Genomic DNA, 144179 nt, shown 5'->3' on the forward strand with positions numbered 1-144179 from the left:
GGTGGCATGCCCGAGTGCTGGGACAGCACGGCCCGACCCCCGCCTCGGACGTGTCCACCTCCACTATGAACGCTAAAGAGGGGTCCGGATGCGCCAACATGTGCGCATTGGTGAACAGCTCCTTCAGACGACTGAAAGCTCTGCCCGCCTCTGCTGACCAACGCAAGCGCACCGGTCCTCCCTTCAGCAGTGAGGTAATGGGAGCAGCCACCTGAACAAAACCCCGGTAGTAATTGGCAAACCCTAAATACCGCTGCACCTCTTTCACCGTGGTCGGAGTCGGCCAATTACGCACGGCTGTAACGCGGTCACACTCCATCACCACCCCGGAGGTGGAAATACAATAGCCCAGGAAGGAAACGGCCTGTTTGAAGAACACACATTTCTCCGCCTTGCAATATAGGTCATGCTCCAGCAGTCGCCCAAGTACCTTACGCACCAGAGTCACGTGCGCCGCAAATAGATCAAGATGTCATCGATGTACACCACTACTCCCTGCCCGAGCAGGTCTTGGAGAATCTCATCTACAAAGGATTGGAAGACGGCTGGAGCATTTTTCAACCCACATGGCATGACGTGGTACTCATAATGGCCAGATGTAGTACTAAATGCGGTTTTCCACTCATCTCCTCCCCGGATACGCACCAGATTATACACACTCCTCAGGTCCAGTTTTGTGAAGAAGCGCGCCCGTTAAATGATTCCACCTCCGTAGCGATGAGAGGTAGTGGGTAACTAAACCCCACGGTGATGGAATTTAGACCTCGATAATCAATGCACGGACGCAGACCTCCCTCCTTAATTTTCACAAAAAAGAAGCTCGAAGAGACGGGTGATGCGGAGGGCCGAATGTACCCCTGTCCCAGCGATTCAGCAACATATGTCTCCATAGCTACTGTCTCCTCCTGGAACAAGGGGTACATGTGACTCCTAGGAAGTGCAGCGTTCTCCAGGTCTATCGCGCAGTCCCCTCGACGATGGGGTGGTAATTGGGTCGCCTTCCTTTTACTGAAGGTGATAGCCAAATCGGCATATTCAGAAGGAATGCACACTGTGGAAACCTGGTCTGGACTCTCCACCGTAGTCGCACCAACGGCAACTCCTATACACCTGCCTGAACACTCCTCTGACCACCCCTTAAGAGCCCCCTGTCGCCAGGAAATCACCGGGTTGTGCTGAGCTAGCCAGGGAATTCCCAACACCACTGGAAACACAGGTGAATCGATAAGGAACAGACAAATCTGCTCCTTATGACTCCCCTGCGTTACCATGTCCAGCGGCATCGTGGCCTCCCTGACCACTCCTGACCCTAATGGTCGGCTATCTAAGGAGTGCACGGGGAAAGGTAGGTCTAACGACACAAGGGGAATCCCTAGCCTTAACGCGAGTCTCCGATCCATGAAATTCCCAGCTGCGCCTGAATCGACTAGCGCCTTATGCTGTAGAGAGGGAGAAAACCCAGGGAAAGAGGTTAAAACGTACACATGACCGACAGGAAGCTCTGGGTGAGTCGGGTGCTGACTCACCTGGGGTGATCGAGTAGTGCTCCGCCTGCCCTCCCGACTCCCAGACGAGTTCCTCCAGCACCGGTCGGCCGTGTGTCAACTGGTGCAGGAGGAAACTCCTCCTCCGGTCCCCCTCGAAGCCGCCCCCCCTAACTCCATAGGGATAGGAGCAGGAGGGCCGGGAGGTGGAAACGACAGGACCTGTTCCGAACGCCCGTGGGCTGCCAGCAGGTTGTCAAGACGGATGGACATGTCGATGAGCTCATCCAGCATGAGGGTGATGTCCCGACACGCTATCTCCCTGCGGACATCCTCCCTGAGGCTACATCGGAAATGGTCTATCAAGGCCCTCTCATTCCACCCTGCTCCTGCGGCCAAGGTCCTGAACTCCAGGGCAAAGTCCTGCTCGCTCCTCGTCTCCTGACGCAGGTGGAACAGCCGTTCACCTGCCGCACGACCCTCTGGTGGGTGATCAAATACAGCTCGGAATCGGTTGGTGAACTCGGGGGAGTGATCCATCGCAGAGTCTGGGCTATTCCACACTGCGTTTTCCCACTCTAGGGCTCGTCCAGTCAGACAGGAGACGAGGGCGCTCACGTTCTCCTCTCCGGAGGGAGTAGGATGACTGGTCGCCAGGTAAAGTTCAAAGTGTAGGAGGAACCCCTGACACCCAGCCACCGTTCCATCATACTCCTGTGTGAGCGCCAGCTGAAGAGCCCCTGAGCCGGATGCGGTAGCAGGGGAAGGAAGTGCTGGAGGGGGGGGGGGGGGGGGGGGGGGGGGGGGGTGGAGATGAGGTGGGAAGGCCACTCCTCTCCCATCGATCCATCCTCTCCATCATTAGATCCATCGCTGAACCAATCCTGTGGAGAATACTGGTATGATGGAGGACCCTTTCCTCCATCGATGGGAGAGGAGGTGTGGCTGCTCCTGCTGATTCTATGTTGTTAGGTGCGGAATTAATTTGTGTCTACACCAGACAGGACTGTTTCGTTTCGTTCATTCTCCTTTGTTAATTTGTTTAGTGTTCTCGTGATAATACATTTTCAATATGGACTCTTACCACGCTGCGCATTGGTCCTCACCTTCTTCCACCAACAACGGCCATTACAATAGCAAGACAATAAACTTTTTGTCATGAATACAAAGTGTTATGTAAGGGGAAAATCCAATCCAATACATTACTGATTACCAGTATTCATTTTTTCAAGCATGGTGTTATGGGTTATGGGTAAGCTTGCAATCGTTAAGGACGGGGGAGTTTTTCGGGATAAAAAAAGAAACTGAATGGAGCTACAGTAAGCACAGGCAAAATCCTAGAGGGAACCTGGTTAAGTCTGCTTTCCATCAGACAATGGGAGATGAATACAACTTTAAACTTAACAATAAACTTAAACACAATGCCAATCTACACTGGAGTTGCTTACCAAAAAAACAGTGAATGTTCCTGAGTGGCTGAGTTAGAGTATGATTTAAATCTACTTGAGAATATATGACAACACCTGAAAATGGTTGTCTAGCAAAGATCAACAAACGATTTGACAGAGCTTGAATAATTTTGACAAGAATAATGAGCAAATGTTGCACTATCCAGGTGTGGAAAGATCTTAGAGACTTACCCAGAAAGACTCATAGCTGTCATCGCTGCAAAAGGTGCTTATGCAAAGAATTGACTCAAGACAATACTTATGTAAATATCATATTTCATTTTCAATACATTTGCTAAAAAAATAAACCTATGTTTTCACTTTGTCATTTAGGGCTATGGTGTGTAGATGGGTGAGAGAGAAAAAATGATTTCATCCATGTTGAATTCAGGCTGTAACACAACAAAATGTGGAATAAGTCAAGGGATATGAATACTTTCTGAACGCACTGTATACATTAATATTTTATTTTGCTACAGCAAATATTGTGTCTTATAAGCACATGTGGGCTGGGCATCCTGACGATGACACTTTAATAATACAATAAAATGAATCAAAATCTTGATTTTCATATAAAAATGAGAATATCAAAATGACTTTGTGTGGGATGTGCATGCATTTTCTTTGCTGAACTGTCAATCTGTATCAACTGTAAACATATTGCCCTGGTCTAGAAGACATCACTCTTTGAGATCAGATGTTTTATTTGATGAGATGTTGTTTGATACAAGATTCTGTTTACATTTTCTTGAATAAATGTTTAACTTTGCATCTCCAAAAATGGTAGATGCAGCACATAGACCAATTAAAGTATATTGGTATTGCTATCTGTTGTCCGTACTTCAAAGCTACAGTGTATGCAGTAGTAACAGTCCTTTATTGGAAAAATGTTTACATCTTGTACATGAAGAATTACCAACATACACATACCACAGAGTAAAACTTCAATGGTAACATAGTAATTGCTGATAGTTACATTTTAATTAGCATTATGACCTTACATTAGCATTTCATAAATATATACTCAGCCTCTTACCCCTACAGCAGAGTAGTCAGTGCATCCTGCTGAAAGGCTGGTAATCTACAGCTAGTCTACTGCATGGTGCTGGCACGTCAGATATCACAGGCTTTGTAAGGAAATAAAGAGTGTATGATGTAACCCGTTTGATTAGTATAAAAGCATTACAGTCTAAGCCTTCATACCAAATGCAAACCCTATTCCCTACATAGTGCACTACTTTTAACCAGAGCACTATGGGCTATGGTAAAAAGTAGTGTACTACATAGGGAATAGAGTGCCATTTGGGATGCATATTATTACACTCCAACACAGAGTGGTGGTAGACTGTACACCATCTGTTAATGGAATGATTATTAATTAAATGCTTTAACTCTATTACGACTTCTTTCATGTGTAATGCAGCCTTGATTCCACAATGGAATTTTATCAATTACTTTATAATTCCACATGGAATGTATTTCTATTATGTTCTTATTATCTGTAAGATACCTTTTTTAATTCAGTTGGGTATGTTTGTCAGAGATTACTACAGAAAATACTGGGTAGCTTATACATATACATTCTGAACCATGACAGGCATTAGTCTTAAGCAGCAATCCAGATGGCAAGGCTTTGCAGAGGACAGAGGAATCAGTTTCACACATCAACTGTAAAAACAGAGGGACTAGCGAAAGGAACACCGTGGTAAAATGGTTTTCTGAAATCCCAAAGCATCGTATAATCTTTCTCAAAATAGATACTGCTCTGATAAAACAGTGGGACTGATGGAATTTGATAATATAATGTTGGCTCAGTGGACTGTTTGTCTGTTTCTCATCACCGTCAGGGTCAGGGGTCTGTGTTTTACAGGTCTTATTGTCTGACACGTGTACACTGACTTAGAGTCAGAGTATTAAAGCCAAACTTTCTTTGTCTTCTTCTCTAAAATATATGCAGTGAAGTTAGCTAGATATTTCATCATCTCTCCAGCCTTGAGTTATTGATACACATTAAAAGCTCTGTTTGCATCAATTTGACAAATAACAGTTAGTTCTCATTGTTCAGTTTTGAGAGTAAGTTCATTCTTAACCCTTGTGCAGTCTTAACATTCTGTATACTCCCCTTGTCCTAAAGGTCAAAAATGACCAACCTTCACTCAACTCCTAATATGAAGCAAATTAATTTAATTTTAAACCCCAAATCTATTTTGCATGAAGAAACAACCTGTCATTCATCGCAAACTTTGTGAATATCTGGGTTTTCCCTCTTCACAATGTAGAAAGACTGTATTTAATCAGTGGACACCACTCGTTTTTATTACAAAACACCTGTCATAATTGCTTTCTTTTGCTTTCGTTTATTATTATTGTTATTATTGCTAAAGGTGTAAACATAATTTTTTTAGCAAGAGATGGCACTTGTATAGCCTAAGAAAGTAACAGAAATGTGCAGAAAGTAGTTTTGAATGCATTTTATTGAAGGGAAACAATAAGTCTTGAACTTTTTTGGCAACATAGTGATATATTCGTATATACTGTACAATAGGGAATTCCACTACAAAATACTAGTCTTCTCCCATTTTTTGACCCACTACCCCTCCACAAGGTGTATAAACAACAACAATAAATAAGAATAAAATAAAATAAGATAATAGATACAAAACAAACACGTCAAGAATATAAATCAATCAACTCTAATTAGCACATGTAGGATGGTATGCAAGTGTGTGTGCATGGACTTTGCAGATGTATTTCTCACATGTGCAGCACATAGTATATGTTTTACAGTACTTCTTTGGGGGGAAGAATTGGCATCTCCTCCTATTGCTTGCCCCAGCTGCAGCCTCAGGTGGATCAGGACAAGATTCAGCCCCCTGAACATGCAGCCAAGAGGCCCATGATCACTCTGGATGAACTGCAGAGATCTACAGCTGAGGTGGGAGACTCTGTCCATAGGACAACAATCAGTCGTATATTGCACAAATCTGGCCTTTCTGGAAGAGTGGCAAGAAGAAAGCCATTTCTTAAAGATATCCATAAAAAGTGTCGTTTAAAGTTTGCCACAAGCCACCTGGGAGACACACCAAACATGTGAAAGAAGGTGCTCTGGTCAGATGAAACCAAAATTGAACTTTTTGGCAACAATGCAAAACGTTATGTTTGGCGTAAAAGCAACACAGCTCATCACCCTGAACACACCATCCCCACTGTCAAACATGGTGGTGGCAGCATCATGGTTTGGGCCTGCTTTTCTTCAGCAGGGACAGGGAAGATGGTTAAAATGGATGGGAAGATGGATGGAGCCAAATACAGGACCATTCTGGAAGAAAACCTGATGGAGTCTGCAAAAGACCTGAGACTGGGACGGAGATTTGTCTTCCAACAAGACAATGATCCAAAACATAAAGCAAAATCTACAATGGAATGGTTCAAAAATAAACATATCCAGGTGTTAGAATGGCCAAGTCAAAGTCCAAACCTGAATCCAATCGAGAATCTGTGGAAATAACTGAAAACTGCTGTTCACAAATGCTCTCCATCCAACCTCACTGAGCTCGAGCTGTTTTGCAAGGAGGAATGGGAAAAAAATTCAGTCTCTCGATGTGCAAAATAACTGATAGAAACATACCCCAAGCGACTTACAGCTGTAATCGCAGCAAAAGGTGGCGCTACAAAGTATTAACTTAAGGGGGCTGAATAATTTTGCACGCCCAATTTTTCAGTTTTTGATTTGTTAAAAAAGTTTGAAATATCCAATAAATGTCGTTCCACTTCATGATTGTGTCCCACTTGTTGTTGATTCTTCACAAAAAAATACAGTTTTATATCTTTATGTTTGAAGCCTGAAATGTGGCAAAAGGTCGCAAAATTCAAGGGGGCCGAATACTTTCGCAAGGCACTGTATCAGGAATCCAGGTAGGATTGATCTTGTTCCATATCACAAAGGTATTGTATGAGGAAACATCAATGATGTTATGGAAGATGACCTGAAGCCAGCGGGCAGTCATCCTCCTGCAGCTGTAAGTTCCAATCACCTTGTCCATGTTGTCCATGCCTCCTTTGTTGTGGTTGTAGTCTAGGATGACGGCTGGCTTCCTGTCCTCACTATCACTGATCTCAGACATTTTGTGCAGTGTGCTCAGGAGAGCCATATTCTTGTTCCTCTTTGGGAGGTAAGAAACTAGAGTGGTGGTAGGGGTGAAGGCAAACTTTGATGAGAAGGCCTCTCTCCCCTTTGTTGCGAGAAGTGCAGGGGGGAGCTCAGGCTTGTTCTTTCAACCATGGTGATCTTCCTCTTCAGCAGGTGCTGGCTGAGTTCATAAGAGGTGAAGAAATTGTCACATGTGACATTGTGCCCCCTCAGTCCATCTGTGGCATCAAGCACAACCCGCATCCCCTGGTACTTCTCTGAGCCTCCGTTGGTTGGCTTCCCTGTGTAGACCTGCATCTTCCAAGCGTAAATCAATGATATTACAGCAATACATAATTAACAGTAAAAACCATTTACATTACAGATATGAAAATAAAATTGACCTCTGAACGGAACCAGTTGCTCATCCACTGTTACTTCAGGCCCAGGGTTGTAGAGGTATGGCAGACTCTCCACCCACTTCTCCCAGACCTCTCTTATGGCCGCCAGTTTGTCTCTCACACATCTTGCAGGTCTTGACTCACGGTTATCAAATCGTGAAAGACTTTTAGTGGCATCGTGGCACGGAAGATCTCCCTTCCACTCTCTGCATCCCAGAGACTACATGTAGCCTTGCCTCGGATCATACACGCCCTCCAAGATTAGCAGCCCTATGTAAGCACCCAGGTCAATCACATCATATCCTTTTCCAGTTGTCTCCATATTTATGAAAACCTTCCAAATTTGTCATCTCCAGGATGATTTTTTGCATGGGCAATAGCATGTCTTGTGGACCCTGGGGTCATCCGTATGACATTTTGTGCTGCCCTCCTGCCCTGGTTGTCATATGGTGACAAGGACCATGTTATTTTGCTGTTCTTTGAAAAAAAATCTCTTTTAGCTTGGGGGATTTCTTATTCATCTGAAGATGATGCATCGTGCTCTGGGTTGTGTTCTTCCCCATCTTCCATTTCAGATACCCCCTCCTCTTCTAAATCATTGTTCTCTTGTTCCTCCTGGACATCTGGGAATTAAATAAATAAATAATAATCAGATCTTCGACCTGTTGGGCACTGAAACGTGCACTCATGGCTTCAGCAAAGAGAGAGCTGGGGGGACTGTCATCTGCAGCACCTTTAAAGCCTCTGACTTCATTACCCATTAGTAAACAATGCTTTGAAGAAATGTTTATTTTGTCTGAAATTTGATTAATTTTGTCTGAAATTGTTTTTATTTTGTCTGTGAACTTGAGTCATGTATGGGGGCGTGGAGGGAAGATGCAGCACATGCACAAGAAAGATTTAGTTCTATCAGCAGCACACAATCTCAATTTCTCATTGTGTGTGTGTGTGTGTGTGTGTGTGTGTGTGTGTGTGTGTGTGTGTGTGTGTGTGTGTGTGTGTGTGTGTGTGTGTGTGTGTCTGTGTGTGTGTGAGTGTGTGTTGGGAGTGTGTGTATGTGTGTGTGTGTAAATTATTTTATAACTGCAGGGTAAAAAATTACCCTAGACAATCTTTGTACCCCGGTGGTGTACAGCTTTCATGGAGATATAAACAAAGGCGATGTTTCACTTTTTCTAATGTTGGGGTCACTCTAGGAAAAGTCATCAAATTTCAAGTTCAACAACAATCATTTAGGGGTTTTTCTCTGTTGTTAAACGTAGTGGAGGGTCATTTTCGACCCTTAAGATAACACACATTTTTTCATTTTAGTTCCAAGACGGAGTAGCAGTCAGATGTCTTTGTCCTCGTCTTTGTCAAGTCCCATGTATATATCTTTTATATATGTTTTCTTCGCATAGCTTTTTTATATTTTTTCTAAACCTCAACTTCAAAATACTCTCCTGCAACCCGCCTCACCCAATGTGGTGTGGATCTGCTTTTTTCTAAAGTGTTTTCAAGTAGTCAGCTAACCACTGTTAGTGGTCATCAGCTAGCCGTTAGCTCAGTAAACTCTCGCCAGTTTGCACAACATCATTCAAACCAGAGCATATTGGACCTATTTTATCTCCATATCTCTGGACTCTCATCGCAAGCTCTGAACCTTTTCACCTGGATCATCGCAGCTGGCTAGCTGCAATCCGAGTGTCTACTCCTGGCTAACGTCTCTGTCCTAGCTACTAGCTAGTAGTCAGCTAATCACTGCTAGCGGTTGTCAGATAACCTTTATCTCGGAAAACTCTCGCCAGTTTGCACAACACGATTCTAACCAGAGCATACCGAACCTATTTTACACTCCATATCCCCAGATTCCCACAGCTAGCTCTGAACCTTTTCACCTGGATCATCGCAGCTAGCTATCTGCAAGCCGAGTGTCTCCTCCTGGCTAACGTCTCTGTCCAGAAGCAAGCACCAACTAGCCTGGAGCTAGCCCAAGCTAGGTCCTTCTCCCGGCTAGCTGAAGAGTTCCATCAGCCACTCCTGGGCTACAATACCTATTTTGCCATTTGGCCTGGACCCATTTTACTGCCGGTACAGAGCCCCGCCGGACCTTCACGACTGGACTACCGACGTAATCTGCCCGAGGGGGTTAGGCCACCATTGTCCCTGTTCCCAAGAAAGCTAGGTAACTGAGCTAAAAGACTACCACCCCATCTCATATGATTATGTATATACTGTACTCTATATCATCTACTGCATCTTTATGTAATACATGTATCACTAGCCACTTTAAACTATGCCACTTTGTTTAAATACCCTACATTACTCATCTCATATGTATATACTGTACTCGATACCATCTACTGCATCTTGCCTATGCCGTTCTGTACCATCACTCATTCATATATCTTTATGTACATATTCTTTATCCCTTTACACTTGTGTGTATAAGGTAGTAGTTTTGGAATTGTTAGGTTAGATTACTCGTTGGTTATTACTGCATTATCGGAACTAGAAGCACAAGCATTTCGCTACACTCGCATTAACATCTGCTAACCATGTGTATGTGACAAATACATTTGATTTGATTTATTCAACTGGCTCCTCCGTCGCGACCTCCCCTGAGTGCCCATCTGCTAGCCTGCTAGCCGCGGCCCTCTAGCTGTCTCGAGCATATCTAGGCTATCCTGGGGCGGCAGGGTAGCCTAGTGGTTAGAGCATTGGACTAGTAACCGCAAGGTTGCAAGTTTATATCCCCGAGCTGACAAGGTACAAATCTGTCGTTCTGCCCCTGAACAAGGCAGTTAACCCACTGTTCCTAGGCCATCATAGAAAATAAGAATTTGTTCTTAACTGACTTGCCTAGTTGAATAAATAAATAAAATATTGGCTGTTAGCTGAATAGGTCCATCTGACAATTTCTTGGGCCACTATACCTATTTTGCCAATTGGACTGGTCCCCTTAACCACACGGAACCCTACTAATCCATCACGACTGGTCTACCGACGTAAATGTACGAGGAGGCTCCGCACGAGGAGGCTATAAACAGACTTCCCCCGTCGCAACACCCCTCTGAGGCCCTTCTGCTAGCTTGCTAGCCCTGGCCCGCTAGCTGTCTGAATCGTCATGTCTCCAACCAGCCTCACTACTCACTGGACCCTTATGATCACTAGGCTACGCATACCTCTCCTTAATTAATGACAATATTCCTTGTCCATGGTTGTTTTGGTGATTATTGTCTTATTTCACTCTAGAGCCTCTAGCCCTGCTCAAAATACCTTAGCCAACCCTTTAGTTCCACATCCCACACATGCAATGACATCACCTGGTTCTGGTTCTGGTTTCTAGAGACAATATCTCTCTCATCATCACTCAATGCCTAGGCCTACCTCCACTGTATTCACATCCTACCATACCTTTGTCTGTACATTATGCCTTGAATCTATTATATCGCGCCCAGAAACCTGCTCCTTTTACTCTCTGTTCCGGACGTACTAGACAACCAGTTCTTATAGCCTTTAGCCATACCCTTAAACTAACCTTCAACTGCTCTTAAATGCAAGAAAAACTAACTGCATGACGATCGCTGCCCGCACCCACCCGCCTGTCCAGCATCACTACTCTGGACGGTTCTGACTTAGAAAAGGTGGACAACAGTGCCTCCCGGGTGGCGCAGTGGTTAAGGGCGCTGTACTGGACCTTCACAGCCCCAGCTGTGCCACCAGGGACTCTGGGTTCACGCCCAGGCTCTGTCGTAACCGGCCACGACCGGGAGGTCCGTGGGGCGACAATTGGCATAGCGTCGTCCAGGTTAGGGAGGGTTTGGCCGGTAGGGAAATCCTTGTCTCATCGCACACCAGCGACTCCTGTTGCAGGCCAGGCGCAGTGTGCGCTAACCAAGGTTACCAGGTGCACAGTGTTTCCTCCGACACATTGGTGCGGCTGGCTTCCGGGTTGCATGGTGCTGTGTTAAGAAGCAGTGTGGCTTGTGTTTCAGAGGACGCATGACTTTCAACCTTTGTCTCTCCCGAGCCCGTACGGGAATTGGCCGGTAGTAGCTACTAAACAATGAGACAAGATAGTAGCTACTTGGATACCATGAAATTGGGGAGAAAAAGGGGTAAAATTCAAAAAAAGAAAAGGTGGACAACTACAAACACCTGTTGCAGGCCAGGCGCAGTGTGCGCTAACCAGGTGCATGGTGTTTTCTCCGACACATTGGTGCGGCTGGCTTCCGGGTTGCATGGTGCTGTGTTAAGAAGCAGTGTGGCTTGGATGGGTTGTGTTTCAGAGGACGCATGACTTTCAACCTTTGTCTCTCCCGAGCCCGTACGGGAATTGGCTGGTAGTAGCTACTAAACAATGAGACAAGATAGTAGCTACTAAATTGGATACCATGAAATTGGGGAGAAAAAGGGGTACAATTCAAAAAAAGAAAAGGTGGACAACTACAAACACCTAATTACCATGGCCTATTTATTGCCTTACATCCCTTACCTCATTTGCACAGACTGTATAGGTAAACTCTCCTTCCAGACTCACATTAAGCATCCACAATTAAATCAGCTTCCTATTTTGCAACAAAGAATCCTTCACTCGTGCTACCAAACATACCCTCGTAAAACTGACTATCCCACCGATCCTTGATTTACAAAAAAGCCTCCTCAATCTCCTCAACAAATTGGATGCAGTCTATCAAAGTGCAATCAGTTTTGTCACCAAAGCCACATATACTACCCACCACTGCGACCTGTACGCTCTCGTTGGCTGGCCCTCGCTTCATTCGTCGCCAAACCCAATGGCTCCAGGTCATCTACAAGTCTCTGCTAGGTAAAGCCCAGCCTTATCTCAGCTCACTGGTCACCATAGCAGCATCCACCCGTAGCACAAACTCCAGCAGGTATATCTCACTGGTCACCCCCAAAGCCAATTCCTCCTTTGGTCGCCTTTCCTTCTAGTTGTCTGCTGCAAATGATTGGAACGAACTGCAAAAATCACTGAAGCTGGAGACACATATCTCCCTCACTAGCTTTAAGCACCAGCTGTCAGAGCAGGTCACAGATCACTGCACCTGAACATATAGCCAATTTGTAAATAGCCCATCCAACTACCCCATCCCCATACCGTGTTTATTTATTTATCTTGCTCCTTTGCACCCCAGTATCTCTACTTGCACATTCATCTTCTGCACATCTACCATTCCAGTGTTTAATTGCTGTATTGTAATTACTTCTCCACCATGGCCTATTTATTGCCTTACCTCCCTTATCTTACCTCATTTGCACAGACTGTATATATACTTTTTCTAGTGTATTATTGACTGTATGTGTGTTTATTCCATGTGTAACTCTGTGTTGTTGTATGTGTCGAACCTCTTTGCTTTATCTTGGCTACGTCGCAGTTGTAAATGAGAACTTGTTCTCAACCAACCTACCTGGTTAACCTCTCTGGGATATGTGGGAATTTGCAGAGCGCCAAATTCAAATAAATTACTTTAAAAATCCAACTTTCATTAATAAATCACACATGCAAGATAGCAAATTAAAGCTACACTTGTTGTGAATCCAGCCAACATGTCTGATTTCAAAAAGGCTTTTCGGCTAAAGCAAACGATGCTATTATCTGAGGATAGCACCTCCGTAAACAAAGAGAGAAAAGCATATTTCAACCCTGCAGGCGCGACACAAAACGCAGAAATAATAATATAATTCATGCCTTACCTTTGATGAGCTTCTTTTGTTTGCACTCCAATATGTCCCATAAACATCACAAATGGTCCTTTTGTTCGATTAATTTCCGTCGATATATAGCCAAAATGTCCATTTATTTGGGCGAGTTTGATCCAGAAAAACACTGGTTCCAACTTGCGTGACTACAAAATATCTCAAAAGTTACCTGTAAACTTTGCCAAAAAATGTCAAACTACTTTTGTCATACAACTTTAGGTAATTTTTTAATGTAAATAATCGATAAAATTGAAGACGGGATGATCTGTGTTCAATACAGGAGGAAAACAAACTGTATGACTTTCTGGTCAACAATAAACTTTTGTTATTGACCAAATACTTATTTTCCACCATAATTTGCAAATAAATTCATAAAAAATCCTACAATGTGATTTTCTGGATTTGTTTTCTCATTTTGTCTGTGATAGTTGAAGTGTACCTATGATGAAAATTACAGGCCTCTCTCATCTTTTTAAGTGGGAGAACTTGCACAATTGGTGGCTGACTAAATACTTTTTTGCCCCACTGTATAGGTCCTGGATGGCAGGAAGTTTGGCCTTTTGTGATGTACTGGGCTGTACGCACCACCCTCTGTAGAGCCTTACGGTCGGATTCCAAGCAGTTGCTATTCCAGGCAGTGATGCAACCAGTCAGGAATCTTTCGATGGTTCAGCTGTAGAACTCTTTCAGGATCTTAGGACCCATGCCAAACCTTTTCAGTCTCTTGAGGGGGAGAAGGCATTGTCATGCCCTCTTCATGACTTTCTTGGTGTGTTTGGACCATGATAGTTTGTTTGTGATGAGGACTTGTAACATGAAACTCTCGAACCTCTCCAGTACAGGCCTGTCGATATGAATTTCCTTTGTCTTGCTTACATTGAGGGAGAGGTTTTCGTCATTGAAAATAAGAATTTGTTCTTAACTGACTTGCCTAGTTAAATAAAGTTCAAATAAAATAAAAATAAAAATAAATTGCAGAGGGAGGTGTTTAGTCCCAGGGTCTCTAGTGTAGTGTTGAGATTTGAGGGCACTATGGTGTTGGGTGTCCAACTATGCTGTTGGAGCGGTATGCGAATTGGAATGGGTCTAGGGTGTCCGGGATGATGATGTAAATGTTAGCCATGGTCAACCTTTCAAAGCATTTCATGGCTATCGATGTGAATGCTACAGGTCGGTAATCATTTAGGCAAGTTACCTTCGCTTTCTTGGGCACGGGCCTATGGTGGTCTGCTTGAAACATGTAGGTATTACAGACTCTGTCAGGGAGAGGTTGAAAATGTCAGTTAATACACTTGCTAGTTTGTCAACGCATTCTCTGAGTACACGTCCTGGTAATCTGTCTGATCCCGCAAGCCTTGTGAGTGTTCACCTGTTTAAGGTTCTTGATCACATTGGCTACGGAGAGTGTCCGGAACAGCTGGTGCTCTCATGCATGCTTCAGTGTTAGTTGGTTCGAAGCGAGCATAAAATACATTTAGCCCGTCGGGTAGGCTCGCATCCCTGGGCAGGTCGCAGCTGCATTCCCCTTTGTAGTTCAAAATAGTTTGCAAGCCCTGCCACATCCGACAAGCATCAGAGCCAGTGTAGTAGGATTCAATCTTAGTCCTGTATTGACGCTTTGCCTGTTTGATGGTTTGTCTGAGGGCATAGTGGGATTTCTTATAAGCTTCCGGATTAGTTTCCCACTCTTTGATAGCAGCAGCTCTAGCCTTTAGCTCGGTGCTGATGTTGCCTGTAATCCATGGCTTCTGGTTGGGATATGTACGTATGGTCACTGTGGGGACAATGTCGTCAATGCACTTATTGATGAAGCAGGTGAATGAAGTGATATACTTCTCAATGCCATTTGATGAATCCCTGAACATATTCCAGTCTGTGCTAGGGAAACAGTCCTGTAGCGTAGCATCCGCATCATCTCACCACTTCTGTATTGAGCGAGTCACTGGTACTTCCTACTTTAGTTTTTGCTTGTAAGCAGGAATCAGGACGACAGAATTATGGTTAGATTTTCCAAATGGAGGGTGAGGGAGAGCTTTGTATATGTCTCTGTGTGTGGAGTAAAGGTGGTCTAGAGTTGTTTCCCTCTGGTGCACATATGACATGCTGGTAGAAATGAGGTATAAAGGACTTAATTCTGCCTGCATTAAAGTCCATAGCCCTGCTTCTGGATGAGCATTTTCTTGTTTGCTTATGGCCTTATACAGCTCATTAAGTGTGGTCTTAATGCCAGTGTCGTTTTGTGGTCGTAATTAGATGCCTACGAAAAATATAGATGAAAACTCTGTTGGTAGATAGTGTGGTCTATAGCTTATCTTATTCTACCTCAGGCGAGCAATACCTCGAGACTACCTTAATATTAGACATCACACACCAGCTGTTATTAACAAACAGACACACATCCCCACCCCTCATCTTACCGGATGTAGCTGTTCTGTCCTGCCGATGCACAGAAAATCCAGCCAACTGTGTATTATCCATGTCGTCGTTCAGTCACGACTCGGTGTAACATAAGATATTACAGTTTTCAATGTTCCGTTGGTAGGATAGTCTCGAACGAAGCTCATCCACTTCATTCTCCAGTGATTGCATGTTGGCCAATGGTAGAGCGGGGTTACCCACTCGCTGCCGAATTCTCACAAGGCACCCTGATCTCCGCCCCCTGTATTTCCTTCTTTTCTTCATGCGAATGATTGGGATTTGGACCTCGTCTAACTCATTAAAGAACAAAATCTTCGTCCAGTTAGAGGTGAGTAATCACTGTTCTGATATCCAGAAGCTTTTTTCGGTCATTAGAGACAGTAGCATCAACATAATGTACAAAATGAGTTACAAGCAATGCTAAAAACCATACCAATTAGCACCATTGTTTAGGAGCCCGTAAAACAGTAGCCATCCCCTCCAGCGTCATTCTTTCCAACTAGGATGTGTATATTGCCATCAACAATTAGTGAAAACATGTATTGTTCCTACATTGTTGCAGAAGCATTGTGCAAAAAACAAGTGAACAGTATACTAAACCACCAACATCAAAATATTTTTCAGAGATTCCTCCCAGCTGCTGGTTGTAAAAAGCAAACTGAAGGTTATCTACAGTTGCTTCATCTACTGCAAGTAACTCACTTTGATTGGTCAGACTCTACTAACCCTGAACAGACTTAAATTCCCACTCCGTGATATAAATAAATCAGTGTCATGTTGTTTCTTAGGAAAGGGATTACCACCATTTTTAAGTTGGCTTAGATTTTTGCTTGGATAGAAGTCAACATTCTTTATGTATATATATTGACCATGGAATTATAGTTGTTGTCAGATAATTACGTATACAAATTATTTCATTGACATTTTGCATTTACCTTGTTTACAGTTTTTTTGGATTGCTTACACACTAAAATTAAAAGTAGTACACTATTAGCAAAACCTTACACTCAAGAAGCAAAACATCAGCCCATATTTGCACAACTATAAGCACATTGTCAACCTCACACTTGTTGCAAAACTCTACACACAGTGATTTGCAAAACACTAAACACACTTAACACACTAAACACACTAAACACACATACATTACACACAAAAATCTATCATGAAGTCACGTCCTTGCAATACCAAAGCACTGACTGTCAAATTACCACACCGTCCAACCAATTGGTTCAACACAGTATTCAGGTGTGCAAACACTCATTTGCTTAATTGTAGACACACCAATCAGGTGTATAAGCACTATAAAAAGCAGCAGGTGAGTTCATCGGTCTTCAAACACAATGGAAAGAGTCAGAGAAAGAGTAAGACGAGGAGGAGGAGGAGGACGACGACGACGACGAGGAGGAGAACGAGGAGGAGGAGAACGAGGAGGAGGAGGACGAGGAGGAGAACGAGGAGGAAGAGGAAGAGGAAGACAAGAAGGTGCTCATAGAGGACCGAATCTGACAAATGAGATCCGCGCAACACTGGTTGAGCACGTTTTCAACCACGGCCTGACGCTGAGGGAGCCAAATCTAAGCCGATATACAGTGGCAAGTGTGATGAGAACATTTAGACTGGAAAATAGGTATTGTAAAAATATCATCATATCAAAAACATTTGCACGGTTTCAGTAACTGCTTACAGTACTGTATTCTATGCACTATCAGCACTTCTGTTACCTTTTCCTGTGAAATTACTGTACTATTGTATACTGTTTTTTTCTACATAGGATTGAGGGTCAGGGACGACAAGGGGGAAGGCCTCCTATGTTCACAGAACAGCAAGAGAGGGAGATAGTAAACATGGTTTTGGCCAACAATGCTATAACACTCAAGCAGCTCCAAGCTAACATTGTCAATAACCACACCATTTTCAACGATATCCATCAGGTCTCAACATCAACACTGGCACGCATCCTAACAAAAAACATATTCAAATGAAGCAAATTTATCGAGTGCCTTTCGAGCGCAATTCTGAAAGGGTGAAACGACTGCAGCATGATTATGCAGCGGTATGTATTCACTTTAGCAGTGTGATCTTGCATACTGTCTCACAATCTTTTACTGTACTGTAATATGTATACTAGATCTACACTGAACTACACAATTTTGCCTGACACTGTTTTTCAGAGAGTTTTACGAATGGATGGAGAGGAGATCCAGCATGAGTTCATTTACGTAGATGAGGCTGGGTTCAACCTGACGAGTACACGAATGAGGGGAAGAAACATCATTGGCCACAGGGCTATAGTCAATGTCCCAGGGCAACGTGCAGCCATTACACAGAATGGGCTCCTCCACCGCCATGCCCATATGGCCCCTTACAACACAGCACTCATACTTACATTCTTGGACCAATTGCACAACATAACAGCAGCCAATCAAATCGATCATATGAAATACATTGTTGTCTGGGACAATGTGTCTTTCCACCGCTCTGCTCTGGTTCAGAACTGGTTTCACCAACATTCACATTTCACAGTCCTATATCTTCCACCATACTCTCCATTCCTCAACCCTATAGAAGAGTTTTTTCTCGGCATGGCGGTGGAAGGTATATGACCTCCGTTCCAGGCTGAGGTACCCCTCATCCAAGCCATGGAGGAGGGCTGTGACCAGATGGAGGGAGCAGCAATGCAAGGATGGATTCGTCATTCAAGACGTTTCTTCCCAAGGTGTCTTGCTAATGACAACATTGCCTGCGATGTTGATGAAATTCTCTGGCCAGATCCAGCTAGGCGAAGAGACAATGTCTAGTTATTTTTTATTTTATTTTTTTGAACTTACAATATGTAAAGTGACGTTTGGTTACAGTATTATGAATCTCCATGTCAACATTTTGGGCGTGTTGAGAAATAAATGAGTTTCTTCAGTCTGCAACATTGGTCTTGTGTAGTGTTTGGTGAATTTACATTATATTTGTACTTTGTTGATAGTAGCCTACTCTAATCATGGGGAAGTAGAAGTGCTAAAAGTGTTTTAGGTTTATCACAGCAGAGTGTAACTCGTGTCAACAGAGTATAGTAATGTGAAACGTGTGTGTTTCATATGGTAACAAAGTGTGGTTTTTAAAAAGAAGTGTATAGTTTTTACAAGAGTGTTTAATTTTGCAAAGGATCTGTAGTGTTTTGCTAATTGGGTGTGTGGTTGTGCTAATTGTGTGTAGTGTTTTGAAAACACGGGCCCTGTTTTGAAAATCGTGCTTAAGCAATCAAAAAAAACTGTAATAATCACACTGCATTTTAATTATTGCATGCAATAACACCTTGTTCCTGAATACCGACACCTATTTTCATCCAAGTCAAGCACTGCTTATTCCAGTAATGTATAGCACAATTTTGGACGATTTTTCTAAGTTAGAGGCTTCGATTGAAAATGTGTTATTGAAGTGTTATGGTACTATAATGGCCATACTTTCACCAAGTGCCCATTACCATGGAATTTCTGTTTAATTTCTCAGGAATAAGCGGTCTGCCCTTTATGTTGAAATCAAACTGAACTTCTGGAAATCACTTCTCTAAAATTCATTATAAAAATGTTGCATTTCCTGCAATTTTCTCCTCTTTTTATATGTGTATTGCCGTTAAATCCCACAAGTTTAGGTGGCTAGTGTGTCAGTGTGTAACATATTCCAAGTGACAGCTGCGAATGACACTGGATTTCGAGGTGGAGCCGTCATTATAAATAATCAAAAAATAGCCCAGCACCTGTCACTGCTCTGTGAAAGCACAGGTTCCCCCAGGGGGATAATGAAACCCTTGGTAACTGATAAATGTGCAACGCGTAACAGCCCCGGTTTATTCTTAGAGGCACAAAGAAAATAATAGGGCAATGACAAAGCGCAGGTGAATAAAAAATAAGATTTTGCATAGCTAACCCCCCCCAGCACTTTGGAGAGGTGGAGAGACAGAGGCCAGAGAAGGCAGGCAGGCAAGTAGGTAGGCAGCCAGGCAGGCAGGCAAGTATGCAGGCAGCCAGACAGTCAGCCAGGAAAGGTGGCCTGTGTTTTATTATGTCAACATGGCCTCAGGTTGGATGGTTTGTTGGTGAGCGAGGCTATTGGAGACTTTCTCTAATGTTCCCATCTCTCTCTCTCTCTCTCTCTCTCTCTCTCTCTATTGCATTTCAATTTAATTTAAGGGGCTTTATTGGCATGGAAAACACATGTTTACATTGCAAGTGAAATAGATAATAAACAAAAGTTAAATAAATAATAAAAAATGAACAGTAACAAAAGTTCCAAAAGAATAAAGACATTTCAAATCACATATCATGTATATATACAGTGTTGTAATGATGTGCAAATAGATAAAGTACAAAAGGGAAAATAAATAAACATAAATATGGGTTGTATTTACATTGGTGTTTGTACTTCACTGGTTGCCCTTTTCTCGTGGCAACTCTTTCTCCTATCGCCCCCCCCCCCCTCCCTCTATCCTCCCTTTAACTCCTATCAGTTGAGTGCTAGCCTGGTGTTACAGTAAGGTACAAGATTGATCTCCTGTGGTTCTCTCACAGACCCAATTCCATACCTATCTTGGTCTTGGGTGTGCGTGTGTGTGTGTCTTGGGAGTGTGTGTGTTTGTGAGTGTGTGTGTGTGTGTGTGTGTGTGTGTGTGTGTGTGTGTGTGTGTGTGTGTGTGTGTGTGTGTGTCTTTGGAGTGTGTATGTGTCTTGGGAGTGTGTGTGTGTGTTTGTGAGTGTGTGTGTGTGTGTGTGTGTGTGTGTGTGTGTGTGTGTGTGTGTGTGTGTGTGTGTGTGTGTGTGTGTGTGTGTGTGTGTGTGTGTGTGTGTGTCTGTGTGTGTGTGAGTGTGTGTGTGTGTTGGGAGTGTGTGTATGTGTGTGTGTTTGTGTGAGTGTGCGTGTGTTTTGGGAGTGTGTGTGTGTCTTTGGAGTGTGTGTGTGTGTCTTGGGAGTGTGTGTGTGTCTTGGGAGCGTGTGTGTGCATGCGTGCATGTGCGTGTGTGTGTATGTCAAGATTAATGGGCTCTGAGGCCCTGGCCACCTTCAATCACATACATATTTAATCCTCTACCTTTATCTCCTCCCCAGAACCACAGGTGGAAAACTTTGGCTTTGCCCACATATTCTTGCCCTCTGACATAATAAGTTAAACACTTTCAGAACAGAACTAAATTCACTTTTGTTGTTGTTTTTCATACCTTGTGTTGATCTTGTAAACCAGTGGAAACTAAAGGTTTCTTGGAACTGGGTGTTAGTTTTTTAAGTCATTTGATGAACACTGATAACATATTTATAAACGCTTTAGCATTTCCACTTGGTGATCAATGATGACAGTATACCCTGGCAATCACGTTAGTAATACTGCACTGAGCTCTATGTCTCCATGTTGGTTATTTTCTCTTCTTTTCGCTAATGTTCCACAACATCATTATGTGAGTTGCTCAGCAAACGTCAAACAAGGAGTCAAAGTCATTACCCCCAGACATGTTCATTATGCAGCTCTCGCTGAAACAGATACAGCCATTCTCAGACATCCACTACTGCGCCACATCACACATCTCACCACAAACTGATTCCCTTTTCAATAGTGACTGACAGCTCATACCCCAAGGACAGCGATTAAGTGGAGAGGAATGTAGAGGCCTCTCCATTGTCTCGCTCTCTCCTCTTTCACACGAAGAAGTAATCTCCCCGGAAAATCATTTGAGTCACCCCGTTGACCGGGAAACGACCCGGTGACCATCCGAGATTAAGATCACCTTGAATTATTAATTTGTCTCTTTTCAGGGGCAAGGCGTAGGGTAGAGACAGAGACAGACAGGGGCAAAGCGTAGGGTAGAGACAGAGACAGACAGGGATAGAGGCAGAGTCAGGGGAAGTTGTCTTTTCAGGTGACAGGCATAGAGCAGAGACACAGACAGAGGTAGAGACACATCTCTTCTCTATTCCGGAGCCATAGGGTAAAGGCAGTGACAGTTCTCTTTTCAGAGACAGAGGCAGCTTTTGAATGCCATACAAGTCAGTTGGTCAGTGTATTTAGTCTGTCACAGGGCCACAGGATCACATTTCCCACTCTTACTATTGGCAGGCTGATATCACCTAGCTCAATAATGTTGACTAACAGGATGCATTTAAAAAATATTATAAATTAAGCAATAAAATATATTTAATACCCATGATACAAAATTGCTTACAAAATGTGTTTACCCTTTGCAAAGGTTGAAATTGGGTTAGATAGCTACCAAAATAATGGAAAATGTGGGATTTGTGAAAGTCAAGTACCGGTGTAATATAAGCTCTTCACCCTCTCTTCCCCCTTCATCTCTCGCCTTTATGGTTTGTACTCCATGCATGCTGACGAGATAAGAAAATAAGATTAATATTTCTAGGTTTAGATTTGCATGATTAGAAACATTTGACTTCGTAATCGTGTAAAGACTGCATACTTTATTTGGATAAAACTCCAACTTTAATTTATTCCAATTAGTGCAGTTCCTTTTTCATGAGAACCTGCCCCCGTGTAGAAAGGTTCTAAAACCTGCCTATGCACAGTTCTATCCAGACAAACTTTGCATTGTACTTCATATTATCTCACTCTCCAACCGTTTGTGTTTCACCTCAGCTCTACCCCAGTTTTAACTCAATGACGTGTAGACACTTATAGTAGCTTTGTGCTGTGAGAGAGAGAGAGAGAGAGAGAGAGAGAGAGAGAGAGAGAGAGAGAGAGAGAGAGAGCCTTCGCCCCTGCTCCTCCCCAATCTAGTCCTCCAACCAGGCCTGGACTATGTGCCAAATTGTACCACATTCCCTACATAGTGCACTACTTTTGACTAGGCTCCATAGTAGTGGACTAAAAAGGGAATAGCTTGCCATTTGGGATGCAACCCTTATGTTAGGAGCTGGAACCCATACAGGGCGCAACATCTGCCTCTGATTGCAATCCCCACATTAGCTGGATAGTCTTTCATTTCCTTAATGTGAGCGAGGTCTACACTGCCAACAGCAGCGGTTGTAGTGCCTCTGTCAGCCAGCCATGCAGCCACAATCCCAGCACTGACATGTGCTCTGCTGTCAACTGACCACTGCCCTTCATGTGCCCACACACACACACACACACACACACACACACACACACACACACACACACACACACACACACACACACACACACACACACACACACACACACACACACACACACACAAACACAAACACGCACACACACATGCACCCAAGGGAACATCTGAACCATCATCATATTCTCAGAGGATCACATACTTTCAGCAACTATTTCACACACAAAATCGAACATACAATCGGTACACATATATGCATAAGTGCACATTCTCACACATAAACCACAGCTACATTGACCAAACTGTTCCCTGAAATGAATACCATTGTGTCTACCTGGTTCCATGTATCAAACATGTACAGCGTTGTAGAGGAGGGCACTGAGATGAAAGGAAACCCTGTCACATTCAAACACTACAGACAAGCAATTTATTACTTTTTTTCACGGATCAAAAAAGAGGAATCAAAATCTCATCTTGAACATGGAAAATGGTTGTCAGGGCAACTCAGATTCCTTTTGATATAAAATGAATTACAGTTTTTTTCAATTGCTAACACGCATTGGTCAAAACTGAAGTCTCATTGTCAAAACTCTTGTATGTGGACCAAACTGTGAATCATTTTTCATTGCTTTCACACAAAATGCATTCAATGACCACATTCTCCGAAATCCATGAACTCTTTTCTTATTCATACTCCACCATCTACAAAACTATATATTTGCAGCACATGTTGTCAAATGCTAAGACACTGTTTCCAAAACTGTTAAAAACACATTCAAATCAGAATGAAGGCAAATGTTGTGCATTTTTGCAGTAACCAGATTGAAACATATTGCAAATCACAGCAGAATATTTAATCATTCCAAACACAGCTGATTGCAATTTCAGCTGAAAGCCTACCCAAGTGTCCTGTTTTTAGTCTCTTTACCAAACAAACAAAAGAGGATGGCTTCAGAATGATTTAGTTTGGAAACATGGATCAAGGAAAACAGGTTGGTGGGGAAAGAAGAGTGGCAGGGAGAGGGAGAATATGTTTAGGACAAAGGAGAGGAAGACCAAGAGTGGTGGTCTCTAATGAGATAAGGGCCACAATTATTGACCATGTTGTAAACCATGGTCTCTCTTTGAGAGAGGCCGGTTTAAGGGTGCAACTAAATCTGCAGCATTCAACAGTTGCATTAATAGCACCAATTTTCCGGCAAAACACAGGTGAGATGGGCATCCTTCAATGATAATTGAAATACATATTACAGTACAATACAGTATGTTCACATTTTTACATGTACTGACATTTAGAAATATATTGATTTTTTTGTGTGATTTTCAGTAGGATCCAAAGGTTGCCTCCCACAGGAGGGAGAGGCAGAATATTATCAGATGCGCAGGAAATTGCCATTGTTGACATGGTAATTGGCAACAATGCAATAAAACTGCGTGAAATTCGGGACAGACTGCTGGCAGACAATATCACTTTTGGGAATGTGAATCCGGTCAGCACAACAAGAGTCCTAGAGAAACATCAAATACGGATGAAGCAGTTGTACTCTGTACCCTTTAAGAGAAACGGTGAACGTGTGAAAGAACTCCAGTATCAATATGTCCAGGTAAGATGTCTGTTCAATAACCAAACAGGGTACATATACAGCTATGCATAATGTAAAGTACTGTAAAACAGTGGATTTACTGTATTTTAGAGAGTAATGGAGATGGAAGCCAGGCAAACTGCACATACTGTCACGTTCTGACCTTAGTTCCTTTGTTTTGTCTTTGTTTTTGTATGGTCAGGGCGTGAGTTGGGGTGGGCAGTCTATGTTCTTTTTTCTATAATTTGGGATTTCGGTGTTTGGTGTGGTTCTCAATCAGAGGCAGCCAGCTACAAATCGTTGTCCCTGATTGAGAACCATACTTTTCACCTTTGAGTTGTGGGTGATTATTTTCTGTTATGTGTATGTCACCTTTCAGAACTGTTTAGTTTTCTTTTCTCCTTTGTTATTCTGTTTAGTGTTCTCGGTTTAATAAATATATGATGAACACTTACCACGCTGCGCTTTGGTCCTCCGATCCTTCCTACTACTCCTCCTTTGTGGATGAAGCTGGATCCAACCTGGCAAAAACAAGCCGCAAGGAAATAAATGTGATTGGACAGAGAGCAACTGTGGATGTCCCAGAACAGAGAGGAGCTAACATCACAATGTGTGCAGCACTGTCCTGTGATGGTTTGCTGTTACACAAACCACTCATTGGCCCCTACAATACAGAGAGGCTCATTTATTTTCTGGATGACCTGCATAATCGACTTGTGCCAGCGGAGGAGAGAGGGGCAAGAAACTCCCCTACCTTCATTGTTGTGTGGCATTCCACCACTCTGCTGCAGGCAGAGACTGGTTTGCTGCACATCTGAGGATGTCAGTACTATTCCTGCCTCCATACTCCCCCTTCCTAAACCCCGTAGTTTTTTTTTGAACGTGGGGTGTGGAGACACTTCTCCTGAAGACTGCCAGGGTGTGGAGACACTTCTCCTGAAGACTGCCAAGGTTGGATTAGACATTCCAGAAGATACTTTCCAAGATGCATCGCCAGGGAAGACATAAGATGTAATGTTGATGAGAACTTGTGGCCAAATGCAGGAGAGAGGGAGAACTAGAACCCTCACAGTACTGTACAGTATGAGTGATTATACTATACATGTTGATGAGAACTAGAACCCTCACAGTACTGTACATGAGGAGTGATTATATTATACATGTTGATGAGAACTAGAACCCTCACAGTACTGTACAGGAGGAGTGATTATATTATACATGTTGATGAGAACTAGAACCCTCACACTATTGTACAGGAGGAGTAATTATACTATACATGTTGATGAGAACTAGAATCCTCACAGTACTGTACAGTATGAGTGATTATACAATACATGTTGATGAGAACTAGAACCCTCACAGTACTGTACAGTATGAGTGATTATACTAGACATGATGATGAGAACTAGAACCCTCACAGTATTCTACAGTATGAGTGTTATACATACATCTTGATCAGAACTAGAACCCTCACAGTACTGTACAGTACGAGTGATTATACTATACATGTTGATGAGAACTAGAACCCTCACAGTACTGTACAGTACGAGTGATTATACTATACATGTTGATGAGAACTAGAGCCCTCACAGTACTGTACAGTATAAATTATTATACTATACATGTTGATGAGAACTAGAACCCTCACGGTACTGTACAGTATGAGTGATTATACTATACATGTTAATGAGAACTAGAACCCTCACAATACTGTACATAATGAGTGATTATATTATACATGTTGATGAGAACTAGAACCCTCACACTATTGTACAGGAGGAGTAATTATACTATACATGTTGATGAGAACTAGAATCCTCACAGTACTGTACAGTATGAGTGATTATACAATACATGTTGATGAGAACTAGAACCCTCACAGTACTGTACAGTATGAGTGATTATACTAGACATGATGATGAGAACTAGAACCCTCACAGTATTCTACAGTATGAGTGTTATACATACATCTTGATCAGAACTAGAACCCTCACAGTACTGTACAGTACGAGTGATTATACTATACATGTTGATGAGAACTAGAACCCTCACAGTACTGTACAGTACGAGTGATTATACTATACATGTTGATGAGAACTAGAGCCCTCACAGTACTGTACAGTATAAATTATTATACTATACATGTTGATGAGAACTAGAACCCTCACGGTACTGTACAGTATGAGTGATTATACTATACATGTTAATGAGAACTAGAACCCTCACAATACTGTACATAATGAGTGATTATACTATACATGTTGATGAGAACTAGAACCCTCACAATACTGTACAGTATGAGTGATTATAATATACATGTTGATGAGAACTAGAACCCTCACAGTAATGTACAGTATGAGTGATTATACTATACATGTTGATGAGAACTAGAACCCTCACAGTACTGTACAGTATGAGTGAATTTACTATACATGTTGATGAGAACAAGAACCCTCACAGTACTGTACAGTGTGAGTGATTATACTATACATGTTGATGAGAACAAGAACCCTCACAGTACTGTACAGTGTGAGTGATTATACTATACATGTTGATGAGAACTAGAGCCCTCACAGTACTGTACAGTGTGAGTGATTATACTATACATGTTGATGAGAACTAGAGCCCTCACAGTACTGTACAGTGTGAGTGATTATACTATACATGTTGATGAGAACTAGAGCCCTCACAGTACTGTACAGTGTGAGTGATTATACTAGACATGTTGATGAGAACTAGAACCCTCACAGTACTGTACAGTGTGAGTGATTATACTATACATGTTGATGAGAACTAGAACCCTCACAGTACTGTACAGTGTGAGTGATTATACTATACATGTTGATGAGAACTAGAGCCCTCACAGTACTGTACAGTATGAGTGTTATACTATACATGTTGATGAGAACTAGAACCCTCACAGTACTGTACAGTATGAGTGATTATACTATACATGTTGATGAGAACTAGAGCCCTCACAGTACTGTACAGTATGAGTGATTATACTAGACATGTTGATGAGAACTAGAGCCCTCACAGTACTGTACAGTATGAGTGATTATACTAGACATGTTGATGAGAACTAGAGCCCTCACAGTACTGTACAGTACGAGTGATTATACTAGACATGTTGATGAGAACTAGAGCCCTCACAGTACTGTACAGTATGAGTGATTATACTATACATGTTGATGAGAACTAGAGCCCTCACAGTACTGTACAGTATGAGTGATTATACTAGACATGTTGATGAGAACTAGAGCCCTCACAGTACTGTACAGTATGAGTGATTATACTAGACATGTTGATGAGAACTAGAGCCCTCACAGTACTGTACAGTACGAGTGATTATACTAGACATGTTGATGAGAACTAGAGCCCTCACAGTACTGTACAGTATGAGTGATTATACTAGACATGTTGATGAGAACTAGAGCCCTCACAGTACTGTACAGTATGAGTGTTATACTAGACATGTTGTCAATGTTTTTTTTTGTAATCATTATTGCCACCCTGGAATTTCAGGAATTTGTTTTTTGTTTCAACTTTTTATTTTGCATATGAAAATGAATATATACAAAGATATATAAAAAAAAAATAAAGGCTATTGATGCAAATTGCTGCATTTCTGATTCATTGTTGCTACATATACTTTAGTACAGTCAATAAAGTGAAAGGTGTTATTGCTATTCTATAATAAAAAACTGATTTACGTGAAAAATCATTCAAACTTCAAAGAGAAAAGTTCATAATTTATGTAATGCTCCCTGTTTTAGTGTTTTTTTGGTCAATGTGTTATGAGTGGCAATGTATGCTTTCTGGGTGAGAATTGTTGCCATTGTTATGGTCGAACGAGCTTATTTTGAGATATTTATGAAGTGTTTTGGTGGTTGAGGTGAGATGATCTGTTTGGCCAAGATGCTTGTTGGTAAAGCAGACTGTGTGAAGAGTTCTGAAATATTAACTTCAGTATTGACCGATGTTTGTTAGCAAATGGAAAAAACTGTAATCTGTTAGATTGACGGATGACATCAACTTTTGATTAAGTTTTCAATTAATTTCTGCTAAGAGACACGGATATCAAAATCTGAAAAATTAGAATATATACTAATAAGTAAATTATCAACAGAACTAATCGCTGGAATATTGAAATTAAACTTTGTTGATAACTGACAGAAGATCCCAACAAAACCTCATCTACTGGTCTAACTGAAAATATGATCCTTTGACTCCGCCAGCTCAGTCCTATTCTTTCATGTTATCTGGGTTCAGAATGCGGCTTTATTCGTGTCCCAACGGGGCATAAATAAAAGGAGAAAAGGAGAAGGCCAATAAAAAGGTAGTACATGCACATTGTGAGTGATTTTGTGACACGGAGCACATGTCCCAAATGGCACCCTATTACCTACGTAGTGCACAGCTTTTTTGACCGGAGCCCTATTCACTATCAAGAGAATAGGATGCTATCTGGACTCAACTTGAGTGTGTTTTAAACCCAATGACCGCAGAGGAGAGGAGAGGCTGGGGAGAGATACTTGGATCAAAAATCAAAGCAGGTGTGCGAGGCAGGGGGACCAGAATCCCTGGGAGACTGTGAGCGAGAGAGAGAGAGAGAGAGAGAGAGAGAGAGAGAGAGAGAGTGGGGTGAGAGAAGGGTGTGGGGGGTGAGAAAAGGGTGAGACATTGGCCTGGGAGGCCAGTGAGGGTCACAGGTGGTGTGGAAGAAATCATATCAAATCAAACTTTATTTGTCACATGTGCCAAATACAACAAGTGTAGACCTTACAGTGAAATGCTTACTTACAAGCCCTTAACCAACAGTGCAGTTCAAGAAGAGTTAAGATAATATTTACTAAATAAACTAAAGTACATTTAAAATAAATAATGACAGTAACACAATAACATAACAATAACAAGGCTATATACAGGGGGTACCAGTGCCAAGTCAGTGTGCGGGGGTACAGGTTAGTTGAGGTAATTTGTACATGTAGGTAGGGGTGAAGTGACTATGACTAAATAATAAACAGCGAGTAGCAGCAGTGTACAAAACAAATGGGTATGAGTAATTGTTCAGCAGTCTTATGGCTTGGGGGTAGAAGCTGTTAAATTAAGGAGCCTTTTGGTCCAATCTGGTATCGCTTGCCGTGTGGTAGCATAGAAACAGTCTATGACTTGGGTGACTGGAGTCTCTGACAATTTTATGGGCTTTCCTCTGAAACCGCATATTATATATGTAACGAGTGCACTGAGAGTCGGGAAGCAAGTTCGGGAGTGAGTGTTTTGATAAATAAAATAAACACGAAACACAAACAAAGCACCGACATGAAAACAAAGTCAATAACACCTGAGGAAAGAGCCAAGGGGAGTGACAGATATAGGGAAGATAATCAAGGAGGTGATGAGTCCAGGTGAGTGTCATGAGGCGATGTTGACAGGTGTGCAGGATAATCAGCAGCCTGATGACCTAGAGGCCGGAGAGGGAGTAAACGTGACAATATAGGTCCTGGATGGCAGGAAGCTTGGCCCCAGTGATGTACTGGGCCGTACGCACTACCCTCTGTAGCGCCTTATGGTCAGATGCTGAGCAGTTGTCAACTGGTCAGGATGCTCTCAATGGTGCAGCTGTAGAACTTTTTGAGGATCTGGGGTCCCATTCCAAATCTATTCAGTCTCCTGAGGGGGAGAAGGTTTTGTTGTGCAATCTTCACGTCTGTCTTGGTGTGTTTGGATCATGATAGTTCATTGGTGATGTGGACACCAAGGATCTTGAAACTCTCGACCCGCTTCACTACAGCCCGGTCGATGTTAATGGGGGCCTGTTCAGCCCGCCTTTTCCTGACGTCCACGATCAGCTCCTTTGTCTTGATCACATTGAGGGAGAGGCTGTTGTCTTGGTACCACACAGCCAGGTGGCTGAATACTGTTGCTCTGCCATCAGCATGAGGTGGTTGTGCAGTCCTATATATGACATGTGGAGGTCGTTGTGCAGTCCTATATATGACATGTAGAGCTGCTCTGCCATCAGCATGAGGTCGTTGTGCAGTCCTATATATGACATGTAGAGCTGCTCTGCCACCAGCATCAGGTCGTTGTTCAGTCCTATATATGACATGTAAAGCTGCTCTGCCATCAGCATGAGGTCGTTGTGCAGTCCTATATATGACATGTAAAGCTGCTCTGCCACCAGCATCAGGTCGTTGTTCAGTCCTATATATGACATGTAAAGCTGCTCTGCCATCAGCATGAGGTCGTTGTGCAGTCGTATATATGACATGTAAAGCTGCTCTGCCATCAGCATGAGGTCGTTGTGCAGTCCTATATATGACATGTAGAGCTGCTCTGCCATCAGCATGAGGTCGTTGTGCAGTCCTATATATGACATGTAAAGCTGCTCTGCCATCAGCATGAGGTCGTTGTTCAGTCCTATATATGACATGTAGAGCTGCTCTGCCATCAGCATGAGGTCGTTGTTCAGTCCTATATATGACATGTAGAGCTGCTCTGCCATCAGCATGAGGTGGTTGTGCAGTCCTATATATGACATGTAGAGCTGCTCTGCCACCCACATGAGGTGGTTGTTCAGTCCTATATATGACATGTAGAGCTGCTCTGCCATCAGCATGAGGTGGTTGTTCAGTCCTATATATGACATGTAAAGCTGCTCTGCCATCAGCATGAGGTCGTTGTGCAGTCCTATATCTGACATGTAGAGCTGCTCTGCCATCAGCATGAGGTCGTTGTTCAGTCCTATATATGACATGTAGAGCTGCTCTGCCATCAGCATGAGGTCGTTGTTCAGTCCTATATATGACATGTAGAGCTGCTCTGCCACCCACATGAGGTGGTTGTTCAGTCCTATATATGACATGTAAAGCTGCTCTGCTATCAGCATGAGGTCGTTGTGCAGTCCTATATATGACATGTAGAGCTGCTCTGACACCAGCATGAGGTCGTTGTTCAGTCCTATATATGACACGTAGAGCTGCTCTGCCATCAGCATGAGGTCGTTGTTCAGTTCTATATATGACATGTAAAGCTGCTCTGCCACCAGCATGAGGTCGTTGTGCAGTCGTATATATGACACGTAGAGCTGCTCTGCCATCAGCATGAGGTCGTTGTTCAGTCCTATATATGACATGTAGAGCTGCTCTGCCATCAGCATGAGGTCGTTGTGCAGTCCTATATATGACATGTAGAGCTGCTCTGCCATCAGCATGAGGTCGTTGTGCAGTCCTATATATGACATGTAGAGCTGCTCTGCCATCAGCATGAGGTCGTTGTTCAGTCCTATATATGACATGTAGAGCTGCTCTGCCATCAGCATGAGGTCGTTGTGCAGTCGTATATATGACATGTAAAGCTGCTCTGCCATCAGCATGAGGTCGTTGTGCAGTCCTATATATGACATGTAGAGCTGCTCTGCCATCAGCATGAGGTGGTTGTTCAGTCCTATATATGACATGTAGAGCTGCTCTGCCATCAGCATGAGGTCGTTGTGCAGTCCTATATATGACATGTAAAGCTGCTCTGCCATCAGCATGAGGTCGTTGTTCAGTCCTATATATGACATGTAGAGCTGCTCTGCCATCAGCATGAGGTCGTTGTTCAGTCCTATATATGACATGTAGAGCTGCTCTGCCATCAGCATGAGGTGGTTGTGCAGTCCTATATATGACATGTAGAGCTGCTCTGCCACCCACATGAGGTGGTTGTTCAGTCCTATATATGACATGTAGAGCTGCTCTGCCATCAGCATGAGGTGGTTGTTCAGTCCTATATATGACATGTAAAGCTGCTCTGCCATCAGCATGAGGTCGTTGTGCAGTCCTATATCTGACATGTAGAGCTGCTCTGCCATCAGCATGAGGTCGTTGTTCAGTCCTATATATGACATGTAGAGCTGCTCTGCCATCAGCATGAGGTCGTTGTTCAGTCCTATATATGACATGTAGAGCTGCTCTGCCACCCACATGAGGTGGTTGTTCAGTCCTATATATGACATGTAAAGCTGCTCTGCTATCAGCATGAGGTCGTTGTGCAGTCCTATATATGACATGTAGAGCTGCTCTGACACCAGCATGAGGTCGTTGTTCAGTCCTATATATGACACGTAGAGCTGCTCTGCCATCAGCATGAGGTCGTTGTTCAGTCCTATATATGACATGTAAAGCTGCTCTGCCACCAGCATGAGGTCGTTGTGCAGTCGTATATATGACACGTAGAGCTGCTCTGCCATCAGCATGAGGTCGTTGTTCAGTCCTATATATGACATGTAGAGCTGCTCTGCCATTCAGTCCTATATATGACATGTAAAGCTGCTCTGCCACCAGCATGAGGTCGTTGTGCAGTCGTATATATGACACGTAGAGCTGCTCTGCCATCAGCATGAGGTCGTTGTTCAGTCCTATATATGACATGTAGAGCTGCTCTGCCATCAGCATGAGGTCGTTGTGCAGTCCTATATATGACATGTAGAGCTGCTCTGCCATCAGCATGAGGTCGTTGTGCAGTCCTATATATGACATGTAGAGCTGCTCTGCCATCAGCATGAGGTCGTTGTTCAGTCCTATATATGACATGTAGAGCTGCTCTGCCATCAGCATGAGGTCGTTGTTCAGTCCTATATATGACATGTAGAGCTGCTCTGCCATCAGCATGAGGTCGTTGTTCAGTCCTATATATTTGTATTTATTTTTTATTTTACCTTTATTTAACTAGGCAAGATAGTTAAGAACAAATTCTTATTTTCAATGAAAGCCTAGGAACAGTGCCTGTTCAGGGGCAGAACGACAGATTCGTACCTTGTCAGCTCGGGATTTGAACTTGCAACCTTTCGGTTACTAGTCCAACACTCTAACCACTAGGCTACCCTGCCTCCCCGTAGAGCTGCTCTGCCACCAACATGAGGTCGTTGTGCAGTCCTATATATGACATGTAGAGCTGCTCTGCCACCAACATGAGGTCGTTGTGCAGTCCTATATACGACATGTAGAATTCACAAATAGATCATGTTACAGATAGTATATTGTATTCAAATTGTGCTGCATTACTGTATTACTGTATTACTGTATATTTCTCATATATCTTACGGTACATTGTGATTTTCACTTGCATGTACCTTTACAATAGTTGCTGTATTGTTCTGAATAAAATGCTGTAACAAAAGTAGAGAACGACCTGTTTTCTCTAGGCTGTACTCTCTGACCAGCCTCTTCCATTGTAAGACCATGGTTTATGACACTGTGGACCTGTTTACATTAGGCTGTACTCTCCGACCAGCCTCTTCCATTGTAAGACCATGGTTTATGACACTGTGGACCTGTTTACATTAGGCTGTACTCTCTGACCAGCCTCTTCCATTGTAAGACCATGGTTTATAACACTGTGGACCTGTTTACATTAGGCTGTACTCTCCGACCAGCCTCTTCCATTGTAAGACCATGGTTTATAACACTGTGGACCTGTTTACATTAGGCTGTACTCTCTGACCAGCCTCTTCCATGGTAAGACCATGGTTTATGACACTGTGGACCTGTTTACATTAGGCTGTACTCTCCGACCAGCCTCTTCCATTGTAAGACCATGGTTTATGACACTGTGGACCTGTTTACATTAGGCTGTACTCTCCGACCAGCCTCTTCCATTGTAAGACCATGGTTTATGACACTGTGGACCTGTTTACATTAGGCTGTACTCTCCGACCAGCCTCTTCCATTGTAAGACCATGGTTTATGACACTGTGGACCTGTTTACATTAGGCTGTACTCTCTGACCAGCCTCTTCCATTGTAAGACCATGGTTTATAACACTGTGGACCTGTTTACATTAGGCTGTACTCTCCGACCAGCCTCTTCCATTGTAAGACCATGGTTTATAACACTGTGGACCTGTTTACATTAGGCTGTACTCTCTGACCAGCCTCTTCCATGGTAAGACCATGGTTTATGACACTGTGGACCTGTTTACATTAGGCTGTACTCTCCGACCATCCTCTTCCATTGTAAGACCATGGTTTATGACACTGTGGACCTGTTTACATTAGGCTGTACTCTCCGACCAGCCTCTTCCATTGTAAGACCATGGTTTATGACACTGTGGACCTGTTTACATTAGGCTGTACTCTCCGACCATCCTCTTCCATTGTAAGACCATGGTTTATAACACTGTGGACCTGTTTACATTAGGCTGTACTCTCCTACCAGCCTCTTCCATTGTCAGACCATGGTTTATGACATGGTCCACAATGTGGCTCTGATTTCATCAGGGACTCTTATTCTTTGCCTTCTACCTCTTCCTCTATTATGTCTTCCCCTAACACTACTACCACACATTATTACACATTATTTAACTTCCCCAAGCATGTAGCTGCTGTTCCGAGTTGTGATGTTCCTCCATGTTCAAAAATAGTAGAGATTGTGCTGTGGGCAAGCTCCATATATATGCTTCCAAACTTGATTGGTTGATTGGTAAAATTGTGATTCCTATTTCACTGCTATGTCAGCTGGCAGGTAATTTGCCATTTTAACAGACATCACAAACATTCCATGTCATAGATATATATGGAATATAGATATACTTCTGACAGATTTTGATCATTGAATGGATCATGTTGCATGTGATAGCTCACACGATGACAGAATATTTCGTTGTGAAGAGTATGACAATTTCACTGAGAATCAACTCAGCAGTTTTGATCAGCAAGCCATGTGCATGTTGTTAATGTGCAAATTGTAGACAATTGTACTTCCTCTTTTGCATATATGTACCAAAACACATGCAATTTGCTTACATTAAGAAGACATTCAAATCTGTTGTGAACAAGAAACATTGTTCAGAGATTTGAACTTATTGTTTTGAAAAAGATTATTCTCATTTGAGAATTGAGCCAAAGTGGTTGAGAAAAACTGTAATACGGAGTTGGTCCCCTCTTTGCTGCTATAACAACCATACTGTTCTTGGAAGGCTTTCCACTAGAACATTGGTACATTGCTGCAGGGACTTGCTTCAGCCACAAGAATATAAGTGAGGTCGGGCACTGATGTTGGGCGATTAGGCCTGGCTCGTAGTCGGTGTTCCAATTCACCCAAAAGGTGTTCGATGGGGTTGAGGCCAGTGCTCTGTGCAGGCCAGTCAAGTTCTTCCACACCGATCTCAACAAAACATTTCTGTATGGACCTCGCTTTGTGCACGGGGGCATTGTCATGCTCAAATGGGAAAGGGCCTTCCCCAAACTGTTGCCACAAAGTTGGAAGCCCGGTAAAATCTAGAATGTCATTATATGCTGTAGCGTTAAGATTTCCATTCACTTGAACAAAGGGGCCTAGCTCGAACCATGAAAAACAGCCTCAGACCTCCTCCACCAAACTTTACAGTTTGCAATATGCATCGGGGCAGGTAGCGTTCTCCTGGCATCGGCCAAACCCAGATTCATCCGTCGGACTACCAGATGATGAAATGTGATTCATCACTCAAGAGAATGTGTTTCCAAGCTCCAGAATCCAATGGGAGCGAGCTTTACACCACTCCAGGTAACACTTGGTATTGCACATGGTGATCTTAGGCTTGCACACGGTTGCTCAGCCATGGAAACCCATTTCATGAAACTGCCGATGAACAGTTATTGTGCTGATGTTACTTCTAGAGGCAGTTTGGTACTCGGTAGGGACTGTTGTAACCGATGACAGATGATTTTTACGCGCCATGAGCTTCATCACTCAGTGGTTCCGTTCTGTGAGCTTGTGTGGCATACCATTTCGCGACTGAGCCATTGTCGCTCCTAGAAGTTTCCACTTCACAATTACAGAACATACAGTTGACTAGTGCAGCTCTAGAAGGGCAGAAATTTGACGAACTGACTTGTTGGAAAGGTGACGATGCCTATGACGATGCCACGTTGAACGTCACTGAGCTCTTCAGTAAGGCCATTCTCCTGCCAATGTTTGTCTATGGAGATTGTATGGCTGTGTGCTCTGTTTCATACACCTGTCAGCAAAGGTTGTGACTGTAATAGCAAAATCCTTTAATTTGAAGGGACCTATTTTTGTATATATAGTGTGTATCGCTGCTGATATACACATACAGGATTTTGTATTGTAATTTATTCCCACAGTTTTGGGGTGTTTTTTTTATTTATTTTTATGGTGAATATAACAACAACAAAATGCCAAGCCCTTTGCTTAGAGTGAGTAAAACAACAAAAAAATACTTTCATTCCTGCAGACCTGTGGTTTAATGACATTAACTGGATTTGGTTTTGGCTAAAAGCCCTGCTCCACTCCATTAAAAAGTGAAGCTTTATTCAAATGAATGGGCACGTACATTAACAGGTCCTTAATGCTGGTTTAGGGGTGGCAGGGATGCTGCTGTGATTAGATGTGACTGCATGATAATGGAAGCGCTAACGCAATGACATCGCAGTTCATGCCACGCAAAGGTTATGGCCCAGGCAAATTCTTAATCAGCTTCAAAATGTCAGCGTGCTAACCTTGGGTCCAAATAAGGGCATATATCTGGGATTAGAATGCTGGCCGTGTAGCTATGACTATGCTACTTGCTCAAGCAGAGGCCTTTCAGGGAGGAAACCGTTTTGGAAAGCCAAAACTGTGTCTGAAGCTTAAAATTAGCAGTGGATGTCGGAGCAGAAATGTACTTCTTCTCGTGTAAATTAACCATTTTAATCAGAAACTGAGCTGTGGGTGTTTTCAGTCCCTAACCCTATTCTTAACCTTAACCCTTAACCTTAATCCTAACATTAAAAGGTGAGGCAGTATGTGATGATGTGTATAGGTTAATGCTTTTTTAGATCAGACCCAAAAAACTGTTATAGTCCATTGTTATTCCATATCTTTCCAGCTGTGTTTGGTTTTTAGCCGATCAAACATAAAAGTTAAATCTTGTTTTGATATTCTAAGCAGACATTTTATATGCCATATCATGAACTTTCAAGCAGTGTGCAATGCTCTTTGCTTTGTTTGTGTGTCTCTCAATAGGGGTTACAAAACATTCGTATTAGAGCAGAGGGCTGTAATGTGTGTGTGTGTGTGAAGCTGTTGAGCGGAGCTGTTTGAAACACGATGGCAGCTCCCCAACAAGGGCCAGTGTGAGTTCTAATCAAACCCCCTGAGCCAGGAGGAGTAGTGGCTGGAGTGCTTCACATTCAGGTCTCCGGCCCAGGTCTCTGGAGGTACAATTATCCAAACTCATTTAGCGGGGGGAGTAAGTGCTCCCTTCTACCCTCTGCTGTTAATAACAGTAACAGAGCTCTCAACTGACAGAATGGAGAATGAACTGGGTCTCATCTTATCAGTCATTAGCTGTTGGGAAATGCAACACAATAGGGAAAATTTACATTTTGGTTTAACAATGCATATCTTCATTCTCAATGTTTGTTAGGGAATGTATGTGACGATATTTTTGTAGGTGGAAGAAGGTGAAGAGGACCAAGGTGCAGCGTGGTACGTGTTCATGGTAAATTTAATAAAGAAACTGAACACTAGAACAAAAAAACAACAAAGCGGAACAAACGAAACAGTTCTGTCTGGTGCAGACACACAAAGACAGAAAACAACTACCCACACCCATAGTGGGAAAACAGGCTGCCTAAGTATGGTTCTCAATCAGAGACAACGATAACCAGCTGCCTCTGATTGGGAACCATACCAGGCCTAAACATAGAAACACAACACCTAGACATACAACATAGATACCCACCCACATCACACCCTGACCAAACTAAAAATAGAAACATACAAAGCAATCTACAGTGCGTGACACTGGGCGTGACAATGTACTGATAACTCTACTGTACCTTGCAGTGCAAACTCAATGTGATTTACAGAACATACTGAGTCACATAGATAGTGTAGTTGACACTTTGTCAGCTGATATATTTTTTATGGTTTGAGTCATAGAAGATAGATCTGATATCATTATCTTGCTATCGTCTTTTTGTCTTGTCGGTATTACATCTTCCCCACTTTTAATGAATTCCATTTGATGGTTTATTGTTTGTATTTGAGACCATCATTTAATGGTGTGGCTGTAGTATAATATCCATCAAACTTTTATTCTGCCCTCCCATCACAGTGAACCTGATGGTTCTGATTCAAGTAGAAACCAGCTGCGCTCAACCAGCACTCAATACCTGGCTGAGGATCGGAGCAGCCTTTCTCCAACCAATAGGCACTCCAGTATACCCTCATCTACACCACTGATAAATGTAGGACAGTATAAGAGCCTTGCTTTTTACCCCGCTTGTAGTTACTTTATCGAATAGTCCCAGTGATCTCGGGGTTAAGTACATCTTGGAGAGCCTGTCAGCAGATGCCGTTTAAAGGCACATCTGCAAAGGTATCTTTTAACCCCAGAGGCTTAACACCATTACTCACACACTGAGGTGGGAAGTAACTAACAGGGAAATATAGCTGTTATATTAGCGGTACCATCATAGACATCCTATTAGTCACATGTTCACATTTCATGTACATCACATGGGGACCATCCCTGTGACACTTTACTGTATAGGTTATTGTTTAATTAGTTAGATCAGTGTTGGGCAACTGGCGGCCCTCCTTTTGAAGGACTTTGGCACTTTGGGAATTCAGTCGGGGTCTCAACTTACTGTTGTTGCGAGATAGAATAGTAGAATACACAAGGAATACCATTTTGAAATTCAGCTGTGCATCAGCAGTTTTTCACTTGCTATGTAAGTCACTGATAGTCAGTCAAGTAGCTCATGTCAGCTAACAGGTTTTAGATTGCTAAATTCGTTTAAACTTGTTATCTAAACTTGTTATCATGGTTGAATTACTTGCTGGGGGGCCCCCATTGATTTTGTTAGTCAGTCTCACTCTGATTATTGAAAAATGCAAACATTTCTCTCTGCCCCATGGCAAAAGGATTAGAATTGCATGAAATGAGTTATAAAATTGTACAATTTTCTCTCCGCCCAATGGCAACATTTGCAGATTTGCCGCAAAAGGATTGTAACATTGTAACTGTAACATTTTCTCTAAACCCCAAGGCAAAATGTGTAGAATTTCCCAAAATGAACTCTAAAAAGTAAAATGTTTGTCTCTGCTGTCAAGCACGGGGCCACCACTAAAGTGTGTGTGTGTGTGTGTGTGTGTGGGGGGGGGGGGGGGGGTAAGGATGTGGGTACGCAGATCTGCAGGCAACTGTGACCCCTCATGATGGGTTCAGATTTTTTGTGGACCCCACCCCCATCAAAGTTGCCCATCCCTGAAGTAGATTGACATAAATGATACCTGATATTTAACATAAATGTAGTCTGGTGTTTAAAATAATAGAAACCTGATATATTTCAATAGAAGTCGTGGTATTATGAATTCAATGAATGGATTTTATTTGGAAAATGTAAGTCTTACAGAGTTTCTCAGTGATGAGTACAACAATATACAGTACATTGACAGCTTAATATCATAGTTTTAGTAAAATACTGTTAGCTTAGTCAGAGACATTTCATCTAACATATTTCCTTCACATAGCTCACTTACAACCTCACAGTTTAGCAGATGGCATATGTATTTGCAGTACACATAATTAATCCCTGGGTTTGATTAAATGCATAGAAAGCAGGCCATTAAAAAGGGAGCACAAGGTAAAGTTATGGCCAAAAATAATAGACAACACCATATGTTATACATTTATTCATTTTTTTCTTCCCTCCGTGATGAAAGTAATGATTCCAGTTCTATGTGCAAGGTCGAAGGAAGCAGGCGCAACTATTATGTATGTGCGTGCATTGTAAATTAGCGGAATGTTTCATTTAAACCAAACCAACAGCGTAGATTATTTGATTTAGAAGAATGTGAAAACCCAGAAGGCACCTGCTCTTGAATGAATGTATTTTATTGAGTGGACATGGTCAAGCAAGTATGTCCTGTATTCTCCCTTTTCGCTGTAAACATATTTCATTGTGTGGATATGCAGGGTAAAAGGCTGTGCCATTTAATAAATACTATTCCAATTACACTCAATTCTGTTTCTTGGCTTCTTTTTCCATGTATGAGATTTCCGGGCTTGTTTGGCTGCTGTAAGTGAATTCTAAATGGAACTCCATCTGATCTCAACATGACCCCAGAGTCTGTGTTTTCATGGAGCTTAACCACCATATGCAGTTAATTACCCTTACGGAAAAACCAAATTAATTTCTGAACACAAGTGAAGAGTTCCAAAAACACATGTTTTCATGTGATCACTTGTGAAGTTAATGTGATAACACGTGACATCATGTAAAGCAACATGTGAAAACATGAAACTACACATGTAAAAACATGAAACTACACATGTGAAAACATGAAACTACACATGTGAAAACATGTGAAGTGTTCCAAAACACATTTTCCAGACACTCTGATCCAGAATGACTCAAGTGAACATCAACAGATTTTTCACTAAATCAGCTCAGGGATTCAAACCAGTGACTTTTTGGTTACTGGCCCTATGCTCTTAACCATTAGGCTACCTGCCGCCCTGTAGCCAACAAAATGTAATGTGAAATCATGTGTTTTTTCTGTAAGGGTAACCCTTTAGATAATTCCTGCATTTTTTACATTTGGTTTTGGACACCAGCTTCAAACAGCTGAAAATACAATATTTTTGGTTACTGAAAATATATTTTACAGTGGTTTAGATGATACAATTATTCTCTATACCATACATTGCTTGTTTTGTCACAAACTGAAATTAGGTGAACTAATTTTAGCAATCAGGAAATGGAGGAGGAATTTCGGCATATTGCACCTTTAAGTCAAGGATGTTGGGAGAATCGATCAGTCTGTTAATATGAGCACACAATGCATGTCAGTTGGGTATCCCTCAGTATCAATATTTTAGAGAGTTTCCAGCACCTGAAACTTTCACATTATTTAACTGAACGTGACTAGCTGTAGCTAGTAGATTTACTTACAGTACAAAATATCCATAAAAGCTGTGCTATCCCTAAATTAACAAAAATAATTGGCATCTTAAATCCAGTAATAGGTGATGGTAAAATGCTTAGTTGACTGACAGTGTAGCATTTGTATGGTATCTTTACCTTGATGACTTAGATTGAATAGATTTTGACTGCTCAAACCAGACAAATCTGTCTTATGGCCATCTTACTGCGGATACCGCTAAAATCCCTAGTTTTCCTGTATTTCCTCAATACTTTAGCATACCCTGACCTCACCTCTTAACACCCAATAACCATCTGATGTGTTTAACAGTGATCACCATATCTTCGAACAGAGCGGTCACCAAAGCCTATCTTAAGCAGAATCTATTAACCTTAACGCAGCACAAATGCACAAGTCAATGCGCCTTAATGTAAGCTGATGGCACTGCGCCAAACCCCTCTCTGAGTGGAAAAACGTATATATTTCATGTGGAGGAAATGCCAGTGATAGATGTAAGCCAAGACAAGCAGGCCCAGCGGGCTTCCCTTTAATAACCTATAGCTCTGACTGGGAGCGGTGAGCAGGCCAAGAGGGAGGAAGGTGAAAACCAACAGGCCTTAATACACCAGGCTGTTTTCATTCTGCCAGCCATCATTTCCTGTCATCTCTGATAACCTGACAAGTCCTGTAAATCAAATGTCCAGAGTTCAAATGCAGTGGCCGCGAATTGTGTGTTTAAAGAAACTGTATATACATATGAAACTGTATATGTCCAAATCTTTGTGATGTGAGTTCTATGTGTAGGTGTGTGGGCGGGGGCTTGTCCCCTTTAGAGTTTATTTATTTCCTGGTTCAGATTGGTTCTGTTTCGCGTTTGAACAGGTGGTCCCTTTGAGACCCCTCTCCTGGGAAAGATGACCTCCTATAGAATTTCCAAAATCTGGACGCAAGGAGGGCACACCTGTCTGTTGATTTGGGATACATGGCCAAACAGAAATAGGTCACTTTACTGAATTAATATCAAGAACTTTGGCTACTTAACATAAGCACGATGACACACTCCATAATAAGGCAAGGCCCTTGGTTTCATTCAATTCAAAGTACAACAGTGCTACAACACATGCATTATGTAGTATAATAGCATGCTGTCTTGTCATCGTGACACCACTAGTTCAATGGGTGACTGTACACAAGTAGAACCAGAGGACATACCCTAACCAGTGTTTATGTAAAAAATAGAAATACAACTTATGTCTCATGAAAGTTTGTGCCTTCAAGGCTTAATACCAGTCCAGTGGCATGCTGTAACATGTATGGCAGCTGTTAATACATTCCTGGTGAATCAGTCCATCACTTACCCATGACAGCTCAGGGCTCATGCCCTCTCATTGTTCTGTTGCCTGTGGGGGACTCCGGGTTAATCACTGTTTTGCTCTGAGACTAATTGCTCTTAGTGTGAAGGACTGTGGCAGTAGTGTACAGTATCAGCACAGTAGACATTATTGTGGATGAGAGACAGGTATGAAGCTCTATCAGACCAATCCTTCATCTGATGCACTTATGTTTCACTTGTACACAGACGTACAGGTGGATTAAATCAGAAGTATTTCATTATATCCATCAATCACTAAATGCCTGTAAACTTATCAAAACCAGCCATACATTCATCAACATAAAATGTAGTTCATGTGATACATCATAAATAGGGACCAGAGTTATTAATGTTTATTTCACGTTGTCTAGAAAAACTCAGAGCCCAAAATGTGCGTTTTAGTGCTGCTCCCCAATGGTGGAAAAGTCAAAGACACTCTCTTCATTTTTCATGTCACCAACCAAGCGTATGATATGGCTCAGCCTAAGTGAGGCTGTTCAAACACTGATAACAGGACTGAGATCCAAGGTCACGCGATAATTCATCGGGAACTAAAAGAAGCCACTTTACAAACATTACATTGCATAACTAACCAGACTTTGTTTACTGATAAGCTACCTACAAAATAACAAAGTCATCTAGTTTCACCAATGTTAAAATGCATGTATTTTTGTTTTATCTAAAGTTTTCTGTAGAGACATCATTTAGGGGCATATTGGATAACAATGTATTAATGAGGATGATGAAAAGAACCTCCTGATTTGGATATCAAGCGGTGAAGGAAGTTACCCGACATCAGAACTGTAGTCCTTTACAGTCGTACCCGTATATGGGTTGAAAACGGCAGATTTACACGCTTGTAAACATTTCAATTGGAACACAGTGGCTGTACAGTAACATGCTATACATGTTGTCAGAGCTCAAGTTCTGTATGGTCTGTATGGGTTTTTACTGACAGCCCTCCTGAACTTAAGCTCCACCTGCGACATAAAACTTCCCCCATCCCTCCCGTTAATTGGGCAACTATTGTAAATGTCTTGTTGTCTCAGTGAGAGAAATGCTGTCAATGTATTTTGAAAGAGAGAGACATTGAGGATTATAATGAGTACCGCTTTGATGTCATACAAGCAAGCCAAACATCCACTCTGTTGTATTGTTAAGAACATTTGCAGCAGACCACTCATCTGAATGGACTCATGAGTCCATTCTATGAGCACCAAAATTACAATGTGCTTCACTGAATAGCCTTGTAAAAGGCTAACACTGTATGATCATACTTTAGAATTTAGCTAGTCTTGTTGGCAATAGAACACGCTTTCACATTATGCACACCTGACCCAAATTGTGATTTATAACGGACCGTTTTTGGATTGTGTACAGTAATAATGTAAAGACGGGTATGCAGGACTGTGTGTTTGCTCTAGTTCCTCGATGGCACATCTAAGAGAGTTTAAAAGTGCATTAGAATGACCTAGGAACTGTGCACACCTATTAATGTTACTGAATGTATTCAGAGTATTTTCAGATGTATTTATCAACGAATGCGGCAGAAAGTAGAGTAAATGTAAAATGCACATTAAATCAACACTGTAATGTTTGGATTCAATCTTGCATCAGATGAACTGTTGTCTCCTCCTCTTTAATCTTAGAATTTCCCCATCATCTCTAAACTGTTCTCATTTAATTGCTACCATGGTTGTGCATATTCTTTCCATATTTCTTCTGTAAGAAACGTCTCAATTTCGCCCTATCCATACAGGCCAATTCCCAGGCGTGTACGGGGTTGAATCAGCCCATTTTTCAGGTTGTTAGCACAGTTAAAGGAGCCATTGCATTGATTCCTGGCACAGATTAAACACTAGCATTTTGAAAGACCCATCTCCCCTTAGGGAGACCAAGAGACACAGAGCAGGAGTGCACTAATTGAAACATTTATTTAATTAATTAATTGTCTACCACAAAAATATCAATACATTTATTCAGCTCTTTAGGGACTTAATTTGTGTGTAAATGTATGACAGAGTATGTGGCCAAAAATCCCCAGTTGATTTTGTGTTGCAGCGGCACTTTCTACCTCTCAGGGGAGGTAGTGTCGAGTGCCTTACAATGTGCTGTAGCATACAGAAGCATAATTATATTACCCCCAAATACCCTCAAATTAAAGCTGACAGTCTGCACTTTAACCTCATTTCAAATCCAAGTGCTGGAGTACAGAGCCAAACAACTCAGAATGTGTCACTGTCCCAATACTTTTGGAGCTCACTGTACGTCACGTACACCTGTTCTAAATGAATTCCAGACGTTCTTTTGACCAAGAGGTAAGATATCCAGTATGGCAATATGTCACAAATACACAGACAAAACATATTGTATTGTGATTAACCTCCTTAGATACGAAACATCAAGGTAAAGCGGAGTTGATTAACTGCTTTTTTTTACGGTACCTTTATTCTCATTTGTTATCCTCCACGGGAGTGTCTCATCGCTGTGTCGTACTTACGCTACCTTGTTCTCATTTGTTATCCTCCACGGGAGTGTCTCATTGCTGTGTCATACTTACGCTACCTTTTTCTAATTTGTTAGCCTGCACGGGAGTGTCTCATCGCTGTGTCGTACTTACGCTACCTTTTTCTAATTTGTTAGCCTCCACGGGAGTGTCTCTGTGCTGTGTCATACTTACGCTACCTTGTTCTCATTTGTTAGCCTCCACTTGAGTGTCTCAGTGCTGTGTCATACTTACGCTACCTTGTTCTCATTTGTTAGTCTCCACGGGAGTGTCTCAGTGCTGTGTCATACTTACGCTACCTTGTTCTCATTTGTTAGCCTCCACTTGAGTGTCTCAGTGCTGTGTCATACTTACGCTACCTTGTTTTCATTTGTTAGCCTCCACTTGAGTGTCTCAGTGCTGTGTCATACTTACGCTACCTTGTTCTCATTTGTTAGCCTCCACGGGAGTGTCTCAGTGCTGTGTCATACTTACGCTACCTTGTTCTCATTTGTTAGCCTCCACGGGAGTGTCTCAGTGCTGTGTCATACTTACGCTACCTTGTTCTCATTTGTTAGCCTCCACGGGAGTGTCTCAGTGCTGTGTCATACTTACGCTACCTTGTTCTCATTTGTTAGTCTCCACGGGAGTGTCTCAGTGCTGTGTCATACTTACGCTACCTTGTTCTCATTTGTTAGCCTCCACTTGAGTGTCGCTGTATTCAGACCACTTCCCTTTTGACACGTTTTGTTATATTACAGCCTTATCCTACAATGTATTAAAAAAATGTTTGTTTTTTTAAAATAAAAAACTGAATGAGACTCGAAATTGAGCTCAAGTGCATCCTGTTTCCATTGGTAATCATTGAGATGTTTCTACAGCTGGATTGGAGTCCACTTGTGGTACTTTCAAATGATTGGACATGGTTTGGAAAGACACACACCTGTGTCTATAAGGTTCCACAGTTTACAGTGCATGTCATAGTAAAAACCAAGGCATGAGGTCAATAGAATTGTCCGTAGAGCTCGGAGACAAGATTGTGTCAAGTCACAGATTTGGGGAAGGGTACCAAAACATCTCTGTAGAATTCAAGGTCCCCAAGAACACAGTTGCCTCCATCATTCTTAAATGGAAGAAGTTTGGAAACACCAAGACTCTTCCTAGAGCTGGCAGCCTTCCCAAACAGAGCAATTGGGGGAGAAGGGCCTTGGTCAGGGAGGTGATCAAGAACCCGATGGTCACTCTGACAGAGCTCCAGAGTTCCTCTGAGGAGATGGGAGAAACTTCCAGAAGGACAAGCATCTCTGCAGCACTCCACCAATTAGGCCTTTATGGTAGAGTGGCCAGACGGAAGCCACTCCACAGTAGAAGGCACATGACAGCCCACTTGGAGTTTGCCAAAAGGCACATAAAGATTCTCAGATCATGAGAAACAAGATTCTCTGTTCTGATGAAACCAAGATTGAACTCTTTGGCCTGAATGCCAAGCGTCACGTCTGGAGGTAACCTGACACCATCCCTACAGTGAAGCATGGTGGTGGCAGCATCATACTGTAGTGGTGTTTTTCAGTGGCAGGGACTGGGAGATTAGTCATGATTGAGGGAAAGATGAATGGAGCAGAGTACAGAGAGATTTTTTATGAAAACCTGCACCAAAGCACACAGGACTCAGACTGGAGTGACGGTTCACCTTCCAACAGGACGACGCCCTAAGTACACAGCCAAGAAGATGCAGCAGTGGCTTTGGGACAAGTCTCTGAATGTCCTTGCGTGGCCCAGCCAGAGACCGGACTTAAACCCGATCTAACATCTCAGAAGAGACCTGAAAATAGCTGTGCAGCGACACTCCACATCCAACTTGACAGAGCTTGAGAGGATCTGCAGAGAATAATGGACGAAATTATCAAGGCACAAGGCGAGACCCAGACGCAGACACAGGAGGAAGATGGTTGGAGTCTTACAATGTTTAATAATCCAAAGGGGTAGGCAAGAGAATGGTCGTGGACAGGCAAAAAGTAAAAACCAGATCAGAGTCCAGAAACAGGCAAGGCTCAAAACTGAGAGAACTAGAAAAAGGAGAATAGCAAAAGGAGTACGGGAAAAATATGCTGGTTGACTTGACTAAACATACCAGACAAACTGGCACAGAGACACAGGAAACACAGGGAGAAATACACTGGGGAAAATAAGCGACACCTGGAGGGATTGGTCACAATCACAGGAACAGGTGAATTAGATCAAGGCGTGACCGTAGCCCCTCCCAGGGACGCCATCTAGCATCTTACCTGGGCACATACCTGGCTGACCGGGTTGTCGGCGGTGGAAATCGGCGATGAGGACTGGGTCCAAGATGTCTTTAGCAGGGACCCAGCACCTCTCCTCTGGGCTATAACCCTCCCAGTCAACCAGGTACTGGAAACCCCTGCCCCGTGGTCAAACCTTCAGGAGGCGTCTCACCGTATACGCTGGCATGCCACCGATAACCCCGGGAGGAGGGATGGGCCTGAAGACAGAAGACAAAGGACAGTGAGAAAAGGGCTGAATCCTAGACATATGGAATATAGGGTGAACATGGAGCGTACGGGGTAACACAAGACGGACAGCAGTGGAACTCAGACCTCTGGAGATGGGAAAAGAAACAATAAACCTGGGAGACAGCTTGCGGGACTCTACCCGAAGGGGAAGATCCCGAGTGGAAAGCCATACCCTCTTCCCAATTGCGGTAGGACTAGTAGTGACTGAAGGAGGCCAGAATGAGCTTGCCGTGGAGACTTGTTCTGAGCACACACTGTGCATGCGGCGATGAAGGCAGAGACGTCAGGAACCATTGTGGGCCACCAGAAATGTTGCCGGAGGAAGGATAGTGTACGATGGGACCCTGGATGACAGGTCAGCCATGAGGAATGAGCCCATTACAGGACCTGGGACCAGACTGGATTAGGATGCCAGTTTGCTGGGCACCCTTCAGGTCCTGGCTGGGAGCATTGTGCCTCGCGGACCAAGTTCTCAGTACCCCAATCCACAGTGGCATCAAGGCATGAAGAAGGGAGAATGGTTTCAGAGGTTGAGGGTGTGGCAGAGGAACAGTATAGGCGGGAGAGGGTGTCAGGCGTCACATTCTTTGACCCTGGGCGGTAGGAGATGGTGAAGTTAAATCTAGTGAACAGGAGGACCCACCGGGCCTGCCTAGAGTTGAGGATTTTGGGTGTATGGAGATATTCCAGATTTTTACGGTCGGTCCAGACCAGGAATGGCTGTTCTGCTCCTTCCAGCCAGTGACTTCACTCTTCCAACGTCATCTTCACCGCCAGGAGTTCTCAGTTGTCAACATCGTAGTTCCTTTGGGACAGGATGGCACGGGGATGAAGCTTCTGGTCCTGGGCAGATTGCTGGGACAGGATGGCCCCCACTCCAACATCCGAAGCATCCACTTCAACCACAAATTGAAGTGAGGGTTTCGGATGGATGAGGATGGGTGCTGTTTTGAATCGATGCTTCAGGTCCACAAAGGCTTTGTCGACAGCTGGAGATCATTTGAACGGTACCTTGGGAGAGATGAGTGCTGAGAGGGGGGCCATATCCCAGAAATGTGATTGTGGAGCGGTGGAACTCACACTTATCGGCTTTCATGAGCAGTTGGTTCTCCAGGAGGCACTGAAGAACCTGTCTGACATGAAGAACATGTTATTGTGCAGATCGGGAAACAACCAGGATGTCATCAAGGTACAGGAACACAAATCGGTTTAACTGGTCCCGAAATACATCATTGACCAAAGCCTGGAAAACATTGAGGGCGTTGGTGAGTTCAAATGGCATGACCTGGTTCTCATAAAGTCCATTGGTTGTGTTGAAGGCTGTCTTCCACTTCTCCCCCTTGCGTATCCGAACCAGGTGGTAGGCATTTCGAAGGTCCAACTTGGAAAATATGGTGGCCCCCAGGAGAGGTTCAAACGCCAAAGAGAGGAGAGGTAGGAGGTAACGATTCTTGACAGTAGTGTCATTAACCTCTCTGGGATTAGTGGGACGGTAGGCGGGAGAGTGTGTCAGGCGTCACATTCTTTGACCCCAGCCACAAAAAACCATACAGACATTTTCCAAGTCAGAAATAGCGATGAAATTAATCACTTACCTTTGATGATCTACATCTGGTGGCACTCCCAGGACTCCATGTTACACAATAAATGTTTGTTTTGTTCAATAAATTCCCTCTTTATGTCCAATTACCTCCATTTGTTTTCGCGTTTAGTTCAGTAATCCAAAGGCACAAAGTGCGCTCACAACATCCAGACGAAAAGTCTAAAAAGCTCCATCAAAGTTCGTAGAAACATGTCAAACAATGTTTACAATCAATCCTTAGGATATTTTTATCTTAAATATTCAATAAAATTTAAACCGGACAATACTGTTTTCATTAGAAAGGAAAGAGAACGAACGCTGCGCTCACGGCCATGCGCGATAAACAACTCATGGCTTTCAGCTGAGCCACTTACTCAGAGTAGTCTTATTTTCTCCCCTTTTACAAAAGAAGCCTGAAACAACTTCTAAAGACTGTTGACATCTACTGGAAACCTCCTTAGAAAGTGCAATCTGACCCCACAGACACTGGACACTGGATAGGCATTCACTTAAAAACTACAAACCTCAAAATTCCCACTCCCTGGTTGGATTTTCTCAGGTTTTTGCCTGCCATATGAGTTCTGTTATACTCACATACATTATTTTAACAGTTTTGGAAACTTTAGAGTGTTTTCTATCCAAATATATATATGAATAACCTAGCTTCTGGGCCTGAGTAACAGGCAATTTAGTCTGGGCACGCTTTTCATCCAAACTTCCCAATGCTGCCCCCTATCCCAAAGAAGTTAAATCCCTGGTAGTCAACGCACGGACGCAGGGTCTTGTCCTTCTTCTCCACAAAGAAAAACCCTGCACCAGAAGGAGATGCATACGGACGGGCGTCCCAGTGACCAGAGACTCCTCTATGTACTCCTCCATAGCTTTGGTCTCTGGTCCAGACCGAGAATACAATCGACCCCGAGGTGGCGTAGTGCCTGGGAGAAGATCAATGGTACAATCATGAGGACGGTGCGGTTGGAAGGGAAGTAGCATGTGCCTTACTGAACACTTCAAGGAGGTCATGGTATTCTGTGGGGATAGCAGAGACATGCACAGTCTAGCTAACATCCCGAGGAAGACGACTTGAGGAAGGCTGTGCTGCTTGAAGGCAGTGGGAATGGCAAAATGGGCTCCAACCCAGGATGGAGCTTGTGGTCCAATCAATCATCAAATTGTGCTTTTGAAGCCAGGAAAATCCCAAAACAACCGGAATATGGGGAGATGCAATGAGGAGGAACTGTATTGTCTCACTGTGGTTACCAAAAACCCGTAATTGAACGGGCACAGTACTATGGGTGACTTCCCTTATAGAGTGGTCGTCCAGTGCTCTAGCATCCATGGGCACAGAGAGAGGCTGAGTGGGAATACCAAGCTCCGAAGCTATCGTGGCATCCATAAAACTTTCATCATCCCTAGAGCCAATGAGCACTCGGAGAGACTTTGATTGGTCTCCCTACAGCACAAGAGCGAAAAGGGGTGTTCTGGTGATGGGAATTAGGGAACTCCTAGTCTGACTCACCATAGTACTGGTACCCTCTAGAGACAAGGGTTTCCCAATAGGGCAGGTATCTATAAAATGTCCTGCCCCTCCACAGTACAGACAACAGTTATAATTAATCTTTCGTGAGCGTTCCACAACTGATAACCTAGCTCTTCCCAATTGCATAGACTCAGGAGTATCCAACTCACCCTTCGTAGATTCCTGAGAGTGCTCGGGTTGCTTCGGATCCTCTCAGAAGAGCTGTCTTCGGAAACTTCCAGATTCCCTTAGATGTGAACGCGCCATAGTGGGTGCACGAGGGTGCTCGAGACCAGACCTCCTCTCACTCTTGCATTCCCTTAGGCATCCATCAATTTTAATGGTAAGGGCGATAAGGGACACGAGATCCATCGGCAATTCCCGAGCAGCTAGCTCATCCTCCTTAGATAATCCGTGCAAAAAAAGTATCGGAAAGAGACACCGGATTCCAGGCACTCTTGGCGGCCAATGTGAGAAAATCAACCGCGTAGTCTGCCACACTACGGGTGTTTTGACGTAAGTCAAGCAGTTTGCTGGCCGCCTATCTTCGGGATCCCAAGGACTCAAAAACGTTTCTCACATCAGCCATGAATTCCTCGAGATGACCACAAATGGCAGATTGTTGCTCCCAAACTGCCGTAGCCCAGGAGAGCGCCCTTCCCAACATTAGCATAATAATATACACTATCTTCAACAGGAACAGGTGAATCAGATCAGGGAGTGACGCAAATACAGTTGTGCCAAGCTTGTAGCGTCATACCCAAGAAGTCTCGAGGCTGTAATCGCTTCCAAATTGCTTCAACAAAGTACTGAGTAATGGGTCTGAATATTTATGTAAATGTGATATTTCTGTATTTGCTTTGTCATTAGGGGGTATTGTGTGTGGCTTGATGATGGGAAAAAAATATGTATGTAAGTTTAGAATAAGGCATAACAAATTGTGGAAAAAGTCAAGGGGTCTGAATATTTTCAGAATGCAGTGTATATTTCTACACCAACTGGTAGACTCTTCATAATTATCTACTTTCAGAGGTAATTATAAAAATGCCTAAAGGAAGCCACAGTGCAATCATAGACCAGTCTATGTTTTTATTGCTGCATCATGGCTGTCAGATCTTTTCCAACACCTTGATGGTGGAGCATCTTCATAAGGGAGCTGTGAAATCCATACTGATCATGTCATTCAATTATTAAATCACATGTCAATCATCATTGAATTATAAATTATACAAAACCCTTTCCTCAGATGGTACATGTCGGACAATGTTGACCTCACAAGAGTAGCTGCAATTGATCACTGTTAGAAGTGAAACACATTTAAAAGGTTGTGGATGGACTTTTTCAAGATGTGTAAGAGCATTTTGTAATCTCGTTTTGGTGCTTTCATGTATCTGAATGGCCCTCATCCAGCTTTCAAAGCACCCTGTAACAGATGAAGAGGGCAGTAAGTGGGCTTACTTGGTCAAAATTAATCATCAAGCTCCATACTCCCTCATACACAAAAAATCAACCGTGTGTGTTTTACCATCTCTATTTTTAGAGTGGTTTAAATTTATAGTAATATCAGTAATATAAGAATGGATCTCTATAATCACATTTTGTCAAAATCTTGGCAGTTGGTATATCTTCGATTGGCTTCTGTTTCCACATAAAAGCCATTTGTTATTCTGAAAAAATAGATTGTGATTATTTAACTGAACTAAGTTAAACTTTGTTGACATATGTTAAATGTTTTTGTTTGTTGTATTTGTTTCTAAATCTATCTCAAATAAAAATTGCTCTGTTGTTGGAAATGTTCCTCAAAGCATCTAAAGTGAGACATCATCACATGCAGGTTGAGAGGAATTCAGTATTTCACTTTAGCCTGAATACTATGAGCCCCATACCAAGAAAACAAGCTTTCATGATAGCCAGACGTGTCAACATCAAATTGTTCTGTCAAAAATGAACTAATCTCAAAGGGACTTAAGTGGTTTGCAAGAAATACAAAAAAAATTGAATACACTACACCTGCAAAATCCGCCTGATACACATACACAACAAGCGTTTTTCTGAGACAACTTTGAAATGGTAATGACTGTTCTCTTTCACTGTAGCTTTGAACGTTGCTTCTGCATAGAACTGTTGGATCCTGAGAAGATCATTCCTCGTTAGGCCCACTAGGCAGCATAATACATATTTTGTCTACTTAAATATTGAAGCATCTCTGAGGGGTTGTACCAGATCTGTGCCAGAGGAAACAGTGCTATAAAAGCTGTTGGGATCAGTTATTTATTTTGACAAGACAGTTTTAAACTATCCAATGGAAGACTAGGTGTGTGTGTGTGTGTGTGTGTGTGTGTGTGTGTGTGTGTGTGTGTGTGTGTGTGTGTGTGTGTGTGTGTGTGTGTGTCTTTACATGTAACCTTTTTCAGTTGGTGAGCTTTGGCTCAGAGAAACTGTTTATGTTGCTCAACTTTGTTAGTCTAATGACAGTAACATGGTCGCGTCTTAACACCAAATTACTTTCATGCGGTCAAGTGTTGATGCGATAGGACACCACAATACACCCACTTTCTCTTTGTGTTCTATCTCTGTGAATACACAAGTCTGCACATGCCTGCCTGGGGTTTGGGGGAAACTGTCGGTACGATGAAAACAGATGCTTACTGTGGCTGTGATGTATGTCTTGTGTAGTGAAATCTGGCAATTATTGAGTTGGCACATTGTGCAACATGACATTATGTGTAGTGGAAGCACTGTATTGATGCTGCTGCATGTTGTGTATACATAGCAGTCGAGGCTGCTGAGGGGAGGACGACTCATGATAATGTCTGAAATGGAGGTAATGGAATGGAAACCATGTGTCTGATTCCGCTCCAGCCATTACCATGAGCCCGTCCTCCCCAATTAAGGTTCCACCAACCTCCTGTGTTACGTAGACGGGCCACCCTGAATAAAGTAGTCAGTGCACTCAGGAATAAATGGAGCTACAAAGCAATTATGTCTTTGTCATTATACTTACAATACATCTTTGAGGATGGATGGAGTTTCTTTCCTGGAGGGAAAAATCCTCTTCATGTTCCAGGAGAGATACGTTTGCTTAGGTTTAAGTTTCAGCTGCGTTCATTTGTAGTGTGGAAATAAGCCTAATATTAGTAAATAAGAAATATAAACTCAGGTAAAAGAAACGTCCTCTCACTGTCAACTACGTTTATTTCCAGCAAACTTAACATGTGTAAATATTTGTATGAACATAACAAGATTCAACAACTGAGACATAAACTGAACAGGTTCCACAGACATGTGACTAACAGAAATGGAATAATGTGTCCCTGAACAAAGGGGAGGTCAAAACTAAACTAACATTCAGTATCTGGTGTGGCCACCAGCTGCATTAAGTACTGCACCAGAATTGCCAGTTCTTCCTCTGAGATGTTACACCCCTCTTCCCCTAAGGGACCTGCAAATTTCCAGACATTTCTGGGGGGAATGGCCCTAGCCCTCACCCACCAATCCGACAGGTCCCAGACATGCTCAACGGGATTGAGATCTGGGCTCTTCGCTGGCCATGGCAGAACATTAACATTCCTGTCTTGCAGGAAATCACATACAGAACGAGCAGTATGGCTGGTGGCATTGTCATGCTGGAGGGTCATGTCAGAATGAGCCTGCAGGAAGGGTACCACATGATGAAGGAGGATGTCTTCCCTGTAACGCACAGTGTTGAGATTGCCTGCAATGACAACAAGCTCAGTCCGATGATGCTGTGACACACCGCCCCATACCATGACGGACCCTCCACCTCCAAATCGATCCCGCTCCAGAGTACAGGCCTCGGAGTACAGGCCTTGCTTCAACGATAAACATGAATCCGACCATCACCCCAGGTGAGACAAATCCGCAACTCGTCAGTGAAGAGCCCTTTTTGCCAGTCCTGTCTGGTCCAGCGACGGTGGGTTTGTGCCCATAGGCAACATTGTTGCCGCTGATGTCTGGTGAGGACCTGCCTTACAATAGGCCTACAAGCCCTCAGTCTAGCCTCTCAGCCTATTGCAGACAGTCTGAGCACTGATGGAGGGATTGTGCGATCCTGGTGTAACTCGGGCAGATGTTGTTGCCATCGTGTACCAGTCCTGCAAGTGTGATGTTCGGATGTACTGATCCTGTGCAGGTGTTGTTACACGTGGTCTGCCACTGCGAGGACGATCAGTTGTCCGTCCTGTCTCCCTGTAGCACTGTCTTAGTCGTCTCACAGTACGGACATTGCAATTTATTGCCCTGGCCACATCTGCAGTCCTCATGCCTGCTTGCAGCATGCCTAAGGCACATTCACGCAGATGAGCAGGAACCCTGGGCATCTTTCTTTTGGTGTTTTCCAGAGTCAGTAGAAAGGCCTCTAGAGTGCTAAGTTTGCGTAACTGTGACCTTAATTGCCTACCGTCTGTAAGCGGTCATGTTCATTTACAGGTGCATGTTCATTAACTGTTTATGGGTCGTTGAACAAGCATAGGTGTAATGATCGTCGTCAGGGAAATGACCAAACCAAGGAGCAGCGTGGTGAGCGCACATTATTCTTTATTAAGAATGTCGCCAACAAAACAAGAAACACCAAAAACGACCGTGACTCTGACTAGGGCTATACAGGCCACTAACACAGACAACTACCAACAACTAAGGTGGCAAAATACGCTACCTAAGTATGATTCCCAATCAGAGACAACGATAGACAGCTGCCTCTGATTGGGAACCACACTCGGCCAAACACACAGAAATACAAAACATAGAATGCCCACCCCACATCACACCCTGACCTAAGCAAATAGAGAAATAAAACGGCTCTCTAAGGCCAGGGCTTGACAATGGGAAACTGTTTAAACCCTTTACAACAAAGATCTGTGAAGTTATTTGGATCTTTATGAATTATCTTTGAAAGACAGTGTCCTGAAAAAATGATGTTTCTTTTTTTGCTGAGTTTACATACAAGATGGATTTACAAACCATGTAAGTGGCTATGGAGGCTGGGTCCGGTTCTCTTTTCACACTTATCATCCAAATGAGTTGTCTATAATTGTATGGGTGGCAGGTAGCCTAGCAGTTAGAGCGTTGGTTCAAAAGGCTGCTCGTTCGTATCCCTGAGCCGACAAAGCAAGCCACTTAACCCTAATTCCTCCAGGGTAGCCAATGATAATGGCAGACCCTGGCCGTGACCCCACTCTCCGAGGGTGTCTCGGGAAAAGTTGGGATGTGCAAAAAACACATTTCCAATTCACAGTTGTATTAATACCCACTTCTACATGTGTGAAACTGGACAAATATAACCACCGACCTTACTTTTATAGTAACTTCTTATCGCTGTATTTTGTGAACTATTGTTCAAAGCAATTGAACCATGTAAAGTGATGATGAAATATGGACTCAGCATGGTTTCCTTATAGAGCAATGTTGTTAACATAATTGTTGGCCCAATTATTACATGATTATGTCGATGCAGCAGTTTAGTCATAGTGGTTAATTATTTCAGAGCCCTGGAGTGCTTGGTGCGGTGCAGCTTAGCTCTGTTCTTGGGTGCATCCCAAATGGCACCCTATTCCCTATGGACCCTGGTCCAAAGCAGTGCACTATATAGGGAGTGGGGTGCCATTTGTGACACAGCTCTGTTATCCAAAGCAATCTACCCCTCAGACCCCCATGGAGATGATCAATACATATTTGTAGGCTCACGCCTCAATGCTCCTTCCAGGTTCTCTATGCAGATAAACATTTAGGTTTTTGGTTTTTATTTTTTATTTTTTCCTTGGGAGTGTAACAGTCAAAATCTCTGGATTTCATTTAGTGTTCTATGAAGTTCACATCCCATAATGCCAAACTTCCTTGGATAACCTTTCATTTGAAGTTGACATTTAATTAAATGTATTTACAAGAGTCTGGAATAACCTGAAAGGATGTGAGCAGTGAACAGATGGCATATTAATCTGTTGCCTTCCAGAGTGCATTTAGTTACATAACAGAATAAGTAAAAGGTGTGGGATTTCTTTATTTTTAACCCTTCCCTGATATCCCGGGTCAGTTAGACCCATTTATTTGTTTGAAATCACTCCAATACTATTAAACATAATTGTTTCACCATGACCCATAATTTACTTTCCTAGGTATAGATCTCAAACATGTAAAACCCATCATTTACTTTCCTAGGTATGGATCTCAAACATGTAAAACCCATCATTTACTTTCCTAGGTATGGATCTCAAACTTGTAAAACCCATCATTTACTTTCCTAGGTATGGATCTCAAACTTGTAAAACCCATCATTTACTTTCCTAGGTATGGATCTCAAACTTGTAAAACACCCATCATTTGGGTATAGCCAAATCGCACATAAGGGTTTTAAATGTTTTAAATATATTATTCACAGTGTATGATTTCATTCTGCATAGAAATACCATGTCAAAGTTTTTTTCACAGACAATCTCCCAATGATACCTGAAGAATTAGTCATTAAGGATCGACGGGAAGTGTAAATGGTTCAGCTCAAGAGATATTGTTTGTTTTTGTTCATTTACTCCAGCTGAAATATGAGCTCAATTTTCTCATCACCTAAAAATAAATCAATAATGTATTTGCAAAGTACATATATGGAATAGCATGTGTATTATTTTCACTGCTTGCTTAACAGATTGCTGTTCCTGATTCCTGTTTTTCTCCTGGCCAGTCATTTTTCATCGCTGTTCATTACCTATTCGGTAGGGCATGAAATGCAATCCTTTCCACACTGAAAGGAAAGCTATGTAAATAAACCTGAATTTAACCCTCCTCTTTCTGGAAATAAATGAATTAATTCAAACCTCTACTCTAAGCAAGCAGAAAAATACATATGTAATTCAACACTTAATTTTTCATTTTTGTGAAACAAATTACTACAAAAATAATATCAAGCTAATTATCTTAACACACCAATAATGTATTTCAGTCTATGTGCGTTTATCCCATGTGCACGTGTATGTGTGAGCAAATGCATGTGAAGGTGTGTGTTTCTCAAGAAAGTGTCTTACCGATGAGATAATTTGTTCAATATTGAGTTGGTGTCATCCTCAGCCCTCAGGCCCTGTATAGCTGTCTTTGAAAGGGTCTTCATCGATACCACAGCCCACATTGATTAAGGTGACTGGTTGAAGAGCCTGATTGTGTCCCAATGGCACCCTATTCCCTATTTAGTGCACTACTTTTGACCAGAACTCTAGAACTCTAGTTAAAAGTATTGCACAATATAGCTTGGGACGCAATCCTGGTTCTCGCTGCCCTTCATGGTACAGCGCGAGGAAGGATCTATCTAACCATGACGGATGAATTAGTAAGGCAAGACTGCTCCCCCTTCCAAAAAATGCTCTTTGAAATTTTGAGTCAGCAGTTGTGTCTACCCTAATAAATAATTAATTTATAATGAGAGAGAGAGAGAGAGAGAGAGAGAGAGAGAGAGAGAGATTAATTTTGATTACTAACCTCCCAACTACAACCTCAATGCTCCGTCATCAATGGGTTGAGAAAACAGGGGAGGTTAATATTAACAGAAGGATTTACAAATAGGCCCTAATGGAAATGTATTTGTCTCAGGGTTCATTTGGCTACTGAGTGGAACGGCTTAAGCAATACATTCTCAGGTGATAATTAATGTTTATGAAAGTGTGGTAGGAATCTTTTTTTTTTTGCTAGGGAGACCAAAACGATTCTGGTGCTGTACCGAGCCTAAATAGTATTGTACTATGGGTGGCAAAGACGCTGTTTTTGTGCCTAGCCTGAAGAGCATGACTTATTAAAGGGGTCTGGCTGCTGAAAAATGTATACTCTCTCTCAGTCTTGAAAATAGGAAAATATGATCTATGATCCAGCGGCAGCAGCAGTACAGGGAGACCTTGGCCAGGTTTTGAATAAACAGGCCAAATCTCAGCTGTGTGTGTGTGTATGCTTGTGTGTGCGTGTGTTTCTCCCACCGCCATCAATTACCCAGCTGACATAACAGCTGTCCAGGAGTGGCTGGAACACATACCAACACACGTGATAATCCTGGCCCAATCTGAAACAGACTGGCCTGGTCCAGACACAGATGTACTACCCCCCCTGGAAACTCCCGACTGGAGGAAGCTACAGGAGGCTAGCCTGCATTCATCAATACTCCACTCCTATCCTGTCGTTCCATGTTAAATTATAGGCATGGATGTGGTAAGCACATTTATAGTGTTCACTATTATGTGTAGGGGTATTCCCTGACCACGTGACCTGATCAAGAAAATATTTGCACACACTTATAAATGTTACCTTCAATGCCATGGTACTGCTTTTGTAATATTGATGTTACAGTATATCTAAACCATCTATTCATTGGACAGTGTAAAGCTGTTTTCTCAGTTAACTGCTGTTTTCTTGGTATCGCCTATATACACTACCGGTCAAACGTTTTAGAACACCTTCTCATTCAAGGGTTTTTCTTTATTTGTACTATTTTCTACATTGTAGAATAACAGTGAAGACTACAACTATGAAATAACACATATGGAATCATGTGGTAACCAAACAATTGTTAAACAGATTCTTCAAAAAGCCACCTTTTTCCTTGATGACAGCTTTGCACGCTCCGCCACTGCACTAAACCTATGTCACATCTCTCCCAAATAGATAACGGTGAATCTCCAGCCAACATGTTTTTTGGGACGTGCATGAATGAATGTTAAAACAAACCAAATTATATTTACAGGCTAATGACTCTAAGGGTGCGCGTTGGAGACTTCCAGGATTTGGTGGATGCCAAGAGAACGCCACTTGCCCAAATGCGCAGTGCCATTTGGAAAATATGGTGGAGGAGGAATAATGGTCTGGGCTGTTTCCATGGTTCGGGCATTGCCCCTTTGTTCCAGTGAAGGGAAACCTTAACCCTAGAGCATACGATGATATTCTAGATGATTTGGTGATTAAAACTTTGTAGCAACAGTTTGGGGAAGGCTCTTTCCTGTTTCAGCATGACAATGCCCTCGTACAAAAAGAGAAGTCCATACAGAAATAGTTTGTTGAGATTGTTGCGGAAGAACTTGACTGGCCAGCACAGAGCCCTGACCTCAACTCCATCAAACTCCTTTGGGATGAATTGGAACACATCAGTGCCCGTCCTCAATAATGATCTTGTGGCGGAATGGAGGCAAGTCCCCACAGCAATATTCCAACATTTAATGGGAAGCCTTCCAAGAAGAGTGGAGGATGTTATAGCAGCAAAGAGTGGCCATCTCCATATTAACATCCATGTTTTTGGAATTAAATGTTTGACGAGCACGTGTCCACATACTTTGGCTATGTAGTGTACCTCAATAATGGTACTGCTATGGAAGATTGAGGTTACATCATAACCATCTCTTCCTTCAACAGCTCACTCCCATTTCCGCAGTACCAGACTTGGGTTCAAATGTGTATTTGAGAATCTGGTTTTTCAAATATTTTTTTTGTGTATTTTATTTTTTGAAATACACAGCACAAGACAAATACATTTATTTGAATGGTTACTTGTAAAAAAGCAAATAGTCTGAAAAATTGTCCTTGACAGTATTTTCAAATACTTGTTTAAAAAATTATTTTCAAATACCTGGGTTAAATGTTTGGGAGTGTATTTGAGTCAGTGTATTTGTGTATTTCCAAATACATTAAAATATTCAACTACTTGTCTTTTTAAATGAAATATATCTGAATACTTCGAAAGTATGTGAAAGTGATTGAGACATTTGAAAACGTATTTGAACCCAGGTCTGTTCAGTACACTACTGCATTCTAGGTATTGCCATTCAAATTGTGATTTTGAATAACAGGACTTTGTGCTCTTTAGCTGTTACCTCTGGCCTTGTTGATATAGTGCAGATCCAGTATGCTTTTAAGTCCAGCACCGAATCCTCAAATCAACCAGAAGCTGTCGGTGAATAAATTTTAATAGGGATGGAACTTATGTGCATTCAGTTACAGGATATACTGTCGGTCATTTTACATCACATACCAATATAACGAAACGTAATACCTCTATGTACATTACAATTCCATGGACTTTGTCCACCCGTATTCCACGAGTATATTAGGCCTAGTACTTTCAGAAAATTACATTTACAGTTAAATTATCAGGGGAGCTTCGCGGCCAAGTAAAGGTTCCTGTTTTAATGCATTATAAGAATTGTTGATTGTATCTAGAGTGTGAATTGACTCTCTAAGAACCGTGGAGAATTCTGCCTCAAAATGCTCCTGCTAATGAAACAGAGGTCATAACCTCGCAGCGATCTCAGCCTTCTATTTATTCATTGAGGCATTTTAGCACTGTTTCTTTTGATCAGTCGTTAATGCATTATTCACCCTCTCCCACGTGTAACTGATTGAACCCATTTTAATATGTTGCCAAGGTTAGATCATTCATTAGGAATTCACAGCATAAATCAATATCCAAATCGCTCTTTGACGTGCCTCCCTCTGTGCATGCATAATGATAAATGGATTTACACCTGATATGAACTAGACATTTCAAAGCAACACTGTCAAAAGTGGTTTGACGATTTGTTTTTCATTCAGATTGATGGTACATTATGTCTTTGATGATGCCTCTCATGGTAAAACCATACACATATTCATAGATGGGTCATCAAGTCAGTGGTCTTGGGTGTCTTTTCTGAGGTAGAAGGGGAGAAATATTACTCTTCACACTTTTCTGAAGTAAAAAAATCACAGAGTTTAGAATGAGTGACTTTCATGCATAATTGCTGGGAATTAAAATGACAGGGTGCTGGTGAAAGTAGTGCACTACATGGGGTCCCTCTCTCACAATGACCTAATGACCCTCTAAGTACTGGAGCAGGCAATGCAGTAGGAGGAGGAGGGGGAGGAGAAGAAGAGATCATCTGCTGATGGACTACAGCGTAAATACAATTAACTCCTGATAAGTATGGAATGACTTGGGGACTAGGGTGAATTACCTGTCCTTATCCAAATCATGCAAAATATTATGCGAATAAAAAAACAAGGTAATCATTTTTTTAATGTCTTTAAAGGTGAAACCAAGCAATTTTCTTTCGTATGAAGTGTTTATTAACACTGTTTATTAATACTGTAAAACACATTTATAATCATGTAATAAAGCAATTTAGCAGCTGACAGACACCAGCAGTTATTAAGGAAAACCAAGTGGATTAAACTCTTTATTCACCACTTCAAGACAGATTTAACTGTAATCTCTCTGTTGTCTATTCCCTTTCAATCTTTTTATGTTAGAAAATTACCTCACTCAAACGACAAATGCTTTCTATATATGTCACCCTTTAAAATAAATGGGGGCAGTTATCTCTAGTTTATGCCTTTATTTAGATTTGTACAATACTGAGGCTGTGGGATAAATCTTATTGGTGTGTTTATTGGCAGGGTTGTGGTGTGGGCGATGCAGAACCAGGGGGGTACTTATAGGCTGGAATTTTATCCACACCAGCCCACATCACTGCGTGTGCCACCAACAATCTTTTACAGTTGGTGGCATCAGCCCATGACTCCAGAATTTCCAGATCTTTTTTTTTTACGATCCATGGTATTGGATGTCTAACTAATGATGGAGTCGGAGCAGGTATTTTTGCTAATGCCGTGAATGACTTTGAATGTGGGTTTGAGTGAAAACCGGTTTTGCCCATTTGGTAGGTGGGCCGTCTGTGTCCCACTGATCAGTGAAAGGCCAATTAAAGAGTAGTTTAACAGTGAAATTACTCAAAAATCTTTAAATTGAAAATATTAAATATTAACAGGCACATGGGCCTCCAGCCATGTCACATTTTTCATTGTTTTATTTTCATATAAAAAGTATATTTTTGTGTTTCAATTTCAACCAGCCCACCCAACAAAAAATGGTCCAGCCCATCTGTGCAGAACACCAAACAGACGAGTTTACTGTACCTTGCATCAACCACAGCTGTTAGTGTAAGGGACTGTATGTCCATCACTTCCAGACTGTCTATAAATATCATATTGTATATAATTTTAATGTTAAAAACAAAGGATTTTGATTTTAGTGTGAACCCCACTAAACAATTTAAATCATATTTTAAATTTGTTAAATTTAATCTATATATGGGTGTCATGGAAATTATTAGGAGGAATGAATAAACATGTAAAATAAACTTATCCCAAAAAAGACAACAAAGTCTTAGACTGTACCAGTGGTCGCCAGCTGGTCAATCTTCAAGGCATTTATAGTCGATCACCAAACAGTTCTTTAGAAAAGCCAATGATAAAGGCGTAAAGGCCTGTGCTCCTTTTGTTTTGAATGGGGGTGTGTTTGGCCCTCCTTTTCCTGTATTCCACGATCATCTCCTTTGTCTTGCTCATGTTGAGGGAGAACTTAATGATGGTGTTGGAGTCGTGCTTGGCCACGCAGTTGTGGGTGAACAGGAAATACAGGAGGGGGATATGCACACACCCCTGAGGGGCCCCACGTGTTGAGGATCAGCATGGCAGACCATTGATAAATTGGCTACATACCACACTATTGCACCCATTGTCTGGCCTTTCATTGTTAACTGTTGCTATAGTTATGCATATTTTTAGCTTTTTAAATGCTTATTGAATTTGTATATTGTCATTGATTTATTGTCATTAACAGCCAATAAATGATGTATGTTCATTGCTGTTACTGTCTGTTATTTGCATCATTAAGGTCTCCTTTTAGATACTCCATACAAAGCCAACCAAGTCTCAATTCAAGACAAGAATCTCATGTTAACTGTCAATCATTCCCTGCCATGTATCTCCATTACCTGATTCTATATAAAGGTCATATCAAGCATAATTTTGCTATTTGAATTTTAAGACTCCTTGAAGTGTGTTATTTGGCCTTACTGCTATTATTCCATACAAACACATTGAATAGCAAACTCCATGTAGGGATTCTAAAGTAAGTTTGTGCTGAAGTGTCTATTCTATATCTGAGAGATAAGCAATGTCAGGAAACATGTAAAAAAAAACACATCTACTTATCCCCTTTATTTTTGGCATTAAGCAGTCTCAATACATGCTTCCATACTTTTTTTTTCTTCAACTAGTACTGCAGGGACCTTCAGATGAGTTGAGGCAAAACAACCAGCCTTTTTGTGAGTCTCACCTTTACACAAAGGGGTCATGATAGTGTGTAGCCCAAACTGTTTGGACACTACAGACAGAAGTTGGCAGATCAGCTGTACCGACTAAAGACGAGTCCCAATACGCTTCTGGGGGTCATCAAAACAAACTGACAACACCATTATGATCGGTTTGTAGGCCTAACCCTTCGGACACTACAGAGAATTTTCTGAAAATACCAGTTTTCGGGATGTCTAATGGTCTGACGAACGCGTTCTGTCCCTTTTCACCACCGATGCGGAAGCCTTGCATAGGTGGCTGGAGTGGATTGAGTCCACAGTCACAGTCCAATGCAAAAAAACATATAACGACATCTTAAATTAGATGTATTTTTTATTTTTATGACACTAATTAGATTTCCGTGGGTCATGGACATCGACCTTAAAGGGTTGTGTGTTCTGTCAAACTAACCTAATCCTCTAGTCTTTAATAAACGGTGCTTGTTTATCTGCCTCTGTACTGTTTCCCTGTGCACAAAACCTATAACATTTAGATTTTACAATTAAAATATTTTTGCTTAGGTGTTGTCTTGTCCGTTGCATTGCTAAACTGTTGAACAAACTCTATAGGTGGCCTCTCACCCTCTGGTGAGAACACTATCGTAAATTATAAAGTATACTACTGTCATGCCTGCAAAAAACACTAGTGACTACTACAGTAAAGTCATCAAACTACTGAGAACGCTGTAAAATACTACAGTATTTTGACCATAGTATACTATGGAATTGTTTTAATGTGGGTTAGTTCTAAATGTGTAACATGTTTGAACTAGAACCACAATGGAAATAAATTACATTTATTAATGCATTGTATCCATTTGTCTTTAAAAAATATATATTTAATAGTCAAATTCAACCAATCGATACTAAAGTTCGGCGTAGAGTATTCTACAAAATTCTATAGTAAGAGCTACACGATCGAGGGGGAACCTCAGAGGAAATCCCCGGCATGAGCTCCCAAAGGACTGCATGTTCAAATCAAAACCGCATCAACAATGCTAGCAGTAAAGCTAGCTAGCAGTCCAATCGATTGAAAAATGCTAAAACACTGAGGGATTCTACAGTGTGTAATACAGTATACTGCAAAATTAAATTGTAAGCACTACACAATCGAGGGATACTACAGTGTAGTAAAAGTACACATGATCAAGGGATAGTACGGTGTACAGTGAACCACAGAATTCTATGGGAATCACTACATGATCTAGGGATACTACAGTGTGGAATATAGGCTTCTACAATTTACTGCATTAGTTCTATAGTAAAATAAGTTATACTAGTATTCCATAGTAAACTACTTTTTAATGTGAGGCAGCCCTGATTCCAGTTCAAACAGCCAGCAGATCCAGTTACATCTACCGTGAATTGTGACTCGTAAATGAAGTGAAATGGTTAGACTGGATACTGGAGCTTTCCTCAAATCGAGACACTATGAATTTCCATATTTTAATTAACAAATTTACAATAAGTGGGAAGTATATAAACTCAGCAAAAAATAAATGTTCTCTCACTGTCAACTGCATTTATTTTCAGTAAACTTAACATGCAAATATTTGTATGAACATAAGATTCAACAACAGACATAAACTGAACAAGTTCCACAGACATTTGACTAACAGAAATTGAATATTGTGTCCCTGAACAAAGGGGGGGTCAAAAGTAACAGTCAGTATCTGGTGTGGCCACCAGCTGCATTAAGTACTGCAGTGCATCTCTTCCTCATGGACTGCACCAGATTTGCCCGTTCTTGCTGTGAGATGTTACCCCACTCTTCAACCAAGACACCTGCAAGTTCTCAGACATTTCTGGAGGGAATGGCCTACAACAGGCCTACAAGTCCTCAGTCCAGCCTCTCAGCCTATTGCGGACAGTCTGAGCACTGATTGAGGGATTGTGCAATCCTGGTGTAACTTGGGCAGTTGTTGCCATCCTGTACCTGTCCCACTGGTGTGATGTTTGGATGTACCGATCCTGTGCAGGTGTTGTTACACGTTCGAGGACGATCAGCTGTCCGTCCTGTCTCCCTGTAGCGCTGTCTTAGGCGTGTCACACTACGAACATTGCAATTTATTGCTCTGGCCACATCTGCATCTGTTAGTGTCTTACCGCGCGTTCTACAGGTGCATGTTCATTAATTGTTTATGGGTCATTGAACAAGCATGGGAAACAGTGTTTCAACAATTTACAATGAAGATCTGTGAAGTTATTTAGATTTTTATGAATGATCTTTGAAAGACAGGGTCCTGAAAAAGGGACATTTCGTTTTTTGCTGAGTTTAGATCCACAATCATAGAATTGCAGTAATGTATGGGATGTCTGTGCACACTCAGATCTCCCGAGTGGCGCAGCTGTCTAAGGCATTGCGTCTCAGTGCAAGAGGTGTCACTGCAGTCCCTGGTTTTAATCCAGGCTGCATCACATCCGGCCATGAATGGGAGTCCAATAGGGCATCGCACAATTGGCCCAGTGTCGTCTGGGGTAGACCGTCATTGTAAATAAAAATTAGTTTTTTAACTGACGTTCCTAGTTAAAAAAATCTATATTTTAAACATCAATACCATAGAAATGGGAAGTACTCATGAGCCTATCCATTACCCAACGCACATTGCCTTGGTACTGGTACCCACTGTACATAGCCTCGTTATTTTTGTGTTACTTTATTTTTACTTTAGTTTATATTAGCAAATATTTTAAGAAAAATAAGAATTAAAACTATTGGTTAAGTGCGTGTAAGGAAGCATTCCATGGTAAGATCTACACCTATTGTATTCGGCGCATGCAGAATTGATTCTAATTTATCACATACAAGTGCTATAGTTCATCCCCGTGAAAGGAATATGTTGGTATCAATGACCGAATGAAGAGGGAATATTCTCAAATATATGGAGATAACATCACAGAGGGGTTTGATGAAAAGACTGGATGGATGTTTTTGATGATGATTCAACAGGGAGAGCATTATATGAAATAGGAGTGAAATATCCTGGTAAAAAAATAGGATCTACTTCACAGAAAGTTTTCAGACAGAACTCAGTTCTTTGAACTCAGAATGCAGTTCTTTGCTTAGTGGTGTTTGGTTAAATGCGTCTGCAATTGTATCCCATGTTTCCTTTAAAAAGCTCAAGTTATTGTACTTCTCCAGATGGAAACGATGGTTTGTTAATAATTCATCTGCTTCGGTATAAAGCGTGTACATAAATCATCAGACATTAAAGGGCCCGGTTGTGGGAGTAATGAGAAATAGTCAGGATTCAGACATAATAGTCTTAAAATGCCTGATTATAGGAAGTGCTTTTACCCCTCTCAGAGGGCCCAGAATCATTTGAATTCATGTGTTATTAATCAGACAGACTGAGATCCGTGCCATGGAATGTTCAAACACCTTACTCCAATCCATCAAACCTTATGGACCTAACCGGACCCTCCCACCTCATCTACACCACCAATATCTCACACTCCCCTCCTCGTATATACTGCAGGTTTTACACTGGATTTCATGAACCAACTAAATCATCACTTTGAGGGCATCTTTGGTAAGTGTAATTAACTATTATCTCTTATTTTAACAAGGTTCTAGGCATATGTGTATACCTTTGTAAATGTGCTTGCCCCTTGACTCTTGCAGTAATTGTATGAATTCCCACAGTTGAAGGCTAAGGCTCCACTGCTCTGACAGACACCGAAAGTGTCCAGAGATATACAGTGGGGTCCAAAATTGACAACCTTAATAAAGAAGAGCAAAAATGCTGAGAGGTTATGTATGCAAAGAAAATGGAAAATGATATTCTATTATATTTTGCACTAATATAATTGCTCAGAGAAAGAGATTTTGTTCAACAAGTAATAAAACAAATCTCAGAGGTAGGGCTCAAAATCATTGACACCCCTGTTTTCAATACCTCACCTTGCAAGGATAACGGCACTGAGCCTTTTTCTAAAATGTTGTATGAGTTGAATAACACATTAGGAGGGATCTTAGACCATTCCTCCATACATAATATTTCCAGATCCTTTGTGTGCGCTATGGATTGCCCTCTTCAATTCAAACCACAGGTAATCAATGGGTTTGATGACAGGAAACTGAGATGGCCATTGCATAATGTTGATTTTGTGACCAATTAACCAATCTTGATACAACATTTTGAACAGCAATGCAATGGTTCATTGGATCAGTCTAAAACGTTGCACATTTACAGCTGCCATCTAGTGGACAAAATCTAAATTGCACCTGGGCTGGAATAATACATTATAGCCTTTGTCTTGCATTTCAAAGATTATGTATTATGTTTTACCAGATCTATTGTGTTATATTCTCCTACATTCCTTTCACATTTCCACAAACGTAAAAGTGTTTCCTTTCAAATGGTACAAAGAATATGCATATCATTGCTTCAGGGCCTGAGCTACAGGCTGTTAGATTTGGGTGTCATTTTAGACTAAAATTGAAAAAAAAGGGGCAGATCCTTATGAGTTAACACGAGCCCAGGACCAGTGGAAGCAAAATATCCCCATAACATCAAAGATCCAACAACAGACATATGAAATGTCTGCTCTACCCAAAATTACAAACAATTAATTGCAGCATTACCACAACAATGGGAGAGGCAAGAAGAAGGGGAAAAAAGTAAGGAACTTGTATGTCGGCCCTGTATTAAAGAACATAAATCGTTAAAGAAAAGTGTGATAAATAAAAACATATACCAATGTCATTTAAGGACCAAAAAACTGACAGCTGTGCCATATAAATTGCAAAATAGTTGGGAAGAGATTTTCGATGTACATGGCACATGATTTATGAATCGATACGCAAAACAACGCCGGATTCAAAACTTCAAATTTTTCAATATAAATGACTATACAAAATGTTTGCAACTAATAGAATGTTATGTATATGGGGATACAATCGTCCCAGCTCTGTAGATTCTGCTGTGAGGAGGCAGAGTCGTTAGATCATTTATTTTGGTGTTGTCCATATGTAGCTCATTTTTGGTCACAGGTCCAGGAATGGCTGAAGAATTGCAACATTTGCCTAGAACTAACACTACAGATAGCAATACTGGGTGATTTGAAAAGCCATAGTCAATCAATCAATAATTTAATAATTATTTTAGCAAAAATGTTTATTTTTAATTTACAATCTGTAGAAGCTATGAGAATAGGAAGGTTCAATTTTTTGTGAAGCATCACAGCACAGTTGAAAAGTACAGAAATCCGAAATGGATGATGTTGAGAGACAGATGGGAGGGGTTGAGTGGAGCTGAAGGGTGGGACTAATAACAAGATAAGGAATGTAGGGCATAAGGGATCTGTAGAATGTATATAGGTTCGGAGCATTTGTGAAATAGCACAGTCACAAATAGAAATCAAACTGGATGGACATCAGAAATAGAGGAAGGACTAAGAACAAACAAGAGAGAACTACTGTAAAGTAGACTGTGTCTGTAGAGTGTGTATAAGATGTATGGATTGAAGGTAGAAGCAGAAGTGTTTATTAGTTTACTCCAATTGGGGGATCGGCGGAAGGGTTTGCGGGGAATAATAATAAAGGTATATTCTTTAAAAAAGTATGTATGTCTATATAGGTATGTGTATGTATATATGTGTATATATATGCATGCGTGTATGGATATATATATTTACCGAAAAAAATATGGGGGATTGGAAATGATGCAGACAATTACATTGGAAGCAACATTCTTTCTGCAATATTAAGCTGATCCACCCTCAGAAAAAAAAAAAAAGATCCAACAACATATTTTACAGTAGGTTTGGGATTCTTTTCGACGCCAAACCCACCGCTGTTGTGTGTGGCCAAAGAGCTATATGTTCATGTCACCTGACCTAAGCACTCGTTCCAATCCAGTACCAATGCCATTTAGTAAACTCGAGGCATTTACTAGATCTAAAAAAAAAAAAAAAAAAGCTGTTTGGTCACGCACATCAGTGGTGGGTTTGGTATCAAAATGAAAATGCATGAGCAGAAAAGAACCCCATACCTACTGTAAAATATGGTGGTGGATCTTTGACGTAATTGGGCTATTTTGCAACAGCATCATGCACTTTACCCAGTACCAGATTTTATTTGCAAAAAACCTGGTTGCAAAGCAGATCTTCCAGCAAGACAATAACCCTAAGCACACATCACAATCCACAAAGAAATGGTTAATTGGTAATAAAATCAACATTTTGCAATGGCCATCACAGTCTCTGACTTTGAAACCCATTGAAATCTTGTGGTTTGAATTGAAGAGGTAAACCCCTAGCGCATATTAAGGATATCAAGGATCTGTAAGGATTCTTTATGGAGGAATGGTCTAAAAACCCTCCCAATGTTTTTCACAACTCTTAAAACATGTTAGAAAAAAAGCTTATAGCTGTTATCCTCACGAGGTGAGATATTCATATTAAAAGGTTTTGAAAACAGGGATTACAATAATTGACACCTACCTTTTTGAGAATTTGATTTATCACTTGTTAAACAATCTCTTTCTCTGAGCAATTTAATTAGTATAAAATAATATAATTGCCCAATTTTTGGGAGCATACAATAACTCCATTTGAATTATTTATTTAAAAAAAACATTTTTGCTCATCTTTTTCAAGGGTGTCTAATTTCGAACCCCACAGTATATGTCTCATCTTTAGTGAGTCACATAGTATGCCTCCCAGTCTCTTCTGAAATAAACATATATCCTATGGGTTGGTCTTCATCTCTACTCTACTCTTCAGGCAGGCAGGAAGCTGAATACTTTGGGGAGACAGACAGGTAGATCAAGGACTCATGTCCTCTCCCCAGGGAGATGCTTGGTGCTTGTTATGCTCACTACAACCAGGAAGGAGAGCGCTAGCCCCTGCATCACATAGTACTCGCAGTGTGTCGGAAAAGGAGTTGAATCCTGTGCTGAGGGCTGGGACTGTGAGACTGTGGGAGTCGCAGCTGTAGCTGGTGTACTAGTCGGAGTATATGCCAGGCAGGCATCAAGAAGCAGGCTGGCAGATCTTCTAGTGTGCCCCCCAGTGAGGTGCCAGTTGAGATTCCAGCATTCACAGACAGCTTGAGACCATTAAAATTTAAACTGGAGATAGTTACCTGTGCTCGGAAAACCATACTCTGGTCCTATTAACAGTACACTGCCGTGATAGGATGACAATTTCCTTTTGCTGTCGTTTGTTCTTTCAGTTAAGGAGAAAGGGGGTGAGGATTAGGACGTGGTGTGATTCTCACCATCTTCTCTGATGGAGAGAATATGATGGACAGGAGCTATCCCTTCTTTCTTTTCTCACCCTTTCTTCCTTTCATTCTCTATCCTCAGTGAGGAACAAAAGTTCAACTATGTGAACCCATCCTTCCTCAACAGCCTTTGAAGAAAGTAAGCTAAACTATCTGCAAAGACACTGCCTGAGGATATTCTCAAACTTTTGTTTACTATAAAGATGATTGCTTTTTCTCCATGCCTTTTCCTGGAAGTGTTATATGGCCTTGCCTTTGAGAAAAGCACAACTAATGCCTAAATGCCATGCCACAATTCAAACCATTATACATAAGAGCATTTTGAACATAGAAATAGTTATACAGTGGGGAGAACAAGTATTTTGATAAACTGCCAATTTTGCAGGTTTTCCTACTTATAAAGCATGTAGAGGTCTGTCATTTTTATCATAGGTACACTTCAACTGTGAGAGACGGAATCTAAAACAAAAATTCAGAAAATCACATGGTATGATTTTTAAGTAATTCATTTGCATTTTATTGCATGACATAAGTATTTGATACATCAGAAAGGCAGAACTTAATATTTGGTACAGAAACCTTTGTTTGCAATTACAGAGATCATACGCTTCCTGTAGTTCTTGACCAGGTTTGCACACACTGCAGCAGGGATTTTGGCCCACTCCTCCATACAGACCTTCTCCAGATCCTTCAGGTTTCGGGGCTGTCACTGGGCAATACGGAATTTCAGCTCCCTCCAAAGATGTTCTATTGGGTTCAGGTCTGGAGACTGACTAGGCCACTCCAGGACCTTGAGATGCTTCTTATGGAGCCAATCCTTAGTTGCCCTGGCTGTGTGTTTCGGGTCATTGTCATGCTGGAAGACCCAGCCACGACCCATCTTCAATGATCTTACTGAGGGAAGGAGGTTGTTGGCCAAGATCTCGCGATACATGGCCCCATCCATCCTCCCCTCAATACGGTGCAGTTGTCCTGTCCACTTTGCAGAAAAGCATCCACAAAGAATGATGTTTCCACCTCCATCCTTCACGGTTGGGATGGTATTCTTGGGGTTGTATTCATCCTTCTTCTTCCTCCAATCACGGCGAGTGGAGTTTAGACCAAAAAGCTCTATTTTTGTCTCATCAGACCACATGACCTTCTCCCATTCCTCCTCTGGGTCATACAGATGGTCATTGGCAAACTTCAGACGGGCCTGGACATGCGCTGGCTTGAGCAGGGGGACCTTGCGTGTGCTGCAGGATTTTAATCCATGACGGCGTAGTGTGTTACTAATGGTTTTCTTTGAGACGGTGGTCCCAGATCTCTTCAGGTCATTGACCAAGTCCTGCCGTGTAGTTCTGGGCTGATCCCTGACCTTCCTCATGATCATAGATGCCACACGAGGTGAGATCTTGCATGGAGCCCCAGACCAAGGGTGATTGACCGCCATCTTGAACTTCTTCCATTTTCTAATAATTGTGCCAACAGTTGTTGCCTTCTCACCAAGCTGCTTGCCTATTGTCCTGTAGCTCATCCCAGCCTTGCGCAGGTCTACAATTTTATCCCTTATGTCCTTACACAGCTCTCTGGTCTTGGCCATTGTGGAGAGGTTGGAGTCTGTTTGATTGAGTGTGTGGACAAGTGTCTTTTATACAGGTAATGAGTTCAAACAGGTGCAGTTAATACAGGTAATGAGTGGAGAACAGGAGGGCTTCTTAAAGAAAAACTAACAGGTCTGTGAGAGCCGGAATTCTTACTGGTTGGTAGGTGATCAAATACTTATGTCATGCAATAAAATGCAAATTAATTACTTAAAAATCATACAATATGATTTTCTGAATTTTTGTTTTAGATTCCGTCTCTCACAGTTGAAGTGTACCTATGATAATAAAAATGACAGACCTCTACATGCTTTGAAAGTGGGAAAACTTGCAAAATCGGCAGTGTATCAAATACTTGATCTCCCCACTGTATATGTTGGTGGTTGAACAAAAGGTGTCTCCTAACAATCACCCTTTGAAAAGCCATAATGCATTCCAAGATAACTCTATCATCACCTTTGTGACAGTCTTCATCAAATCAGCAGCTGACCTAAAAGACCTAAATCCAATCCATATCTGTGATGTCATAATGTCTGCTTTTTTCATGACTCAAGATATGACCCAGATGCAGACAAAGGAGGCGGATAGTTTGGTTCTCAGAATATTTATTATAATAAAGGAGCAGGCAAATGGCAGCTCGAGGGCAGGCAGAGGTTAATAGTCCAAGGCAGAGTCAATCAGGGACAGAATGGCAGGCAAACTCAGGGTCGGGACAGGCAGAAAGGTCAAAACTAGGAAGACTAGAAAACAACATACGACGAACTGGCAACAGAAACAAAAACATGCAGGTATAAATACACAAGGGATAATGGGGAAAAATAGGAGACACCTGGTGTGGGGTGGAGACAAGCTCAAGACAGGTGAAACAGATTAGGGTGTGACAGTGCCCCCTCATCTCTCAAAGGGTGTCCTGCCCGGGCACATACCTGGATGATCGGGGTGGCGGAACTCAGCGAGGAAGGCTGGATCTGGGATCGTCCTAATGATGACCCAGCACCTCTTCTCTGGGCCATAACCTCCCAGTCAACCAGGTACTGGAATCCCACAGGAGGCACCTGGAAACAGAAGACAAAGGGCTGTGAGAGAGAGGTTTAATCCTAGACACATGGTAAATTGGATGTATACAAAGGGTGCCGGGAAACAGAAGATAAACAGCAGGCTCCGGTGGTGGTCCGCCTGTCGCCTGTCGCCGATGCCTGGAGGTGGTCTTAAGAAAAGCGGACCGGGCTCTCTTCCAGGTATGCGGACAGCGGTGGACAAACATCTGGGCCGAGGGTATGCTGAATTCTTCCTCTTGCTGGGGGAAGAGCGGAGGCTGGTAACCCAAGGAACACTCGAAGGGTGGGAGACCAGTGTCCGAACAGGGAAGGGTGTTGCGGGTGTACTCCACCCACACGATTTGCTGGTTCCAGATGGTGGAGTCGGTCCTGATTGGCTCGCTCCGACTGGCCACTAGATTGGGGATGAAACCCTGAGGACAGGCTGGCCCAATGACGCAATGAGGATGCAGAATGCCTTCCAGAATCGGGACGAGAACTGAGGACCACGATTGGAGACCATGCCGACCAGAAGTCCATGGATCTGGAAGACGTGCTGTACCATGAGCTGGGCAGTCTCCTTCGATGAGGGTAACTTGGCTGAGAAAGCTGTGCCCTGCGTATCAGGTTCTTGATACCCCAGACAAGTGTAGCTCCCAGACAGGAGGTATGAAGGATGGTCTCTGGGTCAGACGGTGTACCTGTGGAGCTATGCAAGCGAGAGAGGCTTCACATTCTTCAACCTAGGGCGGTAGGAGACTATAAAATTGAAACGAGTCAATAACAGAGGTCAACTAGCCTGCCTTGAGATGAGGCTCTTGGCGGTGATATTCCAGATTCTTATGGTCGGTCCTCAATAAGAATGGATATTCTGCCCCTTCTAGCCAATGTCTCCACTCCTCCAGCGCCATCTTGACCGCAAGAAATTCCCGAATTCCCACATCGTAGTTCCTCTTAGCAGGATTAAGACGATGGGATAGGAAAGCTCAGGAATGCACTTTTGATACTGCGCAGAACGCTGGGACAGGACGGCCCCCACTTCAACGTCCGAGGCATCAACCTCCACCATGAACTGACGGGACGGGTCCGGATGGATTAAGATGGTGACAGTAGCGAATCGATTCTTGAGATCCGAAAACACCCGGTCAGCAGCTGGGGACCATGTGAACGGAACTTTGGGTGAGGTGAGTGTAGAGAGGGGGGAAGCCAGTGTGCTGTAGCCCCGGATGAAGCGACAGCAGAAATGAGAAAATCCCAGGAAATGTTGAAGCTGGATGTGGGTTGGGGCCAGTCCACCATCGCTCTGACCTTGTTATGATCCAAAAGAATGTTCCCTGTTGCGATGTCATATCCCAGAAAAGAGATAGTGGAGCAATGGAATTCACATTTACCAGCTTTAAAAAAAACAACGGGTTCTCCAGGAGGCGCTGGAGGACTTGTTGGACTTGGAGAACATGCTCTTGAGCCGAACAGGAAAAGACAAGGATGTCGTCGAGGTAGACAAATACGAACAAGTTCAACATGTGCTGCACATCATTGACCCGGGCCTGGAACACTGTGGGAGCATTGGTCAGACCGAATGGCATAACTAGGTACTCATAGTGCCCGCTAGCCGCGTTAAAGGCAGTTTTTCCCGGTTGAGAGATCTGAGACTTATCCCAAGTCCGCAGGAGGACGTCCAGGGGCAGGAAGGAAAGGTGGCCAAAAGTGGAATTGGATTTGGGGATGCTGGAGCGTGTGCTACGGGTGGGTGCTGCTATGGTGACCAGTGAGCTGAGATAAGGTGGGGCTTTACCTAGCAAAGACGTATAGATGAACTGAAGCCAGTAGGTTTGGTGACGAGTATGAAGCGAGGGCCAGCCGATGAGAGCGCACAGGTCGCAATGGTGGGTAGTATATGGGGCTTTGGTGACAAAACGGATGGCACTGTGATAGACTACATCCAATTTGTTGAGTAGAGTGTTGGAGGCTATTTTGTAAATGACATCGCCGAAGTCGAGGATAGGTAGGATAGTCAGTTTTGCGAGGGTATGTTAGGCAGCATGAGTGGAGGAGGCTTTGTTGCAAAATAGGAAGCCGATTCTAGATTTAATTTGGATTGGAAATGCTTAAAACTTCTTAAGGCTAAGGGGCACTAGCCTAACCACGTCCGGATGAAAAGTGTGCCCAAAGTAAACTGCCTGCTACTCAGGCCCAGAAGCTAGGATATGCATATTATTAGTACATGGTATGTTTTCACTGTGATAGCCACTGTTAATTCGACACTGGAATTACATGTTTATGGCTGCAGGGGCAGTATTGAGTAGCTTGGATGAAAAAGTGCCCATTGTAAATGGCCAGCTCCTCAGTCATAGTTGCTAATATTTGCATATTATTAGTAGTATTGGATAGAAAACACTCTGAAGTTTATAAAACTGTTTGAATTTTGTCTGTGAGTATAACGTAACTCATATAGCAGGAAAAAAACGGAGAAATTCCACTTCCTGTTTTTTTTTTCTGAGGTGGCAGATTTTCAACCAAGCTCTCATTGAAATTACAGCGAGATATGGATGAGTTTTCACTTCCTACACCTTCCACTAGATGTCAACAGTCAATATAACTTTGTCTGATGAATCTAAAGTGAAGGGGGGTTGAATGACACAGGAAATAGTCACCACTGCCACGAGTTGACCATGCATTCACCAAGGGCGTTCACAGGGGAAGGACTTCCACCGGTCATCTGAAGTCATTCTAATTCTCCGGTTGGAACGTTATTCAAGATATATGTAAACAACATTCTAAAGATTGATTCAGTACATCGTTTGACATGTTTCTACTGACTGTTACGGAACTTTTGGACATTTCGTCACGTTATAGTGGACGCGCTTTGTGACTTTGGAATTGTTTACCAAACGCGCTAACCAAAGTAGCTAATTGGACATAAATAACGGACATTTTCGAACAAATCAAGCATTTATTGTGGACCTGGGATCTGGATCTAGGACTGCATTCTGATGAAGTTCATCAAAGGTAAGGAAACATTTATCATGTATTTTCTGGTTTCTGTTGACTCCAACATGGCGGCTAATTTGGCTTCTGTTCTGAGCGCCGTCTCAGATTATTGAATGTGTTGCTGTTTCCGTAAACCTTTTTTGAATTCTGACACAGCAGTTGCATTAAGGAGAGGTATATCTATAATTCCATGAGTATAACTTGTATTATCATCTACATTTATGATGAGTATTTCTTTTGAAACGATGTGGCTATGCAAAATCACTTGATGTTTTTGGAACTAGTGAATCTAATGTGCCAATGTAAACTCAGATTTTCTTTATATAAATATGAACTTTATCAAACAAAACATGCATGTATTGTGTAACACGAAGTCCTGTGAGTGTCATCTGAAGATGATAATTCAAGGCTAGTGATTAATTTTATCTTTATTTCTGCTTTTTGTGAATGCTATATTTAGCTGGAAAATGGCTGTGCTTATTGTTGTTTGGTGGAGACCTAACATAATCGTTTGTAGTGCTTTCGCTGAAAAGGCTATTTGAAATCGAACACTTTGGTGGGATTAACAACAAGATTACCTTTAAAATGATATAAAACGTATGTATGTTTTAGGAATTGTAATTATGAGATTTCTGTGGTTTGAATTTGGCGCCCTCTCTTTTCACTGGTAGTCGTTTTATCCATCCCGGTATTGGGATTGCAGCAATAACAAGAACTTGTTATGGCTGCAATCCCGATATCTGGATAAGTGTCATCAACAACCGCTGAATAGCATAGCGCTACATTCAATAAATATTACTACAAATATTTATATTCATGAAATCACAAGTGCAATATAGGAAAACACAGCTTAGCCTTTTGTTAATCCACCTGTCGTGTCAGATTTGAAATGATGCTTTTCAGCGAAAGCAATCCAAGCGTTTGTGTAAGTAAATCGATCTCACTACAAAACATGAGGTACACTTAGCATCAGGAAGCTTGGTCAAGTAAATCAGAAAAGCAATCAAATTAATCGTTTACCTTTGATGATCTTCTGTTGTTTTCACTCAGGAGACTCCCAGTTACACAACAAATGTTCCGTTTGTTCCATAAAGATGATTTTTATATCCAAAATACCTCAGTTTGTTTGTCGCGTTGTTCAGAATGAATCTGGTTCATATCCCTTTAAATCCAGCAAAGGGAGTCTATGGAACATGGAGTTTTCAAAATAGAAGCCACTTCCTGTTTTGATTATCCTCAGAGTTTCACCTGCAATATCAGTTCTGTTATACTCACAGACAATATTTTGACAGTTTTGGAAACTTTAGAGTGTTTTCTATCCAATGCTAATAATATGCATATATTAGCAACTGAGACTGAGGAGCTGGCCGTTTACAATGGGCACCTTTTCGTCCAAGCTACTCAATACTGCCCCTGCAGCCATAAAAAGTTAACAACAAGTTAAGCTGTCTGCCCATATAAGATATGTCTATGCCCCTGAAAGTTGGCTGTTGTATACAACGTCATTCTAGTCACATTAGCGCACATTAGCAACAACAGTCCCTGGTTTAGCAACACCCATCCCGTGTGGATAAGATACACTATCTTCGAACGATCCGAAGGAAGTGAAGAGGGCTGTAGCTCAAAGATGAGGGAACACTGGGATCCCCAGCATAGCGCTCCAGAGGAGGTATGTGGGGTTCGTGGGAAGCCGGGGTAGACTGGGGAGAAACACAGCTGGTAGAGGAGTTACTGGGAGTCTGGGAGTCTGGAAGGTTACCGTTGTGGCTTGCTGCCTAGTAGATAGTCCGCAGAATTGTTCCAACAATGCATTGAAGGCATGGTCATGGCGTTCCGCCAAAGTATGGAGTCTCTCCACAAGGTTATGAAGTAACTCCTCTTGTCTTCCAATGGTGACTCCTTGGAGGGAGACAGCATTGTGGAGCTCGTCCGAGTCTGCTGGGTCAGTCATGGCCAGTTTGTACAATCACGACTCAGGATATGTCCCAGATGCAGACACAGGAGGCGGATAGTTCAGGTTCTCAGAATATTTATTATAACAAAGGGGCAGGCAGCGGTTCATAGTCCAAAGCAGAGTCAATCAGGGACAGAACAGCAGGCAGGCTCAGGACAGGCAGAAAGGTCAAAACCAGGAAGACTAGAAAACAAAACTTGAGAAATAGGAAACACGCTGGTAAGACCTGACAAAACTAGACAAACTGGCAACAGACAAACAGAAAACGCAGGTATAAATACACAGAGGATAATTGGGAAAAAATAGAAGACAACTGGTGGGGGGTGGAGACGAGCACAAGACCTGTGAAACGAACAGATCAGGGTGTGACAGTTGTAGATAATGGGAGGATGTGTGTGATGAATATAGGAAGGATAATTTTCCACCACACTACTCCAAGTGTTTATGTTGCCTTTGTGCCTGTGTGCCATACACATTCCCCTCTTTCTAAACATGAACAATGATGTCATCTGTCATTTATTGTCTTGGGCTTGACACATGCTCCCATATGAGGATAGCAAGGTCAAGCTACCTGTAATGGCATGTTCGTGCATGAGTCAGTTGTGTGTGTGTGTGTGTGTGTGTGTGTGTGTGTGTGTGTGTGTGTGTGTGTGTGTGTGTGTGTGTGTGTGTGTGTGTGTGTGTGTGTGGGGGGGGGGTGTTTTTTCTTTTTCTCAATGTTTGTTACCCTGCCCAGTGAAATGGTAGAATGGAACATTTTATATCTCCCCATCTTAAGGCAAGCCTGGAGGAAAAACCTCCCAGCTCATAAGAAAACAATGTCAGGTCTTCCAATGTCAGCATTTGCCTTTAACTTCTCCAAGAGCCCTGAAGCAAAGCATTAGCAAGAAGTGCTTATATTGAAAAGTATACCTGCATTGTATTTTCCTTTATGTAGAAAAATAAACCTGCCTGCTTATTATGTTGCCTGCAAAGTTTATCCTCTCACATCCTCAACGGTAAATAAATTAGCATGACTCTCATTCATTTCTCTTTTTTTTCTATTCTTAGCAATCACAAAGGGCTCTATTCAATCTGTAAAACTGAAGAGTTGCAGATTCTGAGACAGACACAAAAAAATATTCACACATTAGCCAGCTTAACTGCTTAAAATGCTCAACCTCCAAATGAGTATGAGGGGAGAGTTTAGGTACAATTCTTACAAGCTGGTTTTAACTGGTCTGTAGTGTATTCTTTAGATGTTTGGGGCTGCTGGTGAACCATGATGTGCAGGCATAATCAAAGTGACATTGGACTAGCCCACTTGCCAAAGTCTTTAGGCTGTACTGTACTATACTGTAGAAAAGTTTCCACCCAATTCGTAACAGATCTTTATACAAATATTTAATTTTAAATCTGCATAAAAAAAAAACTATCATCAGAGTTGTTTTCATCAAATTGACTTGTTGTGGATGAAAGTTTGTACATAAATACATAGTACACAAAAATAACTATTGCGGTTATATTCCCATTTACCAAATAAAAAAACAAGTTAAATGGGTTTCCATTGCATTTTCAACTCTAGGCCTAATGATGGTTTTGTCACAGAAAATGAAGAATGTGCCAAATCTGGAATTGGCACGTCTGCTCTATGCTCATACACTGCTGGTATAGCCTACATGATGAGGTTATTATGTACAAAAGAGCAAGTTAATTTTTACTTGTCAAACCGCAGCCAAGCATCGATCATCATGTCACCAGAATAAGACCCTTGATATTTATTGAAAAGAACATAGAGCTCATCACCGTGCACTTTCACCACTCCTGGAATTATATTTTGGACGAATGTGCGCATGCTTACAGGGACTGACACCTGCCTTTTCAACTGGATCCTGGACTTCCTGATGGGAAGCCCCCAGGTGGTTAGAATATGCAACAACACATCCACCACACACCCTCAGGGGTGCATGCATAGTCCTCTCCTGTACTCTCTGGCCCCCCACAACTGCTTGGCCGCGCATGACTCCAACACCATCATTAAGTTTGCCGAAGACACAGTGGTAGGCAACAACGAAAGGACCAGAGACCTGGCAGTGTGGTGCCAGAACAACAACTTCTACGTCAATGTTAGCAAAACAGAGGAGCTGATCGTGGACTACAGAAAACGGAGGGCCGAGCAAGCCATCATTTCACATTGACGAGGCTGTAGTGGAGCGGGTCGAGAGCTTCAAGTTCCTCTTTATCCACATCAGTAAGGATCTAGCATGGTCCAAACACATCAACACAGTCCTGAAGAGAGCACGACAATGCCTCTTCTCTCTCAGGAGGTTGAAAGATTTGGCATGAGCTCTCAGATCCTCAATGTTACACAGCTGCACCATTGAGAGCATCTTGAGGAATGGCAGCAGTTTTACGGGCGCCCAACCAATTGTGTTAGGTGTTTTTTTTTGCGATATTTGTAGATAATTTTGCACATAATGTTTCTGCAATCATATCTTAAGGCAGAAAAGAGCTTCTGGATATCAGGACAGCGATCACTCACCTCGGATTAGACAAAGATTTTTTTTCAACAACAAGTAGGACTTATGATATTCTCCAAACTCCCAGCAGGGCCGACATCCCAGTTATTCGCAAGAGGAAGCAGGTACAGGTCCTCAGGTACGCAGGTACAGAGGACGAAGAGCCGGATGCCTCGTCCGAACCCGCAGAAGGCGAGTAGGAAAGCTGCCGTTACTGTCAATATTACTCGCCAACATGAAATCATTGGACAATAGATTAGACAAGGTACGATCACGAATACCCTACCAATGGGACATCAAAAACTGTAATATCTTATGTTTCACGGAATTGTGGCTGAAGGACGACATGGATATTCAGCTAGCGGGATATACGCTGCACCAGCAGGATAGAACAGCACACTCCGGTAAGATGGGGGGGGGGGGGGGTCTGTGCATATTTGTAAACAACAGGTGGTGCACGAAATCTAAGGAAGTCTCTAGATTTTGCTCGCCTGATGTAGAGTTAATTGTGATAAATTGCAGCCAACACTACTTGCCTAGAGAGTTCTCAGCTATACTTTTCGTGGCTGCTTATATACCAAAAAAAAAAGTGGTCAGACGAAGCAGATGCTAAACCACAGGACTGTTTTGCTATCACAGACTGGAACATGTTCCGGGATTCTTCCGATGACATTGAGGAATACACCACATCAGTCACTGGCTTTATCAATAAGTGCATTGAGGACGTCATCCCCACAGTGACTGTACGTACATACCCCAACCAGAAGCCATGGATTACAGGCAACATTCAAACTGAGCTAAAGGGCAGAGATGCTGCTTTCAAGGTGCGAGACTCTAACCTGGAAGCTTACAAGAAATCCGCTGTGCCCTGCGACAAACCATCAAACAGGCAAAGCGTCAATACAGGGCTAAGATTGAATCGTACTACACCGGCTCCGACACTTGTCAGATGTGGCAGGGCTTGCAAACTATTACAGACTACAAAAGGAAGCACAGCCGCGAGCTGCCAAGTGACACGAGCCTATCAGATGAGCTAAATCACGTCTATGTTCGTTTCGAGGCAAGCAACACTGAGGCATGCTTGAGAGCATAAGCTGTTCCGGATGACTGTGTGATCACGCTCTCCGTAGCCGATGTGAGTAAAACCTTTAAACAGGTCAACATACACAAGGCTGCAGGGCCAGACGGATTACCAGGACGTGTACTCCGGGCATGTGCTGACCAACTGGCAGGTGTATTCACTGACATTTTCAACATGTCCTTGATTGAGTCAGTAATACCAACATGTTTCAAGCAGACCACCATAGCCCTTGTGCCCAAGAACACAAAGGCAACCTGCCTAGACCCGTAGCACTCAAGTCCGTAGCCATGATGTGCTTTGAAAGGCTGGTAATGGCTCACATCAACACCATTATCTATGATTGAGTGTGTGGACAGGTGTCTTTTATACAGGTAACGAGTTAATACAGGTGCAGTTAATACAGGTAATGAGTGGAGAACAGGGGGGATTCTTAAAGAAAAACAAACAGGTATGTGAGAGCCGGAATTCTTACTGGTTGGAAGGTGATCGAATACTTATGTCATGCAATAAAAATGCTAATTAATTACTTAAAAATCATACAATGTGATTTTCTGGATTTTTGTTTTAGATCCCGTCTCTCACAGTTGAAGTGTACCTATGATAAAAATTAGACCTTTACATGCTTTGTAAGTAGGAAAACTTGCAAAATCAGCAGTGTATGAAATACTTGTTCTCCCCACTGTATATATTATGTAGTCAAGTTATCATTACTCATTACATATCTATTGTGACGTGTTTTACTTTTCTATTATTTCTCTATTTTCTTTCTCTCTGCATGGATGGCAAGGGTCCATGAGTAAGCATTTCACTATTAGTTCACACCTGTTGTTTACAAAGCATGTGACTAATACTGTTTGATTAGATTAGAATTAGCCTTATCAAATTAAAACATTGTGACTGGTTGTGTTTCTGACACATAAAAAGGTAATACATATTCAAGTTAGAGTCAATCTAATTAACATAACACAAAATTCCCCATCAAAATCCGTCTATTTAAGCTACAGCTATCCGTTTTTTTATGTACTGCGTCTCAATCTACCGCATCCGCCTATGTCGGCCTTCCACAACTGCGGTACAGTGCTGTTTGTCACACCAGGAGACAGTCTTCTCACAAAAATGTCTGTGGTGTCAACAGTTGGGCCTACAAACTACTGTAATATGACAAATCTATGGAAAGAGGAGACTCTCACGAACATGACTGTGTCCGTTTTGCTCTACGACCCCCACAAGCCCCATGTGACTCGTCTGAAGGCAACCTGTACTGGTTTTAAAACATGTTGGAAGTAGTTTTTAATTCAGTTGAAGTTGGAAGTTTAAATACACTTTGGTTGGAGCAATTAAAACCTGTTTTTCAACCACTCCACAAATGTATTACTAACAAACTATAGTTTTGGCTAGTCAGTTAGGACATCTACTTTTTGCATGACACAAGTCATTTTTCCAACAATTGTTTACAGACAGATTATTTCACTTAGAATTCACTGTATTACAATTCCAGTGGGTCAGAAGTTTACATACACTAAGTTGACTGTGCCTTTAAACAGCTTGGAAAATTCCAGAAAATTATGTCATGGCTTTAGAAGCTTCTGATAGGCTAATTGACATCATCAAAGTCAATTGGAGGTGTACCTGTGGAGGTATTTCAAGGCCTACCTTCAAACTCAGTGCCTCTTTGCTTGATATCATGGGAAAATAAAAAAAAATCAGCCAAGGCTAACCAAAATGTTTGACCCAAGTTAAACAATGCAAAAGCAATGCTACAAAATACTAATTGAGGGTATGTAAACTTCTGACCAACAGGGAATGTGATGAAAGATATTAAACCTGAAATTAGCCTCTAGTGACTCCCCATCCCGCATGCGGGAGCGTAATCATCGCCTGACACTAATTAACATAACGCAAAGGACATAAATATCCCTAGAAAATATTCCTATTCATGAAAATCACAAATGAAATATATTGAGACACAGCTTAGGCTTTTGTTATTTTCAAAATATGCTTTACATCCAAAGCTAGACAAGCATTTGTGTAAGTTTATCGATAGCCTAGCATAGCATTTTGTCCAGCTAGCAGCAGGTAACTTGGTCACGGAAATCAGAAAAGCAATCAAATTAAATTGTTTACCTTTGATGAGCTTTGGATGTTTTCACTCACGAGACTCCCAGTTAGATAGCAAATGTTCCTTTTTTCCAAAAATATTATTTTTGTTGCCGAAATAGCTCCGTTTGTTCTTCACGTTTGGCTGAGAAATCGAACGGAAATTGCAGTCACGAAAACTGTGAAAAATATTCAAAATTAGCTCCATAATATCGACAGAAACATGGCAAACGTTTATAATCAATCCTCAAGGTGTTTTTCAAATATCTATTCGATAATATATCCATCGGGACAATTCGTTTTTCAGTAAGACCGATTGGAGTAATGGCTACCTCTGTATTTTACGCGAGAATCTCTCTGGCAGCATCAGGTGACCACTTGCGCAATGTAGCCGCTTACGGGTATTCTTCAACATAAATGCGTAAAACTACGTCACAATGCTGTAGACACCTTCGGGAATAAGGAGAAAGAGTAATCTGGTTGATAGCCCATTCACTGCTCAATAGAGACTCATTGGGACGCAGCGCTTTCAAAACATGGGGCACTTCCGGATTGGATTTTGCGGGCTTTTGCCTGCAACCTCAGTTCTGTTATACTCACAGACAATATTTTTACAGTTTTGGAAACTTTAAAGTGTTTTCTATCCTAAGCTGTCAATTATATGCATATTCTAGCATCTTGTCCTGGCAAAATATCCCATTTACTACGGGAACGTTTTTTTTCTCCAAAAATGAAAATACTGCCGCCTAGTCACAACAGGTTTTAATCATTCTCTCTACTGTTATTCTGATATTTCACATTCTTAAAATAAAGTGGTGATCCTAACTGATCTACGACAGGGAATTTTTACAAGGATTAAATGTCAGGAATTGTATGTAAACTTCCGACTTCAACTGTATTTGTCAAAAAAACTAAAATATTTCCTGAGCTTTCTTATGTCTCCTAGATATAGGACAGACACTTAAAAACCTTATACCTTGTGATAGTTTTTTGACTGTCTGTTTTGCCATTTATGAATGTGTTATTCAATATGTTTCTATTGCCTATAGTAGTAAAGGCCAAATTCAATATTTTATAAAATACTTTTTAAAATATTTATTTCTCAAATCAAATAGCAAAATGATCCATGGTATGACCATATTAAAACATTCCAACATGTTAACTTAGTAGAACCCCCCCCCAAGGCTTAGACTTTAAGGGGTTAATGACAAATAATAAAGTATAAATTGAAGTGTTAGGTTCTACATTATGTGTCCAAGGAATAGCTGAATGAAGCAGAGCGCCCATTAAGCTTTTCTGAATAACTGGGACTGCTAAGAGCATATGTGGCCAAATTATTAAAGGAAGACTTAGGAGACCTTATTAACTGTCGAGAGTAGAACACAAATGATTCAAATGAATTGTGGTGTTGTAGGCTAGTCTAGGTAGGATAATTGTATTGTCCCTAAACAATATCAATAGGGGAGCTTTTGAGCTGTGAGACTCATGTCTTCACCTTCAGTCACCTGCCAAACTGCACAGCACGGTATCAACACAGAGCATATCGGACTGCTTCTCTCTACCATATCACCGGATTCCTGCCGCTCTGGGTCATTACACCAGATCATTGCAGCTAGCTAGCTGCAAACTTGTGGCTACTGTTAGCTAACGCCCTGTCCCGAAGCAAGCAACAACTTGCCTTGAGCTAGCCTCGAGCTAGGTCCATATACCAGCTAATTCTAGTGCTACAATACCTCCTTTGCCAATTGGCCTGGACCCTTTACTGTTGACACGGAGCCCAGCCGATCCATCACACCTGGACTGCCGACTTGATTGCCTGATGTGGTCTCAACAGGCTATTCCGTTACGATGTCATCGAAGAACCATCTACTAGCCCCGGCTCGCTAGCATTTCTGAACGCTGTGTACCCTGCTCGCCTAGCGTAGTAGGGTGCCGTTCGGTAGTCACTGACTCACCTATTGCTGCTCTTTTGACCCTATGATCACTTGGCTACACAGCTGATGCCCCCTGGACTGTTTCAATAACACGCTACCTCATTTTATTTACCTGTTGGCCCCAGCCTCGAACTCAGGTCATGTATGTACCTAACTGACCCATTCTGCCCGTTCATCGCCATTTACCCGTTGTTGTCTTTGCGCTCCTGGTCAACACCTGTGACTGCTTTATGCCTCTTTCTAATGTCAATATGCCTTGTCTACTGCTGTCTTGGCTACTTCTTACTGTTTTATTTCACCATAGAACCGTCACTCCCACTCAAAATGCCTTAGATAGCTCATTTGTCCCACCCAAGCTCCTTTGTCCCACACAAGCAGAGACCTCACCTGGCATAACTGGTGCCTCCAGAGACGAAACCTCTCTCATTATCACTCAACGCCTAGGTTTACCTCCACTGTACTCACATCATACCATACCATTGTCTGGACATTATGCCTTGAATCTATTCTACCATGCCCAGAAATCTGCTCCTTTTATTCTCTGTCCCCAATGCACTAGACGACCAGTTCCTATAGCCTTTAGCCATACACTTATCCTACTCCTCCTCTGTTCCTCTGGTGATGTAGAGGTTAACCCGGGCCCTGTAGCGCCCAGTTCCACCCCTATTCCTCAGGAGCTATCATTTGTTGAATTCTGTAACCGTAAAAGCCTTAGGTTCATGCATGTTAACATCAAAGCCTCCTCACAAAGTGTGTTTTATTCACTGTTTTAGCACACTCCGCCAACCCTGATGTCTTAGCTGTGTCTGAATCCTGGGTTAGGAAGGCCACCAAAAATTCTGAAATTTCCATCCCCAAATACAACATTTTCCGCCAAGATAGAACTGCCAAAGGGGTGGAGTTGCAAACTTCTGCAGATATAGCCTGTAGAGTTCTGTCACGCTTTCCAGGTCATGCTATCCAGGTCTTTGCCCAAACAGTTCGAGCTTCTACTTTTAAAGAACTAAGAATAGATATAACCCTTGGTTCACTCCAGACCTGACTGCCCTTGACCAGAACAAAAATATCCTGTGGCATACTGCATTAGCACCAAATAACCCACGTGATATGCAACTTTTCAGGGAAGTTAGGAACCAATATACACAGGCAGTTAGGAAACCAAAGGCTAGCTTTTTAAACAGAAATTTGCATCCTGTAGCACAAACTCCAATTTTGACACTGTAAAGTCCATGGAGAATAAGAGCACCCCCTCCCAGTTGCCCACTGGACTGAGGATAGGAAACATTGTCACCACCGATAAATCTACAATAATCGAGAATTTCAACAAGCATTTTTCTACGGTTGGCCATGCTTTCCACCTGGCTACCCCTACCCCAGTCAACAGCTCTGCACCCCCCACAGCAACTTGCCCAAGCCTCCCCCATTTCTCTTTCACCCAAATCCAGATAGCTGATGTTCTGAAAGAGCTGCAATCTGGACCCCAACAATTCAGCTGGGCTAGACAATCTGGACCGGCTCTTTCTAAAATTAGCTGCCGCAATAATTGCAACCCCTGTTACTAGCCTGTTCAACCTCTCTTACGTTTTGTCTGAGATCCCTAAAAATTGTAAAGCTACCGCGGTCATCCCCCTATTCAGAGGGGGAGAAACTCTAGACCCAAACTGTTACAGACCTGTATCTATCCTACCCTGCCTTTCAAAAGTCTTTGAAAGCCAAGTTAACAAACAGATCACCGACCATTTCGAATCCCACTGTACCTTCTCCGCTATGCAACCTGGTTTCTGAGCTGGTCAAGGGTGCACCTCAGCAAAGCTCAAGTTCCTAAACGATATCATAACCACCATCAATAAAGGACAATACTGTGCAGCCGTCTTCATCGACTTGACCAAGGCTATCGACTCTGTCAATCACCACATTCTTATCGGCAGACTCAACAGCCTTGTTTTCTCAAATGACTGCCTCGCCTGGTTCACCAACTACTTCTCCGATAGAGTTCAGTGTGTCAAATTGGAGGGCCTGTTGTCCGGACCTCTGGCAGTCTCAATGGGGGTGCCACAGAGTTCATTCCTCCCGCAGACTATTTTCTCTGTATATATCAATGATGTCACACTTGCTGCGGGTGATTCTTTGATCCACCTCTACGCAGACAACACCATTCTGTATACTTCTGGCCCTTTTTAGACACTGTTAACTTCTTTGGGCTGGAGGCAGTATTGAGTAGCTTGGATGAATAAGGTGACCAGAGTAAACTGTATGCTACTCAGGCCCAGTTGCTAATATATGCATAGTATTAGTAGTATTGGATAGACAACACTCTGAAGTTTCTAAAACTGTTTGAATGATGTCTGTGAGTATAACAGAACTCATATGGCAAGCAAAAACCCGATAAAAAAATTCAACCAGGAAGTGGGAAATCTGAGGTTTGTAGTTTTTCAACTCTTGGCCTATCGAATACACAGTGTCTATGGGGTCAAATTGCACTTCCTAAGGCTTCCACTAGATGTCAACAGTCTTTAGAACCTTGCTTGATGCTTCTACTGTGAAGTGGGGTCGAATGAGAGGGGAATGAGTCAGAGGTATTGGGGAATAATCAGAATTGGTTGGTAACGTAGGTTAGATGTTTTATATTCATCATATGTTTGTAAGTTACTTCTCATCAGAATGTGTTTGTATAATACTGTGGCGGGGTTGCAGTATCTGTTCTATGTCAAGACTGAGTTGCTTGGGCCGGAGAGAGGGGAGAGGTCAAGCGTGTATCTCTTGGCTCCACAATGTCTGTGTGCCAGTCAGTGTGTCTCTGTGATCCTGTCAAGATAGGATGGATTTGATATATGCCTGTTGATATGGAGGATTGGTTTATGGTTCTGAGTTTGAGAAAATAACATAGTTTAGGAGACAAAGCTGAACGATTTATTATGTCTATGCTGTCTGACTATGTGTGTTTTTGCTATTAAAGGATCTCAGCTGCAATGTGTAAGGGACTCTCAGAGAATTCATTGATAGACACTGAATTGATCTGAGAGTCACAGGGCTGGGATAGAGCTCATATAATTAAAGATGGACTTTGATAACTAACTCTGACTTGTGTGTGGTTTGCTCTCATGATTTGGTAAATAGAGGAAATTTCCACGACAGAGGTCTGCCAGAGAGCCACGAGCTGGTGACACGCGTTCATGTGAGAGTTAGCTTGAGTTCCATAGCATTTCTGAAGACAAAGGAATTCTCCGGTTGGAACATTATTGAAGATTTATGTTAAAAACATCCTAAAGATTGATTCTATACATTGTTTGACATGTTTCTTTGAGCTTTTTGACTTTTCGTCTGCTCCTGGTGATGGTGCTTCATGAATTTGGATTACTGGGATAAACGCGCAAACAAAAAGGAGGTATTTGGACATAAATGATGGACATTATCGAACAAAACAAACATTTATTGTGGAACTGGGATTTGTGGGAGTGCATTCTGATGAAGATCATCAAAGGTAAGTGAATATTTATAATGCAATTTCTGACTTCTGTTGACTACACAACATGGCGGATATCTGTTTGGGTTGTTTTGGTCTCTGAGCGCCGTACTCAGATTATAGCATGGTGTGTTTTTCCGTAAAAAAAAATTGAAATCTGACACAGCGGTTGCATTAAGGAGAAGTGTATCTATAATTCAGTGCAAAATAGTTGTGTCTTGTGTATTTCTGGAAATTGATGTGGCTCTCTGCAAAATCACTGAATGTTTTGGAACAACTGAACATAACGCGCCAACGCAAGATTTTTTTATATAAATATGAACTTTATCGAACAAAACATACATGTATTGTGTAACATTAAGTCCTATGAGTGTCATCTGATGAAGATCATCAAAGGTTAGTGATTAATTTACCTCTATTTCTGCTTTTTGTGACTCCTCTCTTTGGCTGGAAAATGTTTTTCTGTGACTTGGCTCTGATCTAGCATAATCATTTGGTTTGCTTTCGCTGTAAAGCCTTTTTGAAATCAGACACTGTGGTGGGATTAACAAGAAGTGTATCTTTAAAAAGGTGTGAAATACTTGTACAGTATGTTTGAGGAATTTTAATTATGGGATTTCTGTTGTTTTGAATTTGGCGACCTGCACTTTCACTGGCTGTTGTCATATCGATCCCGTTAGCGGGATCTCAGCCCAAAGAGGTTTTAACAAACCTCCAGACGAGCTTCAATGCCATTAAACACTCCTTCTGTGCCCTTCAAATGCTCTTAAATGCAAGTAAAACTAAATGCATGCTCTTCAACCGATCGTTGCCCAAAACCGCCCGCCCGACTAGCATCACTACTCTGGACGGTTCGGACTTAAAATATGTGGACAACTAGAAATACCTCTGTGTCTGGTTAGACTGTAAACTCTCCTTCTAGACTCACATTAAGCATCTCCAATCCAAAATGAAATCTAGAATCGACTTCCTATTTCGCAAACCTCCTTCACTCATGCTGCCAAACATACCCTCGTAAAACTGATTATCCTACCGATCCTTGACTTCGGCGATGTCATTTACAAAATAGCCTCCAACACTCTACTCAGCAAATTGGATGTAGTCTATCACAGTGACATCCGTTTTGTCACCAAAGCCCCATATACTATCCACCGCTGCGACCTGTATACTCTCGTTGGCTGGCCCTCGCTTCATATTCGTCGCCAAATCAACTGGCTCCAGGTCATCTATAAGTCTTTGCTTGGGATACCCCCACCTTATCTCAGCTCACTGGTCACCTTGCCGCAACCACCCGTAGCACGCGCTCCAGCAGGTATATTTCACTGGTCATCCCCAAAGCCAACTCGTGCTTTGGCCGCCTTTCCTTCCAGTTCTCTGCTGCTAATGACTGGAATGAATTGCAAAAATCACTTAAGCTGGAGTCTCATATCTCCCTCACTAACTTTAAATATCAGCTGTCAGAGCAGTGTACCGATCATTGCACATGTACATAGTCCATCTGTAAATAGCCCACCCAACTATCTCATTCCCTTATTGTTAATTATTTTGTTGCTGTTTTGCACCCCAGTATCTCTACTTTCACATGCATCTCCTTCACATCTATCACTCCAGTGTTTAATTGTAATTATTTTGCCACTATGACCTGTTTATTGCCTTACCTCCCTAATCTTACTACATTTGCAAAAACTGTATATAGACCTTTCTATTGTGTTATTGACAGAATGTTTTTTATTCATGTTTATTTCATGTGTAACTCTGTGTTGTTGTTTGTGTTGCACTGCTTTGCTTTATCTTGGCCAGGGGACGGTTGTAAATAAGAACTTGTTCTCAACTGGCCTACATGGTTAAATAAAGGTGAAATAAAAAAATAAAACTGTTCTTTCATGCGCAATGATAGAGGTATTCCTATTTGTTCTTCTGGATTTATATAGACAATTAAATAAGCTTTGAGTGCTTTTATGTTGGATACGATTGCTAGTTAGCCTATTAGAGATCTGAACAAATGATCCACCTAGCTGAGCTCTGTTAGAGCGCCACTGACAGAACAAAGGAATATGCAAAGTATTATGTTTGTGGCTATATGAGACGTGTATGATGATAAGGGTAACTGTAATCAATGTATTATGTTGAGTGTCTATTTTGTATACAACAGTACTGTGTGTCTAAGACAAATTTCCCCTTGGGCCATTCAAGTTTGTCTTGTCCTATCCTACCACTATTGTTGCTATGAATGGTGGATAGAGGGCAGGATAGACAGTTTTCCCTGTAGGCTATATATACCTATGGTATAGTAAAATTTAGCTATGGAAAAGCATAGTGCATATGGGAAAAACAAACACATTGATATAGGGGAGGTGCATGCAAGCAGATGAGGACATTTGCCTAGGATGGAAGGCATATAGTAAAACCTGCAAAAGAGCGATTGTAAACCAGGGAAAAAACACACTACTGTCCCCTGTGCCCAATAAAAAAATACAATACCCTCTCCCTACAGTACATTTTGAACTGTCTATAACAAGGACATTCTACAGCCATCAAATTCCTGTTTGAAGAGAAAAGACCAATTTGGAGACAAATTGTTACTGTCGGAATGTAACCAGACTGAGAAAGGTTGGGACAGTTCCATTGTAGGCGAGCAAGAATCTGGAATTCCATTTCGATGAGCAATTTCCTGTGACTATGATAAAGTGGTGAAAAAGCATCCTGAGACGTCAGCTCAAGAGTACTAAGGTACTTTGTTGTTTAATAATGACTAAACTTTTTTTGAAATCCCAGTGAGAAAATTATGGCTAAAAGTGCACAAACAGGCAAGCAGAAAAATGTTGTGCAATTCCACATCACTCCTGTTTTCCATCATAACATTGCATCAAAGATAGGCTTTTGGTTGCTTAGAGATAGTGTATCTAGAACCTAAAATGGATATTTGGTGGTCTCCATAGTATAACCGTTTGAATAACCCTTTTTGGTGCCAGGTAGAAAGAACCCTTTTAAGTTAATGAAAAGCACTTTCCACAGAGGATTGTACATTGAACTAAAAAGGGTTTTATCTGGAACCAAAAAGGGTTATCCTATGGGGACAGCCAAACCTTTTGGAACCTTTCTTTCCAAGAATGTAGGAAGAACTGTTTTAGTAGCTATGACAGCAACAAAAAAGTACATTATACACCTACACAATAAGAGGGTGAAATTTAGCTAACTTAGCTTTATAATATTTATAAGTACTATTCATCTCAGACATATTTGTTTTAGCTAGGGCATTATGCAACTCTGTTTATGTAAACCCTCTGAGCACCCTGATAAATCTGGGCTCCTCTTGAGGAAGTTATGCTTTATTGCCACCCTCTCCTTTGTCTGGCTGATGGATTAGATTGGTGGATTTATGCACAAGTGCATTATAAATCATGAAATGGCCCTCTTTAGGAGCATTAATCTTACACTGTTTTCTCAGAGCCCTAACTGGGTTGATATTAGTGAAGAAACTAACCTGGAATAGCATGTATGGAGACAAATGTCTGTTCTGAGGTAAGTGTTCTTATCTTTTATGTTACCTAGAGAGTACAATAGATGATGATGTGATTGTACTGAAGTAAATTCTTACAAAAGTACTTTATTAAAAACAAAAATAATAATGAAATAATATGAATAATGTAATAGGAAAAAGTGATTTACATGTTGACGTAACATTTGAATCAACATTTTCTTTTATACGATATATTTAGCTTGTGAATCTTTGCAGAACAAAACGAGCTGTTCCATAATGCCAATACTATGGTCAGCTTTGATTTCGCTTGTTCGCATGGAGACGTTCCCCGGCAGTCCCACCACTATTCAGAATGCCATCCCAGCTAAATCGATTTCTCTGTGGGTCCAAAATCTGTATTTAACCTGGCTAAGACCCAGGTTTACGGCCCAGGACCCAGCTCCTATAGCCTGGCCGCAGTGTCCTACACAACACGCCATTTAGAACATATCCACACCTTTATTCTCTAGTTTAAAGACAAACTGCCATAACAGCAGAATACACCACTGTTGGAACCACCCGTCAGCTGTCTCTTTGTTGCCTTTGTACTTGGAGTGCATCCCAAATGGCACCATATTCCCTATAAGGTGTACTACTTGGTCAAAAGTAGTGCACTATATATGGAATAGGGTGCCATTTGGGAGGCATATTTGGTCTTTGTACGGGCCATGTGTGGTGGATATTTAGTTTGGCAGGTCAGCTTCATGTTTTCCCACAGAGAGACAGACCATCCAAGGAAGATAAAATAGTGAGCTCCTCTGCCAAGGCTTAAGCCCAAATGTCCATGACCGTGTTTAAAGTAAGAACATGCAAAGAACTCTCTCCTTTCTGGCTGGGGTGTTTGTTATACTTTTTGTGGTTTAATGGTCAATGGATACGGCTGGAATTTCCATGAGAAAGGAAAAGAGAGTGCAGCTCTCAGTCTCTGCAACAGTGGAAAGTTTTAAACCATGACTTGTTTGTGGTCTTGTTAAGTAGCTAGAAGGAGAAGGGCAAATGTTGAAGTACTTAAAATATTTCAGAAATAAAAATGTAAAAATTAGATTTTCTACTACATGGAGTATAACAGGATGAATGTGTTGTTACCAGGCCTACTACACACCAAGTTAAATTGGACCCCAGCAATTTTAAATTGAGTCGAATTTTTGGGAAATTCTGAAGGCTAATACGTTCAAAGTTAAGCTTTATAAATTATTCATGTCAATGATATGGTATCGTGCATTTATTTGTCACACCGGGGTCATAACATCAGTTGGAAAAGCAAAGCCCTCGAGTCAATACTTTCAATTCCAATTGATTCAGCCACGCCCCTTTCCCACATGTACACATAGCAGGAAGTAGGGGTGGGACAGGTGCGGCCGCACTTTCTGGTCTGAGCACTTTTAAAGTTCAGATGGGTTAAATTGAATAGTAACTGAAATGTGAACATTGACTATAGGTCTTTTAACTCTCACATAGCGTAGTATAATATTAACTCCTGTATAATTAAGTATTTCTTGTGGTAAAATTATAATCCAAACGTTAATTTTGTAAAAAAAAAAATACCTTTATTTAACTAGGCAAGTCAGTTAAGAACAAAATCTTATTTTCAATGACGGCCTGTTCAGTGGCAGAAGGACAGATTTGTACCAAATCAGCTCGAGGGTTTGAACTTGCAACCTTCTGGTTACTAGTCCAACGCCCTAACCACTAGGCTACCCTGCCACCCCCTTGTCTTGGAAATAGATGTGGAGAAATATGATTTCTTTCTTTCAATGTCTCTTGTCTCTTGACAGAATGTGAATGTGCGTTTAGGGACTGTGCATATTTTTCAGCAATATACAAGCTGACAGTAGGCTATTTCAACCACAAGAAAATGTACATCCAAGATGAAATTAAGTCTTATCATCATCATGTTATTTTGTTTTGCATTTTCTCATTGGTCCCTAAACTTCCTCACTCCACGAGTGAGGCAGATATGAAAGAGTGACCTTTACTTTACTGAGGTCAACTAGATTATTGATGCATTCATTTTATCGATTGTTGACATTATTCTGGTGAGCAATGCTTTATTTAATGTTCTAGGGCAACAAGTAATGATAGAAGAGAAGCTACATGTATGTCATTATAGACTAGGTTGACTAACAAATAGCCTACCAAATGTCGGAAATTCAAAGCAGGTTTGGGTAAAAAAAAAAAGAAGGTGCTTCTACGCAGGGACCCGTGGTAGTGCTGACAGGATGCTGCTGCTAGATGTTGGATATCTCTGAATCTCATAACTCACAGGAGAGAGAGTGAGAGTGAGAGTGAGAGAGATTCCTTAGCTGTCTCTCAACATGCATATAGATGTGCCAAATTCCTTAAAGCCAACATATCTTGCATGCCCTCATATACACACATTAAATGCACATATCCCCTACTGCTTAGGAACCACAATCAAAAGCCTTCAGACCAGACTGGACATTTGATAAATATTAGCCCAGTTCCATGCTGTTCTCTGAACTCCACTGTAGATCCATATGTGTTTATTTCTCTTCATATTAATTTGTGTTGATTTTGAAAATATTTCCTCTCTCTGGTTTTGCCTCCTGTTGGGTCTGGTTATTTTTTGGGTCTGCACACTGTGAGGGTGAAGGCTGAATCCCAAATGGGACCTGATCAAAAGTAGTGCACTAAATAGGAATTGGGTGCCATTTGGGATGCAGTTCAAGGCTCCACTCCCCAGCCTGCCATGTCTGTCAATCTCTTAAAGAAAGACACACACAGACGAAAGTACACATTTGCCCACACACACACACACACACACACACACACACACACACACACACACTGTGCTCACTCATACCCTCTTTCCTTGAACCCTTGACTCGACTCTTCTTGAGGGATTCAACTTTTTCACAGACCCTTTTATCACGCTGTAAGGTTGAGCAACAACTAATAACCAACATCGACCGGACGCTGACTTGGTTGGTTGATGCTTTCTGGCTTGTAAGAATGGATGCCTTAGAAGGAAGTCAATGGAGCATACTCGGAATCCTAATCATGCACTTTTCTTCCCATGGTCAGACCGCGACCCTGACTCAGTTCAGAGGTTTATGAATGGAAGGTAAAATCCATACCAACACCTTGCTTTTCCTAACATATCATCAGTCTGTCTATGAACTCTGCAACTAAAGAGAGAATACTGGATGAAGCACAATGTGGTGGAATTCCCCTTTAATATGATGCTCAAACCTGCTCTGCTTTTCACCTGTTTACATTAACTGGCTGTCCTCTCCATGACTAGAGATGTGGTGCGTGACTGCCCATAGAACAGCCTGTTCTTTCTCTCCACTTTAACATACCTGTACACACACACACTCCTTTCACACACTCTTGATTAATAAACTGAGATTGTACACACACACACACACACACACACACACACACACACACACACACACACACACACACACACACACACACACACACACACACACCAACTCCCACACACATACCCACACCCACACCCACACACATACCCACACCCACACATACTGTACACCCGCACCCTCACAAAAACACTGATTTTAACACACACACACACTACTTTCCTCTCGGCTATGCATGACGTCCTACTGTTTAGATGTCCCGTGCCAAACCCCACTACCTCCTGGCCCAAGCCAAACATCTCCCCACTAAGACAGGGCCGAGACACAGACATCTGTGCTCCGCCTTATTTTGACCACAATGGAAGAACTCAGCAAGCTCGGCAGAATAGAGGGCTCTATTTTAACGAATTTAACACAATGGTAAATCCACAGTAAGCTCTGGTCAGTAGTGCTATAGGTCCAGGTCTGTGTCAGAGATATTTGTGGTATTTTCACAGCCAGAATTATGAGCGCAATAGCTGGCGGTGGCGCGAAGGGGATGGGTTTGGATGAATAAGCAAGCTGTTGGTGTGACGAGGGCTTGGCCACTCACTGGCCAATCAAAGCGTTCCATGGCTTAATACTGCATGTGTTTGTCTCAAGTCCTGTAGGTTATTGATGGTCTTTGTGGTGTTGTTATCTCCAATTCGGCTGGAGGCATGGAATATTCTTGTCCTATAATCCATAATTGATTGATACTGTTAATTAAATAGCATAGGCTACAGTAACAAGTGATTGCAACAGTAAGAAAAAAACATCCAGTGTTTGCTCAATATTTTTGGAGTGTTGACAGTCAACATCGTTGTAATTGGCTTCAACGAGTATAAGCCTTTACGCATTGCACTTCTCCCTAATTTTTTTTTACTAGGCTCCCTTAAAAAAATGTATTTTTAGAGGAGTATGTCTTTTGTAACTAAACCGGAAAAGAGTCCTCTTTGGAAATACGGAGTGTGCACTGCAGTTAGGCCTACGTGAATTGTGAATAATGCAAAAGAATGACGGAACAAGCCTCACGAGTAGACTGTTTATAAACCTTTTATGGATAGTTTAATTGGCTAATGCATGGCCATGATAATAAAGACACCAGATATATTGCTGTTGAACCAGCTGTCGTTATAGTCGGGTAAGGGTAAACCAGGGGCTTGTGTAAAACAAGCAATTGTTACATGGAAATAACTTAAATATTTCTAAATACAGGGGTCACCTGTATTTAGCATTATCCTATTGCATACCATGATGGGCATATATCCTACATGGATATCCTACATGGATGTGGTTTTTACACAAACTCAACATAATAACAGGAGACATCTAAAATAATGTACAGTCCGCTGACTGTTTTTCTGATCTTTTAATAAAGCTTTGTTGATTTAGATTTATTTCAAAGCGTTCTCACGAGCCAAACCCTTTATAAATAGTCTTGAGCTGGTAGGACAAAAAAATGTAACTAAATGGGGAATTATTTTTTATTTTATTTTATGTATATTTAACTAGGCAAGTCAGTTAAGAACAAATTCTTATTTACAATGACAGCCTAGGAACAGTGGGTTAACTGCCTTGTTCAGGGGCAGAAAAACAGATTTTTACCTTGTCAGCTCGGGGATTCAATCAAGCAACCTTTCGGTTACTACATGGACACTGTGCTTCATGGCTCAATAGTCTGTGCTTCAGTTGTAAAAATGTATGTCATAACTAACTGAATTACCGCTGAGAGCAGCTTTCGGTTGGTCTTAAATATCCCCACTATCACGTTCTGAAATTGGCATTTGTGGCACATGTTTTTAAGGACACCCCTTATATATTACCATTACAACCAACACTGAGTGGGCGAGCTCATATAAGACAGGTAAATTACCAATCCTGGCACTAGGGGATTGAAAATAGAAGAGTGCAGGCTTTACAGGTCGAAATTGCAAACAAGTGTGTGTTTGACCATTGCGCTTCATTAAAGTCAGCCAAAAAAAGAGCCCAGAGTGTTTAAACGCAGTGGTGTAACGTACTTCAGTAAAAATACTTTGAAGTACTACTTAAGTACTTCACTTTTACTTCACTACATTCCAAAATAAATTAATATACTATTTACTCCATATACTTTCGCTGACACCCAAAAGTACACGTTACATTTTGAATGCTTATCAGGACTTTAAAAAAATATATATATTTTAGTTCACCTTTATTTAACCAGATAGGCCAGTAGAGAACAAGTTCACATTTACAACTGCGAACCTGGCCAAGATAAACCAAAGCAGTGCGACAAAAACAACAACACAGAGGTACACATAAACAAACATACAGTCAATAACACAATAGAAAAATCTATGTACAGAGTGTGCAAATGTAGAAGAGTAGGAAGGTAAGGCAATAAATAGGCCATAGAGATGAAATAATTACAATTTAGCAATTCAACACTGGACTGATAGATGTGCAGATGATTATGTGCAAATAGAGATACTGGGGTGCAAAAGAGCAAGAAGATAAATGACAATATGGGGATGAGGTAGTTGGTGTGATATTTACCGATTGCTATGTACAGGTACAGTGATCGGTAAGCTGCTCTGACAGCTGATGCTTAAAGTTAAGGAGGGAAATATAAGTCTTCAGCTTCAGTGATTTTTGCAATTCGCTCCAGTCATCGGCAGAGATCTGGAAGGAAAGGCGGCCAAAGGAAGTGTTGGCTTTGGGGGTGACCAGTGAAATATAGCTGCAGGAGCGGGTGCTATGGGTGAGTGTTGCTATGGTGACCAGTGAGCTGAAATAAGGTGGGGCCTTACATAGCAAAGACTCATAGATGACCTGAAGCCAGCCAACGAGAGCTTACAGGTCGCAGTGGTGGGTAGTATATGGGGATTTGGTGACAAAACGGATGGCACTGTGATAGACTACATCCAATTTGCTGAGTAGAGTGTCGGAGGCTATTTTGTAAATGACATCGCCAAAGCCAAGGATCGGTAGGATGGTCAGTTTTACAAGGGTATGTTTGGCAGCATGAGTGTAGGATGCTTTGTTGTGAAATAGGAAGCAAATTATGGATTTAATTTTGGATTGGAGATGCTTAATGTGAGTCTGGAAGGAGAGTTTACAGTCTAACCAGACACCTAGGTATTTGTAGTTGTTCACATATTCTAAGTTAGAACCATCCAAAGTAGTGATGGGGCAGCGATTGGTTGAAGAGCATGCATTTAGTTTTACTAGAATTTAAAAGCAGTTGGAGGCTACGGAAGGCGTTGAAGCTCATTTGTAGGTTTGTTAATAACACAGTGTCCAAAGAAGGGCCAGATGTATGCAGAATGGTGTTGTCTGCGTAGAGGTGGATCAGAGAATGACCCGCAGCAAGAGCGACATCATTGATATATACAAAGAAAAGAGTCGGCGCGAGAATTGAACCCTGTGACACCCCCATAGAGACTGCCAGAGGTCCGGAAAACAGGCCCTCCGATTTGACACACTGAACTCTATCTGAGAAGTAGTTGGTGAACCAGGCGAGGCAGTCATTTGAGAAACCAAGGCTATTGAGTCTGCCGATAAGAATGCAGTGATTGACAGAGTCGAAAACCTTGGCCAGGTCAATGAAGATGGCTACACAGTCCTGTCTTTTATCGATGGTGGTTATGATAGGACCTTGAGCATGGCTGAGGTGCACCCATGACCAGCTAGGAAACCAGATTGCATATTCGAAATGGTTGGTGATCTGTTTGTTAGCTTTCGAAGATTTTAGATAGGCAGGGCAGGATGGATATAGGTCTATAACTGGAAAATTGTCCAATTCACATACTTATAAAGGGAACATCCGTAGTCGTCCCTACTTCCTCTCATCTAGCAAACTCACTAAACACTATTGTTTCATTTGGAAATTATGTTTGAGTGTTGCAGTGTGCCCCTGGCTATCCATAAATAGATTAAAAAAACAAGAAAGGTGTGCCATCTGAATTTGAAAGTGTTTATACTTTTACTTTTGATACTTTGTATATTTTAGTAATTAAATTTACTTTTGATACTTAAGTATGTTTAAAACCAAATACTTTGACTTTTACTCAAGTAATATTTTACTGGATGACTAACTTGAGTCATTTTTTATTGAGGTATCTTTACTTTTACTCAAGTATGAGAATTGGGTACTTTTTCCACCACTGTCTACATGTTAATCCCTCATCTGTTGACTTTGGTTCAGTCAATAAGTATTTTCGTCTTGGATCTATTAGCAACTGACAAACGCTTACAGTGTCCTTTTGTGAATGCAGGCACTTACCTGCTCCAATCTGGGCAACCTGTTGCAAAATCTCTTCGACCTGCAAAAGCTTCCATTTTATGATTCATTTAAGGAGTGAAATCATTTTGACCTGTACAAATGTGCTGACTTCAAGGATTTTTACATTGGAGGGTTTCCAGAGTGATTTTATTTCCATTTCCACCACAGCCTATGATCAAATGGCATTCCTTTTAGATATTTATTTTACGCTAATAATATACATTTCTTGGCATAAAAGGCAGAGCCAACATATTGCACAAAGGCCTATTCGTTAACCAGAAGAGCATCTTGGCTGATAAACATTATTTTTTGGTCACTGGAATCCAGTCGGGTCTCTTCTAGACTCGGACCCATAAGGTACAGGCTGGGTCTAGGTCTAGTTAGCGTCGGGACCATTCGAGCTAGGGTCTGATTGTTCTCAGGTCTGGGTCCCCCTTTAAATCAAATGCGTGTCCATTCGGGTACGGGTCTGATTGTCTTCATGTCCGTTCTGGTCCGGGTCCAGGTCCTACTTTTTGGACTCAAAAAGAACTCTACCATTGAGGTACTGCAGGGGTTTTGGGAGAAAAAAAATATTTAAAAAAAAGTTAAACAAGTTCCCCCAAATGTTTTTATTATTATTGCTAGCAACAACAGAATAAACCCATTTTGACTTACATTTTCCTGTTTTCTACTGTATTTCTTAATTCCTTATATTGAGCAAATTACACTCATTGGAGCTAATTACACTCCCTGGAGTATCTAACATAGGCTTTGAAAAAGCACTTGGAGAACCAGTCGCAGAAAGTGCCGCTTGCTGCTGCTAAGCTTTTTTGACTTGGACATACATTTTTGTCAACATGGCCAACCTTCATTTAACCAGCTAAACAGCTGCTATTAGCAAACATGTGTTTGTAGTTGCCTTTCTATCTAATAGGCTTCATCTTCCAATTATAATGTGGGGAAACATGAAAAACTAGCTGCCAAATATATTAATTGAAAAATGTTTATTACTTCTCCTTGCTGATATGATTCACTTGATGATAAGACAAGACATGCAAAAATAATGTTTTTGATAAAATATGATGGGGATCCCTGGGTTGTGAGTTTGCTATGGCGGGAATACCTGGCCTACTGGCATCAGACCAGACCTGCCACAGCATTTCTTCATATGCCAGTCCTGTATTTTTTAACTAACTGAGAAAACGAAGCTCCAAACATGACATTTGAAAGGCATGAAAGGCCAGCTCTGAGGTCCACCACTCCTTTCCTATCTGACAGCAGATAAATTATAGATGACAATAGCACCTCTTTGGTTCAGACCTCCTGCTGCTCTACACTGAGGGCTCATCCCCTGGCATGGACAGTTTGATGTTCTCCCCAAATGTTTTAACCTTTACAGATAGATTTCAGGAGGGATGGATAGTTTAGCTATGACGGAGAGTTGATGTTGTTGTTGTGACAGCAACAAATGCATCCTAGCCAGTGCATGGCAACCGCATCAAACCTGACAACCCTTTCCATGTCATTGTCATGACACCTGACTTTGAGTGATGGATCCATGATGCTGTTCTGTCTGTGTTTGATGCCAGTAGAGACATATCCTAGCTTGTTTCACCCCAGTTAACCCCTCCTCCTCTCTCCACTTTCCTCTCACCTCCTCTTTCCCCTCCTTTCTCGCCTCTCCTCTCACCCCTCTATTCCCCCTCTCTACTCTCTCAGCCAGAGTCAGGTCTGATAAATGGATCAGTCACACTAAATCTCAGTTCCTTGGAAATCTGCTTCCGAAACGGCGAACGCTCCCGACGGCCAGACCAGGATACACAGAGAGGCCACAGCCACTAACTGGTCTGATATCTAACGGGCTGGTGGTTAGTCTACAAACACACACACAGCAGTCTGAACCTGTGATGAGTCAGTCTCTGAAGTGATCCCACTTCACCCCGCTACAGACCGAAGTCTGATTAGGTTCAAAGAACACAAAACACATCTGAGGAAGAGTGAGGGAGAGAGACAGATAGACAGAGAAAGAGAGAGAAAGAGAGGGAGAAGAAGATGGAGGTAGAGAGAGAAAGAGAGAGAGTGAGAGAGAGATTAGGAGAGAAATAGGTAGATGGAGAGGGACAAGGAGAGAGAGAGTTGAAGAGGATAAAGGAAAGCACAAATATAGAGGGATGGATAAAGGGAAAGAAAAAAACATGATCTGGGATTCCAAGTCAGCTGCTGTGGAAGGACTGTGTGAAAGAAGATTGTTTCATGGTTTAGATTTTGCACTTCATAAAAGAGCATATGTGTGTTTTGTTCCTGAGACTGTGTGTAGTATTGTAGTATTACACTTGAACTGCATATTTAACTGAATATTATTAATTCAACACTTCATGCATTCCTTACACTCAAGTCTGCAACTCTTTGATAGATCTGAAACACACACTGGCCTGTTTATGTCAGCCCTCTTTCATACAGACTATATAGAGTGTGATATAATCCATGCATTCAATGGATCGTTATGGTCAGTTTATATACTGTAAGCACAGTTCGAAAGCCATTAAACACAATAACAGCTTTTATTCAGAGTAAAAATGTTAAAATGTAACAGGACGAGAGTGATGATTTTTTCCTTCACTGCGCTTAAAGTGCCTTTCAGCAAATTTCAGTCAATTTCAAAATTAAAACTAGTTCAATATCTGCTTTTATGTGTTATAAACTCAAAATATATTTCAAAATATATTTCATTGGTGAATTTCTTGGGCATTGGATAGGCCCTTCTCATCCTGAAACAGTTTTTTTAAGGTTATATATTTCAACAGACATTAAAAATGAATTGGACTCTGTGCTCATCTAGAAATAAAATGGCTGAAAATGTATGAGCTCCGTTTGACTCAGCCTGGACTCAGGGGTAGATGTAACATAGTAAACGAAAATGCGGGACACTCAAATTAGTATGATATGTTACATTTGGTACGGTACTGTATGTACAGTGCCTTGCAAAAGTATTCATCCCCCTTGGTGTTTTCCTATTTTGTTGCATTACAACCTGTAATTCAAATTTATTTTAAATTGGATTTCATGTAATGGACATGCACCAAAATAATCCAAATTGGTGAAGTGATGTATTCACCCTTTTGCTATGTAGCCCCTAAATAAGATGTGATGCAACCAATTCCGTTCAGAAGTCACATAATTAGTTAAATAAAGTCCACCTGTGTGCATTCTAAGTGTCACATGAACTGTCACATGATCTCAGTATATATACACCTGTTCTGAAAGGCCCCAGAGTCTGCAACACCACTAAGGAAGGGGCACCACCAAGCAAGCGGCACCATGAAGACCAAGGAGCTCTCCAAACAGGTCAGGGACAAAGTTGTGGAGAAGTGCAGACTATAAAAATAATATCTGAATCTTTGAACACCCCACAGAGTACTATTAAATCCATTATTTGGAAATTGAAAGCATCACAACAAACCTGCCAAGAGAGGGCCGCCCACCAAAACTCACGAACCAGGCAAGGAGGTGTCACGAATATTACCGAAGGTGACTCCCCTTCTTGTTCGGGTGGCGCTCGGCGGTCGTCGTCGCCGGTCTACTAGCCGATCCTTTGTTCTGTATTCGTTTGGTTTTGTCTAATTGGTTTCACCTGTTTCTTGTTTGGTTGTTAGGGTGGGGTTATTTAAGTTCGTTCAGCCCACTTCTGTTTGTGTGGGCTTGTTCATCTGTATGTGTTAGAGTGGTTAGTGTTTTCATTTGGGTTTCTCGCTGTCCTTTTATTTTTCACGATAGGTTACTTTTGTTCTGTAGTATTACCTGGTTTGGTATACTATTTTTGTTCCTGTGATTTATTCTGGACATTAAAGTGTGTTTTTTCCCGCATATTTTGCTCTCTGCGCCTGACTCCACACCTATTCACTCATTGAGCGTTACAGGAGGACTTTAATCAGAGGCAACAAAGAGACCACAGATAACCCTGAAGGAGTTGCAAAGCTCCAGAGCGGAGATTGGAGTATCTGTCCATAGGACCACTTTAAGCCGTACACTCCACAGTGCTGGGCTTTACGGAAGAGTGGCAAGAAAATAGCCATTACTTAAAGAAAAAAATAAGCAAACATGTTTGGTGTTCACCAAAATGCATGTGAGAGACTCCCCAAACATATGGAAGAAGGTACTCTGGTCAGATAAGACTAAAATTGAGCTTTTTGACCATCAAGGAAACTGCTATATCTGGTGCAAACCCAACAACTCTCATCACCCCGAGAACGACATCCCCACAGTGAAGCATGGTGGTAGCAGCATCATGCTGTAGGGATGTTTTTTATTGGCAGGGACTGGGAAACTGGTCAAAAGTGAAGGAATGATGGATGGCGCTAAATACAGGGAATTCTTGAGGGAAACCTGTTTCAGTCTTCCAGAGATTTGAGACTTGGACGGAGGTTCACCTTCCATCAGGACAATGACCCTACGCATACTGCTAAAGCAACACTGGTCTAAAAGGAAACATTTAAATGTATTGGAATGGCCTAGTCAACGCCCAGACCTCAATCCATTTAAGAATCTGTGGTACGACTTAAAGATTGCTGTATGCCAGCGGAACCAAAAATTCCCAGTGGCTAGGCGTGCCAAGCTTTTAGAAACATACCCCAAGAGACTTGAAGCTGTAATTGCTGCAAAAGGTGGCTCTACAATGTATTGACTTTGGGGGGCGAATAGTTATGCATGCTCAAGTTTTCAGTTTTTTTTGTCTTATTTCTTGTTTGTTTCACACAAAACAATATTTTGCATCTTCAAAGTGGTAGGCATGTTGTGTAAATCAAATGACACAACCCCCCCCAAAAAAATATATTTTAATTCCAGTTTGTCAGGCAACAAAATAGGAAAAAATATCAAGGGGGTAAATACTTTCTGAGCCACTGTATTCATTTGCGGATGTCCATCATTCATTTTGTGGGATATGTTATGAATTACGATTTGTATGATATCTTATGATTTGTAATTATATTCCAATTTGTTATATTCCATTTTCTTGTGGCTACCGTTAGCTAGGTGGCTAATGTTAGATAGTTAGGCGTTAGATTTAGAGTTAGGGTTAAGGTTAGGGCTAAGTTTAGGGTTAAGGTTAACCCATAGATACCCGGACCCAGTTTTCCTTGCATGAAAATTAAGCAGTAATTAGGAATGCCTAAGGCAACCCTAAAAAAAAATATTTCTGAAAAAAAGTGATACAATTTAACACTCTTAGCAATAGTTATGCAATGTTAAATATATGTGCACCGGGTAGAAAAGGGGTGCAAATCACACAGGGGTACAAACCACAATATGCATTTCTGCATTGTGAACAGCTTGCACTAAATGTAAACAACTCAATATTTATGAAACCCAAGCTCTAAAAGCAGCATCATATATCTTGCACAAGTTGTTAATCTTCAGTGTCATTATTTCTGCATTGAAAAAACATGCATACGTTCCATGTATGAAATATAGCCAGCCAGAGTATACACACAGTGATCACGCCATGCAAATATTACCTTGCAAACAATACTTTTGAGAAAATGATTATTGTTATATCTGTCTGAAAATGCATTGTATATCACGCAAACGCTAGTTGCAGTATTCAAAACTCACAACTCTCATTGGTGTCTATTAGGTACAGTGCAAATGGGTGGGTATACTCATGTAAATACAATTTTTATATTTAATTTCCAATATATTTGCAAAAATAGCATATTTGTTTTCTCACTTTGTCTTTATGGGGTTATTGTGTGTAGATGGGTATGAAAAATGTTGAATTCAGGCTGGAACACAACAGCATGTGGAATAAGTCAAGTGGTATGAATACTCCGGACTCTGAATGTAAGTTATATTTTCTTGACGTGATATACAAACAATGTCATTGTATATAAAGCATCATAACATACAGTATGTGGCTTGCATCAATTAATGTCAGATGTCTGGCTATACATTGTCAAAAAAAAATGTTTTTCTTTGAAAATGTACACAGGCGTCCCACTCACCTTTTTGACAACAGAGGAGATGGTTTTGGAGTAGCAGTACTGCCATGTTGACAAGCTGCAGAGGCCATTTAGAGAGGCTCGCCTCTGCCTGCGGAATGCCTCGGTTTGGTAATTACATGATCAGCCACCAGATGGTGTCAAAAGTGTTCATTAGCATCTCATTTAGAAGAGAGTGATGCTATTTTATGTTTTGATTGTGTAGGGGTTAATGTTAGGGTTAGGAGTTAGTTTAAAGGGTTAAAGTTAGAGGAAGGGTTAGCTATCATGGTAAGTAGTTGCAAAGTTGCTAAAATGCTTAACACAGAACCTTTTGGTTGCTAGACATTTGCGTTATTCACTCACCCATCCACTCTGAATAACCACCATCCTTTCATTTTGCTTTGAACCTTGTGTGTTTCCGTTCATGTTATTGTTATTCACCCAATGTCCGCGGGTCTGATGGACCCACAACCTTATTGGGTTTGTAAAATAACTCAGCCATAACAATTTACTTAAAAATACACTGCCGTTCAAAAGTTTGGATCACTTAGAAATGTCCTTGTTTTGAAAGAAAAGCTATTTTTTTGTCCATTAAAATAACATCAAATTGACCAGAAATAAAGTATAGACATTTTTTATGTTGTAAATGCCTATTGTAGCTGGAAACGGCAGATTTTTTAAACTTCTTCAGGCTAGGGTCTATTCTTCTCTATTTCCGCCTAACTGACGTGCCCAAAGTAAACTCCCTGTTGCTCAGGCCCTGACGCCAGGACATGCATATAATTGGTACCATTGGAAGGAAAACACTCTGAAGTTTGTCGAAATGTTAAATAATGTAGGAGACTATAGCACAATAGATATGGTAGGAGAAAATCAAAAGAAAAATCAACCAGAATATTTTTTGTTTGGAGAGCCCAAGCCCTTCCATTAGAACGTATAGGGAAAAAATGTAATCCAGCTCCCAGTATGCAAATCCTATGGCTTCCACTGGATGTCAGTAGTCTTTGTTCAAGGTTTCAGGCTTGTTTCTTCCCAAACAAGGAACAATTATGAGTTTTAGTACTGGGATACAGACTTGGAAATCAGTCTGTGCGCGCGATGAAGAGGACGCGCACCTGCTAACATCATTTTCCTATTGAACATACTTCTTTCCATAATATTATAGATTAATTACATTTTAGGGTACCTGAGGACTAAATAGAAACGTATTTTGACTTGTTTTAACAAAGTTTAGCGGTAGCTTTTGGATTCCTTTCACTTGAACAAGTGAATTACTCAAACCAATGACACCAACTAAACTGACATTTTGGGATATAAAGAAGGATTTTATCTAACAAAACAACACTACATGTTGTAGTTAGGACGCTTTAGATGATAAATTAGAGGAAGATTTTCAAAAAGTAAGTCGCTATTTGGGAATTTATGAATCCTGGGCTGGTTGAAAAATATTTTGGGCATTCTTGGCAAGCATGCTTTCACTGTAAAGCATATTGTAAATCAGACAGTGCAGTTAGATTAACAAGAATTTAAGCTTTTAACTGATATAAGAGACTTGTATGTTCCTACATGTTTAATATCCATAATTGTTATGATTATTTATTTAAATTACGCGCCCTCCAGCTTCACCAGAAGTTGTCACGGCAGCGGGACGCCAATCCCAGAGAGGATTTATTAATGGAATATCTACATAGGCGTACAGAGGCCCATTATCAGCAACCATCACTCCTGTGTTCCAATGGCACGTTGTGTTAGCTAATCCAAGTTTATAATTTTAAAAGGCTAATGGATCATTAGAAAACCCTTTTGCAATTATGTAAGTACAGCTGAAAACTGTTGTCCTCATTAAAGAAGCAATAAAACTGGCCTTCTTTAGACTTGTTGAGTATCTGGAGCATCAACATTTGTGGGTTCGATTACAAGCTCAAAATGGCGAGAAACAAATAACTTTCTCTGAAACTCATCAGTCTATTCTTGTTCTGAGAAATGAAGGCTATGCAATACGAGAAAATGTCAAGAAACTGAAGATCTCTTACAACACTGTGTACAACTCCCTACAAAGAACAGCGCAAACTGTCTCTAACCAGAATAGAAAGAGGAGTGGGAGGCCCTGATACACAACTGACGAAGAGGACAAGTACATTAGAGTGTCTAGTTTGGGAAACAGATGCCTCACAAGTCCTCAACTGGCAGCTTCATTAAATAGTACCCGCAAAACACCAGTCTCAACGTCAACAGTGAAGAGGCGACTCCGGGATTCTGGCCTTCGAGGCAGAGTTGCAAAGATGAAGCCATATCTCAGAGTGGCCAATAAAAAAAAGATTAAGATGGGAAAAAGAATACAGACACTGGACAGAGATATGGCATTTTCTTTGCAACTCTGACTAGAAGGCCAGCATCGCGGAGTTGCCTGTACGCCTATGTAGATATTCTAATGTACACCTATGTAGATATTCTATAAAAAAAATCTGATGTTTCCAGCTACAATAGTCATTTACGAAATTAACAATAATTACACTGTATTTCTGATCAATTTGATGTTATGTTAATGGGAAAAATGACAAAATGGCATTTCTAAGTGACCCCAAATTCTGAACGGTAGTGTAGATGTTGACTTACAGTTGTAGTCAGAAGTTTATATACACTTAGGTTGGAGTCATTAAAACTTTTTCACTCCACAAATTTCTTGCTAACAAACTATAGTTTTGGCAAGTCGGTTGAGACATCTACTTTGTGCATGACACAAGTCATTCTTCCAACAATTGTTTATAGACAGATCATTTCACTTATAAATTACTGTATCACAATTCCAGTGGGGAAGAAGTTCACATACAATAAGTTGACTGTGCCTTTAAACAGCTTGGAAAGTTCCAGAAATTGATGTCATGGCTTTAGAAGCTTCTGATAGGCTAATTGACATAATTTTTAGTTATTTATTTTATTTAACCTTTATTTAACCAGCTAGGCCAGTTGAGAACAAGGTGTACCCGTAGATTTATTTTAAGGCCTACCTCAGTGCCTCTTTGCTTGACATCATGGGAAAATCAAAAGAAAATCAAAAGAAATCAGCCAAGACCCCAGAAAAAGTCTGGTTCATCCTTGGGAGTAATTTTTAAATGCCTGAAGGTACCACGTTCATCTGTACAAACAAATGTACCCAAGTATATACACCATGGGACCACACAGCCGTCATACCACTCAGGCAGGAGACGCGTTCTGTCTCCTAGAGATGAACGTACTTTGGAGAGAAAGTGCAAATCAATCACAGAACAACAGCAAAGGATCCTGTGAAGATGCTGGAGGAAACAGGTGCAAAAGTATCTATATCCACAGTAAAATGAGTCCTATATCGACACTGCTCCAAAACTGCCAGAAGCCACTGCTCCAAAACTGCCATAAAAAAGCCAGACTACAGTTTGCAACTGCACATGGGGACAAAGATCATACTTTTTGGAGAAATGTCCTCTGGTCTGATGAAACAAAAATATAACTGTTTGGCCATAATGCCCATTGTTTAGTTTGGAGAAAAAAGGGGGAGGCTTGCAAGCTGAAGAACACCATTCCAACAGTGAAGTGGGTGGGTGGCAGCATCATTTTGTTTAGGTGCTTTGCTGCAGGAGGGCCTGGTGCACTTCACAATATAGATGGCATCATGAGGATAGAAAAGTGTGTGTACATATTGAAGCAACACCTCAAGACATCAGTCAGGTAGTTAAAGTTTGGTTGCAAATGGGTCTTCCAAATGGACAATGACCCCAAGCATTTAAAAAAAAAATATATATATATATTTCACCTTTATTTAACCAGGTAGGCAAGTTGAGAACAAGTTCTCATTTACAATTGCAACCTGGCCAAGATAAAGCAAAGCAGTTCGGCACATACAACGACACAGAGTTACACATGGAGTAAAACAAACATACAGTCAATAATACAGTATAAACAAGTCTATATACGATGTGAGCAAATGAGGTGAGATAAGGGAGGTAAAGTCAAAAAAAGGCCATGGTGGCAAAGTAAATACAATATAGCAAGTAAAACACTGGAATGGTAGATTTGCAGTGAAAGAATGTGCAAAGTATAAATACAAATAATGGGGTGCAAAGGAGCAAAATAAATAAATAAATAAATGAAATAAATACAGTAGGGAAAGAGGTAGTTGTTTGGGCTAAATTATAGGTGGGCTATGTACAGGTGCAGTAATCTGTGAGCTGCTCTGACAGTTGGTGCTTAAAGCTAGTGAGGTGTTTCCAGTTTCAGAGATTTTTGTAGTTCATTCCAGTCATTGGCAGCAGAGAACTGGAAGGAGAGGCGGCCAAAGAAATAATTGGTTTTGGGGGTGATCAGAGAGATATACCTGCTGGAGCGCGTGCTACAGGTGGGTGATGCTATGGCGACCAGCGAGCTGAGATAAGGGGGGACTTTACCTAGCAGGGTCTTGTAGATGACACGGAGCCAGTGGGTTTGGCGACGAGTATGAAGCGAGGGCCAGCCAACGAGAGCATACAGGTCGCAATGATGGGTAGTATATGGGGCATTCGGTGACAAAACGGATTGCACAGTGATAGACTGCATAAAATTTGTTGAGTAGGGTATTGGAGGCTATTTTGTAAATGACATCGCAGAAGTCGAGGATTGGTAGGATGGTCAGTTTTACAAGGGTATGTTTCAAATCAAATCAAATCAAATTTTATTTGTCACATACACATGGTTAGCAGATGTTAATGCGAGTGTAGCGAAATGCTTGTGCTTCTAGTTCCGACAATGCAGTAATAACAAGTAATCTAACTAACAATTCCAAAACTACTGTCTTGTACACAGTGTAAGGGGATAAAGAATATGTACATAAGGATATATGAATGAGTGATGGTACAGAGCAGCATAGGCAAGATACAGTAGATGGTATCGGGTACAGTATGTACAAATGAGATGAGTATGTAAACAAAGTGGCATAGTATAGTATAAAGTGGCTAGTGATACATGTATTACATAAGGATACCGTCGATGATATAGAGTACAGTATATACGTATGCGTATGAGATGAATAATGTAGGGTAAGTAACATTTATATAAGGTAGCATTGTTTAAAGTGGCTAGTGATATATTTACATCATTTCCCATCAATTCCCATTATTAAAGTGGCTGGAGTTGAGTCAGTGTCAGTGTGTTGGCAGCAGCCACTCAGTGTTAGTGGTGGCTGTTTAACAGTCTGATGGCCTTGAGATAGAAGCTGTTTTTCAGTCTCTCGGTCCCAGCTTTGATGCACCTGTACTGACCTCGCCTTCTGGATGATAGCGGGGTGAACAGGCAGTGGCTCGGGTGGTTGATGTCCTTGATGATCTTTATGGCCTTCCTGTGACATCGGGTGGTGTAGGTGTCCTGGAGGGCAGGTAGTTTGCCCCCGGTGATGCGTTGTGCAGACCTCACTACCCTCTGGAGAGCCTTACGGTTGAGGGCGGTGCAGTTGCCATACCAGGCGGTGATACAGCCCGCCAGGATGCTCTCGATTGTGCATCTGTAGAAGTTTGTGAGTGCTTTTGGTGACAAGCCGAATTTCTTCAGCCTCCTGAGGTTGAAGAGGCGCTGCTGCGCCTTCTTCACGATGCTGTCTGTGTGAGTGGACCAATTCAGTTTGTCTGTGATGTGTATGCCGAGGAACTTAAAACTTGCTACCCTCTCCACTACTGTTCCATCGATGTGGATAGGGGGGTGTTCCCTCTGCTGTTTCCTGAAGTCCACAATCATCTCCTTAGTTTTGTTGACGTTGAGTGTGAGGTTGTTTTCCTGACACCACACTCCGAGGGCCCTCACCTCCTCCCTGTAGGCCGTCTCATCGTTGTTGGTAATCAAGCCTACCACTGTTGTGTCGTCCGCAAACTTGATGATTGAGTTGGAGGCGTGCGTGGCCACGCAGTCGTGGGTGAACAGGGAGTACAGTAGAGGGCTCAGAACGCAACCTTGTGGGGCCCCAGTGTTGAGGATCAGCGGGGAGGAGATGTTGTTGCCTACCCTCACCACCTGGGGGCGGCCCGTCAGGAAGTCCAGTACCCAGTTGCACAGGGCGGGGTCGAGACCCAGGGTCTCGAGCTTGATGACGAGCTTGGAGGGTACTATGGTGTTGAATGCCGAGCTGTAGTCGATGAACAGCATTCTCACATAGGTATTCCTCTTGTCCAGATGGGTTAGGGCAGTGTGCAGTGTGGTTGAGATTGCATCGTCTGTGGACCTATTTGGGCGGTAAGCAAATTGGAGTGGGTCTAGGGTGTCAGGTAGGGTGGAGGTGATATGGTCCTTGACTAGTCTCTCAAAGCACTTCATGATGACGGATGTGAGTGCTACGGGGCGGTAGTCATTTAGCTCAGTTACCTTAGCTTTCTTGGGAACAGGAACAATGGTGGCCCTCTTGAAGCATGTGGGAACAGCAGACTGGTATAGGGATTGATTGAATATGTCCGTAAACACACCGGCCAGCTGGTCTGCGCATGCTCTGAGGGCGCGGCTGGGGATGCCATCTGGGCCTGCAGCCTTGCGAGGGTTAACACGTTTAAATGTCTTACTCACCTCGGCTGCAGTGAAGGAGAGACCGCATGTTTTCGTTGCAGCCCGTGTCAGTGGCACTGTATTGTCCTCAAAGCGGGCAAAAAAGTTATTTAGTCTGCCTGGGAGCAAGACATCCTGGTCCGTGACTGGGCTGGGTTTCTTCCTGTAGTCCGTGATTGACTGTAGACCCTGCCACATGCCTCTTGTGTCTGAGCCGTTGAATTGAGATTCTACTTTGTCTCTGTACTGGCGCTTAGCTTGTTTGATAGCCTTGCGGAGGGAATAGCTGCACTGTTTGTATTCGGTCATGTTACCAGACACCTTGCCCTGATTAAAAGCAGTGGTTCGCGCTTTCAGTTTCACACGAATGCTGCCATCAATCCACGGTTTCTGGTTAGGGAATGTTTTAATCGTTGCTATGGGAACGACATCTTCAACGCACGTTCTAATGAACTCGCACACCGAATCAGCGTATTCGTCAATGTTGTTATCTGACGCAATACGAAACATCTCCCAGTCCACGTGATGGAAGCAGTCTTGGAGTGTGGAGTCAGCTTGGTCGGACCAGCGTTGGACAGACCTCAGCGTGGGAGCCTCTTGTTTTAGTTTCTGTCTGTAGGCAGGGATCAACAAAATGGAGTCGTGGTCAGCTTTTCCGAAAGGGGGGCGGGGCAGGGCCTTATATGCGTCGCGGAAGTTAGAGTAACAATGGTCCAAGGTCTTTCCTCCCCTGGTTGCGCAATCGATATGCTGATAAAATTTGGGGAGTCTTGTTTGGCAGCATGAGTGAAGGATGCTTTGTTGCGAAAAAGGAAGCCAATTCTAGATTTAACTTTGGATTGGAGATGTTTGATGTGGGTCTGGAAGGAGAGTTTACAGTCTAATCAGACACCTAGGTATTTGTAGTTGTCCACGTATTCTAAGTCAGAGCCGTCCAGAGTAGTGATATTGGACAGAAGGGCAGGTGCAGGCAGCGATCGGTTGAAGAGCATATATTTAGTTTTACTTGTATTTCAGAGCAATTGGAGGCCACGGAAGGAGAGTTGTATGGCATTGAAGCTTGCCTGGAGGGTTGTAAACACAGTGTCCAAAGAAGGGCCAGAAGTATACAGAATGGTGTCGTCTGTGTAGAGGTGGATCAGAGACTCACCAGCAGCAAGAGCGACATCACTGATGTATACAGAGAAGAGAGTCGGTCCAAGAATTTAACCCTGTGGCACCCCCATAGAGACTGCCAGAGGTCCGGACAGCAGACCCTCCGATTTGACACACTGAACTCTATCAGAGAAGTAGTTGGTGAACCAGGCGAGGCATTCATTTGAGAAACCAAGGCTGTCGAGTCTGCCGATGAGGATGTGGTGATTGACAGAGTCGAAGGCCTTGGCCAGATCAATGAATACGGCTGCACAGTAATGTTTCTTATCGATGGCGGATATCGTTTAGGACCTTGAGCGTGGCTGAGGTGCACCCATGACCAGCTCTGAAACCAGATTGCATAGCGGAGAAGGTATGGTGAGATTCGAAATGGTCGGTAATCTGATTGTTGACTTGGCTTTCGAAGACCTTAGAAAGGCAGGATAGGATAGATATAGATCTGTAGCAGTTTGGGTCAAGAGTGTCCCCCCCTTTGAAGATGGGGATGACCGCAGCTGCTTTCCAATCTTTGGGATTCTCAGACGACACGAAAGAGAGGTTGAACAGGCTAGTAATAAGGGTGGCAACAATTTTAGAAAGAAAGGGTCCAGATTGTCTAGCCCGGCTGATTTGTAAGGGTCCAGATTTTGCAGCTCTTTCAGAACATCAGCTGACTGGATTTGGGAGAAGGAGAAATGGGGAAGGCTTGGGCAAGTTGCTGTGGGGGGTGCAGTGCTGTTGACCGGGGTAGGAGTAGCCAGGTGGAAAGCATGGCCAAAGTTGTACTTCCAAAGTTGAGGCAAAATGTCCTAAGGACAACAAAGTTATGTTATTTGATTGGCCATCACAAAGCCCTGATCTCAATCCTCTAGAAAATGTGTGGGTAGAACTGAAAAATTGTGTGTGAGCAAGGATGCCTACAAACCTGACTCCGTTGCACCAGCTCTGTCAGGAGGAATGGGCCAAAATTCACGCAACTTATTGTGGGAAGTTTGTGGAAGGCTACCTGAAACGTTTGACCGAAATTAAACCATTTAAAGGCAATGCTACCAAGTGCTAATTGAGTGTACGTAGACTTCTGACCCACTGGGAATGTGATGAATTTGGTGGTGATTCTAACTGACCTAAAACAGGGAATTTTTCCTTGGATTAAATGTCAGAAATGGTGAAAAACTTAGTTGAAATCTATTTGGTCTAAGGTGTATGTAAACTTCTGATTTCAACGGTATATATATATATTTTTTTATTTCACCTTTATTTAACCAGGTAGGCTAGTTGAGAACATGTTCTCATTTACAACTGCGACCTGGCCAAGATAAAGCATAGCAGTGTGAACAGACAACAGAGTTACACATGGAGTAAACGATTAACAAGTCAATAACACAGTAGAGAAACAAAAAAAAAGAGAGTCTATATACATTGTGTGCAAAAGGCATGAGGAGGTAGGCGAATAATTAGGATTTTGCAGATTAACACTGGAGTGATAAATGATCAGATGGTCATGTACAGGTAGAGATACTGTTGTGCAAAAGAGCAGAAAAGTAAATAAATATGAACAGTATGGGGATGAGGTAGGTAAATTGGGTGGGCTATTTACCAATAGACTATGTACAGCTGCAGCGATCGGTTAGCTGCTCAGATAGCAGATGTTTGAAGTTGGTGAGGGAGATAAAAGTCTCCAACTTCAGCGATTTTTGCAATTCGTTCCAGTCACAGGCAGCAGAGAACTGGAACGAAAGGTGGCCAAATGAGGTGTTGGCTTTAGGGATGATCAGTGAGATACACCTGCTGGAGCGCGTGCTACGGGTGGGTGTTGCCATCGTGACCAGTGAACTGAGATAAGGCGGAGCTTTACCTAGCATGGACTTGTAGATGACCTGGAGCCAGTGGGTCTGGCAACGAATATGTAGCGAGGTCCAGCCGACTAGAGCATACAGGTCGCAGTGGTGGGTGGTATAAGGTGCTTTAGTAACAAAACGGATGGCACTGTGATAAACTGCATCCAGTTTGCTGAGTAGAGTATTGGAAGCTATTTTGTAGATGACATCGCCGAAGTCGAGGATCAGTAGGATAGTCAGTTTTACTAGGGTAAGTTTGGCGGCGTGAGTGAAGGAGGCTTTGTTGCAGAATAGAAAGCTGACTCTAGATTTGATTTTAGATTGGAGATGTTTGATATGAGTCTGGAAGGAGAGTTTACCGTCTAGCCAGACACCTAGGTACTTATAGATGTCCACATATTCTAGGTTGGAACCATCCAGGGTGGTGATGCTAGTCGGGCATGCGGGTGCAGGCAGTGAACGGTTGAAAAGCATGCATTTGGTTTTACTAGCGTTTAAAAGCAGTTGGAGGCCATGGAAGGAATGTTGTATGGCGTTGAAGCTCGTTTGGAGGTTAGATAGCACAGTGTCCAAGGAAGGGCCGGAAGTATACAGAATGGTGTCGTCTGTGTAGAGGTGGATCAGGGAATCGCCCGCAGCAAGAGCAAATGATTAGCAATATAGTCAGCATACATGGTTAATATTTGCCATTTCCCTCTGCTAGATCACATTTATCAATAAAAGCGCTATTCATTTTTTTTTATAAATGTTATTTATAATTATTATTATCAAAACATGGTTGGAATAAATCATGTTTCTCTTGAACAAATATACATTAAACATGGTTTTCATCTCTATTGATGTTAATTTCTTTGAACTGAACAAATTGGAAGGACAATTTTACATACAGTATTTCATGGAAATTATAAACGAGCCCCATTGAAAACAAATTAAGGCCGTTATACACGCCACATGAGGAACCGAGTGTTACTATGTGTGTACATGTTGCACATGTATTTCTTGCACTTGATGCATGTGTTCTGTGTCTTCCTGTCCTTCTTGGGTCCACTGCAATCTAGAATGATGAAAACACTTAGTTCAGGAATTTTAGTAACAACTCAGTCACCTACATAGATTACAGCAGGCCAAAGTAGGAGAGTCAGACAAACACACACACACAACAACAACATCACTCACACTTACTTCCAGTATTGGAGTTGTTGGTTCTATGGGTCAGGCGGTAGGGGCACCAGCCTCCTCCTCCTGAAAATCCTCCTCACAACGGCTGCAGAAGCTGGGGTCCTTGGGATATGTTGCCTCCTCTGGATTTGAGGTCTTACCAATGCCTTGCTAAGCTCCCCGCGAAAGAGTCCTCTCCTCTGGAGCTTCCCTCTGTTCCAATCTGGGTTCAACGTCATGACAAACATGTTGTACAACGAGATGTCCAAGATGTTGAAGAATACCACAAGTGGTCAGCGAAGGGCTCTTCAAGCCAGTCACCAGCTTGTCTAAATTGTCCACCCCTCCTTTGTGGCATTGTAATCCATTAGGATTTCTGGTTTTTGATGTTCCTGGCCACAGATTCTCCCATCCCTATGCAGAGTACCACATTTTTTGCATTTCTTTGGCACGTAGGACACTAGGGACGTGTCGGCCGTGAACACAAACTTAGAGGAATTGAAAGGCCTACAGTGCCTTGCGAAAGTATTCGGCCCCCTTGAACTTTGCGACCTTTTGCCACATTTCAGGCTTCAAACATAAAGATATAAAAGTGTATTTTTTTGTGAAGAATCAACAACAAGTGGGACACAATCATGAAGTGGAACGACATTTATTGGATATTTCTAACTTTTTTAACAAATCAAAAACTGAAAAATTGGGCGTGTATCCATTGGTTCTTCTCAGGGCTCCTCCATCTGGCATCTACGTATACACTTGCAAGTTCAACGCATATGATGAGGCAGCAGCACCGGCAGCCCTGATCTTGATTCCATATTTTGCTGGTTTAGATGGTATGTACTTCCTGAAGGGGCAGCGGCCCATAAATGGCATAAGCTGCTCATCAACAGTCACGTTTGGCCCAGAATTGTAAAACAGGGGAAGGCGGTCCACCCACGTGTCCCACACTGACCTTATTACAGCTACTGTAGCTTGTCCCTCTGCCGCCGAACTGGTCTGGTGTGGAAAATCCTGAAAATAATGTGGGTTTTCCAGAAACAATGTTGCATGGAGAAGTTCTCTGCCAGTTTCTGCATCGCACAGGGATTCTGTGGATTCCCCATTGGATCTGAAAACACCAGCAAGGAGAAGAGCCCCAAAGTATGCTTGTAAATTAGTTTGGTCCATCTCCTTCCATCTCTCTCCAAAAGCACGCCTTCCCTCCAAATTAGTGCAGTCCAGAATGATTTTCTGGATGGTGTCTTGGATCAACAGTTCAAAGAAGACTTTATGTCCTGCACATGTTTCAAAGTCCGAATTGACAGAGACATTTTCCTCATATTCGTGTGAAAGACACTCCTTCCACACCAGCTTCTCTCTCTGCAAAAAATATTTTGAAGGCCTTCTGAGCAGAGAATTTTTGCCATATTGATTGATTGTGGTAGGGAGCCACAAATCCAAAGCTATTTATTTGTTGTGTCCCTCCCCGAATTTGCAATTTAATTTACAATGTATCGAAATAATGTATTGTAATAACATTGTGCAGGTTCCCGCAAGACATTGTGTAGTTTCACACACTATAAAGGGTAAAGAGTGCAAGAAAAACGGTAGACAGGCAGACAGGCAGGGAGACAGACAGACAGGTTCTTGTGCTATGTTGAAAGAGCAGGCCCAGGGAGGAGGAAGACAGAATGGCACATTTTTGTTTTATTTTTACTTGTTTTCACCTACTCACACACTTTTATTACCCTCGGGACCTGATGTAAATGTGTAGGGGGGTGCACAGTGTGCACTCAATGAAAATACGCTATTTGAAATGTTTTTCACAGAAAATGAGCCAAGGCCAATGAGTCTCAGGTTGAGAAAATAATTAATTGTATAATTTTTCTTTTAATAAACATTGAAAATGGGTCCCACAGATGTGAACACCACACAAGGGTAAAGTAACCTTCTGTCTTATGTAACTACACCAAACGTAACATATCATATTAATTTCAGTGTCACATATTTTTTGTTTACTGTGTTACGTCTAGTCTATGAGACCAGCTTGTTTGACTAGATACAGTACAGGAGCTTACATTTTACATGGTGTCTCCAGTCAGGATCTCTCTGCCAGAAAAGTTCTATAACAAAATGGCCCTCACAGTTTCAACATGGTAGCATAAAATGTATTAGAGGCACTCGGGACTTTTGATATTGTACATATTTGTATTTAACTTGAGGTAGGATAGGGAAAATTTGAAAACAGGTTTTGGGTTACATGTTGTTGAGCACCCCATTCTCCTCTCTCTGATAATCACATCTTTGAGAACAGACACAGAAACAAAGTAACTCAGGTGAATATGTTCATGTATAGGATCTATTGGGAGGTTGAAACGATAAGTCAAAGTGAGAATGGGAATTCAGAAGGTGACATGATTAAAATACTGTTAAGGAGACACACTGCTTTTATTTTAAAAATAGACCTCACAAATAACACATTGTTCAAAGATAAAGGGAACGAAACAGAAAAGAAAACATGAAGCACATGCCGCTATGACGTGTCTCTTTGTGAATTCAGAATGCATCCAATAATGAGAAACTCTGCAAGATGTGCTTTTCTTTTAAAACAAACAACAATTAAAAAATATATATTCTTGCTTGTGGAAACAGAGGTTAGGCAAACAAAGCTCTTATGCATCTTGAAGTAATGTAATTTCATGATGTTGTAGAAAATCATGTTTATGCTCAAATTTCTGTTAAAATAAAATACATTACAACACTTGCAAAACCAAGGCTTGCATGAATGTGCATGAATACCAAAAAAACCTCATTGTTAAAAACGTTTTTTAGGAAAGACAATAATCTCTCTCTCTGCTTCTCCTTCTCTCTGTCTTTATTCTCTCTCTCTGCTAGCCTCCCATCTCCCTCTCCCTCCCCTAGTATTTCCCTCCAACATCAATCCTGTAGGTGGTATAGGCATCACTTGACTGCACACATCAAATTGACTGACAGCTTCTGTGTCTCTCCTTTCATGTTGAAAATCAAAACTTGCTTTTTTCATTAAAGAAGCCCACACAACTGAATAAATATGACACCTAGAGCAATGCATCAACATGTAAAGTGTCACTCATTTTCATCAGAGAATGACGTGACCCCCTTTTCTTTGAAATTGTTGAACATGCTAAACAATTGTTGACCTTCTCTTTAAAAATAAAGTAATTGATATGAAAAAGTATGTGATATGTGTAATCTGTTCCTGATTGTTATGGTTCCTTTCAAGTTTTCATCTTTGTATTCTCACTTCTCACTTCACTACCCTTATGGGGGAAAGCAATTTATCCCATGCATAATCTCTTCACCAGGGACTGGAGTTTTTCCTGGCTCTAATTGCAACCTATAGGTAGGACTAAGAGTTTAACCATGTGTAGGACCAAGAGCATTTTCCTGATGATGTTACAAGACAAATGTTTTGCCCATCCCTCCCAACAGGGAAATGTAGGCATCCCGAATGTGACCTTACTCCCTTTATAATGCACTACTTTTGACCTGAGTCCATAGGGTGCCATTTGAGACAGAACCTAAATGTCTATCAACACAGCCTTCCATTTTCCCAGAAGTAGCGAGAGAGGACTTCAGCTCAGTCTCACCCTGCTGATTTCTGCTTTAACAGATGGCGGGTGGCATTTGCGATGTTTGTTTTATGCCCGCTGAACGGCAGCCCACATCTGGCCCTGGCACAGCCTGCAAACCAGCAGCAGATGTACTAGTCGTGTATTCCTGCCACTCAACAGGAGCCACAGCTACATCAAAGCATCATTTAGTGACAGCGCTTCTTAAAGGTCCCTCTGGGGTAGCACAGGTACAGGGACATCAGCCAGGGACATAGAGCATATGAGAAAAGAGGAGAGGTCAACACACAGGGATTGAATCTGAGGGGAGCGGTTGTATGTGTGAGTTACTGTGTTTAGCTCAGGAAATTAGCATAATCCCACGTGTGCTTCTCTGTTGTAACATGATGGCATGTTAATAATCCCAAATGGTACCATATTTCTTATATAGAGCACTACTTTTGACCAGAGCTACAGTATATGAGACCTGGCAGTAGGGTTATATATAGACAATAGGGTGCCATTTTGGACGTGGCCGATGTAACGTTTCTCTATGGCAGCAGAGTTGGCCATTGTACAGTGAAATTATACACCCTCTTGATGTAAAACCTTCACTGTACTAAATGATGTATTCAGAGGAGCCTTGAGAACGCTGAACAGTCATAAAGTAAGCATCTTCAACACAATACAGGTTGTACAGTCCTGTGACTAAGGACTACAACTCTACACAATATAATTCCACTTTGAATTGACATTTCCATTCAATCTAGCTTGATACTTTGACAACTCATAAAAACTCACCTTGCTCCATAAGAATGTCCTGAATAGTTTGGCTAGACACTTTTTTCTCCCATGATGTGACTTTAACCTCCAGGCAGATGCCTTGCTATCATAATAAAGCAGATATTAAAAGAGAAGGGACACATGATGTTCGATAATACAACCCATCACAGTATGAGTCGTGTCAGCATAAGGACAAAGACTTAAATTGAGAACCTAACCAACTGGAAAAGGGATGGAATTAATCTAAGGAATGCGCCCAAAATGGCACACTATTCCCTATATAGTGCACTACTTTTGATAAGAGCTGTATGCGCCCTGGTCAAAAGTAGTGCACTACAGTGGCTTGCGAAAGTATTCACCCCCCCTTTGTATTTCACCTATTTTGTTGCCTTACAACTTGGAATTAAAATAGATTTTTGGGGGGGTTTGTATCATTTGATTTACACAACATGCCTACCACTTTGAAGATGCAAAATAGTGTTTATTGTAAAACAAACAAGACATAAGACAAAAAACAGAGCTTGAGTGTGCATAACTATACACCCCCCCAAAGTTAATGCTTGTAGAGGCACATTTTGCAGCAATTACAGCTGCAAGTATATTGGGGTATGTCTCTATAAGCTTGCCGCAAGGCTCAAGGCTCAAGGCTCAAGGCTCCAGCTCCTTCAAGTTGGTTGGGTATAACACAGATTCTCAATTGGATTGAGGTCTGGGTGTTGACTAGGCCATTCCAAAACATTTAAATGTTTCCCCATAAACCACTAGAGTGTTGCTTTAGCAGTATGCTTAGGGTCATTGTCCTGCTGGAAGGTGAACCTCCGTCCCAGTCTCAAATCTCTGGAACTCTGAAACAGATATCCCTCAAGAATTTCAGTGTATTTAGTGCCATCCATCATTTCTCCAATTCTGACCAGTTTCCCAGTCCCTGCCAATGAAAAACATCCCCACAACATGATGCTACCAACACCATGCTTCACTGTGGGGATGTTGTTCTCAGGGTGATGAGAGGTGTTGGGTTTGCGCCAGACATAGCATTTTCCTTGATGACCAAAAAGCTCAATTTTAGCGTCATCTGACCGGAATACCTTCTTCCATATGTTTGTGGACTCTCCCACAGCCCTTTCAGCGAACACTGTGTTTTCTTTTTTTTTTTCTTTAAGCAAATACTTTTTTCTGGCCATTCTTCCGTAAAGCCCAGCACTGTGGGGTGTACGGCTTAAAGTGGTCCTATGGACAGATCCTCCAATCTCCGCTGTGGTGCTTTGAGGCTCCTTCAGGGTTATCTTTGGTCTCTTTGTTGCCTCTCTGATTAATGCCCTCCTTGTCTGGTCTGTGAGTTTTGGTGGCCGGCCCTCATAGTCGGTTTGTTGTGGTGCCATATTCTTTCCATTTTTTAATAATGGATTTAATGGTGCTCCGTGGGATATTCAAAGTTTCTGATATTTTTTTATATCCCAACCCTGATATGTTATTCTCCACAACTTTGTCCCTGACCTGTTTGGAGAGCTCCTTGGTCTTCATGGTGCCGCTTGCTTGGTGGTGCCCCTTGCTTAGTGGTGTTGCAGACTCTGGGGCCTTTCAGAACAGGGGTACATATACTGACATCATGTGACAGATCATGTGACACTTAGATTGCACGCAGGTGGACTTTATTTAACTAATTATGTGACTTCTGAATCTTATTTAGGGGCTTCATAGCAAAGGGGGTGAATACATATGTACACACCACTTTTCCATTTTTATTTTTTAATTTTTTTCTATTCTTTGAAATGTTTTGTTTTACTTCACCAATTTGGACAATTTGGTGTATGTCCATTACATGACATAAAAATAAATACAAATAAAAATCCATTTAAATTATAGGTTGTAATGCCACAAAATAGGAAAAACGCCAAGGGGGATGAATACTTTTGCAAGGCGCTGTATACAGTTAATAGGTTGTCGTTTGGGATGCAACCCAAACAACTGTAATGAAAGGATCTATTCAGTTATGGTCACAAAACTATTTGTAAGAATTGATTTACTGGAGAAAGTGTCTGTCAGCATTGATTAAAAAAGGATCATGAGTAAGAATGCATGTGCTGACAAAAAGTAACTTAATATTTGACTCTCAAGTGAGCTATAATTATGCACTGTTTCATTAGTAATCTGAACATGATAAGTCGTATAAAACCACATTTCTAAATAAGAGATGGAATGTCCTTGATTTAGTCATACCTAATTGCTTACCTTTCCTGAAAAGCATATAGTCCATAACTACTGAAGAAGCTTCCTCGTCTCAGGGTGATCGCAGTAACATTGATGTGCATAAGACACCCTGCTATATGAATTCTATACTGTAATTTGGTAAGACCAACCAGCCTTGCTTATGCACATAAGTTTAATGGAAGCTGATATTTATTACATACTGAACACAAATATAAACATGCAACAATTAATTTAAAAGATTTTGTTCATATAAGGAAATTAGTCATTTGAAATAAATGCATTAGGTCCTAATCTATGCATATCACATGTCTGAGAATACAGATATAAATCTGTTGGTCACAGATACACTCATTAAAGAAAAGTAGGGACGTGGATCAGAAAACCAGTCTTTATCTGATGTGACCACTATTTGCCTCACGCAGCATGACACATCTCCTTCGCATATAATTGACTGTGGCCTGTGGAACGTTGATCGATTCCTCTTCAATGGCTGTGTGATGTTGCTGGATATTGGAGGCGGCTTATGGTAGAGAAATTAAATGAACATTCAATTATCTGGAAACAGCTTTGGTGGACATTCCTGCAGTCCGCATGCCAATTACAAGCTCTTTCAAAATTTGAGACATCTGTGGCATTGTGTTGTGGGACAACTGCACATTTTAGAGTGGCCTTTTATTGTCTCCAGCACAAGGAGCACCGGTGTTATTATCATGCTGTTTAATCATATTTTTGATATGGCACACCTGTCAAGTGGATGGATTATCTTGGCAAATAAGTTTGTGCACAAAATGTGAGCGTATGGAACATTTCTAGGATATTTTATTTCAGATCATGAAACATGGTACCAACACTACATATTGCATTTATATTTTTGTTCAGTATATAACACTATTCAATAACATTGATATTTGTTTATGTTCCTTCCCGCTTGGCCATGTATATATTGATAAAATGTTTGATTTTTTAAATGGCGTTGAATGGAGATGCCATAGGAGCGAGTGGGTTAAATTGAATCAATGGTTGAGCAAATTGTAGTGATTTCTTCCCAGTGATTTCTTGACAGGGTCAGAGGCAGGCAGAGTGGTCAGGCGGGTGGGTACAGGGTCAGGACAGGCATGGGTCAAAAACCAGGAGGACGAGAAAAGAGAGACTGAGGAAAAGCAGGAGCTGACTGAAAAATGCTGGTTAGCTTGACAAACAAGACAAACTGGCAACAGACAAACAGAGAACACAGGTATAAATACATGGGGATAATGGGGAAGATGGGTGAAACCTGGAGGGGAGTGGGAAAAATTACAAAGACAGGTGAAACAGATCAGGGTGTGACATAAATGACAATAATTTAATCAAAATAAGTATCTAAAATATATTCACAAACAAATACAAATGCCATAGAGATGGTTTTAAGTAGAAAAACAGATTTCTTTCTCCAGAAAATATTTCTGGACCGTCTCACATCACATTGTCTTTGATCAGGATCAAGACGAGAGTGTCACTCATTGATTCTGTCGTTTTATTTTATTTTTATCCCTCTACCTACCATTGAGGCATTGATGGCTGTCGGAAGTGTTGGATGTGGAGCCTAACTCATTATTAACCTTGACAGTGTGTCCCGAGGATGGTCTCTTTTTGAGATAATAACAATATGAATCATCTACAGTAAAATATAATGTAATTTGATGTGGAATAGGCCATGCTTTACCTATACCTACTCCTAACCATACAGAGCCAACATGTAGGATTTTCCCTGCTGCTTCATGCTCTATAGGGAGTTTCCCATACATGCTGTTGATGTCTTTGTCACCCAAAAGGCCATCTGGTATAATACAGCAGCCACATACTGTTGCTCTGGCAAATTAGTTTCTCTGGGGAGGTTTCAATGATGTTAAACTATCAATTAAACCAGCACAGTGTATCTGCCATGTGAATTGACTTACAGGGGTATATTATGTTCGACAAGGTTCTCTGTCTCTACGACTCCCAGCAGGATGTGAAAGCAAAACAATGACACCGCCAAGGACAAGCGGGATGGCATCATTGTAATTCACATTGGACCCGGAACTCAGGTATAGAATATGATATGTACAACTCTACTGCATGTTTACATTTGTATCTGTCACTTCAGGAAGAAGTCAGTTATTTACATGTCTCTTGAGGATGTCGTGTCCAAAAATCAAGCCTTTGAAGGAATTCAATCACCCCCTTCAATCATTCAATTATATGAAATTACCTCAGTGCGGCAATGTGATAACAATGAGACTCACTCAAATCACAAACAAAAAGAAGTGATGATGGAGATAATACATATTTTTGGCTTGACATGTCTAGAAATTTTCTCTCTCTCTCTCTCTCTCTCTCTCTCTCTCTCTCTCTCTGTCTCTGTCTCTCTCTCATCTGAGATGTGGCAGTCTACAGTGTGACTGAAGAAAACAGCATTGTGAGGTTATCTGCAACGATAGTCTCTAGATCACTCCACAGCAGCCCTCCCTCACCCAGCCCTCCCTCTTCTAGCCCTCCCTCTTCCAGCCCTCCCTCCCTCTTCCAGCCCTCCCTCCCTCTCCCAGCTCTCCCTCTTCATGCCCTCCAGCTCACCTCTTCCAGCCCTCCCTCCCTCACCCAGCCCTCCCTCTTCTAGCCCTCCCTCTTCCAGCCCTCCCTCCCTCTCTCAGCTCTCCCTCTTCAAGCCCTCCCTCTTCAAGCTCTCCCTCTCTCAGCCTTCCCTCTTCCAGCCCTCCCTCTCCCAGCCCTCCTTCTCCCAGCCCTCCCTCTTCCAGCACTCCCTCTCCCAGCCCTCCTTCTCCCAGCCCTCCACCTCCCAGCCCTCCTTCTCCCAGCCCTCCCTCTTCCAGCACTCCCTCTCCCAGCCCTCCCTCTCCCAGCCCTCCTTCTCCCAGCCCTCCCTCTTCCAGCCCTCCCTCTTCTAGCCCTCCCTCTTCCAGCCCTCCCTCTTCTAGCCCTCCCTCTTCTAGCCCTCCCTCTTCCAGCCCTCCTTCTCCCAGCCCTCCCTCTTCCAGCCTTCCCTCTTCCAGCCCTCTCTCTTCCAGCCCTCCCTCTTCCAGCCCTCCTTCTCCCAGCCCTCCCTCTTCGAGCCCATTCCTCTCCCAGCCCTCCATCTCCCAGCCCTCCATGTTCCAGCCCTGCCTTTTCTAGCCATGCCTCTCCCAGCCCTCCGTCTCCCAGCCCTGCCTCTCCCAGTCCTCCCTCTTCCAGCCTTCATCCTGTCACAGCCAGACAAGCCATTTTATCACACTGTTATCAGTATCTTCAGAGGGACGAGCAGACAAATATACAGAGCGAGAGATCAACTGAGTTTATCCTGAATAGCCATCCAGTTATATGATGTGCGGGTATAAAATATGTATTGTCTACCTGATGTAGAGGAATTGTCAATAAAAGACTTGATTCATGATCCATTTGTTAGATGAACATACATGTCTATAGAGTGTCCCAATTCGGACCCCATTCCAATATACAGTGCAGTACTTTTGACCAGGGCCAATATAGGGGAATATGGCAAAACATTTCTGCCCACATTCGTCACATCATATCTTTTGGGACACTGTAAAGAGATACCAATGTGAGACGTTATCTTTTCTGTCTATCTGAATAATTGTACACCTTTGATTGTTGGTGTGAAGAGTCCTAGAAGAGCACTTTGTTTCGCATCCCACTACTAAAATAAACACAATCCAATGTACTGTATGTTTTGACATCCGTCAACTCTGTTTTATGTAAATAATTATCTATTTTCACCCTGGTCCAAACCAAATGGTTTCCTATACTAGGCAAGATCAAATGTGTATTTTTTTGTGCAAATGAGTGATGTCCTTTCTTTGAACTTCCTCTTTGATTACTGTGCCGCAACATTAGACGTTCAGATATGTGTGGCTAAGGGGGTCATGGGAAATAGCTCTCCTTTTCAGTGGGGAAGCAAGCATCCACATGTCATTATAAAGTAGCAGAACAGCTTTGCATTCACTGATGTTCTCTGCTGTCATCAGACTGGAAATACACCACATCATGTACTCTAGCATTCCCCTGAAAATGTACAGAGACCTTCTTCCAAATGAACTACCATTACTATCAGAGAACTGACAGATTCTTCTGCTTTTTAGAGGTACAGAAGTGTTGGGCCTATGAACAGAAAAGCAGGGGTTACCAGAGAGGTCTCTACATGAACCGGGAACAGATTAAGATATTTGTTGTATTTCAGAGGGAACAAGGAAGAAAGCGCAGTGGAATAAAGTTACCACAGATGGACCTATTGTGTGAAACCTTAGTGGACGGGAGAAAACATATGTCTTCCTTTCAATTTCTCCCATTCTTCACACAGACCTCTCCCATTCCATTCTCTCATTTCTCAAACATGAATTCTAAACTTTTCGGCCTGGGAGTCTCACACGGTCGTCCTTGTTTTGATCCAATGACAAGTCCCAGAAGTGCCTCCTTGTCTTCAGAAATGGCTTTTTTCTTTCCTTTCTATTTTTCCATGCCGGTAGACCTACAAGTGGATCTCCAAGTGACGGGGAAGGAGATTTGTTGGAGGGAATTCTCAACGTTGGGCCACAGCAGCAGTTGGCCCGATGTAGGAGCTGAACTCCAGCCCAATCAAACGGCTGCACCTGGTGCTTCATTACTTGTTCCTCTTTGTCTCCCTGCTCTCTGTTGGCGTGTACATGCTAGGAATGTTGAAATGAATTTACAAATTGTCAGAGCCTGCACTGATGCTGATAATGACACGAGAGGCAGGGATTGAAGGGAAGGCGCTCTGAAGAAAAGTTTTTAGAAGAGAAGAACAATGCGGCACGGCACGCTCCTCAATATCAATGCTGTGAATATAAATCTGCTTCGACATAAAGCTGCCTGTCTATGGCACTGTCTTCTGTGAGAGCTACTCTTTGTTGTTTTTGGGGGTTTTCATTCCCCTCTTTGTCTCTGTTGCCCAGAGAGTTAATAACTATACATATTTTTCTTTAGATGATGTAGGTAAACAAAATATGTTGTCCTTGTCGTATCAATAGTTTATCTTCATGATGTAGTGCTGTCACGCCCTGACCATAGTTTACTTTGTATTTTCTATGTTTTGGTTGGTCAGGGTGTGATCTGAGTGGGCATTCTATGTTACATGTCTAGTTTGTCCAGTTCTATGTTCGGCCTGATATGGTTCTCAATCAGAGGCAGGTGTTCGTCATTGTCTCTGATTGGGAACCATATTTAGGTAGCCTGGGTTTCACTGTGTGTTTGTGGGTGATTGTTCCTGTCTATGTGTTTTTCACCAGATAGGCTGTTTTTTCGGTTTTCATTACATTTATTATTTTGCACTGTTTGTATTTTGATTCGTGTTTTACGTTTGTTCATTAAAACATGGATCGCAATCTACACGCTGCATTTTGGTCCGACTCTCCTCCTATAGACGAACACCGTTACAGAATCACCCACCAAAACAGGACCAAGCGGTGTGGTAATGGGCAACGGAGAAAGCAGCAGCAGGAGCAGCGCGAGGAGGTATGGACATGGGAGGACGTTATGGACAGCAATGGCATGGGTTATACTACTTGGGAGGAGATCGACAGGTGGGCGGCCGACCCAGGGAGAGTGCCGGAGCCCGCCTGGGATTCGATGGAGCAGTGCGCGGAAGGCTATCAGAGAATGGAGTTGGCGAAGCAGGCACGGCGGCGCGGAAGGAAGCCCGAGAGGCAGCCCCAAAAATTTCTTGGGGGGGGGCTAACAGGGAGTATGGCTACGCCAGGTAGGAGACCTGGGCAGACTCCCTGTGCTTACCGGGGGGCTAGAGAGACCGGACAGGCACCGTGTTATGCAGTGGTGCGCACGGTGTCTCCAGTGCGGGTGCATAGCCCGGTGCGGTATATTCCAGCTCCGCGTGTCTGCCGGGCTAGATTGAGCGTCGAGCCTAATGCCATGAAGCCGGCTCTACGCAGCTGGTCCCCAGTGCGTCTCCTTGGGCCGGCTTACATGGCACCAGCCTTGCGCTCGGTGTCTCCGGTTCGCCTGCATAGCCCAGTGCGGGCTATTCCACCTCGCCGCACTGGCAGGGCGACCGTGAGCATTCAACCAGGTAAGGTTGGGCAGGCTCGGTGCTCAAGAGCTCCAGTGCGCCTGCACGGTCCGGTTTTTCCAGTACCACCTCCACACCCCAGCCCTCCGGTAGCAGCTCCCCGCACCAGGCTTCCTGTGCGTGTCCTCGGCCCAGTACCACCAGTGCCAGCACCACGCATCAGGCCTACAGTGCGCCTCGCCTGTCCAGCGCTGTCGGAGCCTTCCTCCTCTCCAGCGCTGTCGGAGTCTCCCGCCTGTTCAGAACTGCCAGTTAGCTTAGAGCTGCCAGTCTGCAAGGAGCTGCCAGTCTGCAAGGAGCTGCCAGTCTGCAAGGAGCTGCCAGTCTGCATGGAGCTGCCAGTCTGCATAGAGCTGCCAGTCTGCATGGAGCTGCCAGTCTGCAAGGAGCCGCCAGAGCTGCCAGTCTGCAGGATGCCGCCAAAGCTGCCAGTCTGCAAGGAGCCGCCAGAGCTGCCAGTCTGCAAGGAGCCGCCAGAGCTGCCAGTCTGCAAGGAGCCGCCAGAGCTGCCAGTTAGCATGGAGCAGCCAGGGCCGCCAGTCAGCATGGAGCAGCCAGGGCCGCCAGTCAGCATGGAGCAGCCAGGGCCGCCAGTCAGCATGGAGCAGCCAGTCAGCATGGAGCAGCCAGTCAGCATGGAGCAGCCAGAGCAGCCAGTCAGCATGGAGCAGCCAGAGCTGCCAGTCAGCATGGAGCAGCCAGTCAGCATGGAGCAGCCAGAGCTGCCAGTCAGCATGGAGCAGCCAGTCAGCATGGAGCAGCCAGAGCTACCAGTCATCATGGAGCAGCCAGTCAGCATGGAGCAGCCAGAGCTGCCAGTCGACCAGACTCTTCCAGAGCTGCCAGTCGACCAGACTCATCCAGAGCTGCCAGTCGACCAGACTCTTCCAGATCTGCCAGTCGTCCAGACTCTTCCAGATCTGCCAGTCGTCCAGACTCTTCCAGATCTGCCAGTCGTCCAGACTCTTCCAGATCTGCCAGTCGTCCAGACTCTTCCAGATCTGCCAGTCGTCCAGACTCTTCCAGATCTGCCAGTCGTCCAGACTCTTCCAGATCTGCCAGTCGTCCAGACTCTTCCAGATCTGCCAGCCGTCCAGACTCTTCCAGATCTGCCAGTCGACCAGACTCTTCCAGATCTGCCAGTCGACCAGACTCTTCCAGATCTGCCAGTCGTCCAGACTCTCTCAGATCTGCCAGTCGTCCAGACTCTCCCAGATCCGCCAGTCGACCAGATTCTCCCAGATCCGCCAGTCGACCAGATTCTTCCAGATCTGCTAGTCGACCAGGATCTGCTGAAACCGCCAGCCAGCCAGGTTCTGGTAGTTTCTACTACCTGCCTGGGCTTCCTCTCAGTGCTGAGCTTCTTCTCAGTGCTGAGCTTCCTCTCAGTGCTGAGCTACCCATCTGTCCCGAGTTACCTCTGTCCCGAGCTGTCCCTCTGTCCCATGTTATCATTGTGGTGGGTAACCTATTTAGGGACGTTTAGGAGGGGGATTAAAACTGTCATGGAGTGGGGTCCACGTCCAGCGCCAGAGCCGCCACCGCGGACAGATGCCCACCCAGACCCTCCCCTATAGGTTCAGGTTTTGCGGCCGGAGTCCGCACCTTGGGGGGGGGGTACTGTCACGCCCTGACCATAGTTTACTTTGTATTTTCTATGTTTTGGTTGGTCAGGGTGTGATCTGAGTGGGCATTCTATGTTACATGTCTAGTTTGTCCAGTTCTATGTTCGGCCTGATATGGTTCTCAATCAGAGGCAGGTGTTCGTCATTGTCTCTGATTGGGAACCATATTTAGGTAGCCTGGGTTTCACTGTGTGTTTGTGGGTGATTGTTCCTGTCTATGTGTTTTTCACCAGATAGGCTGTTTTTTCGGTTTTCATTACATTTATTATTTTGCACTGTTTGTATTTTGATTCGTGTTTTACGTTTGTTCATTAAAACATGGATCGCAATCTACACGCTGCATTTTGGTCCGACTCTCCTTCTCATCAAGAAGACCGTTACAAGTGCATCAGGTCACATCCACTAAAACACAATGAGTAACAGACACAGGCAACAGAGATGAAAAATCTATTGAACGTTTTTACAGCGTGATTTTTAAGATCTCCATTCCCTGAGTGTATTGCCAAATTTAAAAACCTTTCTAACACCACAAAACATAAAAGCTCCTCTAGCCTCAAAGTAAAAGAAAAAGCCATCTTGCCAAAGTATGATTAATAACTATTTGATAAGCCATGCAATATATTTGACTGAAAGGTATTGGCATCATCACAGTGCCAAAGGCCTGTTCTCTCTGCCCGACTGCTCACTACCTAAGATGGCATATTGGAAATGTTCGTAAAGAATCATAGAGGCCACTAGTAGCCAAAAGGCACTCTTAGCATGGGCAGCGCCATGCTTCCTCCAGTTTAAAGTAGTCAAAGTAGTCCGCTGGGTGGGGATTCCTATGGGTTGTAGCCTCAATGGCACTGCCCTGGCTGTCACAGACGCTATAATGGTACAGATACACTGAGTATAGCAAACACAAGGAACGCCTTCCTAATATTGAGCCTCCCACCCCCAATCCCTCAGAACAGCCTCAATTCATCGGAGCATGACTCCATAAGGTGTTGAAAGCGTTCCAAAGGGATGCTGGCCCATGTTGATTCCAATCCTTCCCACATTTGTGTTAAGTTGGCTGGATGTCCTTTGGGTGGTGGACCATTCTTGATAGACAAGGGAAACTGTTGCTGGTGAAAAACCCATCAGCGTTGCAGTTCTTGACACAAACCGGTTCACCTGTCACCTACAGTGGCTTGCGAAAGATTTCAACCCCCTTGGCATTTTTCCTATTTTGTTGCCTTACATCCTGGAAATAAAATAGATTTTTGGGGGGTTGGTATAATTTGATTTACACAACATGACTACCACTTTGAAGATGGAAAATATTTTTTTATTGTGAAGCAAACAAGAAATAAGACAAAAAAACAGAAAACTTGAGCATGCATAACTATTTACCCCCTCAAAGTCAATACTTTGTAGAGCCACCTTTTGCAGCAATTACAGCTTCAAGTCTCTTGGGGTATGTCTCTATAAGTTTGACACATCTAGCCACTGGGGTTGTAATGCAACAAAATAGGAAAAATGCCAAGGGGGTGAATACTTTTGCAAGGCACTGTACTTCCATACCCGGTTCAAATCACTTCAATATTTTATCTTGTCAATTCACCCTCTGAATGGCACACACACACACAATCCATGTCTTAATTGTCTCAAGGCTTAAAAATCCCACTTTAACCTATCTCCTCCCCTTCATCTACACAGATTGAAGTGAATTTAACAAGTGACATCAATAAGGGATCATAGCTTTCACCTGGATTCACCATGTTATTCTATGTCATGGAAAGATCAAGAGTTCTTAATGTTTTATATACACAGTGGCACTATTCAGCATTATTGTCTTGGACAGCCGCCGAATGCAATTGATGCCATGTTGCAGGGATATACAGCACTGGCTCACCCACACACGTAATAAGTTATTTAATCAGTGCATAAGCCATGTGTAATCATTTGTGTCATTCCGCAGATGCCGTCATATATTACGAAGGGGACTGGTCGTAAAAGCTTTACATCCCATCTATGCCTCTGGCCAGGGATGCCCGGAAATCAGGGAGTTATCCTCACCTTGGATCAACAGAGACTGGGCACTGAAAGATACAGAATATTGTCAAATAGTTTGAAAATTAGTGAGAGAGAGAGAGAGAGCGAGAGAGAGAGAGAGAGAGAAGGGCCATAGGCCATAGGCCAAACAAGGATTGCTGCTGAAATCGGGGGACATAACACATTCACTGATCACAATAATAAAAAATATTCCAGTAAAGATCTGATCCAAATGAACAATGGACATTCCTAATGAGCCCCCTGGGTTCTGAAGGGAGCCATAGATAATGCGGGGGTTGCAGGGCTGGTAATGCAGAAACAGTTCTGCTAGATATGTAGGTTCACACACACACATACACACACACACCAACCCACGCAGTTCAGGAGACCAGACCCAGACTGAGAATTATGAAATTGTACTTACATGCCATTTCATCAGTGCCAATTCATACGTTGTGCCACTAATTGAAGTGGCACAAATATATAAACTCAGCAACAACAACAAAAAAACGTCTCTTTTTCAGAACCCTGTCTTTCAAAGATAATTCATAAAATCCTAATAACTTCACAGATCTTCATTGTAAATGGTTTAAACACGGTTTCCCATGCTTGTTCAATGAACCGTAAACAATTAATGAACATGCACCTGTGGAACAGTCGTTAAGACACTAACAGCTTACAGACGGTAGGCAATTAAGGTTACAATTATGAAAACTTAGGACACTAAAAGAGGCCTTTCTACTGACTCTGAGAAACACCAAAAGAAATACGTCCAGGGTCCCTGATCACCTGTGTGAATGTGCCTTAGGCATGAGGACTGCAGATGTGGCCAGGGCAATAAATAAACAGCCGATCGTCCTCGCAGTGGCAGATCACGTGTAACAACACCTGCTCAAAATCAGTACATCCGAACATCACACCTGCGGGACAGGTACAGGACAACAACAACTGCCCGAGTGCTCAGACTGTCCGCAATAGGCTGAGAGAGGCTGGACTGAAGGCTTGTAGGCCTGTTGTAAGGCAGGTCTTCACCAGACATCACCTGCAACAACGTCGCCTATGGGCACAAACCCACTGTCGCTGGACCAGACAGGACTGGCAAAAAGTGTTCCTCAGTGACGAGTCGCGGTTTTGTCTCACCAGGGGTGATGGTTGTATTCGCATTTATCATCGAAGGATTTGCACCATCCCTACGGTGAAACATGGTGGTGGCAGCATCATGATGTGGGGATGTTTTTCAGTGGAAGGGACTGGGGCAAAGATAAACGGAGCAAATTACAGAGAGAACCTTGATGAAAACCTGCTTCCGTGTGCTCAGGGCCTCGGACTGGGGGCGAAGTTCACCTTTCAACAGGACAACGACCCTCAGCACACAGCCAAGACTATGCAGGAGTGGCTTCGGGAACTGTCTGTGAATGTCCTTGAGTGGCCCTGCCAGAGCCCAGATTTGAACCTCAAGATCTCTCTGGAAAGACCTGAAAATAGCTGTGCAGCAACGCTCTCCATCCAATCTGACAGATCTTGAGAGGATTTGAAGAGAAGAATGGGAGAAACTCCCCAAATACATGTGTGCCAAGCTTGTAGCGTCATACCCAAGAAAGAAAACATCCCCACAGCATGATGCTACCACCACCATGCTTACAGTAGGGATGGTGCAAGGTTTCTTACAGACGTGACACTTGGCATTCAGGCCAAAGAGTTCAAATGGTGTAAAATGGCGCCGGAGAAGATGGCAGACGTTTTATGTGCCACCCAGCCAATTGTGTTTTTTTGTTCTCTTATTTGCGTTGTTTGTAACTTAGTTTTTTACTTATTTTGTGCATAATTTTGCCGCTACCGTCTCTTATGACCGAAAATAACTTCTAGACATCAGGACTGTGATTACTCACCACAGACTATCAGGATCCTCTTTTTCCTTCCACAACCCTGACAAGCATGACGCAAAGGATACACTGCTTCCTCGCGAATAGGCCCCGATCCCGTGATCTGCATGAAGAGGAGGCAGAGAAAGAGGGGCCGAAGGTCCGGCTGCCTTCTGAGAATTCACAGGTGATCGAATAAACCACCACTTTCCTCCATTCTGCTAGCAAACATGCCATCTTTGGACAATAAAATCAACCAGTTATGCATAAGATTAAACAACCAACGGGACATTTAAAATTGTAACATCTTATGCTTCACAGAGTCGTGGCCGAACGACGACTATATCAACATACAGCTGGCTGGTTATACGATGTACCGGCAAGATAGAACAGGGGCGTCTGGTAAGACAAGGAGCTGTACTCCGTCATAAGCAAACAAGAAATAGCTCAATCAGTAAATCTAATCCTAGTAAATCTGTTTTACCAAATTTCTATCTGCAGTTAAACGTGCAACCAAAGGAAAAAGCACACTGGACCACCAACAGTCCACACACAGGGATGCATACAAAGCTCTGCCTATACCTCCATTTGGCAAATCTGACCTTAATTATATCCTCCTGATTCCTGCTTACAAGCAGAAATTAAAGCAGTAAGCACCAGTGACTAGACCAATAAAAAAGTGGTCAAATGAAACAGATGCTAAGCTAGAGGACTGTTTTGTTAGCACAGACTGGAATATGTTCCGGGATTCCTCTAATGGCATTGAGGAGCACACCACATCAGTCATTGGCTTCATCAATAAGTGCATCGATGACGTCGTCCCCACAGAGACCGTACGTACATAGCCCAACCAGAAGCCATGGATTACAGGCATCATCCGCACTGAGCTAAAGGCTAGAGCTGCCGCTTTCAAGGAGCGGGACTCTAACATGGAAGCTTATAAGAAATCCCACTACACCCTCTGAAGAACCATGAAACAGGCAAAGCATCGATACAGGACTAAGATCAAATCGTACTACACCGGCTCTGACGCTCGTCGAATGTGGCAGTGCTCGCAAACCATTACAGACTACAAGGTGGAGCACAATCGAGAGCTGCCCAGTGACACGAGTCTAAAAGACTAGCTAAACTACTTCTATGCTCGCTTCGAGGCAAGTGACACTGAAACATCCATGAGAGCACCAGCTGTTCCGGAAGACAGTGTGATCACGCTCTCCGCAGCCGGTGTGAGTTAGACCTTTAAACAGGTCAAAATTCACAAGGCCGCAGTGCCAGATGGTTACCAGGACGTGTACTGCGAGCATGCGCTGACCAACTGGCAAGAGTCTTCACTGAAATGTTTTACCTCTCCCTGACCGAGTCTGTAATACCAACATGTTTTAGCAGACCACCATAGTCCCTGTGCCCAAGAACACTAAGGTAATCTGCCTAATCGGCTACCGACCCGTAGCACTCACGTCTGTAGCCATGAAGAGCCTTGAAAGGCTGGTCATGGCTCACACTAACACCATCATCCCAGAAACCCTAGACCCACTCCGAAATGCATACCGCCCCAACAGATCCACAGATTATGTAATCTCCATTCCACTCCACACTGCCCTTTCCCACCTGGACAAAAGGAACACCTATGTGACAATGCTATTCATTGACTACAGCTCAGTGTTCAACACCAAAGAGCCCTCAAAGCTCACCAATGAGCTTAGGACCCTGGGACTAAACACCTCCCTCTGCAACTGGATCCAGGACTTCCTCACGGGCTGCCTCCAGGTGGTAAGGGTAGGTAACAACACATTCACCACGCTGATCCTCAACACAGGGGCACCTCAGGGGTGCAATCCCAGTCCCCTCCTGTACTCCCTGTTCACTCATGACTGCATGGCCAGGCACGACTCCAACACCATCATTAAATTTGCCGATGGCACAACACCGACAACGATGAGACAGCCTATAGGGAGGAGGTCAGAGACCTGGCCGTTTGGTGCCAGGACAACAACCTCTCCCTCAAAGTGATCAAGACAAAGGAGATGATTCTCATCGACGTGTCTGCATTGGAGCAGGTTGAGAGCTTCACGTTCCTTGTTGTCCACATCACCAACAAACTAACATGGTCCAATTACACAAAGACAGTCATGAAGAGGGCACGACAAAACCTATTCCCCCTCAGGAGACTGAAAAGATTTGACATGGGTCCTCAGATCCTCAAAAGGTTCTACAGCTGCACCATCGAGAGCATTCACACTGGTTGCATAACTGCCTGGTATGGCACCTGCTCGGTATCTGACCGTTGGCAGTTGATCATTGCTAGGCAGTCATTTTCAAGTCTTACCATAGAATTTCAAGCCGATTTAAGTCAAAACTGTAACTAGGCCATTCCAGAACATTCAATGTCATCTTGGTAAGCAACACCAGTGTTTCTATTTGGCCTTGTGTTTAACGTTATTGTCCTGCTGAAAGGTGATTTCATCTCCCAGTGTCTGGTGGAAAGCAGATGGAACCAGTTTTCTTCTAGAATTTTGAATGTGCTTAGCTCCATTCCATACATATTTTATACTGAAAAACTCCCCAGTACTTAATGATTACAAGCATGCCCATAACATGATGCAGCCAACACAATGCTTTAAAATATGAAGAGTGGTAGTCAGTAATGTGTTGTATTTGATTTTCCCCAAACATAACACTTTGTATTCAGGACAAAAAAGTGAATTGCATTGCTACATTTTTTATAGTGTTACTTTAGTGCCTTGTTGTGAATAGGATGCATGTTTTGGAGTATATTTTTTGTACAGGCTTCCTTCTTTTCACTCTGTTAATTAGGTTAGTGTTGTGGAGTAACTACAACGCTGTTGATCCATCCCCAATTTTTTTTCCTATCGCAGCAATTATACTCTGTAGCTGTTTTACATTCACCATTGGCCTCTTGGTGAAATCCCTAAGCGGTTTCCTTCCTCTCAGGCAACTGAGTTAGGGAGGACGTATGTCAATCACTGTATTCTTATTGGCAGACTCAACAGCCTTGGTTTCTCAAATGACTGCCTCGCCTGGTTCACCAACTACTTCTCAGAAAGAGTTCAGTGTGTCAAATCGGAGGGCCTGTTGTCCGGTCCTCTGGCAGTCTCTATGGGTGTGCCACAGGGTTCATTCCTCGGGCAGACTATTTTCTCTGTATATATCAATGATGTCACTCTTGCTGCGGGTGATTCTTTGATCCAAATCTACACAGACGACACCATTCTGTATACATCTGGCCCTTCTTTGGACATTAACAAACCTCCAAATGAGCTTCAATGCCATACAACACTCCTTCCATGGCCTCCAACTGCTCTTAAATTCTAGTAAAACTAAATGCATGCTCTTCAACCGATTGCTGCCTGCACCCACCCGCACGACTAGCATCACTAGTCTGGACGGTTCTGACTTAGAATATGTAGACAACTATAAATACTACCTAGGTGTCTGGCTAGACTGTAAGCTCTCCTTCCAGACTCATATTAAGCATCTTCAATCCAAAATTAAATCTAGAATTGGCTTCCTATTTCGCAACAAAGCCTCCTTCAATCACGTTGCCAAACATACCCTTGTAAAACTGACCATTCTACCGATCCTTGACTTCAGTGATGTAATTTACAAAATAGGCTCCAACACGCTACTCAGCAAATTTGATGCAGTCTATCACAGTGCCATCCGTTTTGTCACCAAAGCCCCATATACTACCCACCCCTGTGATCTGTATGCTCTCGTTGGCTGATCCTCGCTACATATTCGTCACCAAACACACTGGCTCCAGGTCATCTATAAGTCTTTGCTAGGTAAACCTCCGCCTTATCTCAGCTCACTGGTCACCATAGCAACACCCACCTGTAGCACGTGCTCCAGCAGGTATATTTCACTGGTCATTCCCAAAACCAACACCTCTTTTGACCGCCTTTCCTTCCAGTTCTCTTCTGCCAATGACTGGAATTAATTGCAAAAATCACTGAAGCTGGAGAAACATATCTCCCTCACTAACTTTAAGCGTCAGCTGTCAGAGCAGCTCACCGATCGCTGCAGCTGTACACAGCCATACTGTAAAGCCCATCCAACCAACTACCTACCTCATCCCATATTTGTTTTTCTTTTTCTACTCTTTTGCACACCAGTATATCTACTTGCACATCCTCATCTGCACATCTATCACTCCAGTGTTAATTGCTAAACTGTAATTAATTCGCCACTATGGCCTATTCATTGCCTTACCTCCTTACTTCATTTGCACACACTGTATACAGATGTTTCTATTGTGTTATTGACTGTACGTTTGTTTATCACATGTGTAACTCTGTGTTGTTGTTTTTGTCGTACTGCTTTGCTTTATCTTGGCCAGGTCGCAGTTGTAAATGAGAACTTACCTGCCTGGTTAAATAAAGGTGAAATAAAAAATAAAAAAACATCTTTGAAGTGACTGGGTGTGTTGATACACAATACAGAGTGTAATTAATAACTGCTAAAAGGGATATTCAATGTCAGCTTTTTGATTGGATAACCTGGTCTTTGTGATTTAATATGTCTTTGAAATTCACTGCTCGACTGAAGGACCTTACAGATAATTATATGTTTGGGGTACACAGATGAGATAGTCATTCAAAAATCATGTTAAACATTATTATTGCGCACAGAGTCCATGCAACTTATCATGTGACTTGTGAAGCAAATATTTACTCCTGAGAGTTTCAAGTTCCTTGGTGTCCACATCACCAACAAACTAACATGGTCCAAACACACCAAGACAGTCGTGAAGAGGGCACGACAACATATTTTCCTTCTTAGGAGACTGAAAAGATTTGGCATGGATCCCCAGATCCTTAAAAAGTTCTACAGCGCACCATCAAGAGTATCACTGCCTGGTATGGCAACTGCTCAGCATCTGACCGTAAGGCTCTACAGAGGGCTGTGCGTACATCACTGGGGCCAAGCTTCCTGTCATCTAGGACCTATATACATGCCTGGGCAATTCCAGTCTTTGGGGATCTGATTGGTGCCACACTTTTCCCCCATCCCTAGCAAACACAGCTGATTTAAACTAATTGCATTTTTAACTGAAGATCATGATTAGTTGATTATTGGAGTCAGGTGTGTAAGCTGGGGCAAAAGTGTGACGCCAATCAGGCCCCCGAGGACTGGAGTTGCCCAGGCCTGTCCTAGACGGTATCAGAGGCAAGTGGTAACAGAGCGCCAAGTCTAGGACCAAAAGGCTCCTCAACAGCTTCTACCCCCAAGCCATAAGTCTGCTGAACAATTAATCAAATGGCCACCCGGACTATCTACTATTTTACACTGCTGCTACTCGCTGTTTATTATCTATGCGTAGTCACTTTACCCCTACCTACATGTACAAATTACCTTGACTAACCCATATACCGGCAAATTGACTCAGTACCAGTAGCCTCATTCTTGTTGTTTTATTGTGTTACTTTGTATTATTTTTTAAAAATTATTTGGTAAAAATGTTCTTAACTCTTTCTTGAACTGCATTGTTGGTAATGGACTTGTAAGTAAGTGTTTCACCTGTTGTATTCGGCGCGTGTGACAAATGCATTTTGATTTGAAGTTGCTTAGGCTCGCCACAACAAAGGAGTTAAATACTTATTGACTCAAGACAGGCTCAAGGCTTTTCATTAAATTTTTTAAAAAAATATTCCACTTTGACATGATGGAGTATGGTGTGTAGGCCAGTGACACAAAATCTCAATTAACTTCATTTTAAATTCAGGCTGTAATACAACAAAATGTGGAAAAAGTCAAGGGGTTTGAATACTTTCTGAAGACACTGTATACTGCATTGGTGGTAGGCTACACCTTTCACAAGGTCTCTTTCTCACCAGACTCCCAATATATGGACCTGTCATTGCTATGGTGTTGGCCCCTAAAACATTAGTCCACAGTGTGTGAGAAATCATGGTTACACTGTTGATGAACAGTCTTTTAATGGAATTAGACACTCACTCAGTCTAGCCAATCACCTGATAATTTGTCTTTCCCAAATGGAAACCTATTGTCTTTAGAGTGCACCCCGTTTGACCAGCACCCAAAGGGCATGCATTTTAAAGGGAAAAGGGTGCCATTTGGGACACCCTTTCCCACTGGGCACACACTGGTTGAATCAACATTGTTTCCACAAAATTTCAATGAAATTACATTGAACCAATGTGGAATAGACGTCTGTGCCAAGACTAATTGATTGATATAGCTACTCAAAGGAAATCCCCAGGCATATTCTAGAGGCTCTGCTACACGGGGCCACAGATGTTGGATGGGGAGCTAGTTCTCACAGTATTTTTTTCTCCTTGCTCACGGTCAAATATTTTTTGTCTAATGATGTTTTCCCCTTGTGTGATCAGGGAGAGACAGGAGGCAGCTCTGGAGAGAGTGGGCATCTGAATACCTGCTGAACACCCCTCCTCTCCAAGCTCAGTGGGAGACACACAAACCCTCACAGACCAGTGGGAGACATATGGTCACCACTCATTGTAGCTCGCTGGGAAAATCACCACTGAAGCAGCACACAGATGTGTGTGTGTGTGTGTGTGTGTGTGTGTGTGTGTGTGTGTGTGTGTGTGTGTGTGTGTGTGTGTGTGTGTGTGTGTGTGCAGTATTGTGGAAACGAATTAACACTAGTCTTGTTCTATGAGCGTCTAACATTTGAGCGATAATGATAAGATATGACAAAATCTTGCCTTTGTAACTGCGGTATAAGAACAGGTGTACAAGCAATTTAAATGCTCCTTTCTGAGTAATTATCACAGTTTAATAAGGCACCCAGAAAGGAGCCCCATAATTCAGAATACTATATATGGCTGCATAACTAGTGAGCATTAAGATTGAATACATATGGATATGTTTACTATTATAACAAAACAGGGAGATATAAGCTGCAAGAAAACGCATTATGCTAATTGAGCTGCATGGTATAATTGTTACAATAATCCTAGCATCTAATCATTTGTAATGCAGATTGATTTCAGAAAACAAATGATCTAATTTAAAAAGTGAAGGGAGACACACATCCAATGTTGATCAGCTCTCAACAGTCACGTTGCATGGGAGGTGGTTGATTGGATCCTAACTGACAGATGCGATATCAACACTGGAATGGACCATAATTAACACAATGATTGAACTTTGCTTCAAATCCTGAGGGGAAAGGACATTTTTATTTATTCTCGTTGTCTGTCTTCCTGGTATGGCAGGGTTTTAATTCTGTCTTTCCTTGCCTTAGCTGTGTGAGTCCTTAATACCCCCCACCCCCTCCTCTGGAATATGAGTCTACTGTAATTGCAAATGGAGTCAGCGAGAAAGACGCGTCAACACTACAAAGGTTTCATTTCCAACTGTGCATGCAGGTTCCAAATGTGAGGGGCATTTTAAGGAAGGAACCGTTTAACGAGAGGAATGTTCACTCTGAAGGAAACGTTTAACGAGATGAATATTCACTCTGAAAGAACCATTTAATGAGGGTAAAATTCATTTCCAAAGAACCGCTTAACGAGGGTAACATTCACTCTGAAGGAACCGTTTAACAAGGGTAACATTCACTCTGACACGGAACCCAAACCGGCTGCGCTCGTGCGCCATCGTGCATACATTTATTTTGTCCCCCCACACCAAACGAGGTCACGACACGCAGGTTAAAATGTAAAAACAAACTCTGAACCAATTCCATTAATTTGGGGACAGGTCGAAAAGCATTAAACCTTTAAGGCAATTTAGCTAGCTAGCTTGCTGTTGTTAGCTAATTTGTCCTGGGATATAAACATTGAGTTGTTATTTTGCCTGAAATGCACAAGGTCCTCTACTCCAACAATTAATCCACACATAAAACAAATTGTTTCTAGTCATCTCTCCTTATAGGCTTTTTCTTCTCTTGACTTTGTATTGCGATTGGCAACTTTCATAAATTAGGTCCATTACCTCCACCGACCTCATTTGTCTTTCAGTAACCCACGTATGTATAACTAATGAGGAGATGGCATGTGGGTACCTGCTTCTATAAACCAATGAGGAGATGGGAGAGGCAGGACTTGTAGCGCGATCTGCATTAGAAATAGAACTGACTTCTATTTTAGCCCTTGGCAACGCAGACGCTCGCGAGCAGTGTTGGAGCAGTAATTGAGTAATATAGATTTCTACATTTATTTAGCAATACTTGCACACGCGATGCGAGCGGTGTAGTGAGCCTGTTAAGGAACCATTTACAGTGGGTAACACTCACTCTGAAGGAACCATTTAACGAGGGTAACATTCACTCTGAAGGAACCGTTTAACGAGGGTAACATTCACTCTGAAGGAACCATGTAACGAGGGTAACATTCACTCTGAAGGAACCGTTTAACAAGGGTAACATTCACTCTGAAGGAACCGTTTAACGAGGGTAACATTCACTCCGAGGGAACCGTTTAATGAGGGTAACATTCACTCTGAAGGAACCATGTAACGAGGGTAACATTCACTCTGAATGAACCATTTAACGAGGGTAACATTCACTCTGAAGGAACCGTTTACCATGGGTAACATTCACTCTGAAAGAACTATTTAACGAGTGTAAAATGAATTTCCAAAGAAGC

The sequence above is a fragment of the Oncorhynchus clarkii genome, chromosome 25 (assembly GCF_045791955.1).
Source record: "Oncorhynchus clarkii lewisi isolate Uvic-CL-2024 chromosome 25, UVic_Ocla_1.0, whole genome shotgun sequence".
NCBI lineage: Eukaryota > Metazoa > Chordata > Actinopteri > Salmoniformes > Salmonidae > Oncorhynchus > Oncorhynchus clarkii.